Below are 144,179 nucleotides of genomic sequence, written 5' to 3'. Positions count from 1 at the left end.
CTGGCTGGCTGATTTGATATTATTGAAGTGAAACTTGATGGATATTGATTAAATTTTAGTTGTATGGTGGCGTTAGGATAGTTGATAGTGGTATGGTGATTGGTTAGCCTGATTAGTGGTTGGATAATGGGTGAAGAATTATGGTCTTGGGTTATATGAGGTAAACGGTTGGAATGAGAGGTTCCCCATAAACATAACATCTATCTCTTGCTCTTTCTTTGTTGAATTGATTAACTTCTTAGTATCAGAAGCTTTAGGCCCTTCAATATTACTAGTTTTAATTGCATTTTCAATCATTTCTCCTGAAATCACCATATCGAAAAAATTATTTATAGCATTTTATACTAGCCTGTTATAATACAAGGCCTTTAATGTGCTAATAAATAGCACTGTAACTTTTTTTTTTCAGTTAATGATGGCTGGACTTAAGCCATCACATATCTCTAACAATGCGCATACTCCCTAAAGGTTTTTCTTGACTTTTTTTCCATATTCTATAGAGATAGCCTATCCAAAGCAATGTTAATAACATGTTTATATTTAGCCAAGAAAGCTTTAGCTAAGTCTTTCCATGTATAGATTTAGCTTTAATCTAACTGGACATACTATCTTACTGTTAATCCAATTAAACTATTTTGAAAATAGTGCATCAAAAGAATATCATTATAAGTATGACCTATTATTTTACGACAAAACATCGTAATATGAGCAGAAGGACATTTACTTCCATCAAACTTCTCAAAATCAAGAACCTAAAATTTCACTTGTATAACCAAATCATGCACCAAATTGAGCTCATTCGCATCCATGCTCCCAAAATTGTTATTTTCTTCCATGGCCCATAGTCTTTCTTTTAGCAAATCATACTTATTTTTTTATCTCAATACTCACTACCGATTAAGACATGCCACATAGCTTTTCTTGTTTAACAAGATCATCTAAATTTGGTACAATGATAGGATTGACAGGACCCAATCCTCGATTGACATTCACATGTGCCTAGGGTTGACTAGCAAAATGTTCAGCACCAATGTAAAGCTAGGGTTGACTAACAAAAAAACTAGTAAAAGTGAAAGGTTGTGTGGTTGGCAGTTACAAATGGATTCTTTATGATGTATGAACTCGAGGTAGAGCGAACCCTGGAGGATATGCTAGTTCCTCTACATTAATCCCATCTCCTAATTCTTGTGTGCTAGCAACTTCCTTGCTTTTTAGGGAGCTAGTAAACAATTGTCTTAACTCGGACATCTATGCCTCAATATTTAATTGAATTTCCATCATTTTGTCATTTATCTCTTCCTGTGCCTTCTTAACCTTCTCGAACCTAACTGTATTCTCTTTTTTCATAACTCGAGAATTAGAGCGAGTATTACACTTACGTGAAATTGCTTGAGTTGATTTCTTTGGTTTTGCTATCCTTGAACCTCTAATTATTAATCATGAATTAGGGCACATGGTATAATTATTATTGTTATTATTATTAATATTATTATCATTACTATTAATTTGCTTTTATTAATTTATATGTATGCAATGAATGTAATGTAATGCAAATGAGGTATTACTTTGGATCAATCTAAGCAAAAAGAAACATTCATTAACCATAGAAATCTTTATACATTAACCAATCATTCTAGCCTCAAAACCATAAAAACATCTAACTTGAACATACTACTCCTTAGCTTCACATAAAAAACTTAATAGTCATTGATTACAATCCTAAATTGATATGACTTTTCGTTCAAGTTCTTCAGCACTCTCCACCATTTCGTTGGCTTGCTGCATAACCTTGTAGATTTGAAAAGTTAGGTGCTTTATGTACGATTGCTTTCTAGGCTTTTTGCTTTTCACATTTCTTGAACTTTCACTTCCATATTGTAGATATAAGCCCAATAGTCCTCCCTTACTTGGCATTTAGTCAAAATCTTATCTATGTGATTCTGATTGTTGACCAACTAAATTTCCAAACTCATTAATCCTATTCCAAAGCCTTTTTATCTTTTTGAAAATTAGAATTCTTATTCTGTTCCTCTTTCAATTCGACCCTTAGCTTCTCATTTTTCTATTGATATTTGGTTACTCTTACAAATACTCTAAAAAGCTTATCTTTCCATGTTTACTAGTTTTGGTGACTGCAAAGATTACTTTCTTGTTTTTTCGAGCTCTACTCTTCTAATACTCTACCATCTTTCTTAATTCTTTTACTTTCTTTTTGGATCTCACATGAAGGTCTAATGTTCATTATCAATCTCTTATTCTCCTGATGAGGATCTTACAAATTCTCTTTCAACATTTTTCATTCCTTGGTTAACTTCTGTAATGCATCATATTTCATTATCAAATCATAACTTAACTGGTTGACTTGATCTATCATTGTCATCTTCTCTTTCTCTATCTTTTTTTTTCAATCTCAAACTTTCAAGGGTGATCTCAAGAGATGACAATACTAGCTCTGAAGTAGAAATGGGTAACTAATCTGAAACATCTACTGGTAGGGGCCTAACTTCATTACTCTTTTCAAATTTCATGCAAGGTACCCTTTTGTAACATTATCTACATATCTGGTTGAGTTCATTCGATTAATCTGCTTTCATGTCTTGATAACCTTTTTGACATTTTCATATAATTTGGTACCCCATAGTCAAACTCAAGTGAACTAAGTCCATGAGTCATAAGGATGAATTGATGAGAATCATATTGTCTCTAAATAATTACAGGTGCATAACTCACTATACCTTATATCTTTAGTAATGGTACCCATAATTCATCTCTACAACTGTACAAAATGGTTGTAGAAAGTATCCATGGTGCTCTTTATGTTACATCCTCACTAGTAAACTTTAGAAAAAACATCCTTTGACCTTTTGTCCAATCTGTATGCCATTCTTTGTTGATTAACTCTTTAATGGGAACAAAATGGATAGAAAAAGGTTAAAACAATATCTTTTCTTTTCCCTAAAAATGGCTTTGAGCTAAACAAAAAGTAACTGAGTACATCCTATGAATCGACCTTTACCCTTCATTTGATAGAAGTTTAGTGCTCTAATGGTTTTTGCTAAAATGGTTAGTGAACAATTTATACCTTTATCCAATAGCTTGAAAAAATCAACCACTGATGTCTCGACATGTCCAAAGACCTTAGGGAATATCATTAACCTATACACAGCCAAAGCAAACAAATCCAACCTCCGATCATCATCAATATGCTTCCTTATATACTCTAATAGAAAAGTTGATGGAATGGTCTTGACCCTATTCTTTTCCTTTTTATGCTTGTTTATCTCTTCGATTGGAGAAAAGACAAATATTCTTCAATTGTGGCGGCCAAAGCAAACCAATTAGATGGTCTTTTGCTCCTTCCAATAGATCTTATCTTGAATGGCAAACTTTATCCAGAGTAAAGATGAATATTCTTCACTTATGGAGGCCAAGTCTTATTAGTTGAACATAAAACATTGATAAGATAGATCCTAAAACTATATCGCAAACTTAACTAATGAATCATCAATCTTCAGCAACATGAGCAGTGCCATATCTCTGTACTTCTTAAAAAAAGACTCATTCTTTTCTACTTCCCACTGTTGCCATAGGGTTTCCAACTCGGCTACATCACTCTAACTCAAATCCACATACACCAATTGTAGAAGTATAGAAGTATAACCAACCCGTAAGTAATCTCTCTTTTTTTTTTTTGAGTGCTTTTTTATTAGCTTTTGATTTCCAAATAATTCTTACTAGAGGTTGATGCTATTGAAGACTCATAAGTGCTTCTTTTACTATTGATTAACCCATAACAAATACCCTTATTAAAATGTAATGTCTATATAATGTATACAACAAAATTAAATACTATACAAATAAAAGAAATCAAAAGTCTAAACAAATAAATAATAACAATAACAAAATAAACATATCTTAAAGCAAAATAACATAACACATATAGTGTCCTAACTTTTGATAATTTTTTAAAAGGTGACATGGCCCTACTCTAGGTAGGCTTCTTAAAGCTCACAATATGCCGAGTTAGGATTTATTCGTCTAAAGGTTTCCAAATTGACCTTACATCATTATCTATTACAAACAAATAAGGCACCTCAATCCTCACTCATTACAGGTTATAAACAGAAAGGGTTTGATCTGAATAGAAATGTTTTGCTAGCAAACACAAAAGTTATCACCTAATGAAATTGTAGCTACTTAACTTTCTTCTAATAAGGATGGAATCGGGGTCTAGAGTTCATGCATGTAAGTGAATATGTAAACATGTGCAAAGTGATATATTAATTAAAATAACGTAAACAAATCACAAATGCAAAATTAAAATAAAATAATAACTAATATGCAATTTATTTTATTTATTAACTTATATTATTTATTTTTTTTGAAAATTAAAATAAAGGGAATATTAAAATCAAATAAAAACAATTAAATCTAAAATTTTTAATAGCGCATAATTAATTTTTTTTTTGTCTGACTCTTTGATAATAGTCATCAAGTTCTCATGATGTATCAGTCCAGAGACTTGATCGCTGGACATAAAAATTAAAAATCGTGAAAAACATGCGAAGTTACCACCAATCTTTTTTAAGGTATTATTGGCACCCCAAAAAAATTAATCTCTTTAATAAAATAGGTTTAGAGTTTATTAAAAGACGATTTTGGTTTATGAAAATAACATTAAGTTTGAGAGTAAATTACATGTGGGGAAAGATTAGCATCCCCACATTGCCCACAAAATTGGTACCAATTAATTATGTACTATTAATAATTTTTGGATAAAAATGGTGTCTATATGAAATTTAATTATAATTCTCTTCATCTCTTGGAAAGAAAATTAATTTTTAAGAAATTTTTATTTAGGAATATTATGAAAATTTTAAATTAAAGAAATATTTTTGAATTCTTTGACATAAAGGCAAAATTCAAAGATAGTCTTTTCATCTTAAAATTTATCACAACATTTCTTTTAAAAATAATAAAATAACATTATTTGTAAATGATAACTATTGGCAACTCTCCAATATTTAGGTACAATACTAACACTTATATTTCACAAAATATTATTTTAATCTTATTTGTTTAAAACTAATTTTTTAAGAACTTTTTATGCAATAAAAAAAGTGAAAATAATATAATTAATGTTAAACATCAATAATTAGAATAAATATATATAAGCATTACAAATGTACACATTAATATAAAAAAATGAGATGTATGCAAATTATGATAAAATAAAAATTTAAGAATCAATTTTCAAATATAAAGAGACCACATAGACTCTTCAACCTCTAGGTAGAGTTTAAGTGTAACTATTTATATTTAAAATTTCATTTCATTATTTTTTTTCTTTATTATTATTGTTATTATTCTTTTTTTTATCTTCATTATTAAATTTTATTTTTAGGTTATGGAAATATATGAAAATTCTTAATAAAATAAAATTTTCTAAACACCCTATCATTTAGGCGGCCTTCGAGAATAAATTATCTCATAAAAGATTTTCATATAAATCCTTAAAAATTTAATGCAATTTTGGTGTTTTGGTATGTTTAGGGTTTCATTTAGGATTTTGACCTTAGGCATTTATTTAAGGTTTCATCCTTAGGGTTTTATTTAGGTTTTCGACCTTAGGGTTTTGACGTTAGGGTTTTATTTAAGGTTTTAATTTTAGGATTTCATCTAAGTTTTTAGTTTTGAGACTTTTAAAAGTTTACGAACCTCTCTAAAAATTTTCAACATCTAAGTAAATTTTCATAACAAGCTCATATTTTGTAATTTTCAAAAATTAATTCTTATATATTTTCTCAATACAAGCTCATTTTATATAAGTTTTTCTAAAAAATGTATTTTTTTATTATTTTCCTTTTCATTAAAAATTTTATTATTATTATAATTTATTAATCTTTATTTTTTTTTACTATTTAATAATTCCCCAACATTTAGGTGGAATTATTAATTTTTACTATTACTATTATTGTTTTTAAATTCAATTTTTAATTCCCTCCAACATCTAGACAGGGACTGAAAACAATTACTTCTTTTGTATTATGTTTTATTATTAAACTTTAAGAGACTTTAAAAATACAAATATCATCTAAAATGCCTGAATATAATTAAAGATAATATGGGCATGCAAATTAATAGGCTATTATATGTATAAACTTATTAAATAATCAAAATCATATAAAAATCCAAACAAACATTACTAGAAAATATATTATTATTATTATTATTTACTAATTAAACTTATATAATAATCATATGTCAAAAGAAGAACATAAAGATAAACCACTTGTATCTTAGGCAAACCATTTCTTTGAAATCTTATTTTAGCTACCTTTTTCTTCCTATTTTTATTTAGCAAATATATACAACCATGAACGAACTAGAGTTTCAAGCAGACAACTTTCATGCCAAAAGTGTTTAACAAGCTACAAAATGAAAATCTCATATTATTAGAATGTAAAACAAATTATTTTCCAATCCATCAAAAGTTAAAAGCATGGGTGTATAAGAAAGGAAAATAACAAACAAATTGACGAGAGGTATATGTCGTAATATCAACTTCCCCATGAACCAGAAATGAAGTAGACTAAAATTTCAATCAACAACCAAATATGCATGGACATAAAACACCAAAAATAGGATACAAAGCTCATGCCAAATAGAAGGAAGAAAAGAATAACACATGCACATGTTAAGGCATAAAAATGAAACTAGAATAGGAAAATCAAAAGCATGCGACAAGAACAAAAATGAAATTTCAACAAAAAAGAAAGAAAAGAGGAAAAGAAAAAGAAAAACCTTTGCCACAGGGCCTCTTTATCTTCTCTTTTCTTTTTTTTTTGCTTCACTACCGCCTCTTTCCTTTGTTGCATCCTTTGGTTTTTTTTTTTTTTTTTACTTTTTTTGGTCTTACAACCTTGCCTAGTCTCTCTTTTCTTTTCCTTTTTCCATCTTCCATTTTTTTTGCTGCATGATTCCTTTTTTTTCTGCTCCATGTTACTACTTCATTATTTTCTGCTCAATTTTCACCATTTTTTGCTTTGTGTTTCTATAACAGTGTGCCTTTTAGTTTTTGTTTCATGTTTCTACTATAGTGTATTTCTGGTTTTTATTTCTTGTTTTTGCCATAGTATATTTCTGGTTTTTGTTTCCTGTTTCTACTGTTGTATATTTCTAGTCTTGTTTCTGTTGTAGTATATTTTTAGTTTCTGTTTGCTTGCAATTTTTTGCCTTTTTTTTTTTATGTTCTACTGATAATGCCAATTTTTGCCCTTTTGTTCTCTTTTTTTTACACATTTTCCCCATGTTTTATTTTTTCTGCTCCTTTTTAGTTATTAACAATTTTTTTGTCTCCTTCTTCCACGTTGCCCAAGTTAGTTTCATGCAGCAATTTTCTCTTCCCACGTTGCCCAGGCATCTCATTTTCCTATTTTGTCATTTACTCTTCATGCGTGCATGGGACTTCATGTTTTCACGCACCTCTTTCTTTCAATTTTTTTTTGGTTAAAATCACAAGCTACCACCTCCTTCTGTGTGTAAGCTTTCATTCTCATGCATGTTGGCTTTTATTTTTTGCATGTTGGCTTTTATTTTTTATATGGTTATGCCCCCACATAAGGCCAACCAAATGGCCCATGTCTTGGGCTTTAAAGTTTTGTTCCCATTTTGTTTTTTTATTGGGCCTTTAAGTTTTATTTACTTATTTATTAATTACTTTTTTGTTTTGGCCAAATTTTATTTATATTATTACTTCTTAATTTTTAATTTGGTAAATTTGCAAGAACAAACTCAAATTACAAGGTAAAGTATCCTAGACAAAATTAGATGTTTATAGCTAATTTGGTTTCAGATGTAATGGGTATCTATGTCTTAACACAAATTTTATTTTATAAAAAATACACAATGAGGGGTAATTTTAAACACTTCATTTTGTTTGGAGATTTATCAAAATTAAAATGGGCTTTAATTTTCAATTGGGCCTTAATGGAAAAATTTTGGGCCCAATGATTAAAAGCTCAAACAAATTTTGAGTTTGGATCTTAGTTTATTTTAACCTTGATTTTAGTTTAAATTTAAAATTTATTTTTAGCATAGGTCAAAGTTAAAATTACAAAAGTCAAAAGTAAAAAAAATAGAAACAGGTTTGAAATCTTGGGAGATTGGAGAAGCATCTTGGCATTCAATCCAAAAATCACATTTTAGTAAAAGGAAAACTAAATCAAAAGTAAAAGGGGAAAGTTTGACAATATTCAAATAGAATCAGATCTATTTGTAATATATTTGATCTTGGCCATTTAATAAGAATCCTTGAAATTTTTGAAAAAAAAAAAAAAGATATATTGAACCCTAATCAACTAAGCAAAGGGGAGAGACAACATTAGAGACGGAAATTAAAAGAAAACAAATAAGCAAGGAAGCCCAAACCCAAAAAACACACTCAATTCCAAGTAAACTTGAATCTAACAAACAAAGTCACGAGCAAAAGCTAGAGACAGAAATAAATCGAAGAAGCAGTCAGCAACAACAGGGAAGAAATCTAAAAGAAAGGCCAAAACAAAGGTTAGTAGCAATCAACAATAGCGCCAAACAAGGACAAAAAAGTAATTTCAAGCAAGGTTTTTGAAGGCAACAAAATGAGGGCAAGCAAGAAGGCTAAAAACTGTGAACACCCGGTCACATTTACAAAGCAATATAAGAAGTATTCAAGTGTAATCAAATATAAAGACAGAATTTGGCATTTAAGCCTAAATTTCCAATCGGTACACAACAAGCAATCAATAAACATTTAAGCAATTCTTAGCTCACATAGTCCTCTAATAAAATTACTTCAAACCATAAGCAAATTTCACAAACCAAATTAACCCATAGAAAAACCAATTACCCAAAATCAAAACTTGGTAACCTAAAATAGCCCAAAGTGAACTTGATCAACCTAGAAGCACCATTAATCTCAAACCCATCTAAAGTCGAAAGCAAAGAAAAAAAAAACACAACAAAACTTAATTCTAAGTTTTGATCAAAAGAGCATTTGGGATTTTTCTTTTAGGAATTAGAAAAGGAAAACGACAACAATAACGATGGGGTTTCACTGGTTCTAGGTAGCTGGTGTTCTTGTGTTTTGAAATTTTAAGAAGAATCTCAAGATAAGCTTTCAAGAATAGAAGAAAAGAAAAGAATTAGAGGTAAATTTTTTTAGGTTCCCAATGGTGGCACAAAATGACAAAATGTTAGAGGTACGATGGTGGGAACAGCAAAACACCACTGGATTCTAAAAGGATTCTTGTTGGGTTTTGGTTTTGGTTTGAATGTTATAGAGAGAAGGGTGGGCGCATAATTTATAGAAAGAGAGAGAGAGTAATGGTGGAAAATGAATGAAGAATGAATTTTGGTTTTTAAACCAAAGATAAAATGTTACCGTTTTAAATAAAGTAGAAGCAACTTCTTGGTTAACCCGTTGCATAGACCCAACTCTGAGCCATGGAAGCCATACCACTAAATCGTTGAGCCAAACCAAGCTTCTAAGTTTTCAGGCCATTAAACCAGTGTGAAGCTAATCTATTTGAAGCCAAGCATCAAGCCGAGCTGAATCTGGTATTTTTTATTTTATTCATTTAATTTTGTTAAATTATTTATTTATTTATTTATTTTATATTTTTTAATTTTTTAATTATTTGTTTATAAATACATGACATAAAATTAGTTTTGCCAATATATTGGAGGGCTAGTATTTTTTTTTTCAAAAATAAGGATTTACCAATACATTGAAAAATCTTATGAGTTTAAAAAAAATTAAATCTTAAGAAAAAATAAAAAAATACAAAGAGCCTTACAAACATATTGGAGGGCTAGTATTTTTATTTTCAAAAATAAGGTTTTATCAACATTTAGAAAAACTTTATGAGTTTTAAAAAAATCAAGTTTGAAAAGGAAAAATAGTTTTTTTTTCATAAAATCCTACCAACATATTGAAAGATAATTTTTGACAAAAAATCTTACCAAAATATTAGAAGATATTTCTAAAAATAAATTATTTTTATAGAAATTTATTTACACAAATAAAATTATATGAATTCGATGATTGAGCCTTTTTAAAACATGACAAATAGTTTTCTTAAATGCTTCTGAAGTGAGAAAATATTCTTAAATTATTACCAACATATTGGATAATTTAAAGAAAATTTTCAATATTAAATTATTTGGCAAATTATAAAAATGGCTAGGTTAACTTGAAATCAAACTAGTATCATCCTTTATATGGGCGTTGTAAGGGTGTTATAATCTTTTTCATGCATAACTGTACTTTTGAACCTAAAATTTGGTTCCTTAGATGAGAATCTACCATTTAAAAAAACCTAAGTTAAGCTTGTGACACCTCTTTAAATGGGACAGATCTAGTTAGGTGACTAATCATACCTAAACAAAAAAGATTAGTGGTTACCTCCTTAAATCTATATCTAGTGATAGGTCTATAGATCTATACATTATGATAGACAGACCATAAATATAATAGGGCTACTACTATTTTATCATAGATTTGTACTTAGAATGGAGTAACAGGTTCCTTGTCATGGTTAAAAAGCTGAACCGAATTTTTTTTCTTAAATTTGTAGCCTAGTTTTCATACTTATTATGACAGGTTATCCTTAGTAAGTTCTGTATCATTGTTCTGTCTACTTTTTGTTTTAGTGGTGTTGCATAACAAAAATGGGATTTGTAGCTTTTAAGTTCTTTCTTTGATAAATTGGATACAATAATACATTAACTATTTGGAAACAATCATTGTTAAGAAATTTTTTGTCCTTTTACTTTTCGTTCTGTGAGCGTTAATATGAGGTGATGATTTGTAGATTTGAATATTTTATGAATTGATATCTCTTTCAAAATGTTATATGTAAAGTGTTAATTTTGTAAGTTGTATTATTCATAAATGGTCAAATTACTTCTGTCTCCAACATTTTCTTACATAATGAAAATATAAGTGAATGTTTTTCATGCTGCCATATTAGTTATATATATTTTAAAAAGATCGTTTTTAATTATTTCATCATGACATGTGAATCTTTCTTTCATAGATATGATATTTTATTTGTATGGATTAGTTGTTATAATGGCTTCTGAAGAACACATATCTACTTCAACCAAACATGAAAAAGAACATTTTGACACATCATATTTTTTTTAAAAAAAAGAAAAGCTAGAGGATGTTCTAAATTGCTTCAAGAAATCAAGAAAAAACACATGTTGAGTTCAATGCAGATGGCCAACTTGTCTTAAGTGGTGCATCAAATATAACTAGCCATATTGGATGTCTTGTCTAAGAGACAATATCTATTAACTACAATAGTATGAGAAACATTTAGTAGATTTAAAAGATCATATATGGGATCTAGCTGTGGTAAGTTATATTAATCAAATTAAAACTTATTGTTTATTTATGTCTATTGTTTATGGAATGCAATTATGCTGCGTTGTTCAAATGTTTTAATTTATTTTTTATACAAATGCTTTAACATCCCAGTTGAGTATAAAAAGGTTGTGTTGTAATCCACTGGCTAAAATTTAGAGACTTTAAAGATGGATTGACACAAAAATATATTTGACCTAATGTTGATATTTTTGAACTGTTGGCTCATCCTCTAGCCACATATAAAGATTTAGTAGTGATGTAGAGTGAAAGAAGTTTGTTTTAACTTATCTATCAAATGAATTGTGTATATGTATAGCAATCTTTTTTTTTGCAATAAATTATTGAAACTAAGATATTTGTTTCATGTGTTATTAAAATTATTTATTCATATATTATTGAAATTTTTTTTATAGAAAATAAAAGAAGCCCAACAAAAAATAGGTCCCAAAAAAAATATAACCATCGAGGATTACAAAAGGGCTATGCAAATGTCAAGCATGAACTTGTAAGTATTTTTTATTGTGTATTATACACATGGTTTAGGAATTTGAAATTCAATTACTTTCAAGTTGCCAACTTATATTTTCATATGGTTTCAAGAAGCATTTGGCATAAATAGTGAAACATCAAGATGGAATGTTTGGAAAAAAGCACATACAGAAAAAATTGAAAAATATTTTGATAAAGCAACTAAACAAATGGTTAAGAAGATTATAAATTCATATCGTATTTATGTTTCGTTTGCTACTTTCCCAGTTACTCATGTTAATATATCATATTTAAAATTACGTTTGTATATTGTGTTTTAGGACAACATAACTATGAGATTAACATCAAGTGGAATTAAAACTAGTGATGGCTAAGATATGATTACCTTAACTTTTGGCTCAAAAGATAGACCTGGCCATATTAGGGGGGTTGAGAGCTTTATAACTCCAATATATTATTTCAAAACTCAACCTAAACCTCGCACCTCCAAGACTGCCAAATATTTATCTTTAATAGCTAAGTAAAATTAACAAATTCTTGAATTGGAGGCACAATTAGCAGCAATACAAACTAACATGATGGGTCAGTCATTTACAGATAATGTTGAAAATGAATTTGTGGATGAAGCTTTTGACTAATCTTCTTATCCTATAATACATGTTCTAAACTAATTAATTGGAATATTGGATTGTTGTGATTTGATGATATATGAAAACATTTGAATTTTGTATGTAACAGGCTTTTGGGATTGAAATGATCCAAAATATATCTGTGGAATCTAGTATGCACGCACTATGCAATTATGCATGTTAGAGTTTACTAGGTGGATTGCTCATAAACATCGAAATTGAGGATGGAGTATTTGATTATCCATCGATGACGTGGATTGGGTAGGATGAGATTTTTAGATTTTATTCGATGTTGAAGATTTCAATTACAGAAATATTGGCTTAAAAAAGGTTAGCTTATACATTCATTTAAATATATAATATATATTCAAACATATATTGTGTATATCGATATTAGAATTGATTTATATTTATCATGTAGCCTTCTTTACCGACATATGAAGAAAAGACAAATGATTGATACTTATAGATTCATTGACCCACATCATATATCTAGTGGTGTGGGCTCTATACTTGATCGTGCATCTATTTTGGCATGTGTAATGGATAGAGAGTTCAAATACGTTTTGGTGCCTTATAATCCTATATATATGTTCAATGTTTACTTTGTTAATTACTTGATTATGTTTGATTTATGAATTTGATAATTGTTACAAGTATTACATTCTAACATTGAAATCGATACTATGATTTTCAAAGGTCATTAATAGTTGGTTGTAATTGAGTACGCAATCTTTATAGTTTATTTTTTTGACTTAGGAAGAGATGAACTAAAGCCATCATAAGAGCTAGTCAACATAATAAAAAGGTATTCATCTTTGTTATGTCAAATCATTTTTGTTATTTTTACGATTTATTTATGAGTATAATGTTATGTTTACGATTTCCTTTGTGTTGTTTCAAGGGATTGGCTATTCATAATTAAAAAAAAAAGTTGGTTATATTTTTTATAAATTTGTTTATTTTATTTATTTTAATTATTTAGCGCTTAGTGAAAAGCACTTTGACCACCCAATAAGTATTTGCAAAATCCTCATCAACTATAAATGTTAGAATGTAGGTATTATATCCTTCGTGTCATAAAGGTGATCATTATTAATGATCTTACTAGTACATCAAATAAGGTTAGCATAATTTTGAATTACAAATATTTGTTTTTATATGCCATAATTCCAAAATGCATATTGATTGACATTCATTCAATTTTTTTGCAATGGGTTCAAAAGGAAAATTTCACATAAGAGGAAATTGATAAAGTTTGTCATGAATGTTGTGACTATATATCCAAATTTATACAGTGAGGACTGAAGACACGGAGTTATTTCCCTATTTAGGTTTATGTAGATTTGTATATTGCTGTAACTTTAACATATAATTTGTATGAACTCCAAATTGTTTCATTGAAATGTTACCAAAATTGTCATTAATACAAGTCAAAATTTATTCATTTATACAAGTGCAAATTTGTTCATATGGAAAAGTCCAAATTTTATCATTTATACAAGTCCAAATTTGTTTTATTTATACAAATCCAAAATTTATCATTTATGCAAGATAAACTTTTCTCATTTATATGTGGCTCATATAAATTAAATCTATGTTTGATATATATAGATATGACTTTTTTTTTTATTGATGTAATGTAGTGTTTGACACAAAGATGGCATTTTTTTTTAATCTAAAAGCGTAGTCTTTGACAATAAAAACTATAATTTTTTCCCTAAAAAAGAAGTATTTGATTGTTCAATAAAGATCACATTTTTATGTATAAAAACACAGTCTCTAATAGTCAAAAACTGTGTAGTTTAAAAATGTAATCTTTTTTAGTTGATCAAATTTTAAATTGACATTGGTCAATGATTATTAACAATGACAACATTTTTTTGTTCAAAACATAGTGATTGTTAATAAAAATGACATTTTTTTGTGTTTAAATGTAATCTTTGTTTATACTAATCATTTTTAAATTGAACTTTGTTTGATTATTATGATTTGTATAACTAATATAAATTTATTTACCAATCAAATGCCAAAGTAATTATGATATTGAAAAAATATAAAGCATTACATTTTGTCTAAAACGATAAAACTATAAACCATAACATTTTGTAATTATAATATTTAAACTCCCTATCCATATCTATAATTAAAAAAAAATGTAACTCAACAATGCAAAACATTTTGAATGTTTGAGTTTACAAATCAACTACATGTGTCCTTGAGGAGGAAGTCAAATGATGGTCAATAGGCATTACACTCATTAATTGTTTTCATATATAATTCTTTCTAAATTCAAGTGGCAATAGAAAGAAAAAATCAACTTTGTGAGTATCCTTTGAGATATACTCACCAACAGGAAGCATTTCATCTTGAGAGAAATTGTCTAGTTACATGATTTCAGTGAAGAGTGACATCTCCCTCTCATTGCTCTTGACTTCTTTCTTGAAGAAAGATTAAATGCCTTTGATTTTTTATGCTGCCTCACAATATGCAGTACTAATATTGCCTATTTGCTTAGCCAAATTAGCTAATCCATCATTACTCATAGAATGCTTCTTGTTTGACAGCATTCTAGTTGTGGTCAAAGTTGCTGCATAAGCTAAACTTTTAGTTTCATCATCCTCTAATCTCTCCCCCATCATAATCAATGTTGAGCTCATTCTCATGATAGCCAAAGTAAGCATCCTCATTAGTATTAAATGATTCCACTACATTAGCTATTGTTTCAACTCTTTGACCAATAGCTCTATTGAATCCAAAAACAATTTTGAAGTCATCAAAATGAGGGAAATGTTTGTTCCTTAATCCTCAAGCATAAGGATAAGTCTACACAAAAGTTAAATTAAATATATATAAAATTTTTTTATAAGAAATCAACAATCAAAGTAACTTTTATATTCATGTTAACTACTTACTCGAACCCATCGATCAAAGACATCCTTGTTAGCATTTAGTCATTTATACCTATCATTCCAATCAAATCCAGTTGCATTGGCTATCATATCACAAATAGCATGATATTCTCTTTTGAGTAACTTTACCCTTGACTTGATGTATGCGCTTGCTTTAACTTAGGTTAAAGAATCCTCGACTTTAACATCATTTTCAAATGTCCTAGATAACCAACTCTGAAGGTTCTATTGTCAACTCACCGTCTAAGATCATCAGCTAATACACATAGGCATTAGACAAGTATTACATCCACTTCCTATATCCAGGTGTGATTACCTACTAATGAGGTTTCTTTTCTTTTTCTTCATGTAGTTATTATATTGGCACCAAATGAAGACATTTTGATATCCTAATCATATAGTTAGACATCATGCAACAAAATGCATATGCAAGAAGTAAACCATCAGACATGGTAACAAAATAAATAATATTGCAAACAATAGTTAACTACATTGTACACTCATAAAAAAATGAAACAAAAAAGAAAATAGTTATAAAACAAATGTAGAAAATAAATAGTATACCTAACCATATCGTACAAATATCAATGTAACCAATAAAATAGAAAAAATTAAAATAATGTCCTTAAGCATTGGATTGTAACCAATTCATGAATATCTCCTATGCTAGGTTGTCTCTAAACTCAGTACAAGCATCATTAGCTCAATGTGCCTAATCAAATCTTGATGTTTAGATTCATCTGGCTATTACTTACTTCAACAACATCACCTTCAATAGGGTTAATTATCATTTTAAACTTAATAAAATTATGAAACAAGGTAGCAAACTGAAATGATTCTACACTATGTTTTAATCGGATAAAATGACTTCTCCTTTAAAATGGCCCATCTAGCTTTCAACATATGAAAACATCTTTCGATACAATTTATTGCTTGAGTGTGTTTCATATTGAAGTATTTCTAAGGTGTTGTAAGTTGGTGTCCCAGCTTCTAATCATTCAAATAGTATCTTTGACCTCTATAACATGCCAAAAAACCTTTCCCATTTGTGTATCCAACATCACACGAATAGTAAAAACCTAATCCATTGTCACAACATTAATATACATTTTTAAAACATGTTCCATGCAAAACTAAAACCAAAATATTAAAGCTAATACCTTGTGGGATTCTTAAACTATTTATGCATGTAATGGCATCCTTGAGCACTCTGCCATCTGTTGCAGAACTTTTTCATCCCAGTAGAATATAAATGAATTGCATGTCTACTGTGTAAACACCAAGAACATTGGTAGCAATTTTATTTTTCCTAGTCCTAACCTAGTGTCATAACATATCGATCTAGAGACTCAATCATTAGACATAAACATTTAGAAATCAAGAAAATAAAAAGTCACCAACAATCTTTTTTTAGGGTGCGATTGTCTATCCAAAAATTTTATTTTTTTAATAAAATAGTAAAACGAGTTTAAAGTTTATTAAAAAGATAATTTTGGTCAACAAAAAGAGGATTGGGTTTAAGAGCTGGTTACGCATGGGGAAGGATTAGCACCCCATATCGCTCATTAAAAAATGATACCAATTAATCATGCACTACCTATAGTTTTAGATAAAAAAATGGTTTTTATTTAAAACTTAATAATAATTCCCTTCATTTTAAAGAAAGAAAATCAACTAAAAATCTTTATTTAAGAATATTGTGAAAATCTTTTGATTAAAAAAATATCTTATAATTCTTCAACATTTAGGTAGAATTCAAAGATAATCTTTTCTGTCTATGATTCACCACAAAATTTCTTTAAAAATAAAATAATATTATTTGTAGATGATAATTATTAGTGACTTTCTAACATCTATGTAGAGCACCAAGAATCATTTCTTTTGAAGCGTTATTTTAGTTTTATTTTAAAATTTCATATTTTTTAAAATAACATTTTTCACAAAAAAAACATATTTATACAAAAAAAACATATTTATGCAAAAAAACCAATGATGCTATAATTAACAAACAAATAGTAAAAATTAATAGACATAAACATATGAGATGAATGCAACTAACAATCTAAAAATAAATATATGCAAATGAATGTTATTCAGAATGATAAGATACGATTTTAGGATTGTGTCCTTAAATATAAAAAGACCACCTGCACTACCCTACATCTAGGCAAAGTTTAGGTGTGACTATTTATATTTAAGATCCCATTTTCATTGTTAATCTTTTATTTCATCTTATCATTGTTTTGATTAAAGTATTATTAAAAAAATCTTAGTGAAATAAAATTTCCTAACTGCTTCATCTTCTAAGCAACACTCGAGAACAAATTACTTCATAGGAAGTTTTATACAAATCTTTGGGATTTTATGATGGTTTAGGGGTTTTGGATGAATTTAAGGTTAAGGTTTGCAAATAGGGTTTAGAGATTCATTTTAGAGTTTCATTTTAGGGTTTCATTCTAGGGTTTTATTTTACAAACCTCTCTAAAAATTCTCCAATATTTAGGCAAACATTCCAGAGCAAGCTTGCTTTTTATAGCTTTTTTAAAAATTTATTATTATTATTATTATTATAGACATTTAATTTTGTCTGAAATAATTTAACATCATTAATTTGGACTCATTTTTGCACGTAGACTAACACTATTTTTGGTTCCATTATACGACCCGTCTAAAAGGCCCATTGCACGACTCATGATGAAACTCAAATTAGCCCAAAAGATGGCTCGAATAATGAAACCTAAACTAAGCCTACTTAAGAGCCTAAGTTAACAATCAAATTTGGCCCAAAACAAGATGCCCCAAAACCAAAGAATGAAGCCCCAAATTGATTAAAAAAGAAAGGCCCAATTAATGGCCCATTTGTAACCCAAAAGAAGGCTTAAAGATACATGGCCAAATTTTGCAGCCAAATATGTCTCATTTATAGACCCAAAGTTTTTTTTTAAGGACCAAATATGGCTCTTCTACGATGAGCCCAAGCAAAGGCCCATTCTCATGAGAAAATATTAGGTCACGTGAGTACATGCATGATAAAAAGGGGAACATACAACCAAGAATAAGGAAGTGGTTGGGGAAGACAATAAAAAAGGTGAATTGATGGTTTGCAGGATAGTGAAATGGAGAAGAAAAAAGCAAAATTAAAAGGACTTAGGGAGCAATGATTTTCGACAAAATAAAAAGACCTTAAAAGAGAGCTAAATGAAGGTTTGAAAAGAAAAATGAAATTGGGCTAACAAGGGAAGAGGTTAAAGCTAAGCAAAAAAAAAAAAAAAAAAGAGTCCATTCTCTTTCACATAAAGGCATACATAACATGCAAATGAGGCAGTCGGCTTAAAACAAACTAAAGCTGCAACAAAGAAAATTAGGACAAAACCAACCTACAGCAGACAAAATAAGGGGTTAATGGCCATTAGTGGAATAGCGAGGAAAAAATAAGAAAAACTCAAAAGCATTTGGCTATTTTGGTTGCGATTGTCATGAGAGAGCTACTATTTTTTTAAAAGAGAAAATAAGGCTATGAAAAAAAAAAGTTTGTCGAAAGATGAAGGGAGGCAAACTGGAAAAAAGGGTCAAAAAGAAGTTTAGACTAAAAGTAAAAAAAAAAAAAAGCTATCTTGAAGAAGTCTGAGAACTGCTTATCTTATATTTTAATAATAATAATAATAATAATAATAATCAAAGGGAGAGAAGACAGGAATATGAAGGAGAAATAAGAGGAAACAGAAAAAAAAACCCTATGAAAAATGAAGCCCTCAAGCTAGCACAAATAAAAAGCAGAAAAAGAAAGGTAACTTCATAACTATTCTTAATTGTTCCTTTTTCATGAGTTTAGGACATGATTCTTGTTGTTCATTTTTTTCCTTCTTGTGTTTTTTTTTTTTTTTATGATGGTTGCCGCATGTAAAGGCTTTAGGGCTTTCCTCTCATTTTATATGATAAATAGGTATCATTAAACTAAACGATGGTCTCTGTTAAGAAAACAAAAAAAAAAGGTTAAAACAATGTAAATAGGTTTTTTTTTTTTCCTCTATTTCCAAGTTGACCAATGACTCCTTTTGTAGGGCTTGCTAATAGCAACCTTAGGCTTTACCTTCTTAAAATGTACAATAGGTTGAGTTCTCATCTTTTTTTGGCATGGAACTATTCACTATAGGGGTTTAGGTCTTTAGTGGCTTTTTTTGTAAGGTTTAGCGGTGTTTATAAGTGCCATTAAAATATTTATGGCATTTGCCAAAAACGGCATTAAAAGTGTCAGCTATACCCATGTCGAAGAAAATAATGGCATTTGTAAGCACAATCTCCACTAATTTAGTGACGTTTATATCAGAAAAATCTCGTTAATTTAGAAGCATTTATATCATAAAATGCTGCTCTATTTAGTGGTATTTGTAAGGATAATTGCCGCTAAATTAGCAACGTTTGTATCAAAATATACCGCTAAATTAGGGGTATTTGCATTGAAAAATGTCACTAATTTAGTAACATTTGTACAAAAAAATTTCGCTAATTTAGTGGCATTTATATAGGAAAATGCCCTAAAATTTAGTGACATTTTATGCTACAAACGTCACTAAATTTTGAATTTAGTGGTGTTTTTGAATACAAACGCCACGAAATCAAGAAATTTACTTTTTTTTTAAATTCTTTTTAAATTTGTTATTATCATTAAATAAAAATGTTAAAAGAAATAAAAACGAATTGAAATTCATAAACTGAATATTATAAATACATAATTTGTTCAAATATGCATGTAACACAAAGTTTAATAATACATGCAATAACATTCAAATTATTTTAGTACATTAGCCAAAAATTTTAAAATGTATGAAATTGATGACTATATAGATATGGAATACTGCCATTTGATGTAGAATTTTTTCACCTTAGTCACTAGCATGCTCAAGAACCTTCTAAATAATATCATAAAAGTTTTAACACTTAATAATAATTTATTTTTATATTAAAAAATATAAATAGTTATTAAATATAATACCCGAGTCGGTGGATCACCTAGATTAGTTTCTGAAAATTGTTGTTGCATAAAATTTATAAGAGTATTGAATCAATCATGCAACTGCTAAAATTTTGCACACTCTTGGTCCATTCTAGCACGTTCTTCTTCACTTTTAACATGCTTATATTCTCTTTTTGCTTTCATTTTCTGGAAACATTGTTGTATAGTTTGCAACTCCTCTTTCAATATGAAAATGTCTCATGAAGACTGACTTGTTGAGAATGTAAATTGCTAAGAGCTATGTCTATAGTAGCTCCAAAGCCTCAAACCTGTCCATGTCTTTCTTTTCTAGCAACTTCTATGAAAATTCAATTTTCCAATTCTTGCATGTTGATAGAATTATCAAGTGCTACTTCAATCTCAACAGCCATTTTCTATTTTGCTTTCTCCTGTAAATTAATTAGATAGAACTATTAAATTTAATGATTAATTCATAATATGTTTAAAATAGTAAATATTTACTTTCTGTATGAAACATATGTAACAAATCACTACAATTTCTTGTGTTTTGACATTCAAGTAAGATCAATTTTCTTTTGTGTGGGTTAATTGAAAAAGTTTCACACGTCCAATTTTTTCACCCATCTCAATTTCCTATATAAAAACATATGTTATTGTTAGATACATATTAACTGTAACTTATTCATGTATATCAGGCTTGTCAATCAAGTTCAAAAATTTGAATAAGTTTAATATCATTTATTTAATCTATCTAAATCGTTAAAATAGAAATATAACTATAAAATTATGTTTTTGCCCTTTAACAGCATAAAAGTTTTAAATAAACATAAACAATAAAAGAATTTGGGCCTTTCACATATATCAATCATGGAAACCAAGTTCAATCATTCGAAAAGGTTTAATATCATGTATTGAAGCCATCCAAACTGTTAAAATAGATTAATAATAGCAAATTTGTATTTTTGCCTTTTAACGACAAAAAAAAGTCCCAAATAGACATAAACAACAACTTTTTTACACATATCAACCCTAGAAACCAAGTTCAATCGTTCATACAAGTTTAATATCATGTATTGAAGCTGTCCAAACTATTAAAGTAGAACAATAATATCAAATTAACATTTTGCCTTTTAACAGCATAAAATGTCCTCAACAGACATAAACGTTAGCTTTTTCACACATATCAACTGTGGAAACCAAGTTCAATTATTCCAACAAGTTTAATATCATTTATTGAAGCTATGCAAACTATTAGAATAGGACAATAACAACAAATTTGCATGCTTTCCTCTTAATAGCACAAAAAGTCTTAAACAAACGTAAACAATAACTTTTTCACACATATCAACTGTGGAAACCAAGTTCAATCATTCGGACAAGTTTAATATCATGTATTGGAGCAATCCAAACTGTTAAAATAGACAATTTGTCCAAATTTGTATTTTTACCTATTAACGGCACAAAATGTCCTAAATATACGTAAATAATAACTTTTTCATACATATCAATCGTGGAAACTAAATTCAGTAATTTGGATAAGTTTAATATCATGTATTGAAACTATCAAAACTATAAAAACAAAACAATAACTATAAATTTGCATTATTACCTTGTAATGACACAAAAAGTTGTAAACAGACATAAACTGCAAATTACGATACATATATCAACAATGGAAACCAAGTTCATTCATTCGGATAAATTTAATATCATAAACTTACTATTTCTTTTTGCTTTTTTGCAAAACTTTTTAATCCACTTGTATGGCTATATTTCTATTGCTTTCTACTACCAATCCCAATTTATTCTTTTTCCTGTCATAAAAAATAATTACGTATATGGTAGAAATACAAATATTACCAACTTAAATCATAAAATACCTTTATTATTAAAACTAATATTAAAAGTTATAAATTAGTACCTTTCATTTTCTTGAGAACCAAAATCTAAATAATTGTTCATATTGCCACCTAATCACATTATGGGGTACATTTGCCATTGTGGCCTCTACAGTAGTATTTCAATCGAAATAATTTTTCTTCAAATTATGCTTACAATCTTTCCATTTCTTTCTTAATGACTTAAGCACAAATGAATTTTGTATTTCAAGTACAAATCTTGACTGTAATAATACAAAAAGAAAAGTTTTAATCAATAAATCAAATTTAAAATAATAAATTTTTTTATATATAATTAATTATACTAATACCTCAATAAAGTTTAAAGCATTGACCTTAACTTTAGTTGGAACTTTATGCCATGTTTCATAATGAATAGGCAATTTCATTCCATTACGGGAATCATGCCTTGAAATCCAGCCAATAATTGAGACTCTTCACTAATTAGTTGCCTATCAGAGTCTACAAACACTATAATATGCTCGTTCAGAGGTAGTGCAAACAATTCCTTCAAAGTTGTCCAGCCTCTGGTCCTCTGTTGACCATCGTTATCAATTGCAAAAAATAAAAAATTAATTTGTAAATTACCAATACTTTAATCATTATAATGAAATCTAAATATGGAGTTTATGATACCTGCATTCAAATTAAAAGCAGAATTAATTGATGATATACTATCTAAACCTGCACCTCCCTATTGCTAGATCCAATATCAGTTGAAGGGTTATAAGTGATTGAGTTAGAACCGACAACACGTACATTCCCTTCCAAAAGATTCAGTCCATAGCCAAGATCAATTGGTGCCACATATAGTTCTGAACTAATATCTCTAATGTGCATTCCTTTCAATTTACTCTTTTGCATTGTAGCTTAGCTGTATCATAAAAGCGAATATACAAAAAAACATATGTAAAGAACATATATAAAGACATTGAGAAGTTAAGAAGTCATATCCAACAATATATAAAGAACATATCAATTCAATTAAATTAAAAGATAATGTATGATTTACAATACAATAATTGAAATAAAAGTGAATGCAACATAAATTACACACAAGCATTTATTACATTATGTTTTAAACACTTGAAGTACAAAATATGGATGATCCATCATGGTTCATAAATGTCTTCATTAACATATTCATAGACCCACTGAGTAGAGGTACTGGAAATATTTTCATCTAAGTTTTGTTCAGCAAAAGGAAAACATTCAATTCCATGTTCAATATCATCTTTGGTATCTGACCCCATATCAAGTAAGTCTCAAGGTGTGTTTCAAAGAACAACAAACCAACTCAATTCTTTAGGATCTTCAGAATAAAAAACTTGTTTGACTTGAGAGGAAAAAACATAAGGTTCACCGATAAGTTGTTGTCCGGTGTGAATTAATCAAGAAAAATTCATAATTATAAATCCAAATTGATCTTTTTAATACCCCTCGTACTATTCACATTAGCCCAATCACACTAAAATAAGACAACTTTCCACCTACCATAATAATCTAACTCAATGATGTCATTAATCATACCATAATAGTTAACATTTTCCTCTAAAAGGTTTCTGTCCCTAGCACTAGCATAGCCAGTAGTTGATGAATGAATTTTGTGTACTTCTAAATCTCTTATGAGATTTATTGTAAAATCTAAATCTATTGATTATGAACCTTTGTATCGTTTCACAATCCTATTCGGCCCTTGTGAAAGATATTTCACCTTTTCACTAACAAGCCTTCCGCTCCAAACCTATAAAGATAGAATATATATATGTTATTAATTTTATTTATACCCTAGGCATTTTATGTACATTTCTCATAATAGAAAGTATGGCATTACTTATAGTTGCTCCTAACCATTCGTGAAAGTTTCCAATGAAATCTCATCAAGCTCTTGAGGGTTTGATCGTCGATAATGTGCACGAGCTCTCAAATTATTTCTATACTCACTACAAAACATCATGATAAAGTATTAACAATAAGAAAAATATGATAATCTATGCTTAATGGAATGAATAATTTTCTTGCAAGAAAACTTACGTGCAAAATGATTCAATTGAACCATGATGAAAAAGAACATATCGATGCACTTGTGCCCAAGATTTATTATCTAACTCCACCATTTTAGCTTTGCCTATTAGTTGTCCAAAACTTTCAAAAAGATAACTGTAGGTAAAATTAATATGTTGCATACCAACTTTTCTCTATGGTCTATTAAATCTAGTTTCAACGTCTTCTAAATAACGAGAACAAAATGTCATACACTCTTCTACTAAATATCCTTAAGCAATAAAACCTTTCGGATAGCGTTTATTGCGATGACAAGACTTTAACCTCCCCAAAAACCTAAGGCATAAAACATTTGTCAGATACCTTTTTAACTAGAATGATATGATCAACACTAACAACCAAATCAAGCTATTAACAAATAATACCTTTAAATAGGATACATCCATCAATAATATACCAATCCACTGACTTTTGCTTCATATGGAAGGTGGATAAATAAATGCATCATAATAATGAAGAAGTTTAGAGGGAAATCTTCTTTAAATAGCATAAAGTAATCATGGCTCAATCTTAAAGTTTGTCAAGCTATTCTACATTCAAAACTTCTTATAGAGAGCTTTAAATATATTACTCAATTCAATTACCACTAAAGTGACTTGCTTTGACATTGATGAACGTAAAGCAAGGGGAAGTTTTACATCATATGTGATAATCATGTGACTTCAATGAAGAAAGTTTTCACTGTTTCAAATTCACACATCTTGATATGTTTGACGCATAGCCATTTAAAACTTTCACATTTTTCAAAACCTTGCAAAACACATCTTTTTCAGCTTTAGAAATCCCAAAATAGGCAAGAGGCAATCAATATTTTCTATTAGGAAGAAACTTCGGATGAAAGTCATGGTGAATCCCCATATCAACTAGGTCAAGCTGACTCTTTAAGTAATCCTTTAATCTTTTATTCACATTGAGAATTGTCCTGATAAAATTTTTGCAAACATTTTTCTCTATGTGTATCATATTAAGGTTATGACGTAATAAATTATATTCCCAATAAAATAACTCAAAAAATATATCTTCTTTTTTTCACAACTCAGACTCATTGGGGTTATCTTCTTCATCTTTCTTCTTATCACTTTGAACATCAACATCACCAACTTAAGTATCATTATTACCAATTTGAGTAATAAGAGGCCAGACACCTTCAAAGATCTCCCTCACTATTTTTCTTGATTGAGTCATTTTTTTATATGTGTAATTGATATCTTTTAACTTCGATAAGATATTAGACCCACTAATTGGTAAAGATGATCTTTTCAACTCTTTAGTTCCATCAAACAGATACTTTTGAAATCTAAATTGATGATTATCATCTAACCATTAACAATGTCCCATATAACTGAACTTTTTACCATTATGTAACCACTTCAAACATGTATATGCAGCACAATATGGACAAGCATAATGACCTTTTATGCTCCAACTAGATAAATTCACATAAGCCAGAAAATTATTAATAGTCCATAATAAAGCAGACGCATATTGAAGTTTTCTTTTTTTGATGCATCATAGGTCTCAACTCCTTCCCATAATTGCTTTAACTCTTAAATAAGATGTTGTAAGTAGATGTCTATTTCATTACTTAGATCTTTTTCCCTGGGAATTATCATATACAAGATAAATTATTGTTGTTTCATGGAAATCAATGGTGGTAAATTGTACAAAATCAATACAACTAGCTAAGTACTATAAGAAGTAATCATCATTTTGAACAAGTTGAATCCATCAGATGCTAGTCCAAGCATAACATTCTGAGGATTAGAAGTAAAGTCTGAAAACTAAGAATAAAATGATTTTTATGCCAAAGAATCTACAAGATGCATCAATGATCCATCATCCATTCATTTGTCATGATGTCAACCCATAGAATTTGTAGTTTTGGAAGACATGAAAAGTCATTGAAGTTTTGGTATTAATGAAAAATACTATAAAACCTTTACATGTTTCTTTTTTATATTAACCTCATCATTATCCTCATTCAACCTTTCATCAAGATTTTTTCCACCTAACAAGAATTACCTCACAAATGACAAGATTCTTAATTTTTTCCATCACCCTAATACAACATGCAATCATTGGGACAACTATGAATTTTTTTATATTCAAGACCCAAATCTTTAATCATCTTCTTTGAATCTTTATAAGATTCAAAGATTTTTGCAAAAGGAAACATTTCTTTCATAAACTCCAACAATAAAGTCAAAAAGTTTCCCATCCATCCATAAGTGAAAAAGATGCACACAAAAAGATAACCTTGACTGCTTAGATCCCTCATAAAGTTCTTCATTCATATCCGCAAGCAACCTATAAAATTTTAATGCTTCTCCACTAAGTTGTTGGTCACCTACACCTATCCTATGTTCACCAAATTCATTTATTTCAATATTTGACTCATTAAATCTAGCATTTTAGGGAGATGGATGATGGAAATATTGGTTATGAATGTTAAAAGCATCTCGCAACATGCATTCAATATCATCTTGTCTAATAGGTTTATATTAGTGTTGGAGAGCCCTTAATATTGAAAGAACTCTAGGTGAAAACCTTGATGGTACAGACTCTCCATGAAAATATCAATTAACATATATCGAGACAATTTCAATATAAATTAAATGTTTCAAAACAACTTCACACATTTGTCATTCGATATTAGCACACTTCAAACATGGGTATAATATCATATTATCTTCACTTATATTCTCAAATGCAAATTAAGAAAAATTTCCATTCCATCTCGGTACTCTTGACTTAGTCTTAACTTTTACATCAAACTCTTATCCATTTAGTACTTGCTACATCATCATACCAAAATTATATAAATAAATTATATGAAAACGAACATGTTAAATACTTAACTATATTATGTAGTAAACTAAAAATAATAACAAGACTAGTACTTCTAAAAAACCAGAACAACAAAGCAATTATGTACACTATGACAATATCAGTCGAAGGATCTTCATGTAATACTTGAATGATTTCTTAGTTTCTTTAACTACAGGTATGAAGCAACATAAAAAGTTACCTTGGCAGCATTATTCAACTTATCCCTAACAATTTGTAACATATAGGAAAGGTTACCATCCCATTTATAAAATTCCAACTCCTTGTTATCAAGTATTGTCTTAGCTACCTGATATAATTGGTTCCAAATGGTTATTTCAGGAAGATGGGCTTTAGAGAAAAATTTTATACCAAAAATTATAACGAAAATTGCAAAAGCTAAAAGAATAGTAGAATAAAGTTAACGCTAGAGTAAATAATGAAAGAATAGTAGAAATAGGGTTTCAAAAGACAAAGCTCGAATAGTAAAAGCTGAAGGAAAGGGAAAGTAAATTGTAGTTAGTATGAAAAGAGAAATAATAGATTAATAAAGCTGAAGCTTGAAGTTGGGGATTCAATATGCTAAGTGTGGGGATAATTTTAATGGAGTTTGTAAGACAAATGCCCACAAATCTAACAAATAAAGGCATTTTCAACAAACAAACGCCACTAACTTTTAATGTTTTTAGTAGGAGAGAGTTTTAAAAAATTACATTTACCATTATTTAAAATTACAAAATGATTTAGGGGGTGTATGATTCCAATTTCTATGAGGAGCAAAGCCTTTAATTAATAATCTTCAATTTTTTTTGGGATTATTGAAGGCGTTTTAGGTAGAAAATATCTTTAACAATCCCCTTAAATTTTAATGAAGAGATTATTGAAGTTTTTTTTTACTATGCCTTCAATAACCCCTCTAATTTTAGACGAGGGATTATTGAAGGCATTTTCTTTAAAAAACACTTTCAATAATTTTTTTAAAAAAATTGAATGGGATTCTTAAAGGATTTTTGACTAAAAAAGCATTTAATAATCCCCTTCAAATTTTTTATAGGGATTATTAAATGTGCTTTTTTTTATAGAAAATACCTTTAATAATTTACTCCAATTATTTATTAGGGGATTATTGAAGGTGTTTTAAGTAAAAAAATGCCTTCAATAATCCCCTAAACTTTTTTAAAGAAAATTATTGAATGCATATTTTGCAAAAAACGTCTTCAATAATATCTTTCAATTTTTTATCAGGGGATTATTGAAGGTATTTTTACCTAAAAATACCTTTAATAATCCCTTGAAATTTTTTATAAGAAATTATTGAAGGTGTATTTTTAAGAAAACGCCTTCAATAATCCCCTTAAATTCTTTTAAAAAATCATTCAAGGCATTTTTTGCATAAAACGCCTTCAATAATCCCTTTATATTTTGACGAAGAGATTATTGAAGGCGTTTTTGACTAAAAACATCTTCAATAATCTCATTTAATTTTTTAAAGAAAATTATTAAAGGTATTTTTTTTGCAAAAAATTCCTTCAATAATCCCCTCTAATTTTTTATCAAGGTATTATGGAAGGCATTTTTAATAAAAATACACCTTAAATAATCCTTTGAAAAATTTTAAAAGAAATTATTGAAGGTATTTTTTTGCAAAAAATGCCTTCAATAATCCTTTTCAATTTGCTATCAGGGACTATTAAAGGCATTTTTAATGAAAAATGCCTTTAATAATCCCCTAATAAAAAAATTGAGAGGATTATTGAAGGTATTTTTTTTTAGTAAAATGCCTTCACTGATCATTTTCTATATTCATTCCTATTTTAAACTTTGGAATCCCAAACTGCTATTACAAAGAATGATTAAAAGCTACTTTGCAACCAAACCAAAACCTCTGAACCCATATAGTTTGCCTTTAGGTTTTTTTTATCTCTCTTATCATTGTTGGACTTCAACAACTCAACACCACACACTTCTCTATTTACCGGTATGTCTTTATTTTATTTGTTTTTTATATTATTTATATTTTTTTATATAGGTATTTTTTTCGTTCCCTATTATATATATATATAAATAGATATATTATTTTTATTTATTCTATCGTCACCTTAGTCGTCCAAGTACCTTTCATTGCATGTATGGTGTTTCTGTGTAGTTTGGTTTAAATATTGACGTTTACTAAATGGTATTATGGAATTTGTGTCTATTTTTTAACTCATCATTTGTTTTTAACTCTTATTTAAGGTTAGAATCATAGTATGACTTGCACTCATAAAATATTATGGGTTTGAGGATTATTTACGTATATTGGTGTGGTAACTGTAGTATCATATTAGTTGTTTTTTATTATGTACTATTTTTTATTATTGAAGGCTTTTTGAAGAAAACACATTCAATAACCCCCTTAAATTTTTTTAAAAAAATTATTCAAGGCATTTTTTCGCATAAAACACCTTCAATAATCCCTTATATTTTGACGAAGAGATTATTGAAGGCATTTTTGACTAAAAACACCTTCAATAGTCTCATTTAATTTTTTTAAAGAAAATTATTGAAGGCATTTTTTTTTCGAAAAATGCTTTCAATAATCCTCTCCAATTTTTTATCAAGGTATTATTGAAGGCATTTTTTTTTTCAAAAAATGCTTTCAATAATCCTCTCCAATTTTTTATCAAGGTATTATTGAAGGCATTTTAAATAAAAACACTTTCAATAATCCTTTGAAAAATTTTAAAAGAAATTATTGAAGGTATTTTTTTGCAAAAAATACCTTCAATAATCCTTTCTAATTTTCTATCAGGGATTATTAAAGGCGTTTATAGTGAAAAATACCTATAATAATCCCCTGATAAAAAAATTGAGGGGATTATTGAAGGTATTTTTTTTTTGTAAAATGCCTTCATTAATCATTTTTTATATTCATTCATGTTTTGAACTTTGAAATCCCAAACTACTATTACAGAGAATGATTAAAAGCTGCTTTGCAACCAAACCAAAACCTCTAAACCTATATAGTTTACCTTTAGGTTTCTTTATCTCTCTTATCATCATTGGACTTCAACAACTCAACTCCACACACCTCTCTGTTTACCGGTATATCTTTATTTTATTTGTTTTTTGTATTATTTATATTTTTTGATATAGGTATTTTTTTTCGTTTCTTATTAAATATATAAACAGATATATTATTTTTATTTATTCCACCGTCACCTTAGTCATCCAAGTACCTTTCATTGCATGTATGGTGTTTCTAGGTAGTTTGGTTTAAATATTGAGGTTTACTGAATGGTATTATGGAATTTGTGTCTATTTTTTAACTCATCATTTATTTTGCATGTAACTCTTATTTAAGGTTAGAATCATAGTATGGCTTGCACTTGTAAAATATTATGGGTTTGAGGATGATTTATGTATATTGGTGTAGTAACTGTAGTATCATATTAGTTGTTTTTTATTATGTACTGTGTGAAATTTAGATAGATAGTTTGGTGTATTTTGTATAATTATGAACAAAATCACAAGTGTTATGAAATCTGAACAACATACTTCTTCTAGTATTGAACATGAAAGAGATACACTTATAGGCTAAAAAAGAAAAACAAGGGGATGAAATAAACAAATTGAAGTGATTGACACCAAAATTCACGTCGACCTCAATCAAAATGGTCAGCCAATGTCTAATGAAACTACCAAGTTGGCTACTCATATTAGAGCGGTCATCCGTAGTACCATTTCAATTATATACCATAATTGGTGACAAGTTCTTGATTATCTAAAAGATCATATATGAGAGTTGGTTGTGGTATGTTTATTCAACTATTTCATAAAATTTGTTAAATGATCATTTAATTGAAATTTACTAAGTTCATACTAATTGTTTTAAATTTTTTACGAATGGTTTGACATCCTAATTGAGTGTAAAAAGCTTATGTTACAATTGGCTGGGAAAGCATTAAAAGACTTTAAAAGTAGATTGACAACCCAATATGTTTTACCCCTCACTAATCAAGGTGATGTATTAGTTGTTCCACCTATGTTAGATGTAGATGTTATAAGTTGTGATGATTGGATAACTTTTATTCAAGATCGACTATCAAAAGATTTCTTGGTACACATACCCATTACAAAAAATTGTTTATAAGATTTTATGTAATATATTCGATATCTTAATATGTGATTTACGTAATTTTTTTCTTTTCTACAAAATCAAAGAACAATAAAAAAACATTCGGCTAAACAAGTATATCACCATCGGACATCAAAAAAAGGTTATGCAAAGGTCCAGTATGAGCTTGTAAGTATCACACACTTGTTTTATACTCATAACTGATTATTTCTAAACATTCGTTTAATAGATTTTACTTCTTATATTATGATAATTTATTAGGAATCAGCTAGCTCTAGCACTGAAGTTTCCAAATAAAATATGTGGAAACAACGACATTTACGGAAGGATGGATCGTTTGTAGATAAAGTAATCGAAGAAATGACTAAAAAGATTATATGTATAACTGCTTATTATATCACGTATGATTGGCTTTGAACTTGTATGCATGACTGTACACTAGCTTTTATAGATTTGTTATTATGGCCCATTTGATTATTATCTTTCAGGATGATTATACTACTAAAGTTAAATCCAGTGAACTAGTAACCCAGTATGATGAAGATCCCTTGTCTTTAGCATTAGGTGCAAAAGAAAGACATGGTCGAGTTGTAAGGTTGGTAAATTTATGTTGCCATCAAAGTTTTTCAATAATCAACCCAAAACCCCTCAAATGATGAATGCATAATATGAAGCAATCATTTAGCTACAACAATAAAGACTTAATGACCAAGAGTAATGCCTGAATGAGCAACAGTAATGACTTATAGCTTTGGAGGTAATGTTGTCAATAATGCAGCCTAGCATGCCTGTAGCCAAGTCGGATAGCATCATCCACTTAGGACAAGCTTTCATTACAAGTCAGGCAAAAAACCTAACCTCTAGTACCAACCATGAAGTATGATATTATTTATTTGTTTATTATATTTATTGAAATGGTTTTATTACTTATATTTCATTATATATTGTAGCAGGATGTTAGGACTCAAAGCATGACCCTTGCTCAGATTGCCATTGATGAGTTATCTAATTATTCACTTGATCATCTATCCAAAAGAAACTGCATTAACGTTGAGTATGAGGATTGGTTATTTGATCAACCATCAGTTTTTTACATTGGTGAGGACGAGATTAAGGAATTTTGCAACTTGGATGAAATATCAGCTACTAACATTGTTGCTTATATGAAGTTAGCTTATAAATATAAATATACAAAGTCAATATGTATTAATCTATATTATAGTGTATTACTAACTAGTATTGTTGATTGTTATCATGCAGCTTCCTATATAGAGAGGTCAAGACGAGACAAATGACCTATAAATTTAGATTCGTTGACTAGAATTTCATTAGTGAGTAAAATGGCATAGTCCTTTGTTATGCTCGTCATGTGATTCAATGCATGAAAAAATAGGTTGATTATTATTTGCTTCCATATAGTGCTGTGTAAGTTATATTCATACAAATAATTATTCCAACCTACTCGAATATGAGATGATGCCTAATCTGAGTATATCATTCTTATTATTTTGCAGTCATCATTAGCAGCTTATTGTGATTGATACCAATTCCTTTATACCATACTTATTTAATTTTACTTAACCAACGACAATGCCTAACCCTGATATTAAAAATTTTATAAAAAAATATTACATGTTATTATATTATCTTTTATTTCTTCACAATTACTTTTATATTTATATTAAGTAATTTTTTTTAATTTAGGGTAATATCTACATTTGATAAGAAACCAAAGATAAATTGTGTGTCATTACTGGTAAATATGAAATTTATTCTTTTATATTGAGTTTGTTTAGATAAATGTTTCCTAAACCCACTCAATTGATTTTTCAAGTACCTCGTCAACCAGGATATATTGAATGTGGATATTATGTCCTTCATTTTATAAGGGATATGGTTTTATATGATTTTATGACCACACCATTTAAGGTTAGTATTAATTTTATAAAATCATTATTTATTAAAAAAAAAACTAAATTATGTTCTCATTTATTAACATTTACTTCTAATTTTTTTTAATGGGAGAGTAAAGAAAGCTTCACGACAGACGAACTTGATGAAGTCTGTAAATAGTGGTGTGAGTATGTATTACTGTTTGCCAAACCTTGAGGTTGAAGATTGTTAGTCGAGTGTAAATGTATGCATTTCATTCTTATAATGTATTTAACATGACATGTCGAATGGATAATTTAAGTTTCTAGATTGGGGTATTGGTTTAATATTATTGGTATATATTTATTTTATATCAATTGGCTTGGCAGCTTATATGAATACACATATATTGAGTATGATTATTGAAGAAAAGTACATTTATATGGCAATATTATCCGTGTTAAATTCGGATGTGTGGTCAATTTGTTGAAATACTATAATGTTCGTAATGTAAATTTTAAAATGCAATTTGTAGTATCACATATATAAACCAAATGTTTTTTAGGTATAAACCTACAACTGACTTCAAATGTTTTCTGGGCATAAACCTACAATTGATTTCACATATATAATTAAACCAAATGTTTTTTGATGGGATTATTGAAGGCATTTTTAGCCAAAAAATGCCTTAAATAATCCCTTACAAAATGTTGAATGGGGTTATCGAAAGCGTTTCTCGCTAAAAATGCTTTCAATAATCCTCTTCAAAATTTTTTGTACGGATTATTGAAGATATTTTTAACAAAAAACACCTTCAATAATCCATCATAAAAATTTATTGAGTGAATTATTGAAGGCATTTTTTACCAATAATCCCTTCCAAATTTTTTCTATGGATTATTAAAGGCATTTTTTACCAAAAATGCCTTCAATATTCTCTCTCCAAAATTTTATGAATGGATTATTAAAGGCATTTTTTACCTTGAATAACCTCATTCAATTTTTGTAAGAGATTATTCAAGGCATTTTCTTGCTAAAAATGCCTTCAATAATCCCTTCCCATTGTTTCGGGGGGAGTATTAAATGCATTTTGCCTAGAAATACCTTGAATAATCCCTTCAAAAACTCAAAAAAAGCTAAAAGGAGGGATCGAACCTATGACTTTACGAGCTAATCCAATTTTATTTAACAGGTGATTTCAGAACAAAGGCCCCTTTTAAATTTTAACAAGGATATTTATTGAAGCTTTAATAATCCTCTCCAATTTTTTAGGGAAATTATTGAAGGCGTTTTCTAGTAGGGTTGGCAAATCAACCCGAAACCGTCGGGTTCCGACCCGACCCGACTATTTTAGGGTCGGATTTTTCTTTAAAAAATCGGGTTTCGGGTCGGGTCGGGTCGATTTTGTTTTTAAAAAAGTCAGATTCGGGTCGGAGTCGGGTTTGTATGAAATCCGACCCTACCCGACCCGGAATATTTACCAAAATACCCTTTATATATATATATAATTTTTTTTAGGGTTTCTGAATTTTAATTTCTTTTGGGTTTTGGCCGCTCTCTCTCGTCTTCCTCATCTGTTCTGTTTTGCATTTCTGCTTCTATCTGCTAGACTGCCAGGCTGCTTCAGTGTTTCACACAGGTGCTGCCCACTCCCAGTTTTTCTAAATGGACTTCATGCTCTCTATTAAGCCTATGCATTTCTTGTTTTTTATCTGTGAGTTCATTCGTTGTCATCTTCTCTGTCAACATCATTTCGAAACATGTATTCACTAAAATCAATCTCTTTCTTCATTTTGATTGTGATTTGGAATTAATGGTCCAAATCATTGTCAATCCTCTTATTGTTTCTGAAAGCAGCACAGCCGATGACATAAAAGATCACTAGGAGGATCAGCACAACTATGTTGATCACCGAGACCTTCCTCCAGCTCTTCTTGAGGCTGCCAAGCACACCAGCCTTGCAGGAATCACATTGATAGCACAGCAGCTGTTGGTCATTGCTCCATCTAGTGCAGTCGGAGTCAGTTCCGGCCGCCCCTCCTTGGTCCCATTGCGTCTCGTTGACATAGACAAAGCCACAGTCTGTAGGTGGCTTGCAGCAACCGGACTACAAAGACAAGTTCAGAAGTTTTGCTGTCACTGATTTTTGTTTTTTTTTTGGCCACCATGTCATTAGTTACTTATAGGACATTCTTCTGTACATTGCTCGTAACTTTTTCTTTGATAAATATGATGGGCATAGCTACGGGGAAAGGAGCCTTGGTTCGAAACCATGTCCTTCTAAGAACTCCTTAGCTACCAGGTTAAAGAACTCCACACATATTTAGATTATGATTTATTACATTTGCAATAATTTTGAATAGGTAATAGATTAAATTAGGGTCGAGTCGGGTAAAATTCGGGTAAATAATATTTAAGCGGGTCGGAGTCGGGTTTTTAGCTACAACCTCCGAGCGGGGGCGGGTCGGGTATCGGGTAGAAGTGTCGGAGGCGGGGAAAGTGAAAAATCGACCCGCCCCGCCCCGATGCCATCCCTAGTTTCTAGTAAAAAATGTCTTTAATAATCACCTTCATTTTTTAAGAAGGGATTATTCAAAATGTTATCTGCCAAAAACACATTCAGTAATCCCCTATCCATTTTTATGAAAGGATTATTTAAGGTATTTTTTACCAAAAATATCTTCAATAATCACTTCAATTTTTTAAAAAGGATTATTCAAGACATTTTATCGATAAACGCTACTAATTTTTATCTTTAGTGTCATTTATAAGTACAAACACCGCTATTTGAATATTTAGTGACGTTTTGATAAAAATACCTTAAATTTTAAAAAAACACGAAAGCTAGCGAGGTTTTTAAATGAAACACCGCTACAAAATTGCCACTAATCTTCATTTTCTTGTAGTGATTTGTAGGGGTTCGATGGTTACGTTCCCAGTGTAGTTTAGAACCCCTAGGCTTTGTAAAAAATAATAACAATAAAAAAACCCCATTTTGTTCTTCCCATGAAACCTTGGTAACCATGTTCTCCTTGGGCATATCCTAAAAAAAAAAAAAAAATACAAAGTAAAAAAATGTAAAAAGATGGAATTCAAAAAGAGTTTTGGTTCTTTTTTATTCTATACATATGGTTACATTTTTTAAAGATAGATACCGGTTAAGGAAACAAAAAAGGGATCTTAAAAGTCTAACTTTACCTCTTGCCTTGCGTGGCCTGTATGAGTAAAAGTTTTATCTTTTTGTGTTTGTTGATAATTTCTCGCTAATGGGCTATGTATGGATGTCAAAAGGTGCATTTTGTTCATGTTTGTTGTTCTTTTTTTCTATGGATAAGCTACCATAAAGCCTAGAGCTTCACCATATTCAGGTTTACTGCACCTTTATTAGTATGAGTTGTTATCTGCTAGTTTTATTATTCAAGGAGCTTTGAAAAGCTTTTTCCTAGGCTCAATGGCTATTGATTCTTTGTTTTCCAAGTGTGAACTGTCTCTTAAAAGAAAAGAGAAACTGCACCTTACTTTGGGATGCCACTTCTACTCTGTTTGTTTTCATTGAGTGTAGTAGCCCTAGCCAGCTTTTGTCTCCTCTCTTGTTTCTATTTAGCATTTGTTTTGTTCATCTTTTCCACCACCTATTAGCTAGTTTAGGGTAAACTAAGGAACAAACATGCCAGGCTAAATGTCAAAATGAAGCTAAAATCTTGTTACGCGATTTTGGTCGGGCAAGTCACGGCTTTGAGCTCTTTAATGAGGATCTTCCCAATTCTTTTAGTTTTCAGTAGCTTTTCATTTTTCAAGTACTTTCAAAGTAGCTTACTTTAGGTATGGCTTGTTTTAGATATAATAATTAAAAAAAAAATTTTTTTCATAATATTAGTAACCTTTTCGTTTCAAAAAAAAAAAAAACTATGCTTTCTTTTTGCTCATTTGTTCCTACGTGAAAGATGTAGGCTTGCTTTAGGTGTCCAAGAGTTAAAAAATTTTAAATTTAAAGTTCACAAGCACTGTTCGATTTTTTTTAGCTTTTCTATTAGCTATCCATGAACTTCTAAGCTCTATTTTGCTGGTATAATTGTAGAAAGCTAGACTGTTCTCTTTTTAAAATTTAAAAGCTTCTTTAAAGTGTAAAATAAGGAAAGAGTTTGTACACATACGATAGAGTTTTTATTTTACCTACCTCGTCTGTTGTTTTGAGTGAATTTTTCTTGGGGACGCTTAAAGCTCCCATCTTTCCACAGTTCCTAGGTGTTCAATCTGTATAATTGCCAATTAGAAAAAAAAAGTTTAAAAATATGCCATTCATGATTTCTGCCTTTCGTTTTTATTGTTTGCAATAGGTAGCATCTTAAGACTTATGCCCCATCAGGTTTAGTTATAGACACATCATTTATGGGCTGTCAGGTAGGCTTGGCTTTTCCCTTTTTAATTCATGGTTTCCTACTTTAAATAGGTGGAGGTGGTAGCCAATTAAAAAATAAAGAGCGTTTTCATATGGAATAGGTAAGGATGGGTTACCTAGTATGCTATGGGGTTTGCCTTTGTTTCTTTTCTTAGAATTTTGCTATTGCATGAGCTCGATTAAAAATAATAAATAATAATAAGAATGTAAATCTTCAATGATAAGATTTTAAAAAAGATTTAAATTGTCTTCGAGGATGAGATTTTAAAGAAGTTCAACTAGTAATTCTTTAAATTGTTTAGGTGAGAATATTTTTCTAAAAATACTTTCAAATTAATTGAGTATTTAAAAAAATATTCAATATAAAAGATTTTGCATTAATTTATTTTCCTAAGTATATACTTAACTTAATGTTGATAAAAGGGAAATTAAAAGATTTTTTTCTTGTAATGATTAATTAATATAATGATACATGAATATAACTTATGATAATCAACTATTTTTGTTTAAAATAATAATAATAAAAATAAATTTAAAATCAAATATCAATAAAAAGAGGGTAAATGTAAACAAAATCTCCAAGAATAGGATTATAAGGAAATTTAGGTACATATTCCAAAAAAATTCTTAGGTGAAATTTTTTTTTTAAAGTACCACCAAAGTATTAGGGTATCTAGAAAAATTTTTAATAAAAATATTTTGTTTACTTTGTTCCCTTAAAAAAATTTTTAATACTGATTATGAATTAATTAGGTGATTAAGATAAAATTAAAATGAGTAATGAAAAAAAATATAACATAAGGAAAATGAGTAAGATGTCTTTTTAAGAAAATATGTAATACATAAGTAATGAATAAAAAAATAATGATAAAAATAAAAAAAAACTTTCGTATGCACCTTATCATTTGTATTATATAATCTTGAAAGTAACACAAGTTCTCGAGAATAGGATTCTAAAAAAGTTTGAGTGGTGATTCCCAAGAATTTCTTAGGTGAGAGAATTTTTTTAAAAAATATTGCCAATTTATTAGAATATTTAGAATGATTCTTAATATGAAAAACTCTTATTTATCTTTCCATATTGAAAACAAACTTTTTTGCAATGCATTAGCATCACAAGTTAATCCAAGCACACATATTATAAAAGTAAATGAAAACTCCAATGATGAAATCTTAAATAAGTCCGAGTAGTGATTTCTTAAGAATCTTTAGAGAAAAAAATTTATCTAAAATGCTGTCAATGTGCTGGAATATTAGAATTATATTTGATAAAGATTTCTCTTCCTTTTTAATAAATACAATAAGAAATGAATTTTTAGAAAGTATTATTTGGATTAAATTATAGACATCATATTTTACTATATACATGGTAAATATAAATATTGAAGAAAAATATGAACCACCAAGGATGGGATTCTTGAGAAGTTCGAGTAATGATTCTTAGGGAATCTTTAGATGAGAAAGTTCCTCTTAATATGGCCAAAGTATTGGAATATTTTTAGGGATTTTTCAATATGCAAGATTCTTATTTATTTTTTAAGCAAATAACTAAAAATAAAAATATGTTTTTTATTACAATAAAGAAAATAAAGAAAATAAATTTTAAATACCAAATTAAGACCTTTTTGTCAAAATTAAAGGATAACACATAATTAATTGGTATTTTTTTTCTGGGTGCTTGGGGATGCTAATCATTCTTTATGTATAACCGACTCTTAAGCCCAAACTGTTTTCGCAGACCCAAAAATTATCTTTTAATAAATTTTAATTAATTTTAAAATTCTATTAAAAAGATAAGTTTTAATAGGTGGCCAATCACACATAGACAAAAAAAATTTGGGGCAACATTATGTTTTTCTAAAATTCATCTAGCGGTGCCAAAACTATTATGATAGTTTAACAACTCCACTGGAAATGGACTTTTTTTAAGAGTCAAGCCAAAAATCAACTATATGTTATCCTAAATTTTGACTTAATGACCTTAATTGGTATTTAAGTTTAGTTTCCCTGATCTTGATTTTGTTTTCTTAATAACAATAATGATAACAGTAGAGACAAAATTTGGTTGCATTTCTTTCAATTATGTCATTCATTTATTCATTATTTTATGTTTTGTATATATTATCTTTTATATCAATTGTGAGGCATTTAGAATAGGGATTATGATGTGTTGTTCCCTCATACACATAATAGCACATTCATAACATGCATGAGCTTTATACCCTGGCTCTAACCCTTTTATGAGGGATTAAAGTACCTATACTCTTATGAGGTAATAACTTTTGCATTGGCAAGCGAAATACTCCCACTAATATTGAACCATTTCCATTTAAAGCCTATAATGGGTGAAAATCGAGGTGTCTTAGTAGTCCAGCATGGATAATAGTGAGGAACAATTTGAGAACCTTTTAGCCTCTGTCAGCTTTGAACTTTGTATCTAATAAACTGTAAGCAGCCAACCTTAGATAGAGCAGTTCCATTTTTTTTTGTAGATTATACTTAAAATTAAGACACATGATAGCATTTATTTTAACTTGATTGTTATTATAATTTATTTTGTTTTTCTTTTGTTTCATGATCATGCATCGACATAAACACCGACATACGAGAGGTATTTGTCAACGTACTAATAAAGTCAGGAGATTTTAGGTTTTACTTCAAAACACCATTATATTGTACTCAACTTCGAAGCCCAACATATATAAAAATGTCAATAAGGTGATAATTCAATCATCACCCAAAGAAGAAAGGGAAATTGTATGAAAGAATCTAGAAAGGAAACTTTGCCTGAAAAAATCATATTAGGGCTTCAACAAAATGATATCTCCGAGTAATCGAGATTTGGCACCGTGTAGAAACAACTAAGAAATGGCTTTCGAGGAAAAATATAGTCATATTGCTTCACTCCTTGATGTGCCTATAGAAGGCCAATTGATAAGTGTCATAACGTACAGATCAGTGACCTATCGCTAGACATACACTTTAAGAGTTGCCACCAATATTTTTTATTTAGATGTAATTGGACACTTAATTGAATCTATCCCGTTTTAAGGAGAAATCCTAAGTTTGACTCAGGTACCTTTAAAAGGTAGATTCAATATCTATGAAACTAAAACTAGGTCAGGGAGTATGATTATATGTGAGGAATGTTATAGCAACCTCATAACACCCATCAAAGAATGGTACCAACTTGATTTCATGTTATCCATTAAACCTTAAAAATCTTATCAGATAATTAATTATTAAAAATTATTCTTACTTTACTTCAATACTTTTGGCAAAAAATTAAGAAAATTTTTCTACCTTAAAAATACACAAGAAAACTATTGTTTCTTTTACAAGGGCTCTATCATCGAATTATCTAACATTTTAAAAGTTTTCAAGGAAAAATTAATACTTCAACTTTTTTCTAAGATTTTTTTTCTTATTTTATATTTTTTTAAAAAAATTCATGCCTTTGTTTAAAGAAAAATTAATACTTTTAACTTTTCCTTAAAAATCTCTTTTTTACTTTTTTTTTAATTTAGGAAAAGTTAATACTTTCAACTCTTCCTCAAAATATTTCTTTTGAAATACATTTTTTAAAAATTTTTTATTTTCTAGGAAAAATTAATACTTTCAACTTTTTCTAAAAAAAATTTATTTTATTTTATTGTTATTTAAAAAAATTAATACTTCAACTTTTTCTCAAATATTTTTTTGGAAATTTTTTATTAAAAAAATTAGTGTCCCAAAATTTTCATCATTTTTAGAAATATTTTTTATTTATTTATCTTTTAAAAAAAATCACTCAAAAAAATAATGGATAAATAATAAGCAAAATAAGAAAAAGAAGAAAAAAAGGAATACCAAAACAAATCACGGCTCGGCCCAGGAAACTCGTCACGGCTTGGCTTCACACATAGAAAGCCACTCAACTTGTGGCTCAAGCTCGACTTGAAGACATGGGCCAGCAGCTAGGGTGGCAATGGAACATGGGCCGATTAACAAAAACGGAGGGGTCAGCTGAATTTTTAACAAATGAAACAGTGTCATTTCACGCGAATATAAAACCATAAAAATTTGCCATCTCCATGAGATTTCTATTTTTTGCTTTCTTTCAAAAAGCTTTTGTTTTCTTTAACTCCTTCATTAAAATCAAAACAAAATAGACGAAAAGTTCAAAAGTTTCCAAATTCTGGTACCAATGTCGCCTCACGCCACTGTCTGCTGCCACCTGTTGGCCATTCATCAGAAACTGAAAAACTCTAAATTTTTCTAAAAGGTTGCTTGTCGTCTCCTCTTTCGTGTGGTACTAGCAGTTTTCCATGATAGCATTTCTACCTTTATAAGTTGAGTTTGGAAAGTTACGTGCTTAACCTTTTCAATCCCTTCCTCCACTGCTCGGAGGTATGCTGCCCTCCTTGTTACTGGCTATTCCTCTCTGCATTTGGTGACACAAAGCCTTTTGGAAGTGGGTTAAAACCAAAAACCTAAATCGACCCAAGAAGGCATCTTTTCCTTTTTCTTTTTTTTGCTGTTTCTAACTTCTTCTTTTTTTACTAGAGATGGGGTTTGTTGATAATGGGCAGCCATTTGGTAAAGAGCTGATAATGGTGGTGTGGTGGAGAAAGGTCTAGCTACTATGGTGTCTTCAATGGTGATGTTTAGGTCTAGGCAAAGTAAAACTAGTTTTTTCTTTCATGGGATTTTGCTTCTAATTTGCTTTCTTTCCTTTTAGTTTCTCTATATTTGAATTTTGCTATGTAATATGATGTTGGGTCTTGCCTTTGTGTGTTGTTGCTACCTCCTCCTTTTTGTGTATTTGGTGGCTACAAATTGTATTTGCTAATGATTCTTAAATTTGCAATAATTTTGTTTTTTAAATTCTCTGGGTTCAGTGAGTTGGTGTCGCTTGACTAGGTTGCTGTCTAGTTTTTGGGAGTGTGTACGGTATCTGTGTTGGTGACAATAGGTGATGGGTGTGGAAATAGTAAAAGGATTTACTAAGATTTGTTGAGATTTGCTGATCTTTCTTTTCTATTTGTTCCTATTGTGTTTCCTACTCTAATTGTTGTTTGTCATCCCCCATTTTGGTGGTCTACACAGCAATTTAAATAAGGATAATGACGATAGGATTTCAATTCAAGAACTGAGCATCCTATCCCTTTTAATCTGAATTTTAATTTCAAGAAGCAATTGAATTTCAAAAATTTAATCCACCAAATCTTATTGCTTGTTTTATCCTTTTTTTTTTATCTTTTTAGTTATTTTCAAAATAATGATAAAAGTAAAAATTAAATAAGTAAAACAATAAAACAAATGGACTTGCATTGAGTCCAAAATATAATATGAGCCTAACACTCAAATGATAAAACCCAATCCAAATAGGTTATGTCTAAAGCCTAATTCAAACTAGCTCGAGATTCAAGGACAACCTTGGATGAAATAGAGTTTTCACAGTTGCCTTTTTTTATATAGTTTTTGTGAAATAAGAATTACGAAAAGATTTAGATACAAAAAATGTTCGAGTCTAACTTCACAATAATTATGAAATTTCAAAACTTCAAAGGCTCACGATTTGAAGCATTCAAAAATTTCATAATAAAAAATTTACAATACAAGTTGAAACTCAAATATTCACAATTTGAGTTCAAAAAAATCACAAATTTGAAATTCAAAGGTTCACAATTCAAAGATTCTCAAGGTTTAAAGATTTGCAAGAAATTCAAATTTATAAAAAAACAAATTCACAAGAATCAAAGATTCAAAAGAATTAAAGATTTATAAGAATTGGAGATTCACAAGAATTTTAGATTCGCAAAATTTTCAACTTTGCAAGAATTTTCAAATTCACTAGAATTGAAGGTTCGTAATTTTTTTAGATTCTCAAATTTTTTAAATTTTCCCTTTTAAATTCTTAAGAATTTCAAGTTCACAAGGCTTCAGATTCTTAAGATTTTCAAATTTGCAAAAATTAAAGATTCACTAGATTTTGAAAATTCACTAAAATTAATATTTGCACGAATTCAAAGATTTGCATGAATTGAATATTTGTAAGATTTTATGGTTCACAAGAATTGAAGATTCATAAAATTCAAATATTTGCATTCAAAAAACTTCTACGGATTCATAATCAAATTTTTAAAGATTCTCATTCAAAAAAACTTTAGCATTTCACATTCAATATTTCAATGGTTTTTATTCAAAAATTTTAAGGGTATCATCCAAATTTTCAAAGATTTTGATTCAAAAACTTTAGGGATTTACATAAAAAAATTTCAAGATTCTCATTTAAAACTCAAAGATTCTCATTTGAAAATTTTTAAAGATTATGCTTGGAGGTTATACAATCATCCTCAACATTGAAATTGCTCCTTTAAAAAACTTCACAACTTTAAAATTTGGAATGTTTTCCTCATCAAAGAATATCATCATGAAAAATTTTTCTTATTTGAGGTTTCAAAAGTTCAAAATTCTCTTACCAAAGTCAAAATTTTTATGATAATGGTGCAAATGCTTTCTCAATGATACAAATGCAACAACCCAAATTGTCACAATAATGTAGATGCCATACTCTAAACCATGATTCAAATGTTTACTACATGATGCAAATGCAGGTCCAAACCATGATATAAATGCAATCATCAAAATGAAGATTCAAATATTTACTGAATTATGAACATGTATTATTCAAATAACAATGTAATACAAATGTTACTAAAATCAATACTATGAAATTCTATTTGATTGTGATAATAAGGTTCTCAAGACTCCACCATCACTTTTTTTTTTAACTTTTCAGCACTAACAATTTCATAATTGATTCACCAAATTCATTAACTAATCCATGTTATTTCCAGCATTTGGTCACAACTCACATATTATATTGGTTGATCCATCACCATATTCACCACTTGCGTACCACATTTGCCTTTTCAAATCATCTTCTCAGGCTCTTTTCATCTTTTTTTCATTTTCTTTTTGCCTTTATCATCCTGGATTTCTTTTCAAATGAATGCTTGAATCTCTTATAAACATTTTCATTCATTCATTATCATTTCAATTGATGAAAAATATAATGCAATCATATATTTTCTCGATTTATTTCAAGAAAGCAAAAATGAAAAAGGGTAAAGTGAATTGAAAGAAAAGGTAATCGATACAAAAATAAGCCTAGTACAAAAACAAATAGGCAAAAGAACAAGTTCAAAGCATGTCACTAAGGTAAGTATATGAAAGGTTTAACAATGTCCAAATAATGAATATTTGACAATTTTTAACAGAATTCTTTTTCAAAAACTCACTCAATTAACTTTTAAAATTATTTTGAGCTCATCAAACTTTGCCTTAGTTTTAGGGGATCTTCATATGTCATTGATCTTCCACATATTTGATTGCCTATTCAAAATTTAGCTCGATGTTTTTCTACCCAGATTGTCCTTTCGGGTTTTTAATTTAAGTCTTCCTTTTATCTTTTTTTCTTTTTTTTATACTTTTTATTTTTTATTTTTTCATATTTTTTTCATTTTTTTACTTCATCCATTATTGATATCTCTCACATACCAATCTCTAAAATACGAGAACAAATCATGATTCCATCACTCTGTTACAAATATGCCTTAACTCAATATATGATCATTTAATTTGAGTATTCACATTTGATAAAAATGAACTTTTAATGGTTGTAATATAAGTTATACAAAGGGGTCATAAAAAATGGATAAAATAGGCTCAAAACATATGTTTAAAGGGTTCAAATCAAAGGATTACTTCTTATAATGTAATGCAACTTGACATTTTACCCAATTCCACATCATTGTTTCACTTTTATTTTTTCATCTTATTCCTCACAAAAGAATTCTCATTATTTTACCCTAAGTCATTTGTGACATTCATTTTTTTATTATTATTTTTTTATATAAAGGGTCTTTCTTTCTTTTCACTCCCTATCTTTGAGACCTTATGTGATCTTTTGTTTTTTTTTTCTTTAAGTAGGTTTCTTCACAAAATTTACCCCCAGTGTAGAAGGTGATCTTTGACTAAGGTTTTTATTGAAAAAGAAATCATAACAAACCCACAAAATGTAGCAATGGATAATTTTATTTTTATGAATGGTAAAAAAAATATGACCATTTTTCATCTCAAATGTGAATGCTTTGTTTGAGAGCATGTTTCAAACAAAGACAAACTAATAAATGCTTCTAAGACATGTCCGTTTTTCCATGAATGATATCTACTCACAAATTGCTTCTTTTGCTCAAATAGTTTTCACAAATCAATATGAATGAGTTTTTAAAATTCAATCCCAAAATTATTGTTTATCATTGTTCAAACATTCATCATTTGAAATTTGAGAATGGGAGTAAAAGGATATAGAAATTAACAAAGCATAGAATAGATGATAGAGAAAATGTAATGAAATGCATCAACTTGCCTTTTATTAAAAATGAAATCTTATTACTTAAAAAATCTAGCATTAATGTAAAAGAAATCCTAAAATGACAAACAACTTCAAACTAACCTTAACATCATTATCTTTCCTAAAATTATGTCCTTGTGTGATCAGGTGATTGGTTTTTATTAACATCTAGTTCTCTTGATTTGTCGAAGCTCATCAAACTTTTTCAAATTAAACTTTGCACCTTGTGCTTGAAAGTAGGGCAAGTTTGTATACAATGACCTACATTCCCATTATGGTAATTGCATATGGCATTAGCATCATACCATTTGGGATAGAGTGGTGTTAATGGTTCAAGAATAACTAGAGATACTAAGTCATTTTTTATTAGTTCTGAGAATAAGTTACTATAAGTGATAAAGATAGGATTAATATGGGCTCTTTCTTAGTTATTTCAAGATCTCTTCAAACCATATGTTTGGTTATTAGACCTTAAAACTGGTACAATGATAGGACTAGGCCCATATACAGGTGTTTCAACAATTGGTCAGTAAACTAGTTATTAAATAGGGTGGTCAGAGACTGGTGCATGATTAATGGCTGGATAATAGGTTGGATATACTGGCTGTGGGTATGGGGTGTAACTTTTGAACTACTATCCTTCAAAACTTACAGCTTGAGCTTCATTTTCTTTTCTTTTAGACATCTCACCCTTTTTTATATTGGAGGTCTCTCATTCTTCAAGCTAGCCACTCTTAATGGCATTTTCTATCATTTTCTTAGAGATCACCATATCGATAAAATTCTTGGTAGCATTCCTGATTATTTTCTCATAATATAGAGCCTTTAAAGTACTTACAAATAAAACTATGGTTTCCTTTTCAGTGATAGGTGGTTAAACTTGAACAACAACATTTTTCCACTTTTATGCATATCATTGAAGCTTTCAAAAGGTTTCTTTTCGATACTTTGTAAAGATAAATGATCTAGAGCTAAGTTTATAATCTATTGGTATTAAGCAATGAATGCCTTGGACAAATCATTCTAGGAATGGATACAGGCTCGGTCTAACTGGAAGTACTATCTCATAATTAAGCTAATAAGGCTATCTTGAAACATATACATCAACAGTTTCTCATCATAAGCATGGACGGCCATTTACGACAATAAATGGTGACATGAGTTATCGACCATTTTGTCCCGTTATATTTTCCAAACTTAAGGACTTTCAATTTCAGTGGAATGACCACATCCATAACTAAATGAAGTTCAGCTACATGTATAAGCCAAAATAATCCATTTTTCAGTAGCTCACACTCTTTCTTTTAAAAGGTTCATTTATTGCATGCTCGAATCTTTCATCACCGTAGAAGTCTTCATCTTCAATCTCTTTTTCTCTTTAAAATCATCAAAATTAGGAATTTCAAATAGATCATATGTCTTTGCCCTAAAAGTAAAGTTAGTTAGTTGTAAAACGGTACTTTAGGATATGTGTAAGTGTCATGATCCTTAAAGAGGAGCCATGAATCCCACATCGGTTGTATATTAAAATTGGTCTTGGGATATAAGGGTTTACACCACCTTTTCTTTGTGATGAGTCTTTTATGGGATAAAATCGTGAGGTTAGAGGGGCTAGAGCGAACAATATCTTATAAGGGTGTGAACCGTAGTAGGTAGGTTGATCTAGACGCTAAATAAGTGCAAGCCCGAGTTTTAGAGTCGCACGAGCTTGAAAATTGAGTCTCAACCTGTGACATAAGCATATGCGACAAAAAATGGCATCTATGGGGCCTATGTATTTTGAGAATATTGGCCTTCATTTGGGCCAAACCTAAAAAGGTGTAGATGATCCATGATATCTTGTTTTTCATTTGAATTAGGGGTCTTTTCTATTGTCTTGCCTTTATCTAACCTCTTTAACATCTCTATCATCTTTGCTAACTCCCTTTTTAACTTTTTTTTAGCTTTCTCGATCTTACCCATATGGTTATTTTGCTCATGTTCCATTTCCTTTATTCACAATCAAGTATGGTATGGATAATGGGTAGGTTGGACAAGAATCTTCGATAGTCGAGCTATCCTTGGACCTTTGATTATTACAAATTAAGATACTTGTATTATTGCATGCCTATGTCATAAAAGAAGGATTATAAAATTAATCTGAATATGCAACCACTAAGATTTCAAGTTAACACATGTGAAATGAATGAAAAGAATATATATGTGGTCTAATGTTATTTTTCTTTAAACGAAAAAAAATAGATGAGAGGAAAAAAATTAAACTAACATGCATTTTTACATTATTTCAACCACCAAGATTTTAAGTCAACACATGCGAAGCGAATGCAAAAATATATACAGCCTAATGTTATCTTGTTTTAAATGAAAGAAAAATGGATAAAAGAAAAAAATTTTCAATTAACATGCATTTTATCATGACAATTCATGCAACAATAAAGCAATGGATTTATGCTAGACTTTTGACTTAAACCATGCTCAAACATCAAACAATTTGTTGAACACTTGAGCTACCATCAAACACCATACAAAACTTTGGCTTGTTCTATGAATTTTCTAAATAGCTATGTCAAAATCAGAACCAATGCTGTGAGGTAAAACTGGATGACATACAAAAAAATTGTCAACTAAGCGAAAATTAGAATTCATGAAATTTGAAAAGGGAGCCAAGAAAACATTACAAGCAGATATAGATGAAAATAACATTATTAAATGAAAACTTTATTCACTTATTTGAATAATGTTAGAACTTAAGCAAAAAAAGGCTCACGTAAATACCTCTTTCTACATGTAAGCATTATTTACAAACATAAAAGAAAACGTACTGAAAATTATACAAGAGAAAAATAAACTGGATGTACATTGCTAGTTAACACCAAATTATAATATAGGGGAAACTTATGCATTGATGGTAATCTTCAAACTAGTAATATGTGACACAAGGATAGCTTAAGCAAAATATACATTTCTATACTATGTTAATCTTACCAAATAAAAATAGCAAACCTCAAATTGTTTAGATCACATATCTTTCCTTAAAATCACAAGTAGAAAGTCATTTTCACCCGAAACATGAAAAAGTAACTTATGCTTCTTGATATATGCCAACAGATTTTAATTTAACTTAACTATATAGACATCAAAATATTTAGAATTTGGATAACATATAAAATCAACTAGAAATAAGAAAAAATATGGAAAAGCACATATTTAACAATATATAACACCATAACATATTTAATATATTCTATAACACAATAAAAAAAGGAACATAGCTTAAGTAATAAACTCGAAAGACTCAGAAGTTGAAAAAAGCTAGCTTTGTGTTTTGTGGTTTTATAAATTTTTCTTAAATAATAATCATTTCAAGAGATTGAATTCTAAAAAGGTCAAAAAATAAACTAAAATAAAGGTAAATTGAGAGTTGGCCAAAGTTAACGAATTGCTAATTCAAGCTTAACACCACGCATTGTAGAATTATCCAATATGTAAATGATCACATTAAACAATGAGTAGCTATCAAAATCTGGTATGGATGCAATAATGATAATGAAGCAATTTTAAAAAATCCATCCTTTAAATAGCAATTTAAAGTGTTTTTACTTACATAGGAGGGGAGAGTAATTGATTTTGCTTTCTTGTATTCCTAATAGCCAAGTCATATTCACCCTTACTAATGGTCATAAGAATTGTTCTACGTAAATTAAAGAGTGTCTTGAACCTCTAAAGCATTCCTTGGATAGACTCGATCTTTTCAGCTTGAGCCTACATCAAATCATAAAAATTTATAACCCATATAGCTTGTATAACACCAGCACTCATGAATTTGAAAGCAAACCAACATGTGTAGTTAACCAACCTATCTCTTGAATAAAGGCTCAAAAGCATAACCTACCAATGAGATTACTCCTTCCATACAATTAAATAAGTGAATTGTCCTTAAACCTTCAATATCTTCTTCAATTCGCTTCGGTTTTGACTCGATATCTATATAAGTACCATTTTTCTTTATGTTAGTATCATTTATCACTAATGGCCAAAATTCTATGAACTTATATTGCAAAGACTATGGGAAGAAGTTGGTTTTCAACCCCTCAAACAATTGCATTGCCACAGTTAAAAATTCTACCAGAATCAAGTGAAAGAGGTGCTTTACCATCAATTGTGTTTTTGCATGAAACAAAGCAATCAAAATTATTTATAACTAATTGTTTTCTCTGTTGAGTTTGCCCTTTGAAATTGGTTTTAGAGCAAGAGCACTGACCTCTAAGTCTGCTGCAGATGTATCTTGGTCTATGCGAGATAGAAACAACTTTGCATCAAATTTTTCAGAGAGAAATAAATCAATTTCTCTACGAATTTTTACAAAAGATAAAATTCACTGGCATTATATTTATCCAAAAAAAAAAAAATCACTGGCATGACAACTCTAGGTATTAAACTAAAAATATTCAAAAGAAAAAAAGTAGCTTATTAAGGAATCCAACATCATGGACATTTATGAATCAGAAGTGAGAAGAGAAGGAAGCAAAAAAATTATTTTGAAGATACATTCATGGAATGTGAATTCTACCATCTAAAAGCCTTATGGATAAATATACTCAAGAGCTAACAAAACTTAAATGCTAGAACTTGAGAGTTTATATGACTCTCTGATGGTTCATAGATTCAACCAAGATAAGTGAGGTGGCAAAGTGCGTCAGATATGTTATGTGATTGTAACTTACCTTTAAAGTTAAAAGTGAAAACCTTGAAGTTGTATAAAATAATCGTAAGACTTGCATTGTTATATGAGATTGAGTGTTAGGCCATTAAGAGACAACATGAGGAGAAAATTAGCATAGCAAAGATAAGGATGCTTAGATGGAAGACTAGAAGAGATAAAATCAACTATAAAAAGATTCAAGGAAATTTAGGGGTAATATAAATTGAGAAAAAGATGAGATAGGACATTTGAAATGGTTTGGACATATGAAATGAAAGCCTATCTGTGCACTTATTAGGAGAAATGAACTTTTGGATTTGGGGGAGACTAAAGCTTCTAGAGGTAGAACACGAAAGACGTGGATGCAAGTAATAAGAAACTATATGTGTTAAGAAAGTAGATGAAAATGTTTTTTTAATAGAAATGAATGATGCAATAAGATTCAAAACTATAACTTAACATGATTCTCTTTTTGGCCTTTCATACAACTGACCCCAAAGTTATAAGATATAAGGCTTAGTTTGTTATTGTTGTATATGACTCTCTAAAGAAATCTTGTAAATAGAACTATTTTATTCTTCTATATATATTTTTTTATCATAATGCTAGAATTGCATAAAAATATATAGGCTAAAGATTGAATATTCTCAGCTTTGAAACTCAAGATTTTCATGCATTAAAAATAACTAATCAAATGAGTAATTTACTCTCTATACATAATAGGAAAATATCTAATGGATTTGGTATAATTACCCAATTCACTATTTATACTAAAAATAAGAGATTTAACTGAAATAGACAAAGTCAATTAATCAAGTAATAATAAAAAAAAAAAATTTTTACGTTCCCTTTCAAGCTGGGTAGTAGATGTCAATCATGCCTAGCTTGGACTTCAGATTCTTGAAGTTGTTTCGAGAAAGAGCTTTAGTGAGTATGTTCGCAGTTTAGAGGTATGTAAGAGTATAAACAAATTTAACAATTCCTTACTCTATCTTTTTTTTGATGAAGTGACGATCAATCTCTACATATTTAGTCTTATCATGATGAACAAGATCATTTGCTATATTTATGGCAGCTTTGTTGTCGCAAAATATCTTCATGGATTATTCTGCAGAGACATTTAACTCCCTTAGCAACCTTTTCAACCAAATTCCCTCACATATGCCATGAGATAGAGCTCTAAACTCAACTTCTACATTACTTTTAGCCACTACAGATTGTTTGCTTCACTAAATAACTAAATTTTCTCACACATAAATACAATAACTAATAGTTAATCTTCGTTCAGTATCGGATCCAACCCAATTAGCATCAATGTAAATTTTAACATTTCAACATGATGTTTTCTTAAAATATAACTCTTTTTCAGGACTCTTTTTTAAGTACTATAAGATTCAATACACAACCTTCAAGTGTTCCTCAGTTGGGTTGTTTATGAATCTACTTACCATGCTAATCAAAAAATTGGTATCTGGTCTTGTATGAGAGAGGTAGATGAATTTCCCTATAAGCTTTTGATATCTACCTTTATCTATTGGTGAACTTCTTTTTTCCATTCCTACTTTATTCATTTTGTCCATAGGCTTGTCAATAGGTTTGCATCCAAACATTCCAGTTTCCTTTAGTAAGTCTGGGACATACTTACGTTGTGAAACAAAAATGCTATTCCTTGAGCGAACTACCTCAATGCCAAGAAAATATTTAAGGTGTCCCGAATCTTTGATTTCAAATTCTTTGGCTAGGAGATTCTTTAGGTTGCTAATTTCTTCAATATAGTCTCCTGTAAGAATAATGCCATCCATATAGACAATAAGAATAACTATTTTTTCTTTAAGTAAATGTTTGACAAACATGGTGTGATCGATCTGACATTTTGAAAAATCATATCTTTACCATTTTTGTTCGTCTATTAAACCATGCACATAGAGATTATTTGAGCCCATATAAAGACTTTTGAAGTTTACATACCTTGCCAAAAATTATCTTGGTTTTTGACTTATGAAAGAATTTCTATGTAAACTTCTTCTTCTAGGTTGCCATTAAGAAATGTATTTTTGATATCTAGTTGATAAAGTGGCTAATTTGGATTTGCTGCCAATGATAATAACACCCAGATTGAATTAAGTTTAGCAACCGAAGTAAATGTCTCCTTATAGTAAACACGATAAGATTGAGTAAATCTTTTTGCAACAAAGCAAGCTGTGAATCTGTTACTACTTTCATCTGCATTATGCTTGACAGTAAAAATTCATTTGCACCCAACTGAAATTTTTTTTTTCGGTAATTCTGAAATTTCTCATGTTTTGTTCTTTTCTAGAGCCCTGATTTCTTCCAAAACATCCATAGTTCATTTTGGTTGCATGAGTGCTTTATGAATATTATTGAAAATCTGCATACTATTTAATATGGTAACAAAAGCTTGATAACTGGGTGATAAACCTTCATAAGAAATCACATTACATATAGAGTGTTGAATACATATCTCACATTTTTTCTTAGGGCAATTGGTTGATCAAAATCATCAAAAGATTCAATTGAATTAGATTCAGTAAGAGACACCTGTGTTGGTTTCAAGTATATCTAGAATCAATTCAGATTCTTGGTTTTGCTTTAAATATGTACAGTCTCTTAGATCTTTTTGAGTTTTATGTTTTTTTAAATAGACAATCAATTTTTTATTTATTTTCTCTTATGTAGACTTCGAGCTTGGAGGATTTGGTTGGATGTTTTGGACTTGAAAGGGAGTTAAAGGATTTGGTTGGATGTTTTGGATGCACAAGGGAGTTTGAGAAGTGTTTGGTGGTTCAGTAATAGGATCTTCCCAAAATTGATATTCTCTTGTGATTGAATTCTCCCTCTGAATGGCAGTTTTGGGAAAGTAAGGTTGATTTTAAAAAAAGATAACATTTATAGAATGGTAGAATTTCTATATTACTGGTGAGTAACACTTGTATCCTTTTTTATTTAGGGAGTATCTAAGAAATATGCATTTGATAAATTTGGGATCTAGTTTGCTTTAGTTTTGTTGGCTAGTAAGAACAAATGCAATGCATTCAAATACTTTAATGGGAATAGATAAGATGATTTGAATGTGAAAATAAGAACTGAAAAGGGATTGTAAGAGCTTTGAAATTTTAGGACTCGATAAAACATTATATTTATAAGATATGTAGCAGTAATAATAGCCTCTCTTCCAAAATGCTTAGGTACATGGGCAGCCATCAGGAGGGATCTTGTAATTTCCAACAAATGTTGATTCTTTCTTTTAGTAACGTTATTTTGTTGAGAAGTATCAACACATGAGCTTTGATAAATTATATCATGCTTCATTCGATATGATCCAAAGATTGAATTATAGTATTCTCTCCCACCGTCGGTTCTCAACACTTGGATTTTGCTTTTAAATTGAGTTTGGATCATATTGTTGAAGTTTTGAAACAATTAGCCCACTTTTGATTTTTCCTTCATAAAGAATACTCAAGTAACCCGGTGTGATCATCAATAAATATGACAAACCATCTGGAGTTAGTAATGTTATTTACTCTAGAGAGACCCCAAATGTCAATATGTATCACGGAAAAAGAATGGGATGATTTGTAAGACTGATTAGAATATATGGTATGGGTATGTTTGGATAGTTGGCAGACTTCACATTAAAAGTTGTTTGAATTTTTATTGAATAATGAAGAAAACAACCTTTTGAGATATAAAAAAACTTAGATGACTTAACGATAGTGCCACAACATGATAGTATTATCTTTATTATTATTAGAAGATGAAGCCATACAAAAGGTATTCTGATATTATCTTTTAAAATTATTAGCTCTTAGGATATAGAATCCTGCACACATTTTAACATTGCCAATCATATTTCCTGAGTCCAAATCTTGAAATTTACATATATTTGAAAAAAAAATTTAGTAACATAATTAAGGTCTCTTGTAAATTTGCTTATAGACAATAAATTACAACTTAGATTTGGGACAATTAGAATAGAATCAAGTGTTATCTCTTTGAAAATAACAACAAAACCTGTACCGACTATTTTTTAAAATAACCCATCAATAATTCGAATTGTGAAGTTTTCATAACATGAATTGTATTTACTAAATACAGATGTATCCCCAGTCATATAGTCTGAAGTGCCTAAATCCACAATCTATGAATTTGATTTCTCTAGTTTTACACTCAATGCACTTAGAAAATTACTTTTTTGTGCTAAAAAACCTATTCGAACAAGAATTATAATGTTCTGCAATGATTGAGAAACGTTAGCTATGGGGTTATAGGTAACTTTCGATGTCGGGCTCTCCCTTCCGCTGGCTTTGTTGGACTCCAAGTGGAAGTTTTCAAAGATTTATATTGTGCTCTAATACCATGAAAAAATCTCTTGAATAAACTATTTTATTCTTCTATATTTTTTCTTATTACAATGTTAGAATTGCATGAAAATATATAGGCTAAAAACTAAATATTTTCAGCCTTGAAACCCAAGATTTTCATACATTAAAAATAGCTAATAAAAGGAGTAATTTATTCTCTACACATAATGAAAAAATATCTAATGGATTTGGTGTAATTACCCAAATCACTCCTTATACTAAAATAAGACTTAAATAAAATAGACAAAATCAATTAATCAAGTAATAATAAAGATTAGATTTCCACAAGATAGTTGTTATAATCTCCAACATAAACAAACACATGAATACCACATTCACCCCAAATTAAGAAGACTAATGCCTTCATAAACTAGCAAAACCAAATAAATCTTAGAAGTGATCTACAATAACTGGAATGCATCTTGTACTCCTGACATGGTAGAGCTCTTACTCCTTGAGAATTGTAAGATAATGGCATGTCAACACATGCACAATTCAGAATATTCCAAGCTTATGGAAGTAGCATCACATGAATGATACTAGTGAAAAATTGCTTACCAATCAACAAACTTCAAGAATATAATTCACTTTCAAAACCACATAATTCTATAGGCAAAAAAAAAAAATTGATAATAACTCCAGCCATTATTTATCACAATGGAAAACATTAACTGATTTTTTGAATTTACAACATTCAAATAATCTTCATTTATAAACAATGACAAATAACAAAAAAAGTATCCACCTCAGATCTTTTGATATTTTTGAACTAATCACTGTCTACTGGAGGGGAAAAGGGGAAAGGAATTAAATTGAAAGGAAAAAGTCAACGTGCTCACAAATTCATCCTGTGGTATAGTTGGAATAAGATCAATTGTTTATGAATTACATAAACATTACAAAAAAAGTTGTGGAATCACAGAAATCAAGTTCAGACAATGATAGCATTGCTAAGTTCAAGATAAAAATGAGCAATGACTTTCACTGACATAAACTCAAATTTGAAGAATTTGAACTTTTGAGTGCTCAGAGAAAGGCAAGAACCCAGGGGCATGTAGTAAATATGTATTTTAGATAGCAGATATACAGTTCTAGACCATGATACTGACATAATTCTTAGAGAAACTAATTAGAAACGGCAAGGAACTTTAACTGAAAAGACTAAAGAGACTATGACAAACTATAATCTACAGAAAATATATGGACTAAAACAAGCGAAAAAAAAAAACATGAAGGCCACTATCCGTCAAATCTCCATCAGATTTTGATGGAGAGCTTTCTCACGCCTCAGTGATCAACCATAACGTCTTGTTGTCTATTATTCTGACAATCCAAGAACATAAAGGTTAGCAGAAATAGTTATGGCAGAAGAACAATGACCAACCACTGACTTAAGTCAATGCTAGAAAAGAGAACGACAAGTCAACTATTCATATCATCGCATTAGTACAATTACTAACATAACGTGAATTCTTTTAAAACAAACAATAAATGAATATCAAGCTATACAAAGATGCTAAAGATTTACCCCAGTCCAAGTGGATCAACACATTCCAAGCCCCGAGGGAAGGATTGAAGATTGTTAAGAATTTTCCCTACTGGTGCTGACGGTTTACGCTCGAACTTTTGTGCCACCGGAGCTGTTCTCATCTCTCTCATCTCACGAACCTTACGAGCAAGCTATCAAAGAAGAACCCTTTCTAAGCTAAAACATTGGTCAATAATTACTTTGAATTTAAATTTCACTGAAAAGTACCTCAGCTTCATCGACACGTTTCCAGCAATTAGGCTCTTCTCCGTCCCAGGCTCCGTTGTCGTCATTGCTTCCTTTCCCTCTACTCCTTCATTCGACTCCTCCCTTTGGATCTTTTCCAGGATCCTTATCTCCACTCGAAATGCTCAGCATCCCACTTCCGAATCCTCGTCATCATCCATCGACATGTTTCTCCCAGCAGGCTCTTTCAAGGCCGGGGTAGCCGGAGCCTTCTGAGCCTTGAAAGCAGTCCTCGGCTGCTGTGGCAGAGGTTGAACGAAGTTGGCCACTGGTTTGCAGGAATTGGAGGAAGGCAGTTTCTGGTAATTGAGATCCCGTTGGGCTTGCTCTTTCAATGCCATTTGGAGGAGCTCATCTTCGTCATCGCTGTCGCTTGACATTCTGGCGAACTTCCTGTTAGCCTTTTGCTTAGATCTGATCAATTACGAAGAATGGATTTTGAATTTGTCCGATATATTTGAGCCTTTGAAACGGAAACAAAAACGACACGTATTTTGCCTTTGAAGAGGAAAGTTTTAATATAAATATATCTCAAAGTTTTCTTGATTGTGCATTTAAGCCCCTGCTGTTTTTTATGATGTGCAATTTAGTCCTTAAAACTCAACTGTAAGTTAGATCGATCAATTCAGCTTGATATGGATGGAAATCGTTGGCATCAATGATACTGAATTTAACAATTCATCTTAAGTTTAGTCCATGTGGCAATTGAATCATGGCTTAGCGCCTACACTTGGGTCAATATTAACCAATAATAATAATAATATTATGTGCTCCATTGTCACCAAAACTATTGTATATCAATGTAGCAATGGTAGTCATGGAGAAAACTAATCGTAAAATTAATCCAACCTCGAATGGGATGAGTGAAGCTATCAAAATTAATTATATTTGCTAAAAAAACTAAAAAAAATACATAATGCATAAATAAAGTGCGGTAAAGCGGAACTAATTTTTTGGGACTGACTTAGAAACAAAAATGGTGTAACCATATAAATGGTGATTTTTTTGCTGAAAATTCTTTTGCTAAAAATTAAAAATAAAAAATTATAAAATAAAAAAATTCATCAAAATTTCATTGCACTTAATGGATTTTTTGATGAAATTTTTTGCCGAAATTGTTTATATTTTTATTTAAATTTAATTAAAAATAAACCTAAAGAATAAACACATAATATTAGTATAAGATGTATTGCTATTTTTAAATATATGATGACGTGATTTACCTTGGGCTTGGTTTTCAAAGCTTAGGTCAAGCGAATGGACAACTCTCAATGGCTCCATCAAATTATATCTTCACTATTCTAATAACTCCCAACAAAAATTGAAGTAATTAATTTGTCAAAATGAATAACAAATATGGTTTATTAATTAATTTATATTTGATTGCGTTTAGTTACAAATTTTATAGGTCGCAAGATTTGCTTTGAATAATTAATTAATTTGTTAATTATTAAGAATAAAATCCAACTCAAATCTTTAGATAATCAAGAATTAGTGGTGATTAACACAGAAAAATCATTTTTCCAGCTCACCACCAGTGGGACCCTACCGTCTTGCTCCGAATCACAAGATACACTCCGCACCATAGATTCCCTAACACCCCAGCAACAACAAATAACGCCTAGCCTCCGGAGACTTTTAAATTGTATTCCATCTTTTTCTCTTTATATCTCACTTTTTTAATTTTTTATAAATAAAATTATTTAAATATTTTTTTTATAAATTTTCGAATATTTATTATTTTTGATATATCATAACATTTTTTTAAAAATATATTTTTAAAAAATCATAATACTTCAATAAATTTTTGAGAAGTTGTAAAAGTGAAAAAGAAAAATTTTATAAAAAAATACAAAAAATAAAATTTTGTTAAAATTATTTATAAATTAATATAACGAAAAAATTATTATAAAAAACATTCATAAATTTTAAAATTAATAAAAAAGTTATTGTTATTATTTTGATTTAAAAAAATAAAATTTGATGAAGTTTTAATTAAATATTTTTATCTTTTGATGTTATTGATGATGAAGAAAAAATTATAAAGTCTGATCAATATATAAGAGTTAAAATTTTTTAAAATTATATAAATATTGAATATTATACAATTTTGTTAAAATATAAGGCTTTATTTGGTTTGATAAAATATTTTTATTTTTATTTTTTAGAAAATATTTTTATTTTTTGTTTTCTAAAAAATATATTTGGTAAATAAAAATAAAAATTATTTTTTAAAAATACAAAAATAATGAAATAAATAAAAATTCAATGATATTAGTATTAATGGTATCTAATTATAAATATTATTTATTAATTAATGACATAAAAAAGTGTTCAAATATGGTAACTTAAAAAATACAGGAAACAAGTAATGTATATCTCTTATTTTACCAATTGAAAATAATTTTTTTTATTTTCATATTTCAACCAATTTTTATTTTTAAATTTTTTTTTTCATTTTCAATTACCAAACACATTTTTACTTATATTTTTTATTTTTCAAGAAAATAAAAACAAAAAATGACTTTATTTTTTGAAACCAAACAATACCTAATATGCTAATTAAAAAAAATCCATCATGATAAATAAAGAAAAAGACTTCTTAAAAGAATTCAGTTTACTTAAAGCTATTATAAAATTTTAATAATAGATATAAAAATATTTATTAAAAAATGATAAATTTTAAATTTATAAAAAATTATATTTGCTTTTATCTTTAATTTAATTAGGGTCTTATAAGATATTTTTTTTTCTAAAATGAAAATAATAAAAATAACTTTATTATTAATTTTAAAATTTATAATTTTTTAATAATAACTTTTTTATTACATTTATTTATAAATAATTTTAATAAATTTTTTTTTTATAATTATTATAACATTTCACTTTTAACACTATTATAAATCCATTTTTGAAAAGTATTATAATTTCTCAAAAATATATATCTAAAAGTTATAAAACTTATAATAAAAATATTTAAATAATTTCACTTATAAAAAAATATAAGAAAAATTAAAACGTATAAAAAAAAGGTATATTTAGATTTTCCTATTTTCTTTCTGTCACAAGTAGATGTGTAAATGATATATTAATACTCATAAGTTATTCTTGTTTAACTTGAATAAAATTCGAATTAAACTTAGTTATTATCAAGTCGAGCTGAGCTTTAATAGCTCGACTTATCGATCAAGTTTAATTCGAGCATTCTAATAACTGATTCGAATTGCTCATAAATTTAATTAAGTTTTTATATTTTCATATATATTTTAATTATTTTAATTAATAAAATATTTCAAACTTGAATTCAAGTTTAAGTACAAATAATCAAATTTTTATTGAATATAAAAATTAAATTTATTTTTACATATTATTCGAATCTAATTAATTAAACTTAATTTTTATCACAAATCAAGCTTGAATTAAAAAAATAAAATTTAATCAAATTTAAAGTAAAATTTTGAACCCCAAATTTCAAATAAAATTTAAACTTAATATTATATCAATTCAAATTAAATGAATTATACCTAGGCATATGTAAAGCATCACGCATATCACCCCAAAATGCGCTAACCTTTTTGCCCAAAATTCACTCCCACTTAAGTAATAACTAACCCCGCCTTTAAGTACGGCACATAAGGGCCGAAATGGTAATTCAATATGCCGTCCGACTTTAAAGCGACATCGTATTAAAGTTTTTTCCTTTGGCCACAAGACATCCAATCAAAAGTTAACCGGCGGGCGACCACCTTCAATTTTTTCCCTTAAGGGGTCACTTTCCTATTTTAACCCTATCAAACATTTTAAATCTATCGTTCTTCGTTTTTGCGAAATTTCCATTTGCCTTTTTTTTTTAATTGAAAAATAAATTTCCATTTGCTTCGACGTCCATTTCGTTCCAGTTGGCCTGAAATGCGAAACCCTTATTTGTTTTTTAGTGGTTTTTAGAAAATCCAAACCCTTTTATTTTGTTTATCATTTATAGAATCTTAATCAAAATCAAATTCATAACCATCTGAAATAGTTTTGTTGAATTCATATAAAATCAATTATTTAGAAACCTTAGATAGCTAAAATTTAATCCGACGGTGGTTATCAAATGGCGGATCAACAAGAAGAAGAGGACCTGAGAATGGCTCTGCGGATGAGTATGCAAAACTCGCCGCCAGAGCCGAAGAGTAGCAGGCCGAGAGAAGCTGCCAACTTAGCGACGACGAAGACGCCGGAGGAGAGCCGACGGTTGCAGCGTGAACTCATGGCAACCGCAGCTGAGAAACGGATGCTGGCGGCTGTTAAAAACGTTCCGGCTTCTAGTTCCCCTTCGAAGAGCGAAAGGGGCGGAGATTTAGGAAGGAAAGAGATGGAAATAAAAGCTAAAGAAGTGAATTTGGGTAATGAATTGTCGGAGGAAGAAGCTTATCAGTTATTTTTGATGGTTTTTGGGAGTGGTGTTTCGAAGGATATACTTGCTCAGTGGAGCAATCAGGGGATAAGGTAAAGTCTAGCTTTTTACTCATATTTTAAGATTTTAGTTTTTATTTTTTTCAATATCAAATTACTGCTGAGAAACTAGGAGCGAGGAAAAGAAATGATATTCAATGCTCAATTGAATTTCCATTAAATATGGTGGTAAAGGATATTGATCACGGGATAAATTGGCTGCTATATTTAAATATACTATATAGCATCAAGTTGCAACTTTTATATAGTGGAACTTTTTTATGCCTACTCCCTCGAGTAGAAACCACGTAACAGTATAGCATCATTAGGTGCTTCTTCATTATTATGGTATGAAGTCAACGACATTGCTCATTCCCATGCAATTACACAAGTCAAGCACATAAATGTTTAAGCTACTTTTCATGAAAATCTTGTAGGGACCAATTTCAATTGAATGAAGCTCCTTATATGCACATTTAGGGTACCTTTCAGCTCTAATCCACGCCAAGACCATGTCTACCTTCCATAAAAGTCTCATAGGGATGAACTTTAATTGAATGAAGCTCCTCATTTGCACATTTAGATTACTTTTCAGGTCTAATCCACGCCAAAACCATGTCTCCTTCCATGAATTTAATAAACTTTCCCCTTAGTTAAATTCTTCTGTGGCTTGTGTTGGTGTTGCCAATGGGATATATGAACCTGTGACTTTTGCTTTCTCTACTTTTATGTTTGACAAGTCTGACCATGGTCAACAATCCTGCTAATATTCCTTTTCAAACTAGGTCCAAATGGTGGCTCAATCCTTGTAATGTTCTTATCCTGTCCAAGTGTCATGTTGCCACTAGGGAATGCAATTTTCAAACGAGCTCTTCACATCTGGATGTGTTTGGCAAACGATGATAAGTTCTCTTTAAGAGATGGTACTTTATAGGGGAAACTCAGGATAATCTGCATGTTCTGCAGCTAATAAATATGAATATATGATGCTACGATTTTGCAGGATGGGTAGTCTCCCAAGGAAATCAAAGGCCATAAGTAGGAAGATAGAAATAGAGGTTTATAGTTTATACAACCTTGGCTGAGTGAATCAGTTGCCTTTTCATCAATTTTATCCTTGTGCTTAATCTTTAAGAATCAATTAGTAACACTTGAGGCAATGTGCTTGGACCTTAATGTGCAATTTCTTCTCATAAGTTGAACTCTTTGTTTTATTTATTTAGTTTCTCATTATAAAAGCAATGAGGTGAGCATGTGCTTGGATCATTTGTAGAATTCCTTCTCATAAGTTAAGATACATATGTTTTGGTTCATTTTGTTGCTTTTTAAAATAAGCACTTGGGTGATTATCTTGGGAAAGCACACCAATTCTCACATGATGCATCACCAGCCGCTTCAAAGATCATAGAGATGCTCAAGTAAAGTGCTTTTCATTCATGCAGTCGGTGATGAATATCATTATAGAGCTGAAATTCCCAATCAAATGCGATAAAAGGTTGCCGACAGATGAAACTTTGAACTTGATGTAATGTGGTAGGAGCTGACCATTCCTGAATATCTTTAACTTGTCTTCTATCAACTTTAAGACTTTTAGAAGTAACATTAAGGCTCCAAAATACAATACTTTGTGTCATTAATGAAAACTTTTTTTAAAGTTGTTATAGAGCCTTTCTTGGCAAATAACTTTCATAACTTGTAGATGAGTATGTTTTCCTCCTTACAAACTATATATTTAAATACCTGTAATGAAGAAACAACCAGTAAAAGGCTAAAATGATTGATTTTGGAGCGCAATTATACCATCCTTCAAAAGTGTTTAAAATGTGTGCTAAGGTTGGTTCACCCAAGACTTAATTAGTAGAATACCAGTTTTAATTAATATTTCTTTAAGTTAAATTTTCCTATCTGATCACCCTTTATATTCTTTGAATATGTGTTTTAATTTTACATTTCTTATAGTTAAAATTTTCTATCTGATCACTCGTAATAATCCTAGACAGTAACACATAAAATCCTAATCACCCTGGCTGTATAAGTCAGTTTACAAAATACAGAAGTTTACACCTTGTTTGAATATAAATATTGGAACATATCTTTTGATGTGATGTATACTGATATGTGATTTAAAACTGGTAAGAAGCGTGGGAGACAGGAAATTTTATATCAAAGGATCTTAGACATGAGTTGTAAATATGTCATATACAGTTATGAGGTGCTATAAAAATCATTTCTCTGGTTATCTGGAATGCTAAGGGTTTTAATCAGATTACAGACTAATAATGCTGCGAGTGCAAAGATAATTCATGAATAAAGTCTCTTGTTCTCAAGGCACAATAAAAGAAAGTCCAATCGCATTGTAAAATGTCTCTGAATCAAGAATGCATTGGCATGAAACCTTCGTATAAGAATTATTATGAATAGTCCCTGAAAATGTAATCCTTCATCGAAAAAGATGTTTTTCTGTTTTCTTTTGTGTGTGTGTGTTTGGGTGAATGGATGGGTGGGTGTGCAGGTGGGGGAATTGTAAATGAGCCAGAATTAAAATATTAAGGTATTGTTCTTGTATGAGGTGATTTTATTCATGTAATGCAGTTCACTTTTATAATTATTCCCATAATTGCAAAACTTCCTCCCTGATTTTCTTTATTGTAAAATACTAAGTATAGATAGTATTTTGAGGGGAAATTTTGGTTTAATTGCTTATCTCTGTGTTTATGGATATTGATTGGTTAAGGATACTAGCTCAGATTAGAAACCTATTGATGGATTTGCAATTGATTGATTAAAACTGTTTCTTCTATATGTCCCATCATTTTCTAGTATAACTGTTACGAACTGAGCTTGGTAGTTACTGGTTAGCAGAGTCTGGTGGTAGACGTGTTATTCTTCATTGAAAACTCATGGATGTTAGTTCTTGTCTTCTTGCATTTTGGATTTGTATTTTCATGGAAATATGTCAATTTCTTTAGCTGAGTACCAATGGTTAGCAATCTTCTGGAAGTTTCATATGCTTGTTTTTTATTGGCTAATACATGAAGAAAAATCCTGTAGGTTTAGCCTTGATCCAGAAACATCTATGGGCCTAGTGCAGCATGAAGGTGGGCCCTGTGGTGTCTTAGCAACCATACAAGTAATTCCTTAATTTCTTGCTTATGTGAGTTTCTTGCAGCAGGCAGCATGTGAATTGTTGATTAATTGTTTTGTGCGATTTGAAGTTCCTAAGCATTGGAAAATTATATTTTTTCTTATGTAACACCAGAACTTACTTATCATTATATCTTTGGAATGTTCTAATATTCTACAGTGACACTAGTACACCCACTAAAATTTGTTAAGAATATTCCTTCATTGGGACAGCTTGTTTTAATTGCTAGTCTATTAATGCTTGTTTTAATTGCTAGTCTATTAATATAGTACTCATAATATTGAATGTTGTTTCAATATGTTACTGAATGTTGTATCCACCTTAACTATAATTACATGAATCTGAACTTTAGAATTAAACTGTTTATTTAGCCAATGCTGCACTTTTCTTACTTTTTATGCAATTGACATAAGATATTAATTGCTAATTAAGATTCTTTGAGATACATGTTGAGTTGACACCACCGGATAGTTTCTAGGTTGGGCCTAGATCTTATGAGTAGCCTCCTTCTTTGATAGCCTTACAATATTTCTGTTTGTTCTGATGTTTACCTCATGATAATAGTCAATACTCTTATTGCTGAAATTAATATCTGTCTTTCTATACAGGCATTTGTTCTCAAACATCTTCTTTTCTTTCCGGATGAATTAGTTAAAGCTGCGCAAAGCATGCCAGAGAATTTGACTTCCAGGAGATTATCCAAAAACCATTATGTTGCATCAAATATTTTTGCTGCTTTTACTGAAGATGCAAAATCAAGGTGATTAGATTTATTACTGTAAATTGTACAGTATAAGCTAAACCGCACAAAGACACATGCTTTTAATTTATCATTTGCATTTTAAATTTTTTCTAGCTTTATGTTTCATCTAAAGAATGGAGTTAAACTGTTCAGGTAGTATTAATTACATTCTACCCAACAATGTTCATCTTTTTTCCTGCCAATTGTCATATTTGTTTTTGTTTTGTTAATCTTCAAATTACCACTTGCATGTCTTGGTGTTTTCTTCTATTGAGTTTCTTTGAAATTCAGTTCGGTTGTTTGCTTTTATTTTTATGGTTGCTAAATTCTTGTTTGCCATTAGAAAATCATTAAAAAAAAAGTGTGGTTTCCTGATCTTAACCTTAGCAGTCAAGTTGCATGTGCAATTTCTTTTACTACATGTGTTTGCACAGGCATATCTGCATATGAAATTTGGCCTAAAGGGCTATGGGGTGTATTTGCATCTTTGCTGTGTTTTGGTTTGGTTGAAGGTGTTAGCTCATTTTCATGAATGGCCATCCAAGAATGTCAAGATCTGATGTAATGTGAAATCTTGTGACAAATCTGAATGGACATTCATGATTGTTTGTAATGTGAACTGTTTGGGGTATCTTTTATGTTTTACTTCATTTCTGGAATAATCAATTTGAAAGGAATATTTGTTTTTTTTTTTTTTTTTTATAGCCGCTTTGCATTTCATTAATTGTTTGTTCTGTTATCTATCTCAATTTAAAATTTTGTTTCTGTTGACAGAACCCTAGTTAAAAGTATGGGTGAGATATTGTTTTTATGTGGAAATAATAAAAGAGCTGTGATTGCAACTTTGAGTTCTATTGGCCATGGTGTTGAAGGATCTGTAGACAGTTCAAAGGATGTGGTAAGTGGATTTGGGTTGACCTGAATATGTTGTTATTATGTTAATATTTTATTGTGTATAATGTTTTATGTGTTCTTAGTTGCTGATAAGTGTTTGTTTTATCGTACAGATCATTGCACAAGCACTTGATGGTCTTTCAATTGAATCAGCTTCTGATTTGCAGAAGGTTTTAAGAGTTGACACATACACAACACCGGCAAGTGCCTTTAAGAGGCTTGAAGCAATGATTCCAGTTTTTCAAAGTCGCATGGGAGCATTGCTATTCCTTATATCTGCCTTACTTTCTCGAGGATTGGTGGGTTTGTTTGCTTGAAGACTTGAAGACACCCATTTTGTCTTTATTTATGCATCAATTTTTTGATAGCTAGATAATGATTTTCTGTCGTTGCTGTTCTTGTTGTCATTACTTTAAGAGCAAGCATATATCTTTATGTTGGGACTATTTTGTTTGAACAATTATCTAATGACATATGTGCATCCTAATTTTATCTAGGACTGTGTTCAGGCTGACCGAGATGATCCTAGCCTTCCTCTAGTAACTGCACCGTTTGGGCATGCTTCTCAGGTACATAAAATTGTACATATCCTTTGAATGGATGGGACGTTGATATCTTAAATTTGATTCTTCCATTATTAAGTCTCTATGTTGCTCTCTTAGATGAGTTTTTGCTTTGTAATTGCATTTTATGTAACATTATTTCAGGAAATTGTGAACCTATTGCTCTGTGGGCAAGCTGTTCCAAATGTGTTTGACGGAAGGATGGATTTAGGTGGTGGCATGTTTCTGAAGGGTGTATCTACAAATGTGGAAGTTGGATTCCTCACTCTACTAGAATCCCTTAACTTTTGTAAGGTTGGCCAAAATCTAAAATGCCCAAAATGGCCAATATGGGTTGTTGGGAGTGAGTCCCATTATACGGTCCTATTTGCTGTGGATACAGCTGTTCAAGATGAGAATGAACTGGAAGAAAGAGAATCACAGATCCGGAAAGCTTTTGATGCCCAAGATCAGAGTGGAGGTGGTGGTTTCATTAGTGTGGAAGGTTTCCATCAGGTACTCAGAGGGATGAATATTAGACTTCCATCTGAAAAACTCGATAGCCTTTGCAGCTCAGGCTTCATTGTGTGGAGCGAGTTTTGGCAGGTTATTTTAGATTTAGACAATAGTTTGGGAGGTCTTAAGGATTCAACCGGACAGATGGGTAGAAAAATATTTGATCTTTACCATTTTAATGGGATAGCAAAATCAGATTTGAATGGCAGCCAAGCAACTTCTGGAGGTGAGACTCCTATACAAAGACCCAGGCTTACAAAATTGAGGGTTTCAGTACCCCCAAGGTGGATGCCGGAGGAATTCATGGCAGATGTAGCAGTTCCATCTGGTTCTGCTGAGAGTGAATCAAGTGGGAAAGGCACCGAAGTGGCTAAACCTGAACCTCCTCAGCATGCACCATTGGTGGACTGCATCAGAACGCGCTGGCCTCGTGCTGTTTGTAATTGGGTGGGTGATCCCCCTAGTATAGTCTGAATGTATATGAACCGTATGAGGGATCCTTTGGGCCTCCTGGTGTTTGGACTTGGGGGACATCGTGCTTCAAATTGGAAAACAAAATTTAGTTTAAAAAAAAAAAAAGGCCGGAAGTGGTAAACCTGGTTGCTTTTGTAACGACTCTGGGCAAATGAAGGGAGGTTATTTTTCTGGTTGTCTGTTTCAGCCGATGTGCATCATCACCATTTATGTTGTGTATTTGCTGTGGGATCGACATTCTAATTCAATTTTCATATGTTTAGATACTGAAGGAAAAAGATAATATCATCTCTTTTCGAAAATGAAATCTGCATTCATGCATTTGTCTTTGCTTTCTGTCAGGAAAGCTTTTCAATATAGGCATGTCATTTGTCAATTACAGTGAAGTTCTTCACTTGGTCCAGTTGGTCAAGTTTTTGTGACGAATATTAGGAAAATAAAAATTATTGAGAAAAAAAACATGTTTTTATTGTTTTTATTAATTTTCCAAATTTAAAAAATAAAAAGAATTCTTACGATCGAAAAGGAAATTCTTGGTCAAAAAAAATAAAATAAACGAACAGGAAATGGTGGTATTTTAACAAAATGAAAGAAAAACACTTAAAATTATTTCTTAGTGGAAAGAGTACAACCGGCGCTTCATCAGTGCCGACGCTCTCAGCTCATTTCCCTCTTTTCCTTTCCTCGTTTCTCTTTTTTTTTTTTTTTGAAAGTTCTTAATTTATCTTTAAATTTTTTATCCTGCTATATATTTACTTGAAGAGAATATTAAGAATATAAGCTCTTCGGGCGACCTTCAAATATCAACTCCAATGACTGCCGATTGATACAACGATAGTCGGCGTTTCTCTCACTCTTTTTCTTTCAGCCATACACGCGCTAAAGTTAGTGGATTTATCTTATTCTTCCCCTAAACGGCAGCCAAAATGAATAATGTCATAGGATTATTCTCTAAGCCCAATCTAACCATTCAGATTCAGGTAAAAATTATGTGTATAAAGTTTGATTCTTTCCTCTATTAGGTGTTCGTGAAAATGCCTATGAGAACCGTTTGACGGTCTTTCCTAGATGAAATCTACTTTTTCTTTTATTTTCCTTTTCATATATTATTATCTGACTGGGTTCGCTTGTTCAGTGCAGATGAAGGTGCTGCTGTATCCGCTGCAAAATATTGTACTTCAGTGTACTGGTTGGTCTCCTTTTATTGACTACTTTCCCCTATTCAGCACACTATAATTTGGCTTTGCTCTTGTTCTCCTAGGATTTCTAAGGATATTTCAGAAACTTGATTAGTAGTAAATCCATCATTTCTACTAGTATTAATTAAATTATAAAGCCGTCGAATATAAATTTCTGAAAATGGCCTTGAATTGTTCAAAACTACTTTAATATAAAATTAAGAAAGTAATCATACTGTTGACATGGGTTTGCTTCATAGTTAATGGGTATTCATTCTTGTTTCCAGAGTGAAGAACCTTAATTGAAAATTTTCTTAGTTGGCATTTAGGTAATGAACCTTTCTTTTTATTTTTGTTTTTAAATTTTAATGTTTGCTTGAATTTTGGCATAATGTAAGTTGTTAATTGGATTGCTCGATGGAAGTTTATTCTGCACTTGCATTAAAGCACATATTAGACTTATGTTGCTCAATTTTGGAAAAGTTTTGAACATTGGTTCATTGGCATAAACATGCCTGTAGCATTAAATATTTCTTTTTTTTTTTTTTGAAATATTTGTAGTATTTAAGTATTTAGTACAAGGTCTGGTAAAAAAAAAAAAAAAGTATTTAGCACAGCTCTCTAAGGAACTGGTGGAATGTTCTCTTGGCAAATTGTTACATTTCATTTATTTCTAATTTCGGTAGAGAAAGTTAGATATGATTTCCTTTTATTATTTTATTTTCTGTGCACTTAACAGGTCTAGCCTTGGAGAAAAAAGACATACTAAGTAGAGTATGATGATTAGTAGAAGATTTTTCTGGGGGTTGACTTGTTGCCACTGTAGGCTCTACTCTCAGCCTTCCCTTTATCAGTTTCGAAACTTCTCTCTTTGGTCAATGAAGAAAGACCCAGATCTTGAATCAGCCCTTTCACGAAATCGTCGTTGGATAGTCAACAATCAGATTAAAAACATAATACTTAGATGCGCAAACCAGGTGGCACCTGTGAAGCACCTTCAGAAGAAGTTTAAGACTCTTGATCTTCAAGGCAAAGCTCTCAATTGGCTCAAGAAGTATCCCTGTTGCTTCGAAGTTTATCTTGAGAATGATGGGTATCATTGTAGATTAACAAAGCGGATGATGCATTTGGTTGAAGAGGAAGAATCAGTGAAAGATATGCAGGAGCCAGTATTTGTACAGAAATTGGCAAAGTTGTTAATGATGAGCATGAATCAGAGGCTTAATATTACAAAACTTAATGAGTTGAAACACAGTTTTGGATTTCCAGATGACTACATTATTAGAATTTTACCCAAGTATCCAGATATGTTTCGACTTGTTAATAATGGTTGGAGGAAGAGTTCAATGGAGATTGAACTTCTGGCATGGAGCCCTGATTTGGCAGTTTCTGCTGTTGAAGCCTCAGCTCAGAAACAGGGATTGGAGCCTTGTTTTTCATGTTCATTACCTTCATCTTGGGTTAAATCATGGCAGAGGTTTCAAGAATTAAATGCAATTCCCTACGTCTCACCTTATTTAAATCCTAGAGGTTTAGAGGAGGGATCAAAGGAAATGGAGAAGAGAATTGTGAGCATTGTGCATGAGTTGTTGTCATTGACCCTGTGGAAGAAGTTATCAATTGTAAAGCTAGGCCATTTTAAGAGAGAGTTTGCTTTACCTGAGAAATTGAATGTTTTGTTGCTCAAGCACCCTGGCATATTTTACGTGTCCAATAAGTATCAGGTTTACACTGTGCTCCTTAGAGAAGCTTATAATGGGCCAGAATTGGTTCATAAGGATCCACTAGTCATTGTGAAGAATAAATTTGGTGAATTGATGCAGGAGGGGCTTCACGAATATAACCAGAGGCGCTATGTAGTGAATTTGGAAAAGAAGAGGAAAGGCATGAATTTGGTAAAGTCAGAGAGAAGGAAAGATGGAAGTGTTGAAATGTCTGATCAAGATGATAGTGGTGATAAGTTAGGAGGTTTATTTGACCCGGAAGAGAGAAAACGATTTTATAAAGTTCTCTTTGATGAAGGGGATTGATAAAATTAATATGAGGCGATTTTAATATCATACTCTTTGTATCAAGGGATGAAGAAAACTACAAACTAGCAATGAACAAAGAATGGGGAAGGCTACTCCAGCAGCACCAACCACTCCTCGAGCTGAAAACTGAAATAGTTGAAATATTGAATGTTGTGAGGGACTCTCTTGGCTAGCCAATGCTCTACGAATTCCTCTGTCAATCAATGCTAGATATCTTCCAGTTCCAATCACTAAAAAGCATGTTTCTGATGGCTATGACTAGGTTAAGGTAAATGTGATTGTCAGGTGCTGCAAATTTTATCATTCCAACTGAAGTTTCTGAATCAGATTCAGTTTCTTCAAGCCCCATTCTGAGTGGCTTCAACTCAACTCCAATATGGATACTCCAAAGTTCTTATTTTCAACTCTATCCCCATATTTAATAGCTCTTATTATGGAGATTAAATTTTTTTTTCCTTACCAATAGTTTGTTGTTTCTTTTGTAGGTAATTAGCAGAAATTTGCACCTTTAAATTTGTATTACTGTTGGCGATAGATTTTTGCCATGTATTATTAGTTATAATCCTAAATCATCAACTTCCATTGTTGTTCCAACTAGTGAGAAAGCTTTGTCAAGGTAGCACTTTCATTTGATTTTATTAAACCTAATAGTTCGTTTGTCTTTGGTAGATGAGATCTTGATTCTTGACAAACCCAGATCCAAAGTTGGGATCAAAACCAGACCCACCCATCTGATTTAAGAATGGTCCAGATACGTGCGCTGTAGAGATTGGTATGTCCAAAACTGAACAAATCAATCAAGCTGGACTGATGTCTGAACGACTTCCATTGTAAAAGGAAACTGAACCTTTTTAAAAATAAGTTTTTTTAATTAAAAAAAAAATCTCAGTCGGTAAATTTGTTTGGAGACGTGTACTAGATCTGAGTTTTTCCCTCTTCTTTTTTATGATTCATCATTAGCATAACCCAAAATGGTATAATATTCTTGTAACAAACATTTTGTCCTTACCTTCCGAAACTTTAACAAATTTAAATACTAGTTTCTATGTATGTATCTGACTTGGATTATAAAAATAAATTTAATATTATTAATTCATGAGTATTTTAGTCAGTGTATTCTTTTGATTATATGTTTTTTTCAATTTTAATTTTGATAATTTTTAAGCAAAAAATTATAAATATCTTGATAAAATTAAAATTAAAATTCAATTCATTCGTTAATTCCACGTGGACGTAAAACATTGGTTTTGCAAGTAGAGGGACCAAAAAGCAAAACTCTTTAAAAAACTTTAAATATCAGCAAAAATGATTAGATGGTTGGATGCATTGGCGGTCCATTCAAGGGTAATTTAGGGGAATAAAAAAATACGTCAAGATTGAAACGACAAACCGTCGACTCCTTGGCCACGTTTACAAAAAAACACGGTCTCTTTACGCTACCCCCAAACTCTGACCAAGCCTCCTGCATTTCAATCCCGTGATTCCCTGCTTCGCATCGCATTCTCATTCTCTACGAAAAAAATGGAGGATTCTCCGATCAACAGTCTTCCGGAGGACACACTTCACCAGATCTTCTCTTCCCTCTCGCTTCGTCAAATCATGATCTGCCGCTCCGTATGTAAGCTCTTTAACCAAATCCTGACGTCCTCATCTTTCATCCACCACATCTCCACCCGGTCCCATCTCAACCTACTCGGTCTCCGTCGTCCCCCTCATCACCACCACCACCATAATCACAGTCGCCACGTGTCCCTTTTTACTTCCCTCCACATGTACGACCCCGATCAAAACCAGTGGCTTCGATTCAACCTCGATTTTCTTCCCTTCCTATCTCCTCACCCTGTCGCGTCTTCACTCGGCCTACTTTACCTCTGGGCCAACTCACCTGACTCGCCTGACTCGGACAAGTCACTCATCGTTTGTAACCCCTTGACTCGCCAATACAGAGTCCTCCCTCGACTCGGCTCGGCCTGGTCACGCCATGGCTCGGTGCTGGTTGACTCAAGGAACGGAGTCATGGTCTTAACAGAACTCGCTGCTCTTTACTTCTCCTTTTCTCAAAAAACCCAGCAATGGCTCAAATTCTCTTCAAATTTACCTTCAAAACCCCGAAGCCCTATCTTCGTTTCCAACTCTGTTTTCGCCCTTTGCGACGTTGGATCGCCGTGGAGAAGTAAGTGGAAATTATTCACTTGCGCTGTCAAAAACATGTTAAATTCAAATGTGATGAACAATAACTGGGAATGTTTGGAAAGGCACGAATGGGGGGACATTTTCGATATCATTAAACGACCGCGTTTAATATGCGGCAATGGGAACAAAATCTTGATGATTGGGGGGTTAAAATTGAGTTATTCGTTGAATCAATCTTGCTTGACGATTTTGATATTGAGGTTGGATTTGGAAACAATGGAGTGGGAAGAGGCGACAAGGATGCCGGAGGAGATGCACCTGTGGTTTCAGGATAGTAAGTTTAAAGTGTTCGGGGGAGGGAATAGGGTATGCTTTTCGGGGAAGAAGGTGGGGAGGTTGGCTCTTTGGGATGGCTGCGAATGGCGGTGGATTGATGGGGTGCCCGGAAATGGGGATGAGCTTTACAGCGGATTTATGTTTGAAGCTAGGCTTACCGCGGTTCCTTAATTCATGCTTGGTATGTCCTTACAATGTTTATTAATTTCTTCTTTTTAGTGAAATGCACGATTCATGATAGTGCAAAAACAGTTTAGTCTGTTGTCAAGATTGAAAAGTGAGAATTGTGTTCGATTTGTTGTCAGGCAATGTTCACTTGTTGCTGATAATGAAAAAACAAAAGAATGTTATATTTCTTCTATTACTGTTTTCAGTTCCTGATTGAGACATTGAATTCACATATAGAAAAGAAATGATAGCTTTTGTGTTTATTTGTAACCATGGGGTGTTTTTCTCTGGGGGAATATGGAATTTTTTTGAAATTAATGGAAGAAGCGAGCGTTACGGGATTATTATATGATGCATTGTCAATGTTAATGGTTTTTGTTCATCATTTACTAATCTGTACTTTAGATACTGCAATTGCTAAGAATAACATTACGGTTAGTGCAATTGCTAAGAATAACATTATGGTGTGTTTATTAGAATATTATTAGTGATTTATGGAGTATCTGGGAATCAAAAGTATGAAGTCATAGTTCCTATTGATAGCATAGCCTTTTCAAGGATGTATAATAAAGGCACCAGCTGGAAGAGCCTTGAATTAATTCAAATGGTGCTTTAGATATATTCTTTTGGCTGACAGATTGCTCTTCTAAGCCTCCCTTTGTGGGCTTAAAGTGAGGAGGCATTTCATCCTCCATGAGGGGAGGGATAAGCTTCAAAGAAAAAGGGCATAACCCCCTTTGTTTGTTTTGGGACTCCGGAGGGGTGAGGGAGGGTGGGAGGTGAATTTTCAATTGATAATTAAAATATGTAATTGTATATAAGAGTGAAGATTCAAATGAATCTGGAATATAATTTGTATGTTTAAGTATGTATTGGATCTTAACATAAATATTAGTTGTAATACCTTAAAAATCACTCTTCAGCTACGAATTCAAGTACACATGCAAGAAAGAGGAAAAGAAAAGGAAAAAGACATTATTTGATATGATTTGGCCATATTGTTACTCTTTAGCTTCAAATTCACATGCAAATCACATCCAAGAAATAGGAAAACAAAAAGGAAAAACACATTAGTTCATATGATTAGGCCATATTGTCACTACTATTTTAGCTTGTTTTGATTTTGGTCATTTACCACATTAGAAAGAATTCATAGCATAAAAATTAAAGCAAACATAAGGCCCTGAATAGGGAAGTGTTGGCTTTAGTAGAACGAAGCTAATCATACAATTATGCTAAAACTTTGTCCGCTAGGGATATACATTGTCATGCTTCAAGATGCACTAAAAGAATGTCTTTAGAAACACTTGTTGTGGGTGGGCGAGAATGAATAGTTGTGCAGGAATTCTTCAGGAGCCTTTGTCTTTTGAATATGTGTTGTCCAGAATATCATTATAATGTTGTTTGTATATGATAGGCGCCATCACTGCCTTCTAATTTAGATGCTAATCACAGATAGATTGGGAGAGCTTGAATATGATTTATCAGCATTGATCACATCATGAACTTCGGGCATTAGAAGACCCACTTCTGTTTTCACAGGAAGATGAATGGATGGAACACACAGATAATACCTGACTGATTATCAACAAATATTTCCTTCTGATCATAAGAAAATGGTAGGTGGAAAGAAAGTGGATGAGGACATAGAAGGGTTGGTATTAAGCACATTACCTAGCTTACCATTACTAGTTTCCTGCATTCGAGCATGTATTTGGCTCAGTAAGCTGGGACATGGTCCACAATTCTAGGGAGCTCAGGATTTTCTTACTACCTGTTATTTTAACCAGGCATCTTTTCTGAACTTTCGCTTGCTACTTTCTTAGTGTTGCTATTGTCATCAGTGTAAATGCTTCCGCAGGTTTATCTGTAGAAATTATATGTAGTCATTAGATAGGTAGTTCACCAAGTTATCAGAAGCTATAATAGTAGTATAACATATGGACAGGTCTTTTCTTTTGTAATGGAAGTCAGATAATTCACAACTTGGTGATTGATTTCCCTTATGACATTTAAGCACTTGACGACCTGACGGACGAAGGGATTTTTTGAGGGATCGATCTTAAAAGCGTTTTTCATGACCAGATGGATCTTTAAAAACTTGTGAGATATGCTTCAATGAAAATGGTTCCCTAATCGGTTGGGCGTGGATTAAAAAGAAAAGATCTGGTAAAATTTTCAAATTGGACCTAAGTAAAGATTCCAAAAGTTGAACCAACCCTCTAATCCATCCTGAATCTAATGTGTTTCACGCATTTTTATAGCATTTTATTCACGCTATATACAGAGTTTAGCCCAAAATCAATCTCTTTCATTTGCGCCAAATGCTGTTTTACGTAAGAAGGTTTGGTTACGAAGAATTTGAGATTTTTTTTTAGAATTTGTATTTATGAGAGTGTAATTCTTACTTTTGGTTTTTAAGTATACGATTTTTGAGATAATTTTAGTTTCTTTAATAGTACTTAAAAGTTTTGGAATAAAAAACTCATTTTTTCATGAAATTTTTTAAGATTCAAGAAGGAAAATTATTTTTATCACAAATTTGACCTAAATAAAATATATTTTGTTTTTGTTTTATTTTTTTTGAAAATCAATGTATGATAAAAAAATTTAATTTTTTTTTAACAAACATCGTGTTGAAAATAAATAATACAAATATTGTGTTTGTTAAAAACTTGACATAGTATTTGAGTAGTAAATTTTTTTATTTTATCACTCGAATATTGAATTTATATGTTTTAAAATATAGTAATTTTTATTATTTATTGTATTTTTTAACAAAAATATAATATTTGAATTGTAATTTTTTAACATATGATTGATTTCATCTCGAGACACGTGTCAATCGGCCTTGGTTTTTCCTGCCTTGAGATCAGTTGCAGACTCTGATGCTGTGTGGGAGAGGTTTCTGCCTTGTGATTATCACGAAATCATTTCAGGATCCTCATCGCCATCACTGCTTTCATTGCAAAGAAGAATCTTTTATTTTCATCTCTCTTTTCATCCGCTCCTCGTTGAAAATGGTAGCATGGTAAAGCCCAAATTGACTCTTGATCAACTTTTCTCTGTGCTACGAGAACACGACCGCATTTTTTGGAAATTTTCTAGGTGTAATCAATTATTGTATTTTAAAGAAATACAGTATAGTAATTATTTATTATAAAATTTTTAAAATATATAAAAAATTTATTTATTATGTTTTTTTAATATAAGTGTAATAAGTGATTATCATAATTTATTTAAAATAATCAAATATTAATTTTTTAAAAACTAAAAGCAATAACGTGTATATTATAATTTTTTTAAGTAAGTAATTATTGTATTTTTTTAAAATTAAACGTAATAATTATTTATTGTAATTTTTTAAAACATATAAAAGCTCAATTATTACATTTTTTAAAAGATAAATTCAATAATTGATCATTATATTTTATTAAAAATATTCAAATATTATATTTTTCAAGTTAAACATAATTATTATTCATTGTAATTTTTTGAAAATAATCAATTATTACATTTCTTTAAAACTAAATACAATAATTATTCATCGTAATCTTTTAAAAATATATGTATAATCAATTATTACTACAATTAATACAGTAATTGATGACTATTTTTTTTTTTATAGTTGAACACATGAATATTATATTTTTATGATTTAAAACATATTATTTATCGATTAATTTTATTGACAAATTATTATATTTATTGTATATAATAAAAGATATTATAATCAAAATACATTATTAAAAAATTTAATTTTTCATCAACCAAATACAAAAATCTAATGATCTCATACTAAAAAAAATAACTTTTTATTAAAAATCTATACTTTTTAAAGATTATATTTTCTCCGAAAATTTAAAATTCTACAAACAAACATCCCTAAATATAACCCAAAACCTCCACTAGGGCCGAGATCAGTAACCACGTACTTGAATTTTGTAGACACGTAGCAGGCTCTTTGCTTAAGAAACTTGTCACGTTCCAATAGACCCTATTCAATTTTTAAAATTTAATAATACATATGTAATTAGCTAATACTATACATGTAATTAGTATGCAAAAATTAGTGGTTTTTCTATATTGATACCATTAAATTTTATTTTAAATTTATTTTAAGAAGGTAAAAAATAAATTTTAATCTTTACTTTTTACATTTATTTTAATTTTAAAATGCTAATAATTTTCTTTCACTATAAATATAAATTTAACTCACGAATTCAAAATTTTTTTTTACATATTATTATTGATTTTTTTATTACATATTTTTTATCTTATTTTGATTTTGATTTTCACTTATTTTTAATTGAAATTCTTTCTTCAATTTGTTGTTACCAAACTAAGGGTTATAGTTTTTTTCCTTATGAATTTGATTAAATTTATAAATGATTTGTGCATTATATAATATTGTGCATTATACTTTTATATATTTAATTTTGTCAATGTTATATTAAATAACAAAATATTAGAAAAAATAATACTATAATATTAACCTCATTGACATAAAAATTCTAGTTATACTACCGATACATCAAACATAATTATGAAAAGATAATTTTATATTTCATATGTGTTTCATGTTTTCAGGTTGTATTATTTGAAGTTAACTATTTTTTTTTTTTTTTAGGTTGAAGATGTTATTAAGGGATTTAATTCGTGTAGAGAGCAGCTTTGGGAAAAAAATATCGTTGACAGAGAGTAATGTAGTGATGCTGCATTAATTGAGTGAATTGGAAAGAAGTAAAGTTGGTGTCAGGATTCAAGACCAGCAAGAAAATATCTATAATAAATAATGATATATAGTTCTAATACTTAAAAAACACATGGAAGTGGCGGTACGTCCCAAAAGTTTTATTACTGCTAGAGTCGGACAAACATGTCCTTTTAAAATTCTTACCAAGCCCAACGCTTTCATATTGTGTCAAGGATATATATAAGTGTTGGGATCATTATTCTGTCCTTTAAAAAGTACTAAATTACTTTTTTAACGTAGAAGAGATAATAATTTAAAAGTAAAATAAAATTGTATACATTAAAATTAAAATTTTAAAATTTTCAGATATTATTTTAAAAAATTATGAATTAATTAAATTAAAAATTGAATTTAATAATAAATAATTAATACAAGAGAGATTATTGATCCAAGAGAAAATATACTTTGTGAAACTACTTTGGTCTTCCAAGCGTTTGATTAAGCGCATTAATTAATCTTTGGATTTAAGTAATAACAAATTACGAGTATACTACATTGGAGAAGAAAAAAAAAGGATAAAAATGCATTTGTTTTGATGCAATAAAATGGACGATATAATGTGTAGCAAAACCAACATTGAATCCAGAAATTAAAGACCTGATGTGATGGGTTAAGTTATTGATTCTTTTGGGGTTGGATAAATTTTTCCCTAACACTGATTACAAAAAGAGGAAAGGGAACGAGATTGGGTTCCTTTGGTTTTCTGATCCCCTGTGGATACTTTATGAGGCAGTAACATCAAACACAAACAAGTCGACAAAATTTGGACAACACGTGGATAATTATTAAATAATTAAAAATAAAAACAATCGTTTTCTTTCACGGAAAAGCAACTTACCGGCAACGTGACTCCATCTCAATCCAACAGAGAACCTTCAAATTTTCCCCTCATGGTTCCTTTTCATATTCACAAAAGGTTAGCTGAATCACGCCCCATTGCTCGGCCCTCTTATTTAATTCATTGAAATTTCATTAAATGTTTTGAACCCTACAATCCAAAATATCTGTGATGCCACGCGTCACTGACAATTTTAATGCTTTACCGAAGTTTGATTTCGATTGTAATGTCGGATGGTTTGATGGGAAAGGTCGGTCTTTGAAATTGTTCAGTCACTATTATTAATAATTGATAGTAATTTTTAAAGTTAATATTATGAATTATATTAAAAATTTTTAAAATTTAAATATAACATTAAATATTTTATTATATTTCAAAATTTATTTGTAAGATTTAGACATTAATACTAATAGTTGAAATTAATAAACAATCAAATAAATGATTTTTATATGGATACAATAAAATATCAAATTAATAGATTAAAAAATTTTATTATATAAATTAAGTTTATAAAATTTTAAAATTTTTTAATAAATTATATATATTTTTAATAAAAATATTAATAAAAATTTTATCATAAAATATATATTAATTAAATTTAAATTATAAATAATATTTTTAATTATTTTTTAATATATTATTAATTTTGACGTTAACCTTTATCAACTTATCTATTTAAATTTTTTATTAAATTATTTTATTAAAAAAATTCACAAATTTTATCCAAAAAATTTTATATAAGATTTGTCCTCCCAAAGTGAGACCAATGGCTACCGCCTGTAAATAGAATAACAACTCTCATGCTCCATAGATCAACTTTCATTTAACTTCACTTTTATTCACAAATTTCACGTTTTGTTTTCTGTTGTAATATAGAAAATCATGGCTGGGCCCGTGGAGATCGAAACAGCGTCGCCAAACGTGAAAGAGAAGATGGAGATCTTGACGGATAACTTTGATCCACCGGCTGTGGTGGTGGAACCGTTGCTTCCTGTTGTTCCGGTAGCCAATGGTGGGCCCAGGGAATCCGAGGAGGAGGAGGAAGAAGGCGTGGAGAAGCCGACGAAGAAAAGCAAGGAGATTGAGTTGGGGAGGAACGTGCACAGCACGTGCCTGGCCATTACGGAGCCGGAAACTAACGATGAGTTCACCGGTGACAAGGAGGCTTACATGGCTACCGTCTTGGCTAGATATCGCAGAAACCTCATGGAGCGGACCAAGCACCATTTAGGTAAAAAAAAAAAAAAATGTTTACTGCTAGCTTTAGTTTGAGTTCGTTTTCTGTTTCATTGAGAGATTCTACATGCATTTAGTTTGCAAAAGAAAAGGGTAATTATGTGTCTTAATTTTTTAACATTATGATTATTATGCAAATAAATGGTGAAACAAAGAGAGAGTTACAACGTTGTTTTTGTTTCTTAACGGATTACGTTGCCTTTTATTATAATTCGGGTATTTAAAAAGTTGCTAAAATGCAAAAGCAGGTGCGTAGTTGAAACTAAGCAAAACTGTAATCAACTAAAAATGAAGAAATAAATAAAATCTAATACCGATTTTATAATAATTGTTTTATGAAAAATGTAAAATCATTTATTTTGTTCTAAAATTATGAACGCAGATTTTGCTTTTGTTAATAATCATATGTTAAATTGTTAACTTAATTTTCCAATGACTTTTACTTAAATTGATCCTCCAGTAGACTTCGTTGGTGCCTTGAAACGTATGGATTATTAATTGAAGTAAAGCTTTTCAGGCTATCCTTATAATCTGGACTTCGATTATGGTGCACTAGCTCAGTTACAGCATTTCTCGATCAACAATCTTGGAGATCCATTTATTGAGAGCAACTACGGAGTTCATTCAAGGCAGTTTGAAGTTGGTGTGTTGGATTGGTTTGCCCGTTTGTGGGAAATAGAGAAGAACGAATTCTGGGGTTACATTACAAATTGTGGCACTGAAGGAAATCTTCATGGAATTTTAGTTGGGTTAGTGGTTGTTTAAAACTTGGTTACTTACGTTTCAAACATTGTAATCTTTTGCTAATTGACAAGCGCAAGTGACTGATGATTGGTTTTTGCAGGAGGGAAGTGTTTCCAGATGGGATTTTGTATGCATCACGGGAGTCACATTACTCTATCTTTAAAGCAGCACGAATGTATCGAATGGTGTGTGTGAAGGTTCATACTCTAGTCTCGGGTGAGATTGATTGCAGTGATTTCAGAGTTAAGTTGCTTGATAACAAGGACAAACCAGCTATAATCAATGTTAACATAGGTCTCTCTCTCTCTCTCTCTCTCTCTCTCTCTTTCTCTTGCATATACATCCTCACAGTGTCACAGATTTCAAATGAGAGAAATAACTTAGTAAATAATGTTTACTGCAGGAACAACTGTAAAAGGAGCTGTAGATGACCTTGATCTTGTGATACAAACCCTTGAAAAATGTGGATTTTCACATGATAAGTTCTACATTCATTGTGATGGAGCTTTGTTCGGACTCATGATGCCTTTCATCAAACGGGTAAGTTTCACATGTACAGCCTCTATTTTAACGTGGATTTGAGGGAAGATAGCGAAGCTCGGTTGTCAACTATCCTTTCCATCACTTATACCTTCTGAGGCATAAGCACACTGCTTTTGTTCTGCCAATTTATAACTTTTTCGTGAATAAGTTGTAGAATGTAATATGGTATTTGTCTCCTCTGGATTTGATTATAAAAAACTGAATTAGGGCTAGATGAAGTACTTCAGGATTTGGCCTGAAGAACAGAGATGAAGTACCATAAGAGTCTTTTATCACTGCTTATAGTCCGTCTATATAGTGTTGCGTAGATTATTAAGACTTTGTACTTCCCACCATAGGTCAGCAGGACAAATTATGTGATTCCTTTCCTGCTTTGGGTGAAACACTGCTAACTTTCTAATAGGTTTAATGTTTGTTGATATGTTTAAAAGAAGCATAAAGGAATGAACACGGCTATCAAGCTTGTATCCTGTCTGGAAGTAGATGATGAGTTTGTGCATAATCTTATAAGTTTGTTTCTCAAACTCTTATCTAACTAAGTTACATACTTTTCTGTCTTATGGAAGCTATTACCTCTTAAACCTGATATCATTCTTGGTGGTGAACAGGCACCAAAGGTTACTTTCAAGAAGCCCATTGGAAGTGTGAGTGTATCCGGCCACAAGTTTGTGGGTTGTCCAATGCCTTGTGGTGTTCAGATCACAAGGATGGAGCACATCAATGTGCTCTCAAGCAATGTTGAATACCTTGCATCAAGAGATGCTACGATCATGGGAAGTCGAAATGGTCATGCTCCTATTTTCCTGTGGTATACTCTCAACAAAAAAGGTTACAAAGGATTTCAAAAAGAAGTTCAGAAGTGCCTCAGAAATGCTCACTATTTGAAGGACCGACTGCGTGGGGCTGGGATCGGTGCTATGCTAAATGAACTCAGCAGTACGGTTGTGTTTGAGCGGCCCCAGGATGTGGAGTTTGTTCGAAGGTGGCAACTTGCTTGTGAAAGGAATATAGCCCATGTGGTGGTGATGCCTAATGTGACCATGGAGAAGCTGGATGTCTTCTTGAATGAATTAGTTGAAAAACGATCAATTTGGTATCAAGAAGAACATGTTCAGCCTCCTTGTATTGCAGCAGATATAGGGAAAGAGAATTGTGCTTGCGCTCTGCACAAGTGACGAAATGATTCTTTTTTATTTTTCAGAATTATTCCTCTGTTTTCTTGTAGCTTGACATTTGATTTTAGTGCAATCTAGATTTGATTAAGAAGTTTTTCCTTTTACTATAAGGCTTTTGCATTATTCCTTTGTTCCTTGCATGTATCGTTTAAATGTTCTGGTTAATAGCAATGCCTAACAAATTTCTTGTTTACTGATACACTAAAACAATACGGAAGAAGATGTAAAAGCAATAAAGATAAATTTTTAACAAAAATTGTATGAGTTTGACAAAAAAAAAAAAAGTTTTGTATTTGATATGTTGACAAGATTTTAACATGGTAATTTTTCGTGTTTTTTCTTTTTTTTTTGTTTGACACAACACAAACACAATAAAGATACACAAATTATTAGGTCTACTAGATGAACTTCGAAATAAGACAGCTAATAGTTTGTTTGTGATCCGAGTTGTAGTAATATGAATTTTATGTTTGAAGACTACTAGGACTTGAATTTTTAGTCAAGCAGATATCGAGATAAGCTCATGTAATGATAGATTTCCCTTAAGAACTGATATTCACGTATAAACATTGTTTGATGCTTTTCATAATAACTTAGGACCCAAAATTATGGGCTGTAAAAAAAATCCGAATCTGTTAGGGTGATAACTTTCTTATCCTTGCCGTGTCGTCTACCATTATTCACTCCTAGTCCTAGGTTGAATTTCAGGTGTGTCCAGTCCTAGCCTTGTAATCTGCCATTGTTAAGCTGAATTTCAAGTGTGTCCAGGTTAAAAGCATTATCACGAGATTCCCGTTTCTTTTGCTGAGGCTCATCTTTATATGTACTAATGAACTTGTTTATATCACAAAGATGCATACACTCGAAACAATGTGCAATTACTTAAAAAATTCTGTTCTTGAATTTATTCAATCATGCTTTTAACATTTTTTCCTGCCTTTCATCTGTTTGCTTCATTCTTGATCCCAGTATGAAAAGTTTCACAGTGGCTCAACCATGATAGGATACTTGTTTTTTGGCTGCACAGAATCATCTCTCTCCAGAAGTCTCCTCCTGTGATATTGATTACTTTGTTATAATTCAGAGACAACTGTTTAATTAACAAAATGATCAAAATAAATAATGATTATTCAACTGTAATTTCTATCTCAAATTGGTTTAATTTATTATTTACTGCTTTCGTAATTCAAAGGTTTCTGATATCAACCTGCTACTCTACCTTACTAACCATTTAGAAATATTAAGAGTTTTATTTGTTAAGCATTATACCATCTTACTTGTATGTGAAGACCATGTGATGGATGAAGATGCCGATTTCCGGTTTAGCCAGGTTCATTCCAGGGCACATTAGCGAATCCCAGAAAGCTGAAAGGCTTTTATAGTTGCCTGTAATTGAATAGTAAGTTTGCAACTGAGAAGAAAAGAAACTTCTGCCGTTGATTGCTTACATAAAATCTGAAGGATCCAACTTTTGAGGATAGGGGAAAGTTTCAGGGTCATGGTGGATGGAAACAACATCCAGGTTAACTGACCAACCTTTCCTGATGTTGTAGGCCTGTAAATTAAGTAAAATTAAGAAGCATAATTAGCAATCTGGCACCAACATCATACTTCTGGTCATTTGTTGCAGTCATGATAAAACCATCAATCTAACAGTTAGGGGCAGCTTTTCTTGGATACCATGGTAAAATTGTAGCCCTTGAGAGAGTTTCGTTAATTAGCTGAATTTGTTGTGACAGTAGTTCACCACAATGAGCCTCCAATAACTTGATTTACAGTATATATTATTTAAGCAAATAAATTTAAAGTTGCTGCTCACTTTGGTGGTGTAAGGCATATTATCAGTCATTCTTTGATTTGATTTTAGGTCTGTAGCCTGCCCTTTGGGGTATCCTTCCCATGGAAAACATATTCATACATCGAAGTCATATACCATCTCCAGAGGATAAATTATTCTACAAATATAACGATTAGTTATAACATCATCTAGCCATCAATTATGCAATATAATTAGGACCTAATCTCTCTAAACAACACATTTAACATTCATTTCTACTCTAATGGTGATAAATCCATATGTGAAACTAATACTAAACGGACTGATCCGAGCAACACTCTCACAACCTCAAGCTGCAATGCATATATACATAATTTCTTTGTACAAGATGCTACCTTGAATGAATTTTCTTATGTTTTCAAAGGATTAGCTTCCAACATGAAACTAAGCCATCTGGTCAAAATCCATGAAGCAAGGTTGCGGCTGTCCATCGTTGGTGGATGACTGAGGCATCTGTAGCTGCTGCTGCTGCTGTGGGGTCTGGTGGCCACAAAAGTGATGTGAAGCAGATTGGTGCAGTAAAAATTGAGGAGGTAGTCCTCTATTGAAAGGGTTTCCATTCATAGCTGATATTTGACCAGCTTCTATCTTGAGCCGTTGCACTTCTTCTCTCAATGCTTCATTTAAAGCTACAACCATAGAAAATTAAATACAAAATAAATAATATACTTCAAAGCCTAATTTGTTAACTATCTGTACCTATTTGATGACCTAGTAGGAATTGGTTACATTAAAAAATGGTATTTTAACATTATCTATAGGGCATCTGAAAACCATATGAAAACAAAAATGTGACAAATTAATAAAATCCCTTTTCCATACACCTCTAAATTTTGATTTAACTGTGTCATACTCTTTTACATGCCATATTAACTAAGTTATTTTTTTTACACTTCAAAATTTATAATTTGTTTCATTAAATTATGAAATGCACTGCATCCGCATGATGAAATCATTTGACACTGAAATGGCAGAGTTTCGATGGTTTTACCAACTTCATCGTAACTGATGAATGCGCAAAAAAAAGTGATCGCTTGATTTATGATGCTCCCAGCCAACCAGAGTAATTGAAGTATGTAGTGCAAAAATGTGAGAAAGCATGCATACCGTCTCTAAGCTGCGCTTGTTGCTCCATAGCCTGTATCCGCAGTTTGAGTTCCTTATTCTCAGTAGTCAACCCAGTAGTGTCTCTCTGCATCATAGGAGAACTATATTAGAATTGGTTCCCTTCCTTCACTGCAGGTGCACTAAACAAATATTAGAGCCTCAAAGATGCAAAACAGGTGCTTTCCAAGTTAGCAACTTCAGCAGAAATAAGTCAGATAGGACTCTAGAAATACAGTCATATCATTAGGTGCATGATAACTGAGCAGCCCCAGTGAAATAAATCAGATAAATCATGCAAACTAGACAAAGCAAATAGGCAAAACCGAAATCAAGACAAGCAATCTGCAAGGGCACCCAGCAAACTGATCATCTATGATCAATGATCAATCAACAATTTAGACAAAGACATCAGTATTATCACGTAAACCAAAGGAAGCCATGTAAATAGACCCATGCATACTCTTCATTCTTAAAATAGCACATTGACTAGATTAATCTTTTATGAATGTAAAACTGGATAAGTAACAGAAGAGGGCCAAAAAAGAAGCTGATTGAACAATCAAACAACTATGGATTTTATGATATTACTAGAATTATGTTTTATATGATCAATTGTAACATTTATATTCAGCATATTTTAAGTTATGTAGGTTATTTTAGCTTGATTTCCGAGTATCAGGGCTTAGGGAGTAGCCAATAAGTACTTATCTCATTTCAGTTTCCAGTAACTTTGGTTCATTGAGAAATAATGAATTGAGATTTTTCCCTAGCTATCTCTTTTCATTCTGTTGTTTCTAGAATTCTCTCAGAGTTTTCCTCTGTTTATTCCTTGTCTTCCCCCCCCACCCTCTCTGATTTCCCTCTATTTTGCTTGTTACTTATTCTTTCCTGATCCTGTGGTACATCTGTAGCTGATCACCATGGAATCTAATAAGAAGCCACATTGATACGCTTGATAACAACCATTAATATATGGAATGTAAAGCAGAAATTCCAAATACATGCTTGTAAGAAACTTTAAAGGTTAAACTAACTGGAGGTAGAAAAGATCAAAGTAAACAGAATATCTCTTTATACTAAATTCATCTGGAAGACAAAATTTAAAATTTCAGGATTTTATCCATAAAAAGTTAACCATGCTGTAAGTGTACTGCTTCCTGCACTATCTATGAGGTTGAAGTATACATAGAGAGGCTAATCAGCAGGAAGATCTGCAGAGGGAAAGTGCACTGTTTTGATTTACTTTTACAAGAAGAAAAAGCTAGAGGACGCACTTTTTCCTCATTTAAGCCCTAGAGAAAAAGAGACAAACTCGTGGGAAAGTGCAGTGTTTTGTTTTGCCTTAACAAGAAGAAAAAACTAGAGGAATAGGCTCTTTCCTCATTCAAGCCCTAGAGAAAAAGATGGATAAAGTCAGTGGCTTATCTGCTTTGCAGTGTATACATCTCTTATCACGAACTGAAATGCATCCACATGCCACAGTCACATACAGAACAGACAAAGGTTAATTAGATAGTAATATTCTACTGGTTCGTAAACTGAATATTAGGTTCTTGAAGGCATTACAGACAATTTCGAGAACTCAAAAGTAAGTGATAGTTATCTAGTAGCTGTTTTATAATATACCAAATCCACAGACACCCTTTTAGAGATGTCATAGGCTGAAACTGACCAATCCAACAGACCCTATTTTATCTCAGAAATACAATTGTTTTGGCATATGTATGGCCTATATGGTGGTAGCAGAATCAAAGATAGTTCGATATGGAACAATTGAAAAGCTATGCCAAAAAGGAGAATTATGCTTCCCCTCATTCCTATGCATAATTAAAGAAAGTGCATAAAGTTGCCTTTTCCCAGCATTTAATATGGCATAATCCACCTCAAGAGTGTTAAATACTGTTTTCCACTTATACACGCTGCGCAACAGTGAAGCACCCTAGAAGCATTAAAATCATCAAAAAACCTAAATACTCAGATTTTATTACCAAACATAATGGATCATTTGCCTTGTAATACACCTATGTTAGTTCTCATTTTTCCTAAAATATATTGAACACCTGGATTCAAAGTTGAGCAGGGCATCAGGGATCAACGATCTGGCCCTCAGAATATTAAGAGAAAAACTCTTAAAAACTAGAATTCACCTGTGTTGGACACATCCCATGCTCAACAGTACAATCCCAGACCAAGCAATATTGGCATACATCCTCTAATACAAAAATTGGTGGATATCATGAACTGCTTTGTAGAGACAGAGAAATTTAAGCATGGAAAATTATTTCTAATGAATGAAGATAAAAAAGGTACACAACTATTTCAGCATCATATCTATTTTCTTTCCCCATTTTATTAAAGGATTTATCAATGACTGTTATCTAAGGTAACTACATGTGTCAGAAAAACAATTTGTAACATAAAAGAATCAATGAAACTATTTGAGAAGGTGCAAAGTGGCTAAAGACACTGGCAAGTGGCACATTAATTAGGTTAGACAGAAGCAGTACAAGGCGTTTATTACATTTAACCCTTCTTCCAATGAAGAGAATTCTATGTATCTATACGAAAAAGGAGTATTTGGAAGTTGAAAACAGTTACAGAAAAATTTTTCTCTGAAATTCAAGTACTAAATTAAACAAAAAGCCAAATAAAATGGGTAAAATCTCCAACAATTATTCCAACTATCTCATCTGTGATTTGACCTATAAATGAATATGCAAGCATGTGTTTCATGCATATATACAATTAGCAAAGAGCAGACTTTAACCTTGGAATTGGAAAACCGTTTACAAATGATTGAGGTATCATGTTATAACAAGGAAAATAACCCAAAAAAAAAAGAAAAACCATTTGAATGCATGAACCTGGAAAGTTCACAATCTAGAAAGGAGCAAAGGATCATATTTTTGAGGTGTAAAACTGTAAAGCTAAACCAAAAAGGCATAAAGTGCATTTACCTGTAACATTGTGACCTGCGCGGAGAGATTGGTAGCTTCTGTCTGAAGAGTCTGAACCTTCCTCTCCAGTTCACTCGTGTATCGAATCTTCCTCTCCTTTGAACGCGCCGCGGATTGCCTGTTAGCCAGAATCCTACAGCACAAAACCAACTTCATTTAGTATGAAAATTAATTAAATGAAAGTAATTACAACTATATTACATACAAAAAGACAAAAAAAAAAAAGAATGAAAATAAAAAAAAGGGGTTGACCGAAGAGGCCAAACACACACTCGTCTTTGGTGAAGAACAAATCAAAATTCAAAAACAAAAACAAAATTAGTCTATGGAAACAAGATGATGATGATGACGATGAAGAAAAACCATATAATTGCCTTTCTTTTTTTAATCGATTAAAAGTAAATTGTGGAAAAATTCCACCTAGTTTAATTTAATTTAAAAAGGAAAAAAAAAGTACTAGCAACAAAGAGAGACTATCACGAAAAAAAATTCCACCTTTTAGCTCTCTTGGGGTCAATAAGGGCAAGCTCAGCGAGTCTATCAGGAGCCATAGCCTTCTTAACGCCATCAACGGTCATCAAACACTCAGCCTCAAACGAAGCCGTAGTCAACGCATCCATCGAGTTACTATGCCTATGGTGAACCCTCTTCTCTCCCACCCCTCCTTTCCCGCCAAATTTCTCATCTCCAGCTCCTCCGGAAATAGCGGGTCCAGTCAACCCGAGTCCGTCGAAGAAGTCAGAGTCAACAGAAAGACTACGGAGGTGGGAAGAGATATGCCTAGGGTTGGTGTGCGAGGAGCGAGAGGGGTGGCCGTTGGAAGAGGAGTCGTCCGAGGAATCAGCGGGAACGGGGATGACAGGTGGCGGAGTTGGATTGGAGGAGGAAGGCGGGAGGTCGAGGGAGGAAAGATCGAGGTCGGAAGGGTCGAAGAGGAGAAGATCGTCGAAACGGAAGGTCGTGTCGGAGTGGGCCCGCCTGTGGTGAATTCCACGTGGAGGCATTTGGTCTATCTCTACTGCCAGCTTTTGGTCCATCTGTTTCGGTAGCAATAGACAGAGGATAGCACGGCGGCGGCGGTGATGGTTTGGTGGAGTAGCTTACTATTATTATTATGAAATGAGTTCAAAAGTGGTGAGAAATATGAGTACGTTGAGAACTCGGGGCGGCGAAAGGAACTTCGATTTAAAAAGAGATATACATACAAGCAGGGCTGAACTAATTTAATAAACATTTATTGAAAATTTTTTTTATTTATTATATTTAAAGATGATTATTTTAATTAAAAATCGAAAGACTTTATCATCCCATCACCTCAATTCTTGGTTAAAAAAAAAAAAAAACAAATCTTCTCTAAGCAAGCACCGACAAATTCTCGCTCTCTCTTTTCTCTCTTATTATTATTTTTTAAAATTTGTGTATATTATATATATATATATATATATTACTTGCATTTGTAAAAATATAATATATATTTAAAAGTTAATATTTAATATATTATAAATATAAAATTTTAATTTAATAAATATTATTAAGAAATTAAAAAATTATTTATTTTTTAAATATATTTTAAATCATATTTATGAATTTAAAAAATTTCACTATCAATATATTTAACAATTTTTCATATATTAAAAAATTGCATCCAATAATCAGAAAAGTTTGGAGTAGTAATATTTTGTTGTCCAAAGAAACTATACTATTGAAGGGAGACAAAAACTATAATACAAAAATAAGAGGTGGGATCAAAGGCCGACATGGTGGGTTCTGCGTACGTTATGCTTCTTGGACTTTTGTACATCTGTTTTCTTGTCATCGCTCTGAAATTTCTTTCTTTTAAATAAGAAAAAGAATAAAATCGTAACTCACTCTATAATTTACAGCACAGATTCTGAAAATAACAAAAAATATAAGAATAAAATGGTGGATGGAGGCGACGGCCTAGTTGAAATAACCTTGATTTTGACCAAAAACAAAGAAAAATAAATAATTAGTAACAATAATTGATAATAAATAATTATAACGGTTATAATTAAAATAAAATAATGTTAATGTTTTTTATCTGCAATGAAAGCTGGTCCAAAATGTTCTTTTTTAGGATAAAGTAAATGATTGATTTAGTTAATTTAATCATAAAAATTGAATAACCGACTTAATTGGTTTAGTTCATTATAAAAATGAATCAACCAATGTATGTAAAGAAAATAAAAAAAAAAGTAAATTGAATTAAAACCGATCGATTTCGATCGATTTTCTTAAGTTAGTTTTGATTTTTGTTTTTTATGTTAAACCTTTAATGTAATTCATTTAAAGGTAGTTCAATATTTAAATACTTAATATATAATCCAATAAAGCCAAATATTGTTAACAATACTCAAATAAAAACAAAAATATAATACAACATAAACACAAACTTAAATAACAATCCATAAAATTGAAGTCTTAAACAACATTAATTTATCTATCACTAGCATCAACAACAATACTAAGCCAATTACAATCTATAAAGTTTAAGTCTTAAATAACATTAATTTATCTAGCAGACAACAACAATACATTTTCCTTCTTGACTGGGGTGTAAAGTGCAAACCAATGAATCATGATTGCATTGCTTAAAAAACAATTAGATCAAAAAATAAGAATAAAATAGAAAAAATGAACTAAAATGTACGAGCTAGAAGTTTGGGAGATAATGATAATGTCTTATTACGCTAATTTGACAAGTTAGAAAGATTTAAGTTTGATGTCTTTGTGAGCAAAAAAAGCTCCAAAATAAATAAATAAATAAATAAAGGGGAACTTGAGTTGATAGTGTGAACCAACATGTCTGCCTTAAAACTTAATTTACCAAATCCATTTCCAAAAGCCTAGTATATTATTTGTAAACTTGGAATTAAAACAATTCTGTGTGAAAGAGTATAATAAAGAAACAGATTAACATTAAAAGAATGTAATCAATATTTGTAAAAGAAACCAATTCTCTCTCTCTCTCTATATATATATATATATACATATATTCAATAATGCAAAACAGGTGACTAGTATATATATGCCACTACCAGTCAAGCAAAACTGGAAAAGCCATCAATTATATCAATTGGTTTTATCTTCAATCTATTACAATGGGGGCAGTGGCTGGTGGCTATTTCACTATTTGATTAAGGAAACAAATCTAAAACAATGGTTGTCCCAGCTCATGTTTAAACCTAGATCATTCTTTGAAAAAGATATAGACACTGACTAGTAATATTTGAGACTTTACTCTCAAAAAATAGTATAAACATTAATTTGAAATGAAAAAAATTTGTGTTTTTCAACTCCAACTTTGTAGTTCAAGCACTAAAAATTTGCATTTTTAGTAAAAAAATTCACCCTTTCACCTTTTCATATTTGGCATGCGAGCTTTCTTAACATTAATCACAAGGCAATGAGTTCCTAACCATTTTCAACCAATTAGGTTGGAAGACTCAAGTTTCAAGTCAGTATATGCCATGTTATATCATTGACTGCATTGATATTGTAAGGTCTCTATATTTTCTTTTACTAATTACATTGCAAAAACACAAACAAAAAATAAAAAAAATAACATAAGCAAAAAATAACAAAAAATTTATTTATGTTATCTCAATTGATTAATACACTTTATTAATAAAAAACAGGGTCTAATGCAATATTGGATAAATGTAAAAATGCATAAACAAAAAAGAACAAAAAGTCAATTGTAATTAAAAGATTTAAAGAAATAAGAATTGACAAAAATAGTGGTAAAAATAAAATAATTACCTAAATCAATCTTGTCAAGTTATTCCACTTCATCTTGTATGATATTTGGATTGAAATTTGTAGATCCATGTAACTAATCTTAAGCATAAATGAAAGCTTGCACAAGTTTAGGAGTTAAAAAACTCCTATATGTATTAAGCACAAGACCACCTATGCTAAAAGCGGATTTAGAAGTAACTGTAGATAGGGGAACCACCAATACATCATGAGCTAGATGAGAAAAGATAGGAAACCTATGACTATTGAGTTTACACCAAAGAAGAACATCAAACTCTACCCTTTCCTTAATAGCATTAGGCTTTTCATTCAAATACTTCTCTAACTCTGATTTATTCTCTTCTCTACCTTGTTTCTTAAACCTCTTAAACTCAATCATAATAGCTTTTGAGTCACATAGATTCCTAGTTCCAAGTTCATAGGTGGATTTTGTAACTTGGCTCGCTTAGTTACTTTCACCAACTTGTTCAGATTGAGGTTGCAATATGTTTTTATATTTGTCAAATAACTCACCTATTACTTTTTGCACTTATTTTATCATCACTAAAATGTGATCATAAGAATACATTTTCATAAAATAAAACTCCACAAAAGTAAGTTTTTTTCCTATGATCAAGATTGGAAGCAATATAAAGTAACATATTCATTTTTTTTATATTTCCCTAATATTTATCATACTTATCCTTTATTCTTTTAGCCATTGCAGTCAACTCAACTCAACATTTAATTGCCAATCTTGCAAAATACCATAAACACCATAACTATTTTAAAGAAAATTATTAGATGTGACATATAAAGAGCGTAAAACTTTAATTATGAGGTTGTAAAATTTTTGTAAGAAAATGCATAATCTTCTAACACTTACCTAATAATTTTGATCAAGTACTCCATCTCCCAATAAGAGCTTACTTCTATAGTAAGAATCAATGTCATCAAATACCTCAAAAGCCTTTTCAAACTTTTGAGCTTGTTTCAACATCAAATAAGTGAAATGTCACCTGGTGTTAACATCCAAACACAATAAGTTCTTACTTTGAATGTGTTCCTTGGCACACACTCTTTTAGACTTGGCTAACCTAGAAGGTGATTTTCTTACATATCTAATAGCCCTTTTAACATGAGCAATTGAATCAATCATGTCATTTAACCCATCACTCACAATAAGGTTTGCAATATGAGTAATGTATTTCAAATAAAGATATTTTTCTCTTACAATACTAGTTCTTGCTTTGTTAAATTTTTTTCTCAAGTATAAGATTGCAACATCATTAGAACTAGTATTATCAACTATAATAGTAAAAACGTTATCAATCCCCTAATCACATAAACATTTTTTAATTGCTCTACCAATAGCCTCACTTTTATGACTAAAAATAGGACAAAAGTTTAATATCCTTTTGTTAAATTTCTAATCATTGTCTATAAAGTGAGCTATGAGACACTTATAATTGACTCTTTGTAATGAGATACACGTGTAAGTGACAAGAGATACTCTTGTAGAAGATGATTTCAAGAATTGTTTTAGAGAAGTTTTTTTATCTACATAAGTTTGATAATAATCCCTAACTACAATCCATCGTGATGGTATACACAATGTAGGACATATAATAGACATACAATGCCTAAATCCTTTTGCTTCCATAATTTTAAATTGTAACTCATCTATAATAATCATCTCAACCATACCTCTCCTAATGACATATTGATCAAACTTTCAAGTACCTAAAGACCCAACTCCTTTTGAGCTAAAAACTAATTCTATTTGGGATTACCACTAGCACGAGAAAATTTCATACAAATATCTTTTTGATTCTTTAATGTAGATGTTTCATTTTTTTAGAGTGAACATAAAATTCTCCATCAAAATAATTGTATCTAGCTTTGAGATCACCTTTATCATTAGTAAATTTGGTGAAGTGGTCCCATACCTCCAACCATGTGTTTAATCATCTCTTTTTTAATATAGTAGTCACAATTTCATTTTTTGTTCCATTTTTGTTTACTTGAGAAATTGATTATGCATCCTTTTGTATAGGATTTCGATCAGTCATTTCATTTGATGTCTTCAAGAAAAAAAAATTAAGCTATATATAAACATAAGAAAATGAATAGTATTTTTATGACATCTAAGTAATTTTCAAAATAATTCATCAAGAAAAAAAGAAATAAAAGTTAGCTGGTTGCAATAATAGTATAATTATTATCAATACAATTTACATTGCACAGAAAGACCACAAATTGAATAAACAATTTTGCTCATAAGCTAGAACTATAACATGAGAATTGCAACATTCAATGGCATTATCTCTTGTAACTAAAGAAATGAAAGGTATAGTTAGCTCTGTCTTGTCATGAATCATGTAAAATCATTTCAATTTTATGTGCAACTCCATACAAGATATTTAAAAATCAAAGTTTAAAAAAAATGATGGAAGTCATTAGTCTCCATTTAAAAGCAACTTTAGTAATCACTTTTTATTGATGAGCTTAATTTTTATATAATGGCACGTATCAACCTTGAATCAAATATATTGGACTTAAAGAAATAAGATGAAGTAATGAGGTAAAGCCTGTTCCATTAGCATATCTAATCTCCAATTACCAAAGGTACTTTAAATAATCATCCATTATTTAAAGAAAGAAAATTTGGTGCTTAATAATTCAGTGATTAGCTTTTAGCTTTCTACTTCATGTCTTATATACAAAAAAATGGAGCTTAAGAAAAACAAACATTTTTATGAGTTTGGTTGTACACCTGGCTTAGTGTTTTTTCCTTTTATATGAATAAATTTAATAAAGGAAGCCATGGCAAAGCCATCATTTAAGCATTGTGAATAAGCTTTAAACTAGTACCATAATAAAGAAAGAAAAGGTAAAAAGGGTATAACTTAAGTATTTGTTCTTTTCAATTCATATTCCTTACTTTTTTTCTTTCATTTTGATACACATACTATCACAATTTGCCTCTATTCTGTGGTTGAAGGTAAAAGTAAGGATTGTATAGTACAATCTAACCTTGCAAAGGTTGATTATATCCAAAAGCTACCAATTTTTGAAAAAAAATTGTATTGATGTTGGCACTAAGCTTGTTATTGCCATAATTAACATTGTTTAATAGGGTGGAAAGTAAAAAATGTTTTTAAAAGCATGATCATGAAAAAATTAGTAAGAAAACTTGAAAGAGATCTCAACATAAATAAATCCAGACAAGAATAACATAGAAATCTCAACTAACCTTAAAGTTTGTTGGTTTCTAAATTTTGTTGCCAAAGCTTGATGACCAAAGGGGAAGTTAGGAAAGGCAAACGGTTGAGAACTCACTAGTAGTAAAGGGGATCGATAGTTGGTGCTTGTGACTATGAGGTGTGAAAATTTAGATCTCATATTTATGAAGATTGAAAAGTGAGGTAATGAGGGAGTTTGGAAACTAGTGATCATTGCGGTGAGAGGCACCTAAGCAGACTAAGGTCTAGGGTAAAAAATGGGTGTGGGGTAGTGAGGGAATTTGGAGACTAGCGACTACTGTAGTGAAATTATGAGAAATGCCAACACAGGTAGACTGGGGTCTAAGGCAGAAAATAGGTGTGGGGTAGTGAGGGAAAATGAAAAATCAGGTAATTTTGAGAGTGAATCATTGGCTAGGGTTTCAACAAATAAAAGAAAAACTAAAAAAGGAATATTTATTAATATTTTTTATTTTAACTATTGACCTATTTAAATTAGATATTTCGGTTTATTCGATTTTAAATTTTAAACCTAAAAATCGACTATTTTAACTATTTAAACTGAAACAATAACCAAAATACCTATATAACTTCATTAACCAGACTCAATTTACCAAAAACTTTTGGTTTTAATCGAATTTTGCTTTAACCTATTTTTTTCTTTTTTTTTTCTATATATATGTTGGTTTAATTATTGAAGGTCATATCTTTTTTTATTAATGAAAAAGTCTTACTAGCAAATTTTTGTTAGAACATTTTCAAAATAATAAGTCATATGAATTACATATAATGATGAATAGTTATCTATCTTTAAAAGACATAATTATTTACTAAAAGTTATGTTTTATAAAGAATTGTGTCTATACAAATAAGTATTTTTACGAACGGTTATATTTGTACAAAGAGATTGCTATTTAACTATAAATGGAACTCTTTTGGTTTTTTAAAGATATAAGATAGAAAATATTATTTACTTAAGAAATATTCTGCACATAAAATAAAAGCCAAAAAAAGCCTCACATGTTTTCTATAGCCAAATCATATAATTTTGTTTTTACGCTGGTGAATGCTCAGTGATTTGATTTTGTCAATGCAAAACGCAATCAATCATTGGGCTTTATTGTATCTTCAATGTTTATCACTAGTAACTCTTTTGCATACCAATTAATTAAGTGATGAGGGCAAATAAAATTTTAAGGAAAGCGACATTGTTACATGTTTTGAAGCCTTTCCGTAATTTCTCATGATTTTCCAAACCCTATGTTATAATAAACTTAAGATTTTAATTTCGTAATTTTATGATAAATTTTGATCAATGCTATAGGTTGTAGATAAAGACAAAATCATGATTAAAGAAAGTTCATACCTTAAGTTTGAATTAGACTTGTTTTGTTTAGGAATTCACATGAATTTTTTTGGAATAATTTTATTCTTGTAACAAGCACAAGTTATCAGGTATGTTTTATATTAACAAATTTTCATGCAATAAATTTTGTCTTATGGATAAAACCACGTGTAATGGCTATTTTTTCTCTCTGAACAATTGATTGGCGCCATCATTAAAATTATTAGACATGTACCAAAATATGGTAATCTTTGCCATAATCAGTTCAAGTCAGTTCGAGATGATGGCTATTTTTGTTGCAGTGAGTTCAAGTTAGTTGAAATTAAACTATTTGAAAAGAAATATCATAATAATGCAAAATGCAATTATGTTTCATAGATAAAGATGGGGGATAAATTTTAATTTTTAATACCATCGGGAACATGGCACAATTTACCATAAAAGATATCAAAGACTTTTAATGAAATCTAGTTTTAAATTATTACGATACATGTTTATATACATGAAATTGAAAAGAATGTGTATAAATTTTTACGGATTTCTATACCTTTATGGCAAGGTTGTATATTGGTTATACATAATTAACATGTAGGCTTACATAATAATGTTGGCTTGCGAAAGTCGTAAGCCTTGGATTTAGCCATCTATGTTTTAAACATTGCAAATTTGTTACAACTCTTTGCATGAAATATGAATTATACCCTTAAAAGGGGTTAGTATTGTTACTTTTTCATAAGATCATGCTTATTAGTTAAGTAAATTTTATTAGATGAATTCTAATTACTTTGTTTATTTTGGCCAACTAAAAGTGGTAAATGGTAGATGAATTCTAATTACTTTGCATAATGGTGGAAAATTTATAAATTCTCACAAACACTGAAATCAAGTTCGGTGGTTTTCAATAGCCATGAACTTGGAATTGACCATTGACCATTTAATATGTGCATGCCCAAGTGATGTCATTGGAAAGTCATGGATAACATTTGAAGCGGTTGGTTTTTACAAAAAGCCATCAACATAAACAAGATTACTGTTAGCCTTGAATTGATCTTTTTTTTGAAATGATAAAACATTAAGCTAAATAAGCTTGATCAAGATTTTGAAAAAGATTTATTTAGTACAAGTTCTTAAGTTTTATTATTTTGGTACTAAATAAATAATATAATTTTTAAAATTTAAACAAAACTTTTCTTTATGTGTTCTTATTTCTCAAATCAAAGGTATCTTTAAATATTATTTATTTGAGTTTAAATGAAACTCCAATTGTTGATTTTAAAGTAAACTTATTCATTTTGGACTTAATACAATTTTGATAATGATGGTTTTGAGAAATAGATTAACTTAAGAAAGTTATTTTACAAGAACAAAGTTTTCTAACATTGAACATAAAGTTTTAATATTTGAATTTTATATGGTTGGAAAGCTCTTTGAGTCTACTTTCTAATGGATGAAACAAAATCTAAATCTAAATTTTCTAAGAAAAGATTTTGAATTTTTACTAGATACTTTGTAGTTGTCTAAAAACTGCACAAAAGATAGATTTGAAAATTCACTATAATTCGTATATAATGAATTAGGTGATAAGCTCTTTAAGTCTAGCTTTAAGTCTTCAAACGATTTTTAATTTGGAATTGTATAACTCAAGATATGATCAAATTAGTGAGTGAAGTACAAAACAAAAGACAATCACCTAGCTTGACTGGATTGATCTCTTGGCTAAACCAATCGATTCCCTTATTGTATGGATCAATTGGTTCAAGGGTTTTCAAGAAAAGATTGATCCCCTCAAAAAAGGATCAATTGGTTTTTTATCTAGAATGAAAATTTTGCTTCGGATATGAAAATGGATCGATCACCTAGACTAGGGGATTGATCACCTAAAAAAGGGATCGATTGGTTGTGCCTTTTCTTGCATAAAGTTGCTTTGTTTTTTAACTAACCCAATCGATCCTCTCTTGCCCAGAGTGCTCAAACGACTAGTTTTGCAAGCTTCAATGGGTATTTTCAACTCCAAACTATCCCTAATGGCTATTTCTTCAATTTTTCTATAAATTGGGCATTTTAACACACTAATTCTTCTATATTTTCATTTTCTCAAAGAATTAAGAGTTGTTAGAGCTTAAAATCCATATCTTTTGTATTTGTTGTATCTAAGCTATATTATGTTGTTCATTCATCAAATTTATTTGTACTTCATTAGGCAAACACTCAACTTTAAGAGGTATTTTAGTTTGTAAAAATTATTTATCTTATAAATAAGAGGTGAGGTATCTTCTTGATATTATAAGGGTAGAGATTGCTATCTAAGCCTTAAGAAAAATATAAAGATTTAGTACAAGATAGATTTGTATCTTGTAAGATTTTTTCTTCAATTAGTGGATTAAAACCTTGGTGTGGACAATCAAGAAGAGAAGACATAGGTGTCTTATAGAGAATGACCGAATCACTATAAATCATTATGTTTGATTTCTTTATCACTATCTTCTTACATTTATTGTTGTTTATATTTGATTCTAGGTTCATTCTACATCATATTTTCATCAAAAGTGCTTATTGATTTAATTTTTCATTCAATTATCATGAAATCATTGTTTGAAAAAAATTTAGAGAACTCCAATTCACCCCCCTCTTGGATCACTATCTTACCTAAAAAGCTAACAATTACCTCTATAAACAAATCTACAAGATTTGTAGGTATTATGTGGATAATTGTGATTGGCTTAGAATAATCATAAGTCGACATGGACTCTATATATGATGAAAACTTTTTTAAAAGCAAAACAAATGCTTTTTAATCTATTTGGGTGGTTTACATGATATTGGTCATAAAAATAAAATGGCTAATAACGTTCATGATAAAAGGGTGTATATATATTTTGATAGTCACTTGATAGCCCAATGATGATCATCTAATATTGATTATGTTCTAAAATGATATATGAAATATCCTTGTGCATATATATAACTTATTTATAAAAAGTCTTGTTATTTGATATATATACACAATAAGTTTCAATTCTTAAATTGACTATGATAATAAGTTATGAAAAATATAGCAAAAAGATTATCTAGTTCCACCAAAGGATTTGAGGCTTATTTATAATAATTTACTTGGTGAAAAAGACAATTTGATGTATGGTTCACACATTTGTATAGCACTAATTTCTTGGGATATCATGGAAATATATAAAATAGACAAATGTAAAACCATCATGACAAGAATAAAAATAAAGTGATCATTATAAACTAAAAAGAATTTATGATAATTGTACAAAGGATATCCACAATAGTTGAATTACTATGAAAAAAGTACTCTTTAAAGAATGGATATACATTCATGTTGGGGTATTGGTTTTATAAACCTTTAAGATAAAATAAGTTAAAATTTCACCATGTGGTATGAAAAATTAACATAGCTATATTGGAAATTTGAGTATGAAGTTCAATCCCATAATATGAAGTCACCCATGATGGAAACTTGACTTAATGCTTGTTATAACGTTAAGTCTTGAGTTCAATGAGTCAAAGTACATTATCTGTATGTGATTGCATACACTATAATCTTATATTTTCATCCCAAGTAAAGTGTTTGGTACCTATAATGATAAGGGAAAGATGAGGTTATACTTTTAATAGGCCTATAACATAAATATGTTAAGAGTGTTATAGTTATGGGAACACTTTTGATGGAAGCTACCTATACAAGTGTGAAGTGTGGCCGCTTCTTAGGCGTTCAAGGGCTTGGCTCTAATAGCACTAATGAAAAAAAGGATGTAAACATATGATCAAAATAATGTCTTTGGATGTCAAGCATTCATTGGGTGTAAAAATTTTTTGTGAGATAAGTTTGGTTAACCAAGTAGAATAGCTAGTTTAAAGCATAATCTACCAAGAAATTTTGATTAATTTTAACTTGTTTTCACTAAATGAAGGTTCAAATTGGAAGATATCTTCATTTAAGTAAAAAATTTCTAGAATTATCAAAGATTTGGTTTATTTTGAAAATGGTGGGGAATTGTTAGAACATTTTCAAAATAATAAGTCATATGAATTACATATGATAGTGAATTGTGTTATCCCTTTAAAAGACATAATTATTTACTAAAAGTTGTGTTTTACAAAAAATGGTGTTTATACAAATAAGTATTTTTACAGACATTTATATTTGTATAAAAAGACTTCTATTTAATTATAAATATAATTATTTTGGTTTTTGAAAAATATAAGATAAAAAATATCATTTACTTAGAAATATTCTACACATAAAATAAAGGCTAGAAAAAGCCCCATAAGTTTTTTATAGCCAAATCATATAATTCTGCTCTGATGTTAGTGAATGTTTAGTGAATTGATTTCGTTAATGCAAAAACCAATCAACCATTGGGTTTTACTGTATCTTTTAGGTTTATTGCAAATAACTTTTTTGCATACCAATTAATCAAGTGATAGGGAGTAGACACCCCATTTTGTTCAATACTTTGTTTTAGACTTAGTTTTAAATTTCCGATTCATTAATAAAATGTGGGTTTTAGCTTAAGGTTTAAGACTAGCTCATTTAGATGTGGGTCTACCATATAAATATTAAGCTAATAACTTGATTAGAATCCTAAAAGAAATCCAAATAACTTGGTTATTGTTTTTCACTTTTATTCATTTATTTATTATTATTTTTGGAAAATAAAAAATACGAAAAAAAAGAAAAGAAAATTTGAAAAAAATATGAGTTTGATTTGGATAAAATGACTTCTAGATGAAATCCTTTGGAATTAAATTTTTTAGGGATAAAATTTCTTAAAGATAATGCAACAAATATAAATTTTGAATAGAGTTATTTCTTATCTAAAATTTTCTTTGGATTGGGATTAAGGTGCTTATAAAATCTACAACGACTCAGCTTGAAAGGGGGTAACTTCGTTTAATCTCCATTTTCACTCCATGGTAGCTCATCCATGCTCAGCATCATAAAACCTTTGATCATTACTACCATCATTAAACTTTCTCTGCCTCGACATCCACTAAATACACTCCTCAATCACCAATTCAACCTATCACTCTTTAGACCATTACCTAATCCACCAGCACATAGACACTAACCTTTGTTGCACTCCACCATCAAGCCAAATTGGACACTACCATTCCTAAAATCCAATAGTAATTGAAAAGCCAAGATACTATTGATACCTACCATTATCCCATTCATCCACCAACATCCTATTATTTTAACATCCATATCATTCAATTGCTAGCAAATTCTTCACTACCATACCCAGTTACCAAAACCTACTTTTAGTAGAAACAAACCCCCTACTGATTATTGCCACAAACCACATCGACCAAGACCCCATTGCCACATATTAACCAATCGCTATTACCTAGATTAATATAATCCCATATGAACCACCAGTACTAGATTAAACCTTTATCGACCTAATTGGCATCACTTAAGAAAGACCAATAATCCTCCCACAAAAGTCACAAACTCTAGTCCTTAATAGAAATTGAAAACCACAAAAGCCATACTCAAAATAATCAACAACAAAGGAAGCCTAGCTTGGAATCTCAATATAGCACGTAGCACATTTATTCGAAAAGCTACATAAGAAAAATCATCATACATCGAAACACAAGCATCAGCAAAATTCTAGCACTATCCATAATAAAGCTAGCAATAGTTAATAACAAGGAAAAAGTAAAAAAATAGTTTTTGCCCACGAGGATTTTTCTAAATTTTGGCCTTTCGCTAGGTTTTGAAGGTTTTCATTGGTGATTGAGTTGTTAGAAAAAGAATAGGAATTTTGGAGATGATTTATAGGAAGTCTAGGAAATTCATGTGGTAGTGAAGTAAAAAAACAAGTAGTGGTAGTCTTGACTTAGAGAGTAAAATTGAGAATTTTAGTTTAGATTTGGAAAGATTTAAGGTTGAAAATAGAAAGAAGAGGTTAAAAGGGCTTATTATGAAAATTTTGATGTTTTTCGATCATTGGTGGAGAGTTGACGATGACGGTGGATGGCATCGTCGTTAAAGTTTCCATCATCGGGATCTAGAGAACTTGTCGATGTTCTTGAGATTTTAGGATTTTTGGGCAAATTTTTAGAAAGAATGGGAGAGAATAAAAATTCGAGAGAGAGTGTGGACGTTGAAGGAATGAAGAAAAAGGAAATTTTTAGCTTTTGTACTTATACAAAATGCCATGTTTTTAATAGCCCAAGATTTGCACATTTTTCATTAACTTGACATAGAACCAGCATAAAAAACCTGAAACCCTAGGGTTTTATTTTCAGTTAGTTGCTAAACTGAGCCATTAGTCAAGTTAAGTTGATTTTTCTTTTAAGAGAAGCCAAGCCGACTCTTGAGCTAAGTCAATATTCTTTTTGGTATTTTTTTCTTTCTTTTATTATTCTGCTTATTTATTTAGTATTTTTTTAGTGAATCTTTTTAAACAAAAAATAGATTTCAAAAATAAAAAAAGTTGAATTATCAAAAATTTTATTAAACAAAAAATATTTTGAAAAAAAATGGGGAAAAAGTTGAAATATCAATTTTTCCTTAAACAAAAATAATTTCAAAAAATGAGGAAAAAGTTGAAATATTGAATTTTCCTTAAAAAGAAAACAGTTTCAAAAGATTTAAGGAAGAGTTGAAATATCAATCTTTCTTTTAAAATAATTTCAATATTTTGGGAAATAAGTTCAAATATCAAATTTTCCTTATAATTAAATTTTTTCTAAAATTTTATAAAAAATAAGATAAATATTAAATAATTCGATAATAGAGCCTCTTTAATAAAAACAATTATTTTCTTGTATCTCTTGAGGAGAGAGGATTTTCTTAATTTTTTACCAAAATATTAGAGTTAGTTAAGAGTAATTCTCAATACATGCAAATTTTCTAAAAGCTTAATGGATAACATGAAAAACAACTGGTATCATCTTTCGATGGTTGTTATGAATGTGCTATTACCTTCTTTATATGTAACTGTATTCTTAGACCTAGCTTGATTTTATATATTAGAATTCACTTTTTGAAGATACCCAAATCAAGTTTGAGACTTCTTTTGAAAATGAGACAAAATTCGATTAGGTGATCAATCATATCTAAATAAAAAAAAAATTGATGATGACACCTAAGTTCATCTTTAGTGGTCAAGTTCATGGACTTATACGTTATCACAATGGATGAATAAAACTTTTTAAAAAATAACACCATTACATACCTTAAAACATTTCCTTAATTTCTCATGATTTTGCAAACCACAGATTCTAACAATTTCTTTAGTTGGCAATGATAAAATTAACAGGAAAAAAATTCTACCACTTATATAAATAAGCATATTGTTGAAAAAGTATTAAATGAAATTTGTACTTAAAAATAGTCATTATTTCTTGCTTTTAGTTTTTTTTTTTTTTTTTTTGGATAAGAATATAAGATGTCCTAATGTTAGGTAACCAAATACGAGCCTTTGTTGTGTGAAATTGGGAACACGATTGGAGCAATACTCTACTTGATATACTTTTTATACTCTTTTTATTAAAAAAACAAAACTAGAGTAATAAAAATAATAGTCACATAAAATCTTTTGAATTTATCATTTTCATTTAAAAAGTTAGGACATACTAGGTGTTAGGAAAGATTAATATTTTATTTGAAAAAAATATAAATTCAAATTCAACTATTGAACAAAAAGATATATACATTTATTATTGAATAAAAAAACTTTGATATAGTTAAGAAGGAATATTGACATCTTAAAGAAGACGAATTTCAAACATGATAATAATGTAGAGTTTGACTTGAATTAAATTGCTCAGATGTTCATCCTTGTAGCCGATAAGGCAAGATATCTTCTTGAATGCTCCTTTGATTCAAATATGAGTATGAGGGTGTGCATATTGTTCAAAATTTGATGCGCTATTATTGAATGAAATGGCCAAAAGAATCAAGTTTGGCATCCATCAATTGAAAAAGGTTTGTAAGTAATGCTTTGTCACTCCGAAGAAACCACAGAAAAACAGCATCACATCTTTCACGTCATGAAAAACTTTTTGTTTGGGGATCTTGTTTTAATTTTTCTACCGTTAATTTTTTCTTGTGATCGTTAATTACAGAGGAGATATTTTTTCAGTTACATCTTTCCTATATGATTATTACTATTTAATTTGCTTTTTCGTAGTGTGTGATTTTCAAACAGTTTTTCCACTCAACAACCAAAGGAAAATGAAATAAAGATTTCAAGGTATCTGTTTGTGCTAAATTTGGGTGGGGAGGGCAGGAATTTTGAAATCATGAATTCAAAGTTTGGTTAAAAATAAAAGTTGGTTTTTTTTTTTTTGATGTGTGTACTCTAATGCTCAAGTTAATATTGAAAAAAGATAGCAATAAAACAAAAAGAATATCCGACATTAAATTAATTCATAATATCGTAAAGTCGACCACTTAGGATCTCGAAACAGAACTTATTAGGATCTCGAAACAGAACTTAAAATAATAAAAGATGTACAAATAACATTTTAATATGTGCAGTCGAGTTGGGGGAATCTTAACATCAAAGGCTTTGAGCATATAATTAGTCTTCAGAAACTAATTAAGAATAGGACATAATTTCAACCCCATGAGGTGAAAGTCCCTTGGATTCGGGTCATAGATCAAACTTTTCTAGGTAAAATAAAATGGAGGACAAGACAATACTTAAGGACCTAAATTTCTGTTTTACCAATAAAAGTTGTTTTGGCCCGTTTGATCTATTACCAACTAGACAATGCTCCACTTTGTATATCTAAGGACAGAAAAGGAGGGAAGGAAAATATTGTCGATCATGCCATAATGTCAACAATAAAGAGAGAACGACTGATGAACAGATTTGATGGAAGTCCAAGACTAGTCTATTATTTGTCAAATATTGAATATTTTGGCTTGAAACATTGTATCTAAACAAGTCATTTGGCCGAGGCAGCTTCTATCATATATCGAGCAGCTTAACCTCCTACACTAAGTATTCACATGGCAACCCATTATTGATAAGTTTCAAATTAAATTTAGTAGACTGGTTTTTTTGAACAATAAATATCTCTCGAAGACTTGCTCTCATCAAATGATCGGTGCATTTCCTCGTATCTATCCTCTTGCTCATAAGAGGAGTGGGTATATATATTGCGGAGCTTGGTATCTGGTCTGACAATTAATGTTTGGTCTTGGCTAATCAATCTTCGCAGAAGATTGTTTTGACTGGAAATTGCAACGATGGGATAATTTCATATCAAACTGATTCGAATACGATTAATTGGAAGGTTTGTGTGGCTTTTTTACCCCTTTTCTTTTCCCTCTAATATTTTGAGGGCAATATGGTCTCCTAATTAAATTTGATATATTTTGTTGGCTAGTTATCAATGGCAAGGAATAACAGACAAGGCTCAGCTTATGAAAAGGAGAATTCTAGACACTAGTTCCGCTCAATGCACTTTTTGTAAAAATGAATAAATTGGAAACTTTTGATCATCTATTTTTCTAACGGTCTAGTTTCCTGGAAAATATGATGTTATGCTGTAATTTTTGGAGTGCTAATTGTGTTGCTCCTGGAAATGATGCTTCTTTCTCTGTTTCTTATTAGTCTTTGTAACCTTCAAAATGTAGTGATGGAATTTAGAGAATGCTTTTTTTTACTCTTCTTTGGCCAACTTGGTTTTTGTTTTAAGTGATTATAATTTAATCGTTGTGATAAATTTATTAATTGATGGATATAATAAGTAGATAAATAATAATATAATTTTAATTCTTATTTATAATGTATAAAATTAAATTGTGAAATCATACATAAAATATAAAAAAATAAATAATTTTAATTTAAGGGAATCAATTTAAATTTATTTAATATAAATAAATATATACTAAAGGGGTTTTAAAATTTTGGAGGGACCAAAGCCCCTCTGGCTCTTTAAGACCATCCACCTATGATTCAAGTATTTCACTAGCCATGGAAAGTTGTTCAATTTGTAGCTATTTCTCGGCCAAGGGACACCTTTAGCGAGTCGTGGAATAATAAGAGTGCATGATCCTCACCGGCAAGACTGAAATTAGCTTCTATACAATCACTACAAAGAATTTCAGATTTAACAACAAAAAATAAAAAAGAAAGAAATTGAGTAACTTCAAAAATGTTGGTGCAGTTAAGCAATATCTGCAAGCAATGACTCATTGAATGGTATGACCAAGTATAATTTGGAATTTGTCCATGCGAGATTTCTCATCCTCATATATATGACGAATACCAACATATATATATGACAATAAGGTACCTCAAATTTTAATTTCTGTTCATTGAAGACAATAAACCTTGTTTCATAGCCTCTTTACAAAGAAAGAGTGCGCAGAATCGCATTTTCACAGAACAGGTAAAATTACAAAAAGAATTAATTGTTCTTTCATAGCCCTTGTTGCAAAGAATCAGTGCGTAGAATCGCTTAATGACTTTCGTCCCATATCCCTCATTGGTTGTATTTATAAGATTCTAGCAAAGACTCTGGCAAACGGATTGAAGCAGTGCGTTTTGGGATCTTTTGTCCATCACACTCAATCAGCTTTTGTGGAAGGTCGCCAAATTATGGATTTCATTCTGATCGCAAATGAGGTTATTGACAGTATAAAAAGTCCGGAAAAAAAGTTTGATGTTCAAATTAGCTTTTAAAAAAGCCTTTGACAACGTTAACTGGAACTTTCTCACTGATATTATGAACCTCTTAGGCTTCGGCAAAAAGTGGATTACTTGGATTAAGGGTTGCAAAGCTACAGTGTCTGTTTCGGTGCTCATCAATGGATCTCTCTCTAATCCCATCACGATGCAGAAGGGATTCGACAGGGGGATCCCTTCTCGTCATTTCTGTTTTATCATGGTCACTGAAGGGTTGAGTCTTCTTCTTAGTAAGGCCGTATCTTTTAGCTGACGATACCATATCGGACAGAGTAATCTCCAAATTTCTCATTTTCAATTAGCTGACGATACCATAATATTTTGTATCTGACGCCTAGCAACTCTTAATGATTAAGAAAATCCTTCAGTGCTTTCACCTAACAGCAGGATTGAAAGTTCACTGTAGCAGTGATTCTTTTCCCACTAAATATCTTTGGTAGAATGGGCTATGAAAATTCACTGTAGCGTTGATTCTTTTCCCCCAATATCTTGGTCTCCCATTGGGCGCTAACTGGAGACTAATTTCTACGTGGCAGCGGTTATTAGCACATGTTAAAGTAGGCTAAGCCAGTGGAAAAGTAAGCTTCTTTCTATAGGTGGACGAGTTGCACTAATTAATTCTGATCTTGTCAATCTTCCGGTTTATTACATGTCTCGATTGTTTGAGCCAAGCTGCTTCTTAAGATTAAAACTCTAAAATTACAAGAAAGAAAAGAAGAGAACCATTAACGATAAAAATTGAGTATGATTTCAATATTTGTACTCAAATACTTAAATTATTAGTTGATCTAAGAATGGAATGTAAAGGAGAAAGTAAGAAAATATGAAAATATGAAAATGCATATGAATGAATGGTGCTTGGGTGGTATTATTTATATTTGTAAGGTAAGGGTTAAGGGTAGCTAGATTGTTTGAGATCAACCTTAAAGGCTAGGGATGACCTGGTAGGCTCGAGCTGATCTGACAATTGACTATCCATTCAAGGTATGCTAAATCAGCATCTTGGGAGTCTAACATCTGGACTTGATGAGGTGAACTAGCTGATGTGGACCTGTGAATTCTAGTCGGCTCGATATATCAATTATGTAACTGGCTATCTATTGACTTACACTAATGATGAGAAAAGTTTATTTTGTCTTTTAGATCTAAAAATACCTTTAACATTTTGTCCCCTCATTGAATAGTTTGAGGTGCCAAACTGAAGACCATGAATTTAATTGATCTAACCTATCCTAGGTAGGATTGAACTGTTGATTGAGTGTGGGCTTTGAAAAAATTTCACTTAATGGGTATTCTAACCTCATCTAGTCGAGGTGGTGAGTGATAGCTATTAATGTAGACAAGGGTAGCACTAATTAGGTTTGCGGTGGTGTTATCGACATGGATTAGTATGACCGACATCGTGCTTTATGATATTTGTAATTAACTTGTCATCTCGTTATCTTGATAGTCGACGTAAGGCTTGTAACTTTTTTTGCATTGACTCGTGAAAGATCTGATATGCCACGAATGTATGGCCAATATGGCTTCATGTTACGCTGAACGATGAATCGGCATTAGAATGATCAACATGCCCTTCGTGCAAATTCAACAGAATTTGCATTTATTAATGAAAGAGAAAATTTGGCTGTTAAGTGTATGAGGGTTGATAACGCGAAGCGTTATCCTCAGTAATCGTTATGATGATGTTGCTCAATTAGGGGATGTCTATTTGATCTTTGAGTTGGCTATATAAAAGGCCCTCTAAGGCCTCAGTATCTCACATCACAAACTTCTAGCTCTTAAGCTAATAAAATTTAATAGACTTTAAATACTTCTAGCCTTTCTTCATTTGACTTTACTTTCTAACTCTTCAGTACGATTTTTTTTTCTCTTTCATTATGTCTTTTAATTCTAGCATGTCCAATAACTTTAGGATAAAAGTCAATGAATGTTAGCTCGACTGTAAAGCTTTCGGTTTGGATGATCAAGTCCCTTCTGTCATTGCAGGAAAGGACTATAGCTAAGTTATTTATTAGTTAAATCCAATATTTGCTGAGGGCTAAAAAAATATCAAGGACAATGCTCGAGCAAAGGGAGAATAGGTTTATCATGGGATGAATGAACTTCTTGCTGCAATCAATTGTAACCTCTAAAACCCTTAAATCCCAATAGCTATGGTTAGCCTGCCTCATTTGACTAACCTTTTTTTCTTTTCCTTTGCTCCCATTTGAGAATTCCTATCCTTTTCGTACTTCTCACCCTTCTTACCTTTTTTTTTTCCCTAAAGATCCAATAATCCATGTTCAGAGTCTAGCTTTGACTCATTTTTTAAGTCCTATGAGTTTTCAAATGGAAAAATGTTTCTAAAGTAAAATTTTCACTTGGTTTTGTCATATAAAAAAGGGAGAGATTATTAGCCTTAAATTGATAAAAGTTTTTGAATTAACAAAATAAAAATTTGCCTAACTTGCATCAATTTTATTTTATCTTAAATTGAACATTTTTTAGCCTTCTATCTTGCAAAAAATTATTTTTGAACTAAAGTAAAACATGTTTTAGAAGCAAAAATAGACTTTTGGACAATTTGGGATAGAAAGGATCAATCCCCTCACATGACCTAATCAATCTTCTGGCTAAAGGGATCAAACCATTTTTCTTTCAGTAGCCTATCTCGTTCAAGTTTTTTAAAAAATCAATCGATACCTTCCTTGTAGGGATCGATTGGCTAGGTTTTTTAAGTGAATCGATCTATCCCCCTTTCAAAGGGATTGATCTATTTTTTATCCAGAAGCAAAACATGTTTCAAAGTTTGTAGAAGGATCCATCCCCCTACATAAGGGATTGATCACCTGGAACCGGGGATCGATCAGGTCTCTTATTTAATCAATCGGGTAGCCTGATGGTGCACAAAACTGGTCTGATTTTCAATTGACCCAGTCGATCCCCTATATATGCGGATTGATCCCTTAGTGCCCAGAAAGCCCTAATGGCTAGTATTTGTTTGAAATTTTGTAGGTTTCAAGCATTAAATGCAAACGACAGCTATTTTCCTTTGTCAACATATAAATGAAGGTTTTCCACTGCATTTGAAGTGTATGAAAAGTCACCATCTTCTCCAAGCATTAAAGAGCATTTTAAAGAGAGAAAAGTGCAGAAAATTCATATTGTATTTGTTTTTCTCTTAACATTCTTATTAATCTTGTTTTGTACTTCAAATTAGCAAACTCCTAACCTTAAACAGGTTCTTTGAGTTTGCAAAACACTCAAAATTTTGTATTGTGAGGTTTTGAGCTTAAAGGGGAGGATAACAATTAAGAGATTGTGTTGTTGATTGTATAAAACTTTGAAGATCTTGGCTATAACATTCAACACATAATAAATTGAACTCCTTGGCAAGTGAAGCTAAAGGAGGGGATATAAGTGCCTAAGAAAATGTCCGAACCTCTATAAATTTTGGTGTTTGATTTTCTATCTCTATCTTTTGCTTTTAAAATTTTTAGTATACTCATATTTATTGTGTTTAACTTTTTAGAAAAATTGATTTGTAAAATTTGTGCTTATTGGATATTAAATCTTGAAAAATTTATTATCAACCAATTCACCCTTTTTTGTTTATTTCAAGTTTTTGAGCTAACAGAAATGAAATAATTCATTATAATATTATTTTCTAATTATAACCTTTTTTTTTTGTAAAGTAACCTATAATATACAAATATATCTTTATACTATCTAACTTGTATAAACAAATATTTCTAAACAAAATTGAGCATGTTTACTACAGTAAGATGTATTAGTTAGTTATTGATTTACTTTTAATTTTGTGAATAATTTGGCCTTTTAATTTATTTGACAATGTTTTAGCTTGTTTTGTTGTTAAGACTTGAAAATTCATAAAATATTTATAAATTGTGATGTTATATAATATACTCATAAAAGGAAATAATTTTGTAGGAAGTGTCAGTTATATAATTAAATCTAATGTCAAAATAAAAATATGAATATAATAATCTTTTTATAAAAATAAAATTTTTTCAACTTTTCTTTCCTTAACTTTTCTCTCAAATTGAGATATTAAAAAAGTGAGGATTACAAAGGAAACTAAAGGTTATTGGGTTTTCACCTCTTTCTTTTCTTTTAAATTAAAAGGTTTTCAAACAAATGAAAGGTTTTTCTACTTCCATTACTTTTTTTTCCTTCCCCTCCCCTGAATCCAAACATAGTATTACTAAATTTGTAAATTCCACTTTTTCTTTTTACTGTTGTTCACCACTGATTTCAACTTAGCCTATGGAGTTTTGTAGTCATTTGGTTGATTCTTGTTATTACATTGCTTGAAGAGGCAAAAAGCTTTTTCATGTTGTTGATCTAATAAGAAAAACAAAATTTTACAAGTTAGAAACATGACAATAGCTTTAATAAACAGTCATTTACAATAAAATTTTTGTAGTTTCTCTTCAAAATAGGAAGTCCCAAATTCAATATTCTAGCTTTTATTATTACCATAGATTCAAAAAAATATCTAAAATAGTTACTTGTTATATATAACACATTAAGTAGAGGACAAGACGAAAGTACTGAGTTTCCTACATGTTTATGAGATTTGTTGTATAATGTTTAGTAGGCTTGATAGTATAACAAATGTAGACAAAGAGGAGGTGAAAGCTGGGTTTAATTATTGAGAGCATGGTTGGTAGGACACTCACTAATTAGGTAAGCCTAATTAATCTCATTGTATCTTTCTCATTTTTTTTAAATTTGTTTGTTTTTAAACTTTTTTTTTTGCTATCAAAGTGCTAAGATCTCATTTGATTTCTCCATGATCCAATTATGTTTCCTTGTTCCTAAGTTAATTTGTTTATAGATATGAAAAAAATAAAAAGAATAAAAAACTAATTAAACATGTGTTAACTTGATCTACTATTTTTGTTAATCATTAATAAAGATGTAAACTCGACACCATGAGTTTTTCCTGAATGAACCAATTGAATATATACTTTTTTTCATGTTTGTCTTTCATATTATATACTTATAAAAAACCATAAACATAAAATATTTTTAACAAACCTTTCATAACATAATATATAATTATATATACACATATACAATTTTACTAACCAACAAACATCTTTTAATGAATGAATATCAAATCAATTTTTAAAATTTATTTTAAACCATTTACAAATTGAAACCTAGCTATGTAGGAGACTAAACATGTTAACTATCCATTATTTTGGTTGATATAAAATTTTGTTTTAACATAGATTTGAACTTATTAAGCCAATTATGTCATCATTTTTTTGTTAAGGAGATAATTCAAAGGAATATGGGATAAGAATATGATCAACTTTCTCGAAAGTTGAAAGAATTTTAAAATTAGGGGGGTTAGTGGATGTTTTATTTTTTTAGTGAGTCTTCCATAATGTAGATAAGTGATTAATTTGGCATTGTTTAGTTGAAACTAGGCTGTTTAGCATTTTTTGTGCCATTAAAGGGTAAAAATATAAGTTTGTAGTTATATTAATGTTTTAATAGTTTAGATAGCTTAAATACGTCATATTAAACTTGTTTGAATGATTAAACTTGATTTTCACAATTTATATATGTGAAAAAATTGTCATTTATGACTATTCAGGAATTTTTGTGCTGTTAAAAGGTAAAAATATAAATTTACAATTATTGTTCTGTTTAGTAGTTTGGATAACTTCAAGACATGATATTAAACTTATCTGAATGATTGAACATAGTTTTCACACTTAATATGTGTGAAAAAACTGTTGTTTATATCTTTTTAGCACTTTTTGTGTAGTTAAAAGGCAAAAATATAAAATTACAGTTATTGTTCTATTTTAATAGTTTGGATAGCTTCAATATATGATATTAAACTTATCCAAATGATTGAACTTGGTTTTCACACATGATAATTGTGAAAAAGTTGTTTATGCTCGTTTAGCACTTTTTATATCATTAAAGGGGAAAAATATAAATTTGTAGTTGTTGTTCTATTTTAACAATTTATATAACTTCAATACATGATATTAAAATTTTTTGAATGATTGAATTTGGTTTTGATGCTTGATATATATGAAAAAATTATGTTTATGTCTGTTTAGCATTTTTATCCATGAAAGGGCAAAAATATAATTTTGTAGTTATATTTGTATCTTAACAATTTAGATAGTTTAAATACATTATGTTAAACTTATCCAAATGATTGAACTTGTTTTCCATGATTTATATATGTGAAAAATTTGTCATATATGTTTGTTTATCACTTTTTGTGTTGTTAAAGGTTAAAAATGTAAATTTGCAATTATTGTTTTGTTTTAACAGTTTAGCTAGCTTCGATATATTATATTAAACTTGTTCGAATGATTGAACTTGGTTTCCATAGTTATATATATGAAAAGGTTATGGTTGATGTGGTTTTAATAATAATATGTGTTTTTATGTAGGAGATTGAGAAGGGTAAAAAAATTGGACATGTAAAACTTTTTCGATTAACTCATACAAAAAAACACGTATCTTACTTGAATGTCAAAATGTAAGAAATTATGGTAATTTATTGGACTCATTTTATACAAAAAGTAAATATTTACTATTTCAAATATATTGTGAATTAATTATTAAATTTGATAACTTTATTTGATTAATTTATAGGAAAAAGCAAAAGAGAAAATGGTTGCTGATATTGAAACAACACTTGATTGTTCTATCAATTGCAAGACTTGGAAGATAAGATATTTATTGAAGTTGTTGGAAAAGAGAGACATGGACGGGTCTGAGGCTTGGTTAGGTCCAACATCATCTAGCTACTAAGGACATAGCTCTCAACAATTGAAGTTATCAGCAAATCAGTCTTCGCGAGACATCTTCATATTGAGATAGGGGTTGCAAATTATACAACAATGTGTTAAACAAATGAAAGCAGAAAAAGAAGTAGAGTATACTAAATTAGAAGCGGAGCATGCTGGAATTGAAGAAGAATGTGCTAAAATATATCAGAAGCATATAAGATTTCAGTAGTTGCATGATCAATTCAACAATTTTATGAATTTTGGGCAATAACAATTATGAGGAACCAATTTAGGTGGACCACTAACTCATGTATTATATTTAATAAATATTTATATTTTTTAATATCACAAATAGCTTATTATTAAGTGTGAAAAGTTATTTTACTTTATTTAGTAGGTTTTTGCCATTTTCCCTAAAATGCCACTATTTTCTCAATGCAGTTATAGTTGACACTTTTAGCAGCATTTTTAGCAAATCTCACAAATCATTTAGCCATGTTTAGAAATCCTACTAAAGAATGTTGCTAAAACCCTATTTTCTTGTAATATGTTTTTAATTTAATAAAGAAAAAAATCTCTTTACCATCCTAGCCCTTTCTTTAAAAGATCAACTCATTCCTTTCTAACCATAAAGCCTATAGGGTGGCACCACACACAGATAGCCATCATAGAGCCATCTCATATTGCCTTAGCAAAACCTCAACAGGACTAGGCATTATCCATGTCAAACCCCACCAAAATAAAACAAAGTTCCAAACAACCCAAAAGAAGTAGCAAGTCAATAAAAAAATAATTGCCATAATAGTTTTGGGAACCATTAGATGAAAATTTTAGAAGTTTTAAAATAATGAGAGTCACTATCAATCTTTTTTGTTAGGTGTGATTAGCTATCTAAGAAGTTTATTTTTTTAATGAAATATTAAAACGAGTTTAGCATTTATTAAAAAGATATTTTGGTCTACGAAAACAATGATGGGTTTAAGAGTCAATTATGCATGAGGAAGGATTAATCCCCTACAGTGTCCATCAAAATCGATACCAACTGATTGTATGTTATCTTTGAATTTTAATAAAAATGATCATAACTTTAATATTTGAAATTAGTTCTTTGAATTTCATTTATTCCATCCAAAATCATTTTTCTTGAAATCAAATCATTTTGAATTTTATATTTAAAAGTAGATTATTTTATTTTTGTAATTTTAAAAACAAATCTAATTTTTTTTGGATCAATATAATATTTCATCTTGTTAAGAATCTCCCTATATTTAGGCTACATCTTAAGAATTATTTTTACTCGAAATATCACTTAGTTTTATTTTTAAAAAAATTTTCATTGCTTTTTTTAAAAAAAATTATTTTAAAAGCATATGAATGAAATTCATGAGTGTAACAAATTATAATATACAGATGATAACTAAAGTATGAATGACAAATATAAATGCAAGGATGAAATGACAATTTAAGAATGCTAATGCATGTAAAAATTTATCAAAATGAAATGCAAATGCATGAGAGTGGGTCTAGGGTCAACTTTTAGGGTTTTCATTATTTTTCTTAACTTTTTCAATAGTCTCTAATATCTAGGTGGACTTTTGAAGCAAGCTAAAAAACTATAATTTTATTCTCTGATTAAGGTTTTAATGTGTAAGAAATGTATGACAAATGCTTAATGCATGATGCATGGTATGAGCAAATGATCGAAAACTAAAAATTGTCATGTTGCCATTTCATCAAATACTTGAAAAAACTATTGAAAACTTACATTTTTATTTATGCAACAATTTTAATACACTACGAACAAAAACTTTCCAACTTTGTAAATTTATTCAAACACCTAATAAACATTATAAGCAATGAAAATCAGATCCAAAAGCTAACATATATCAAGCACACATCAAGCAATTAAAGAACCATCATTTATTCAAAATTGAACTTTTATCAAACACTTAGAAAACTAACAAAAGACAAATCAATAATCTAACATTTGTATTCAAGAAGACTAAACGAAAATATAATCAAACCATGCAAACAAGATAATCTCAAGACCAAATCATTAAAAACATATCTAAATCATAAATCAAAGCATGTAAATCATTAAAAATGGGAGAAAGCTCTTGGAATGAATAACTACATGGAGAAGAACTAAGAACTAAGAATTGCATGGAATAGAGATGAAAAATACATGAAAAAAGGTGAAAAAAATGGCTACCTTGCAAAGCTTTTTCAATTTTTTTGATTTTTTCCCTTTTTTTTGTTTTTTTCCCTACTTTCAGTTGCCTTTCTCTTTTTCCAGCCCTATATGATATGTTTAAAGACTAAGACCCCTTTCTTTAATCCTTGGATCAATTTCATCTGAGTTGTAGTTATTTTGTCTTTTTCTTCTAAGCCTGGTGACCAAAGGAAGCAATCTTGACCCTAGGATGTAAACCTTTTAAGATTAATGGCTCTGAAAAAATACAGTATCCATTTTGACCTATAGTGCAATTGTCTTAACAAAAAAAAAAACCAGTTTATCTTTGTTAGTGTTTTTCTAAGCATTTTCATGATTTTTCTAAAATCTTATGATCCAATATTTAATTTCACGATTTTAATGAACTAAAATTCATAAAATAATACCTAATTATTATCTAAAACTTTTCATTAAATACCGACCTTAAAAAGGTCAAATAACAAAAATATCCCTAAAAGGTAATTTCATAATTTCACTCTTTTTAAGGTGCAATCAAAATATTTAATGTATCACAATTCATGAAATAATATAAAAGCATAATTTGAAGCTTTTAGTGAAAAATTGACCTTTAAAAGGTCAAACTATGAAAATACTTTTAAAAAGCATTTTGATAATTTCACCCTTTCATATGTGCAATCAAAGTTTTAGTGCATAAAAATTTATGGAATAATATTAAAGCTTGATCTAGAGCTTTCCATGAAAAACTGACCCCAAAAAGTCCAAATTACAAAAATATCCCTTAAAGGACATTTTGGTAATTTTACCTCTATAAAGTACAATCAAGATTCTCATGAATGCAAATCATAATTTTGTTAATCTCAAGTCATAATAGTCCTATTGAATTATGAATTCTAAGGGTTGACTCGAGGTCGATCAAGTTTGACCTTTTTTTTATTGTGTTTGATCATATTTGACCACGGGGTATTTTGGTCGTCTTAACCTAAAATTCATAAATCTTAAAGAAATATTGGATATAGACTAGGCTCAACCTTAAAAGCATCACAACTAGCTGGAATGTGCTTATACAAAATTAGGAGTCTATAATAACCAAAATTTTACTTCTCATGTTTACACTAATTGCATAAACCTTGTCCTTCTTCAAAATCTAATTCTCAGGAAGCTCATAGAGGGAATACAATTTTTAATAGCAAGACATATAAAATTTTAGACTTTGGGTTGTATATTATATTTCCAAATAAAGGTGAACGATATCAGTTGATCAAGTGATAAATTCTGGTGTTCTAGAAATTTCAAAAACTTTTTGACTAAGAACTATTAACCTCATTACCATTTGAACTTTAATACCACTTAAAATTCCCTGCACATTCCATGAGATAATTAGCATTTTTAATCCACTATAATTGATATCAAAATTAATCATATTACACCATAAACTATCATGTAGAATAATTACCTTAATGAATTTTGTAAATAAGTTAGCCACAATACTTTTAGAAAATCCACAACATAATACACTTGAAAAATTTTAAATAGAGGTAAAGAAAATTACCCCTACATTTTCAGTCTTTTTTCATATCTTAACCTTTAATAATTGAATTCTTTTTATCACTTTTTCTTCATCTTCTATAAAAATGATACGAAGTTGTTTCCTCACTCTCCATATTGCTTCTGCCGCTTTACATATTACTTTATTTGAATTTTGAAAATCACCACCCTATGTAGATAGTTTGCTATCAAATTATCTTCTTTTACCCTTTACTATATATGCCCTCTCTTTCACTATTTTTTTTTTAATTTCTTTCCCTTTCTTGATAATTTTGCCCATCAATCTCCCTTTATCTCTTCATATAGATACCATTTCTTTACCTTAACTGTATGCTTTACATCCCTTCTCTTTGTTTCTAAATCTTCTGTTTCAACTACAAAGGATGCAGAAACTTTATCACTATATAGAACTGGACTAAGCAATCTTTATCAAGGCCTAAGTTCCCAAATTTCTTGCTATTTTTTTTTGCACTAAAAAAACTTTCTATTTTCCACAGTTATAAGCCTAATATTAGCATCTTCCATATTTTCACTACTTACCATCTTAGCATTCTCTATATTATCGTTTTTGTTCTTATTTAATATCTTCTACTCGTGCTTGAAAATTGGGATTCACATTATTTTTCATCAGTCTCATTATTCTCAGCTTCACTGTTATCAAGAGACATTTATTCCCTACACCTTTTCCCTGGCTCTAGACAATTGATCATAATTACCCTCATTCTTTGCCTTTTTACACCTTTCTTCATTTTTTTTGTAATAGATGACACCTTTTCAACTTCCTCTAAGTTACCTATTTCATGGAGTCCTTATTGACTTTGGCCATCATTAGGATTCATGCTCTGAATTTATTAATGACTCGTGCATTGTTTAATATTAAATTCAACTTCTAAGACTCATATTATATGACTTATCACCCACCTTTAATTGGATTATAGCGTCAATTTAGATGATGAATTTGTTATAATCTATATAATACCTCTATCAAAAGAATGTAACTTTAATGGCTTTTCATCCATATGTATAAACTTTCCCCAACAGCTAGCAATATTTTGAAAAGTACTTCTATTCCATATGTAAACACCCCATTTTATCCAAAATTTTTTTTGGGATTGGAAACGAGCTTTCAACCATTAATTGGGCCTAATTAGAAAGTTTCAAGCCCAATAAGAATCAGGCCCAATAAGAAAAACTTTAATTTTAATTTGATTTAATTTTTTGGTTTAATTTTATTTATTTTTTTAAAAAGTCAAAAGTCTCATTAAAAAAGTGTCAAAAAAGTCAAAAGTCTCATAAAAAAATAAAAAAATAAAAAAGATGAGGAATTTGGAGATTTTATCTTGAACTTGATGAATTGAAGAACTTTTTGGGCTTAATTCATGTAAAATCACACCGAGTAATTCACAAGAATAAAATCATAAGAAAATCCCAAATTATGTAAAATTTTCCAAAATTAAAAAGATTTGATCTTTATAGAACAAAGCAATTACACAGCAACGAGGGGGAATTAGACAGAGAAAAACACACAATGAGGGGAAAATTGAGTTTGAACTTTTCTAGTTTATGGAATTATGAATTTTTAGATCTTTGATTCTCATGATTTTTTAAGATTTTTGATTTTTTTGGTTTTTGGTAAGTCAGAAAGCTTTCTAGGAAGTTTGGAGTTTTTGAAATCTTTTTTAGTTACTTTGGGTTTTGATTTGGTTTTAGGTTTGGCTTGTTAATTTATTCAGGCTTGTGATTTGAATTTATGGGGAAATTATGATTTTTTATGGTTTAGTTTGGATATCTGGGTTTTTTGGAGAATTATCTAGGTTTTTTGGAAAAAAATGGTGTTTCTAGGTTTAGGTTGAATCTTGGAATTTTTCGTTGAACATTTGAATTTTTCGATGGAGTACATGATGGCTGGAGGGATTTTGTAGTGATCGGATTCTAGGTTCATTTGGTTTTTTGGAAAAACTTAAAGTTTCTAGCAAATGTTTGAATTTCATGACATCAGAAACTAGGTTTTTAGTCGAGATCTAGGGTTTTTAAAGTTTTTGATTGAGGAAGTTAGAGAGAGGTCAGAGCATTTTTTTAGTTAGAGAGAGACAATAAAAGGTGATTGTAACGACAGACGTTGAAGTTTGGTATTTATACAAACCTAATACGATGCCGTTTTGTAATGGGCTAGGATTCGTGTGTGAACCTTATTGACCTACGCGCTTGCGTGCTTCTGACTTGACTCGCAGTGCAAGTTTTCTTTTATTTTTTATTTCTGATTTTATTTTATTTTAGTTTTATTTTATGTTTTTTTTTTCATTTTTTGCTTATTATTCTAATTTAGTGATTTGGCAAGATTATTTATGATGTTTTTGTTTATTTATTTTTGCATGGTTATTAATTATTATTACATGATATTTTATCTTAATTGTATGATAGTTTATATTTATTACATGATATATTATATTATTATTGCATGATATATTATTCAATGATACTATTTTACATGATAATGTTTTTTGTTTTTTTTCTTTCAAATTTAAAAAAAAGTGTTTTTTGAAAAAAATTAAATTTTCAATCCTTCCAAACTATTGGAGAATTTAAATATTGAATTAAGTCTTACCATAATATTGGAAGACTTAATGAATTTTCTTAAAATATATTTTTTAAAATCGTACCAACAGATTGGAGGATAATTCTTGATAGAAAATCTTACTAAAATATTGGAAAATATTTCTAAGAATAAATTGTTTCTACAAGTAAAAGTTTTTTTATAACAAAAAAAAAATTAAACAAATCTGATGATGGAGCCTCTTCAAAATTAGATACTAGCCTTCATGAATACTCTTGAGGTGAGAAAAATATCTTAAATTGTTACCATACTATTAGAGTAATTTTAAGATCAATTTTTAATAATTAAATTATTTGGTAAAATTACAAAGAGACTTCTTGGCTTGGATAATTTGAAATCAAACTGATACCGTCTTTTGGATGGGTGTTGTAAAAGTGCTATAATCTTCCTCATGCATAATTGCACTATCGAACTTAAAATCTTGTTTCTTAGACTAGAATCTACTATTTAAAGATATCTAAGCTGATTTTAGGATTTCTCTTTAAATGGACAAATTCAATAAGGTGATCAATCACACCTAAACAAAAAAAAAATTGGTGGCGACTTCATAAATCTATGTCTAATAATAGGTCTATGAATCTATATGTTATGACAGTTTGGCAACTCTGTTGGGGAGATAGAAAGTCAGGCCAGTAACTAATTTTTTGTTATCCAAGCCATAATAAATTCAAGAAATTTTCTCCTTATTTGCATTTTATTTATTTATTTATTCATTTTATATATTTGTCATTCATTTGCACATGTATAACATGAGCTCTACACTTGAGTTCTATTCCTTAAGAGGAAGTAAAGTATTTATGTCTTCATGAGATTTTATGTCTCCATATGGGCTAGCGAAAAACTCCCACTTAAATTGAGCCATTCTGCTTATAGCTTATAATGGGTGAGGATTGGGGTGCCTTACTAGTCTATAATGGACAATGATGTAAGGAATAATTTGGAAACCCTTAGATTGTCAAATGTTTGAACCTAGCATGTAAATAAACCCTAAGGTTCTAAATCTGGGTTATAGCCATGCCTTCCTTAATGTTAGAAAATCCTAAATAGGACATATGATATGATGTTTACTTTGCTTGTAAATTTATATATATATATATATATATTTTCATACTAACCCTTTATGTTGTTCTTTATATTTATATATTGTTCATTGTATATATTATATGCCTACTAACCCTTTTTCTTTTACTATGCATGCATCGCATTATTAGATCTATCACAATGAATAATTGCCATAAAATAATTTTAATAAGGAAAGTCTCAATTACATCCATGGAAAGCCTAGCAAAGTCTTTTATTGGCCTGAAAATGGAGTTTGAAGAGTTGAAACTTGCAAACAAAAGGTTTAAAAGGGAAGTTCAAGCACTTGAACAAGAAAATGATGAATGGAAAAGTTTGTTCATTGACCTTAACACAACATGATCATCCACTAATTGAGAATTGGCCTAACTTTTGAAAGAAAATGGACAATTGCAAGCAGAGCCATAAGAAAAAGAAAAGGCATTCTTTGAAGCATAAAGGCACATCCAAATGTTGAGTGGAGTGGTGATGGAAATTAGAACACAAATGGGGGCTGTGAATGAAGAATTGAGTAATTAAATGAGGCATATATGATAAAGCATAACTAGTTGGAGTCCTTGCTTGACCAAATTATTATACCTGCTTATGAAGCCAAAAACATGATAGAAAGGGTTGAAAAATGGAAGATAAGGGTGCCATCAGTGGAAGCACATAGCCAAGAACTGCTAGAGTTTCTTAATAAAGTGCAAAGCTAGTATCGACAAATTATGGATTTATTTCCTTAGTAAATTGTAGACTTTTCATGGATGTAATATTAGATTTTGTTAGAAATAACTTTTAATTCAATAAAGATTTTCTTTGATAACAATTGTTATGTGGTAAATTCTCTTTATTGCATTCATACATTTTTTACATTCATTCTCATACATAATCTGATGGTTCTACGACATCATTTTAAATTTTCACCCTAATTATGGAAAATCAAGGTTCAATGATAGCTTAACACTAGTATTACACCCAAGCGTAAGCGATAAGAATGGAATAAGATAATGCAAATCGTGTTGAGAAATTAAAAAAGGCCAAAAGAAGATCAAGAGAGAGCTAAGTAAAATCCTTCAGGTATTGAGCAAGTTGAATATAAAAAAGACAGTTGAAGAAGATGTTTCACATAATGTTGTTGAACATCTATATCCTTCAGGTTATGGCCTATATCTAGCCTAATACACTCCAAGCTTTTCATCATAATAGTGTGCATTTTTGACAAGCTATACTTACTCAAATATGTAGACAGCACCCAACAAAGAGAATGTCCAAAGCTACAATAACCCTACCCTTACTGAAAAGGTAGTTGAATCGGTCCAATTTCCTAATTTGGATGTCCCAAAAGAGAAATTAAAAATGGTTGAGGCTTTGAAAGATTCAAAGGCTAATTACATGATGAACATACTTGAGGAGAGGTTACGAGCTATTGAAGGGATAGATTTTTATGATTTCACGGATGCTATTGGCCTTTGTTTGGTCTTAGATGTTATGATTCTTTCAAAATTTAAAGTTATAGAGTTCGAGAAATACAATGGTACTAAGTATTCAATAACTCATGTCAACATTTATTATCGAAAAATGGCTACCTACACCAGTGATAAAAAGCTATTGATGCATGTATTCTAAGATAACCTTATTGGCTCAGCTACAAGGTGGTATGTTCAGCTAGATTAAACCCACATTTGCTATTGAAATGGGTTTGCTCAGGCATTTATTAGTCAATACCTCCACATTATTTGACTTGGTCCTAATCATCTTTCTTTACAAAGTATGAAAAAGAATACAATAAAATATTTCAAAAAATATGCCCAATGATTGAGAGACATGACTACTCAAGTTCAACCTCCTCTAACTAAAAAAAGATGATACATTGTTTATTAGCATCCTAAAAGCACCGCATTATGAAAAAATAATAAGGAACGTAATAAAGAACTTTGCTGACATGGTAATCTCATGGGAGATTATTGAAAATGCCATCAAGAGTGGCAAGCTTGAAGAAGGAAAGGCCAGCAATGCCAAGAAAGGTGGAATGCCTAAGAAGAAAGAAGTTAAAGCATAAGCTATGAGTTTTGAGGGACAACAATTTAGCGGTTATGTTCTATATTCCCCACCTGTTTATCTTGCTTACTACCCTATAATCAATAATATTACAAAATTCCCTTACCAGCCTCATTACCCAACCATGAAAACATATACACAAGCCTTTATCAACCAACCTTTCAAGCATCTACTTATAGGCCTAGTCTTATCACTACACCAGTTTCAAGGCCTAATAATCAAACAAGTGGTTTAAGAAGATCCAGAGGCAACCAAGAGAGAGCTCGCATTAATCCTATCTTCATAACTTATACTGAGCTATTCTTAGAATTGGTTAGGAATAACCTGATATCCTCAATTCTTTTGGAATCATTGAAGCCACCATATCTCAAATGGTACAATGTTAATGCCATATGTGATTATCATAATGGGAATATGGGTCACTCTATAAAAAATTACCTTTCTTTTAAACATAAAGCGTAAAGTTTGATCCAAGTAAACTTGATGAGTTTCAACGAATCAAGTGAGCTGAATATCCATAAAGGCTTTTTACTTGATCACCCAAGGGTATAGGGGATAATTTTATGAAGGATATGAAAAGGCTAATTGAAATTGCTTGTTATTTTAAGATTTTTTTAGACTAATTGACTCTTTTTATTATATTAAAATTTTATTTTATTTTTCATCATTTTAATAAAAATGGCAGATATGATGCATTTTCATAATATTTTATCTTTTGTGTGAATCACCATTATATACTTTTACCTTGTTACATTGTTTCCTATATCCATTTGTAAATTCTAAATAATAAATATTCAAACAGTCATTACAACAATTTAGGATTTGATTTTGAAAATATAATCAAGATTGTTGATTCATTGAGATTAGTGAATAAAAAAAAATTTGGCAAAGAATTTCACTTATTGAAAGATGAATTTGATGAAGAACATGATCTTTGTTTTTGGCCAATGAATGTTTTTTATTAAAAGTATTCATATTTGAGATAAGAAAAGGCAATCTTTCTTCTATCCTTCACAAAAAGAGTAAAATTATCCTTTACTATCCCATTTAAACCTGTTAAAATTTGTTTTCAAGGAACCCTAACCAAGGATCATTCCCTCACTGGAGGCAAAGTTTGAGAAGCTTGAGAAGTTGAAGTCCTTAGTGATTTGAAAGGCAAAACACTTTTGTGTTTAAATCTTTCTTGAAAAATGACAAAATGAGAAAAAAAAATTGATAGGCAAAATGTTTAGGTGCTCTACATAAAAACATCTTTGATTTAATTACCCTTTAAATATAGTTTGGGTCTATTTTATCCATTTCTTTCATAACCCCTTACCCTATCCTACGTTACATATCTGAAAAGTCCATTTTGATCTAATGTGAATACTTGAAGTGAAGAATCATGTGTCATAATGTCTAGATCCGGGGATCTATCGCTAGACATTGACTTGAGGGAGTCGCCACCAATCTTTTTTATCTAGGTGCGATTGGCCACCTAAGGAATCTGTCCTTTCAAAGAACACCTAAATTTAAGGATCCCTAAAAGAATAGGTTCAGGTCTACTAACCAGACAAGGTTCGGGAGTTCGGTTACGTGTGAGGAAGGTTATAGCACCCTCACAACGCCCATCAAAAGATGGTACCAGCATAATTTTGTGTTATCCAAAGAGCCTTAAAATTTTACCAAGTAATTAATTATTGGAAATTATTCTCAATTGACTCTAATACTTTTAGCAAAAAATTGAGAAAATTCCCTCACATCAGGAGTATGCAAGAAAAACTACTGTTTCACTTGCAGAGGTTCCGTCGTCGGATTATTTAAAAAAAATCAAAATCAAAATCAAAATAAAAAGGGAGGAAAGGATGATTGTTCTTGTAAAGGAAAAATTGATACTTTCAACTTTTCTCCAAAAATATTTTTTGGAAATTTATTTTTAAGGAAAATTGATACTTTCAACTTTTCCACAAAAATATTTTTTTTGGAAATTTTGATTTTAAAGGAAAATTGATACTTTCAACTTTTCCTCAAAAATATTTTTGGAAACTTTGATTTTCAAGGAAAATTGATACTTTCAACTTTTCCCCAAAAATATTCTTTGGAAACTTTTATTTTCGAGGAAAATTAAAACTTTCAACTTTTCCTCAAAAACCTTTTTTGAAAATTTATTTTTAAGGACTTTCAACTTTTCCCCAAAAATATTCTTTTTGGAAACTTTAATTTCGAGGGAAATTGATACTTTCAACTTTCCCTCAAAAACTTTTTTTTTGAAAATTTATTTTTAAGGAAAATTGATACTTTCAACTTTTCCTCAAAAATATTTTTTTTTCTTGAAATTATTATTTTTATTATTAACCAATGTTTTTAAATCATGAAAACATAAAATAAAATGAGTGAATAAATGGCATGCTACAACAAAAAAAAAAAATCAAAATGGGATAGAAAATATCTTACCAAAAATTGAGCTTAATCTCGGATCAAAACCAATTTAAGTCAACTTTCTGAATCAGGCCTAGATTGTTTCTTGAATGGGTTCCAACTCAAGGCTTTGGTTTTGATTAGTGAATGGCTCGGTTTTAAGGTCTTGGGTGAGCCTGTCTTGAAGCTGGTTTTGCTAACTGTATTCCTCTCTATCATCACAAACATAGGATAGGCAGCTATCCTTCTTCGAATAAGTGCAGAGATGTCTGGTGCTAACGTCAATTTTGGAGATGACACACAAACGGTCTCCACGTCCTTCTGAGCAAAGGGTGGCAGCAACTGACTGTTTTTAAAAAATTGAGAAGTTGGCAAGTTAGAAGCTGTAACAGGTAATGACACATTCATGGCTAGATATTGCATAGATTGCTGCATGGAAGGTGGCATTGGCAAGCCAGGTGGGAGTCGGAGTAAAGGTTGCTACTGTGGAGGAAACCATTAGTGGACCCGTAGTAACCTTGCCAATATATAAGCATGGAAAGCCCACCATTTGTGGTTGGAGCAGATGATGGCTTCCAGCCACCAGCCTCGGCACCTATAGGCAGTACCAGTGACCACGAGGAATTGTCGGTAGAGATGAACATTCTTTATGGAAGGCCCTCAGGCATCCATCACAAAGTAAAAGATTTCCACCATCAGCACAGATGATGCATGCATCATCATTATCCTTGGCAGAATAACGATGACCTTTTGAGAGAGATATTGCCAGTTGATGCAGAGACACCCCATTAGATGTGTAAATGTAAACATAGGGTTTTCGGCGAGAAGCCCGACCAGCATGAGCTTCAAATTGTGAGGGGCTAACCTCACAATTGTAACAACGACAAATTATCCCATAGCCCATTTTGTAACCCTCAAGCAATCTCTGTCCATGCACACAGTATGCAACTTCAGTTCTATCAGGCAGTCCATCTTCCTCAAATACCAACTTATGCAATCGCTGATCATTTGTTGTCATCTTCCATTGACTTCCATTGGGTGAATACCTCGACGATAAGGCACCTTTGAAGGTCTTTGACATCAAAACAGATTTCACTGGCTTCTTTTTTATTCTCCATTGGCCCTTATTTTGTGAGGAAATATAAACTGAAGCACTTTTGAAGGACTTTGTGAATAACCCTGGTTTTGTTAACTTTCTTGCTTTCTTGCATTGATTTTTATTTTGTGGAGAGATGCTCAATGACACACTTCTAGAAGACTGCGACATCAAAACTGGTTCTTGTGATTTTCTTGTTATCTTCCATTGTCTAGTAGATTGTGGAAAGATACCCATTGTAGCAGTTCCAGAGGAATGTGAAATCAATAGTGGTTCTTGTGATCTAGCTCCTGCTCTGGGTGCACTCATTGTGCTGCACTGAAATTTCTTTGACTCCATGCATGAATTGCAAAGTGGCCCTATTTGGCCATCATGTATTACGGGAAACGAACCTTTGTATCTTCGACAAGTGAAACATTTTTGCTCAGGCAAAGCACTAACGATATTTTGAATTGTTGCTTCTCATGTATACAGTGGTCTCCTCCTGCATGTCCTCAACACATCAAGCAGGCTCCTCCCATTTTCAAAGCAAATATATTGTGCTTTCAGAACTGGTTAAGGATGAAAACCAGCAAACCGATTTCCCTGAACAGCCTCGTTATTAATTGCTGACAAATGACCTGTTGTGATTGGCTGAACGTACATACCCACCACCTGATCACTTCTCATATGTTGAGGTCCTTGAGCATATGACTACTCATATCGAGGTGATCCCATGTTTGGTGCAGTTCCATTCGCATGAAAATCCGGTTACTGCTGCCGAATTTGAGGAGTCCAAGGATTGGTTTGTCCATCTAAACCCGAAAATTGGGTGTTAACAGAATCAGAGGTGTTGTTACTATCAGAGAACATATGAAAGAGAACAAGGGCATTCTGCTGTGATGCAGAAGTTGTTTGTTGCCAAACAAAAGTTATGTTTTAGGAGGAGTAAGTACGGGTGCAGAACTCTCAGATCTTGGGGGAAATACTGCCCCAGCACGCAACAACTCTTGGTATGCAAACTAGGTGCAAACTCATCTTTTCCTCTGTTTTTTTTCCTCTCCTATTCGGATTCTTCTTCTCTCCTTTCTCCTCTTTTTTTTCATCTTCTATTCGGATTCTTCTTCTCTCCTATTCTGATTTCTCCTCCATCTTTTTTTTGTTTTATAAAACCATGCTGTTTTTTATAGAATTTCAGTTCTATTCCACTTAGTCCTCCAATGCTAAAGATTAGCCACCAATCATGCTTTCTGATCATCATCCAACTTAATCTCAATCTTTCCTTTTAAAAAAAAAAATAATCAGATAATAAAAAAAAGATAAATATGAAATAAAAAAAATCTAAAATAAAAATGAATAAAAATCCATTCAACTGAGCTTGGATTAGTCTCAATTGACAAAGAATCCCGGACAAAATGGGTGTCTACAGCTGCCCCTCTTTGCACATTTTTTGTGAAACAGAAATTGTGCAAAGACGTAGACACCCCTTCATGACTCAACTGGATTTTTTTTTCTTGCTTTTTTTTTTTTTTTTTAATTTTGATCAAAGCTCTTCTAAGCAGAGGCTCAATGATTTTGAGAAACATAAACAAAGCTCCTCTAAATAGAGTCAACTTTTTTTTATTTTTTTTAATTTTTTTTTTTGCTTTTTTTAAAAAAAAAAATGATCAAAGCTCCTCTAAGCAGAGGCTCAATGACTTTGAGAAACATAAACAAAGCTCCTCTAAATAGAGGCAACCTTTTTTGTTTTTTTTTTTCCTTTTTTTCTTTGCTTTTTTTTGTTTTTTTGTTTTTTTTTATCAAAGCTCCTCTAAACAGAGGCTCAACGACTTTGGAAAGTAAATTGCTCCTCTAAACAGAGGCACCACGACTTTGAAAAAATAAATTGCTCCTCTAAACAGAGGCACCACGACTTTTGAAAGTAAATTGCTCCTCTAAACAGAGGCACCACGACTTTGAAAATTAAATTACTCCTTGACAATCATGTCCAAAGGAGTTGAAAGTTGTGTTTGAAGGAATTTCAGGAGATCATGCCCAAAGGACTTATAAATCAACCTTGATACCAAAAGACATCCTATTTCAAGGATTAGGAACTTACCTGACAAGTTTCTTCTCAAATTTTATAAAATATCTTCATATCTGTCTTTTCTATGTGGGATGTTGGAACACCCTTGCTTCTTGAATTTATACACTATACTTTCCTGAAAGTAGTGTGTGCTATGCAAATGCATATGAATTTCAATGCATGCTATGCAAATGTTGGCCAATTAATTCCTGTTCAATGTATGGTACTCAAATTTCTCAAGCTCTTTTCTTAGGCATCAAGCCCTTTGATTCTTCAGAGATCCGATTACACTGCTCTTCTAAGATCGAACCAGTGTAGTTCTCAATTGTCTTTTCCACTCACATTCTTCCTTGTTCAGTTTCTCAATACTTTGGAATAAGCTTCATCAATCGATCATCACTTGACCATCATTCAATGAATTTCTCAGCACTAACAAATTTCAAAACAAGTTTCATCCACCACACTGGGTCATTACTCATAGGTGTCTCAGCATTAACCATTCCAAAACAAACTTTGTCCATTGATTGTTCTCATCATTCAATCATAACTTGCAAGTCATATCGACCAATTCATCCTTGTACTCATCACTTGGTTATATCACTTTTCAAGATTTGCCCCATTATATTCTCCATTTGGTCACATCATATATCTTTCCAAATCATCACTTTTAGGTTTCTACCATTTCTTCATTTTGCTGCCACCATCATCTTAGATTTTCTTTTCAAATGAATGCAAGACTCTTTTAAGCACATATTCATTCATTCATTATCATTTCAATTCTTGACAAATACAATGCAATCAAGCATTTTCTCAATTCATTCTAGGGGTGAAACAATAAGAGAACACAAGGTGGATTATGGTAAAGATAATCAATGAAGATCTATTTTGGTACAAAGTAAATGGGAAAGGAAATAAATTGGATACATGTCATTGGGATGGATGGTATGTCCAAATGATGAATATTCAAACAATTCTCAACATTAATCTAGGATTCTTTTTCAAAAACTCATTCCATTTACAATTGAAGTCATATGGAGTTTGGCAAACTTTGCCCCAGTCTTTGAGGGATCTTCAGATATCTTTGATCTTCCATACATGTAAGCCATTTGACCTGGATCTTTTTTTTCTACCAAAATCACCCTTTCAGGTTTTCAATTTGAATCTCTTTTTTTCATTTTCTCATTTTGTCCTTCTTTTATTTTTTTTTTCATCATCTTTTTTTTTTTGCTCGTTTTTCATCCATTGTTGATAACTTCCATACATCCAACTTTAAAGCAATATAGCATGATTCCATTGCTTCATCATGAGTATACCTTTGTTCAACATATAATCATTCAAGTTGAGTATTCACACTTGATCCAAATGGACTTTTCAAGGTTGTAATGTAGGCCAAGGTGAAGGGTCATAAAAAAAATAGATATAATAGGCTTAAAACATGTATTATTAAAAAAAAAGTTCAAAACCAAAGGATCATTTACAACTTGGCATTTTGCCCCACATCATTTCACTGCTTTTTCTTTCCTCACACAAAAGACTCTCATTACTTTGCCCCAAATCATGTGTGGCATTTATTTTTCTTTTGCTTTTCTTTCTCTTTCCATCTTTGAGACCTTTTGTGGTGTTTTTTTTTCTTCTTTTCTTTTTTTTTTTTCAAAAATTACCCTCAAGTGTAGAGGGTGATCCTTGGTTAGGGTTCTTCAGGAAAAAAAATCATGATAGGCTCAAAGGGGTAGCAATGAATGGTTTTTCGAATGGTAAAAGAAAGATGGCCATTTTTCATCTCAATTGTGAATACCTTTCTTGAACATCATCTATTGAACAAAGCTCAATATCTGTATAAAAGATATCTTCAAGACATATCTCTTTCACCTCTGGTAATGGCTTACCCTTTTTTTTTGCTTTTTTTTTTGCTCAAATCATCTCCTCATATTAATGTGGATGAGTTCTCAGAATTAAATCTCAGAATTATTGTTATCATTGTCTAAATATTCATTATCTGAAATTTGAGAATGGGAATGTGAAGTTATGAAAGGTAACAGAGCATGGAGTAATGGTCAAGTGAAAGAGAAAAATGTAATGAAATGCATTAACTTGCCCTTATTAAGATGATAACAAGTGAAATCATATTGCAAAAAAGAAATCCTAACATTACTTTAAAAGAACTCTTAGAATGACAAGTGGCATTCAACCAGTTTTAACATCCTCTCTAAAATCATGCCTCTGGGCAACCAGGTGAAGGATTTTTATCTCGCCCCATTGATTCATTGTGACTCTTCATATTCTTGATCCTCAAACAAAATGATTGGGCTTTTCCTGTCGAGTTCTAAAGATACAGGCTTGACCATTTGAGCAGTTGCTTCCATTATCATGCTCCTTGTTGTATTGCTTCTGGTAAAGGTAATCTTGTCAACATTGAGATGAGATGCCAAAGAAATCATAACTTGTGAGCTCGATCCAGTTAGAATGTTCAAGACACCTGGAGGAAAACCAATCGTCCTACATACGTCAGTCAGCTCTAAACAGGTGATAAATACCGACTCGAAAGGTTTCAGTATTGCAGCATAATCTGCAGCCAAAGCAAGAGCTACTTTTCAGACCGCCATCAACGGTGGATACTTTCATAGAGTAATCAATCCAATGACCCCAAGTGGTTTCTCAAGCACATAACTCTTAAACGTCTCAATAGGAAGAGAGATGGCAACCTTTTACTTCGCATCTAAACTTTTGGTAAGGTACGTATAGTACTCAAAACATCCAACAACATCGTCAATGTCCCAAGTTGCTTCATCAAGTGGTTTCCCATAATCAATTGCTCAAGCTTTGCTAATTCAAATTTTCTCTTTGTTGTTTTGGAAACGATGGCCCGTAAATACTTAGCATGAACAACGTCAGAAGCTGAAGCCTAATCTTTGCTTTTGTTTCTAGAAAGAGCTCTCTGAGCAGCAGCCACCTCAAGCTTCACATCTTCAGCTGTAGCTGCTGGAATATGATCGATGTTCTGTTCAATTATATGATAGATAATTGAAATTCACTTCTTGAAAATAGGCTCTCTCCACTCACAGTTGATGAGTGATGAGTAGCACTCGACTCAAAATTTGGACCACCATATTAAATCAGTTTGCCCCTAAAATCTTATTCAACTCCCCTTTTAAATTTTTTCTGAGCTTTCTCTATTCTCTCGAGACGACTGAAATTTTCTTGTTCTATTAGTCTGGCTTGAGCTCTTGTATTGGTGAGCGGGGTTATTTGGTGGAGCTATCCTTGAACCATCAGCACCACAATTATGATTAAAAATGTTATGCTATGCTTTATGTATGATGCGTTGATGCACGAATGAAATGTATATTTTCCTAAATCAAATCTAATATGAAATGGATGCAAATGATTGTGTTAAAACATGATCATGAAAATAATGCAGATGCATAAAATCAGACAAACAACATAGTTAGTTTCATGGATGAAATGAAAATGATGCTAATGCATAATGTTACATATGATAATGAAAATGATGCACAAAGTTAAACAATCAAAATGATTCGATAAACACCCCTTTTTGTGTCTTAATTTCAAGGTATATCTATCATTGGGTAGAAAAGGCTCTATCCTAGGTTTAGGCATTCTTGAGGTTCACTATATGCTATTTTAAGGTCAAAGTCTAAAGGTCCTCAAATTGTTCCTTACATCCTTGTCCATCATAGACTAGTAAGGCACCCTAATCCTCTCCCATTACAGGCTACAAGCGAAAAAGGTTCAATTTGAGTGGGAGTATTTCGCTAGCCACTACGGAGGCATTAGGCCTCACGAAAGCAATAGGTACTTTACTCCCTCCTAGAGGGACGGAGCTCGGGTATAGAGCTCATGTTATGCACATGCACATGAATGACATAATTAACAAAGTAAATAAACATGAATGAATAATAATACATATATACAAAAGGGTTCAATTTTATTAGGCTTTTGGATAACACAAATTATTTGTTGGCCTGACTCTCAAAGTCCCCAGTGGAGTCGCCAAGCTGTCATAACGTCTAGATCCGGGGATCTATCGCTAGACATTGACTTGAGGGAGTCACCACCAATCTTTTTTATCTAAGTGCGATTGGCCACCTAAGGAATCTGTCCTTTCAAGGAACACCTAAATTTAAGGGTCCCTAAAAGAATAGGTGCAGGTCTACTAACCAGAACAAAGTTCGGGAGTTTGGTTACGTGTGAGAAAGGTTATAGCACCCTCACAACGCCCATCAAAAGATGGTACTAGCATAATTTTGTGTTATCCAAAGAGCCTTAAAATTTTACCAAATAATTAATTATTGGAAATTATTCTCAATTGACTCTAATACTTTTAGCAGAAAATTGAGAAAATTCCCTCACTTCAGGAGTATGCAAGAAAAACTATTGTTTCACTTGCAGAGGCTCTGTCGTCGGATTATTTAAAGAAAAATCAAAATCAAAATCAAAATAAAAAGGGAGGAAAGGATGATTGTTCTTGTACAGGAAAAATTGATACTTTCAACTTTTCCTCAAAAATATTTTTTGAAAATTTATTTTTAAAGAAAATTGATACTTTCCACTTTTCCCCAAAAATATTTTTTTTGGAAATTTTGATTTTAAAGAAAAATTGATACTTTCAACTTTTCCTCAAAAATATTTTTGGAAACTTTAATTTTCAAGGAAAATTGATACTTTCAACTTTTCCCCAAAAATATTTTTTGGAAATTTATTTTTAAGGAAAATTGATACTTTCAACTTTTCCCCAAAAATATTCTTTGGAAACTTTTATTTTCAAGGAAAATTGATACTTTCAACTTTTCCTCAAAAACTTTTTTTGAAAATTTATTTTTAAGGAAAATTGATACTTTCAACTTTTTCTCAAAAATATTCTTTTTGGAAACTTTAATTTCGAGGGAAATTGATACTTTCAACTTTCCCTCAAAAACTTTTTTTTTGAAAATTTATTTTTAAGGAAAATTGATACTTTCAACTTTTTCCCAAAAATATTTTTTTTTGAAAACTTTAATTTTGAGGGAAATTGATACTTTCAACTTTCCTTCAAAAATCATTTTTTTAATTTATTTTTAAGAAAAATTGATACTTTCAACTTTTCCTCAAAAATATTTTTTTCTTGAAATTATTATTTTTATTATTAACCAATGTTTTTAAATCATGAAAACATAAAATAAAATGAGTGAATAAATGGCATGCTACAACAAAAAAAAAAATCAAAATGGGATAGAAAATATCTTACCAAAAATTGAGCTTAATCTCGGATCAAAACCAATTTAAGTCAACTTTCTGAATCAGGCCTAGATTATTTCTTGAATGAGTTCCAACTCAAGGCTTTGGTTTTGATTAGTGAATGGCTCGGTGTTAAGGTCTTGGGTGAGCCTGTCTTGAAGCTGGTTTTGCTAACTGTATTCCTCTCTATCATCACAAACATAGGATAGGCAGCTATCCTTCTTCGAATAAGTGCAGAGATGTCTGGTGCTAACGTCAATTTTGGAGATGACACACAAACGGTCTCCACGTCCTTCTGAGCAAAGGGTGGCAGCAACTGACTGTTTTCAGAAAATTGAGAAGTTGGCAAGTTAGAAGCTGTAACAGGTAATGACACATTCATGGCTAGATATTGCATAGATTGCTGCATGGAAGGTGGCATTGGCAAGCCAGGTGGGAGTCGGAGTAAAGGTTGCTGCTGTGGAGGAAAACCATTAGTGGACCCGTAGTAACCTTGCCAATATATAAGCATGGAAAGCCCACCATTTGTGGTTGGAGCAGATGATGGCTTCCAGCCACCAGCCTCGGCACCTATTGGCAGTACCAGTGACCACGAGAAATTGTCGGTAGAGATGAACATTCTTTATGGAAGGCCCTCAGGCATCCATCATAAAGCAAAAGATTTCCACTATCAGCACAGATAATGCATGCATCATCATTATCCTTGGCAGAATAACGACGACCTTTTGAGAGAGATATTGCCAGTTGATGCAGAGACACCCCATTAGATGTGTAAATGTAAACATAGGGTTTTCGACGAGAAGCCCGACCAGCATGAGCTTCAAATTGTGAGGGGCTAACCTCACAATTGCAACAATGACAAATTATCCCATAGCCCATTTTGTAACCCTCAAGCAATCTCTGTCCATGCACACAGTATGCAACTTTAGTTCCATCAGGCAGTCCATCTTCCTCAAATACCAACTATGCAATCGCTGATCTTTTGTTGTCATCTTCCATTGACTTCCATTGGGTGAATACCTCGACGATAAGGCACCTTTGAAGGTCTTTGACATCAAAATCGATTTCACTGGCTTCTTTTTTATTCTCCATTGGCCCTTATTTTGTGAGAAAATATAAACTGAAGCACTCTTCAAGAACTTTGTGAATAACACTGGTTTTGTTACCTTTCTTGCTTTCTTGCATTGATTTTTATTTTATGGAGAGATGCTCAATGACACACTTCCAGAAGACTGCGACATCAAAATCGGTTCTTGTGATTTTCTTGTTATCTTTCATTGTCTAGTAGATTGTGGAAAGATACCCATTGTAGCAGTTCCAGAGAAATGTGGAATCAATAGTGGTTCTTGTGATCTAGCTCCTGCTCTGGGTGCACTCATTGTGCTGCACTGAAATTTCTTTGACTCCATGCACGAATTGCAAAGTGGCCCTATTTGGCCATCATGTATTACGGGAAACGAACCTTTGCATCTTTGACAAGTGAAACATTTTTGCTCAGGCAAAGCACTAACAATATTTTGAATTGTTGCTTCTAATGTATGCAGAGGTCTCCCTAAACAGACTCGTTATTAATTGCTGACAAATGACCTGTTGTGATTGGTTGAACGTACATACCCACCACATGATCACTTCTCATATGTTGAGGTCCTTGAGCATATGACTGCTCATATCGAGGTGATCCCATGTTTGGTGCAGTTCCATTCGCATGAAAATCCGGCTGCTGCTGTTGAATTTGAGGAGTCCAAGGATTGGTTTGTCCATCTAAACCTAAAAACTGGGTGTTAACAGAATCAGAGGTGTTGTTACTATCAGAGAACATATCAAAAAGAACAAGGGCATTCTGCTGTGATGCAGAAGTTGTTTGTTGCCAAACAAAAGCTGTGTTTTAAGAGAAGTAAGTACGGGTGCAGAACTCTCAGATCTTGGGGGAAATACTGCCCCAGCACGTAACAACTCTTGGTATGCAAACTGGGTGCAGACTCATTTTTTCCTCTATTTTTTTTCCTCTCCTATTCGGATTCTTCTTCTCTCCTTTCTCCTCTTTTTTTTCGTCTCCTATTCGGATTCTTCTTCTCTCCTATTCCGATTTCTCCTCCATCTTTTTTTTGTTTTATAAAACCATGCTGTTTTTTATAGAATTTCAGTTCTATTCCACTTAGTCCTCCAATGCTAAAGATTAGCCACCAATCATGCTTTCTGATCATCATCCAACTTAATCTTAATCATTCCCTTTTTTTTTTTTTAAAAAAAATAATCAGATAATAAAAAAAAGATAAATATGAAATAAAAAAAATCTAAAATAAAAATGAATAAAAATCTTTGCAACTGAGCTTGGATTAGTATCAATTGACAAAGAATCCCGGACAAAATGGGGTGTCTACATCATGAATTGAACTAAGGCAGGTTTACTATGGGATTTTTTAAGATTTTGATCAAGGTGTCACTAATGGATCAAAAGGAAGGAGAAATGGGAAAAAAGATGATAAAAAGATGTGCAAAAAATGAAAAATGAAAAAAAAAAACATAAAAATAAAAAAATAAGAAAAAAGGTAAACTTAAACTAAAAACCCCAAAGGGTAGTTTAAAATAGAGACTCAAGAAAATACTTCATTTGAAGATCCTTGGGATATGGATTTTGTTTGGTTCAAAGATCAAGAATGCCCATTGAATGTGTTTTTAAGAGAGGCTTCTGGGTTGAAGTTCAAAATTTCTTAACAGTAATTATTTTGGATGTTTATATCCCATTTAAACAGCCACAATATTTTGCTTTTATTCATTTTTGATTTGTTGTTGACCAAACTTCCTTGCAATACCCAATTCTTTTATTTTTTACCAAATGTGTATCTTCTAAATAAATTAAGGATATTAATCATATTTTTCATGAATTAAAATGATGATAAATAAGTAAATGACAATGTTTATAAAATATTTTTCATTTCTTTTAAAAGAAATGCAACATAAAAAAAAGTGAAGAAAACCTGAGAAAATGATTTGAAAAAGGCAAATGAGGTGACCTAGTGATAAACACGAAGATGAATTGGTTGATATAATCTGTAAATTGGGAGCAGATAAGGAAAATAACATGGATTAGTTGACAAAATTTATTTGATATTCTTAGTATTAAGAAGCTAAGAAGGAATGGTGGAGTTTTGAGGACCATGTTACCATAATTGAAATTTCATGGCATTAATATCTGTATTACATACATTGTGTTTACATTGTATTTGAATCCTTGATAATTGCATTTGCATCATGGTTAGGGCATGCATTTGCATTATGTAGGGACCATTTAAATCATTGTATGACATTTGCATTTGCATCATCTAGTGAGAATCTAGATTGTTGCATTTGCATAATTTAAAAGGCACTTGCATTATTATTATGACATTTGTCACATATAAGAATTTGACTTTAATTGGAGAAAATTTTTTACTTCTGAATCCTCGAATGAGGAAGTTTTTTTCATGATAAATTTTTTTTTTTGACAAGGAAAACTTTCCAAACTTTTAAAGTTATAGAGCCTTTGTTTAAAAGAGCTTTTTGGATGAAAATCTTTGAAATTTTGGTTGTGAAATATTAAAGTTTTTTAATGTAAATTTTTTAAATTTCAAATGTGAATCTCTAAGTTTTTTGAAGAAAAATCTTTAACTTTTAGATTTAAAACCCTAAAATTTTTTGAATGAAAATATTTGAATTTTGGCTGTGAACCGTGAAATCTTTGATGTGAAGCCCTAAAATTTTCAAATATAAAATTTTAAATTTTGATGTGAATCACCAAAAAAAATCTTATAAATATGAATATTTGAATCTTGTATATGAATTACAGTTTATGAATCTTTACAATGATGAAAACTTTTGTGGAATTGAATTTCTTTCAAATATGAAATTCTTATGAATCTAAAAGTCTTATAAAACTTTGAGCTCTTAAGAATTTGAAAAACTTGATAATCTTGCAATTCTTAAAAATCTAAAATTGTTACGAATTTTTGAATTTTTGCAAATCTAAAAGTCTTGTGAATCTTTGAATTCTTGAGAAATTAAAACCCTTGTAAACTTGAAATTCTTGCAAATCATTAAATTCTTGCAAATTCAAATTTTTACGAATCTTTGAATACCTGTGAACCTAAAATTCTTATGAATTTGAAAGTCTTGCGAATCTTTGAAATGCCTGTTAATTTGAATTCTTATGAATATGAAAATTTGTTTGAACCTTGGAATTCTTATGATTCTTTAAATGCTTATGAATATGAAAATCATTGTGAGTTTGGAATCTCTACAAAACTTGGAACCTCGTGAATCTGAAATTTTTGCAAAACTTAAAATCTTATGAATATGGAATCTCTATAAAATTTGGAATCTTTGTGAATCTATAACCTTTGAGAATCTTGAATTATTTACAAACCTGTAGAATCTTTGCGAAACTTGGAGTTCTTACGAATCTAAAACCTTTGCAAATCTTGAATTTTGAAATCTTTGCGAATTTTTTACAAAACTCAGAGTCGTAGGATCTTTCAATTTTTGTTATAGAACCTTATGAATCTTTGCAGTTTTGTGAACCCTTGAATTTTCAAATTGTGAATCTTTGGATTTCAAGCTAAAAATTTTGAATTTTTCTGAACTTGATTAAAATGGATGTCTTTGACATTTCTTATTTAAAGTTGTTTAACCTTTATATAAAAAAAGTCAATTTCTTATTTGTTAATCCTCTGTTTAGAAGAGTTATTTGAAGTTTTCTTTTTTCGAAAGTCATGAACATTTAATTGGAGGATTTTTTTTTTATTAATTGGGGCCCGGGCGTAATGGGTATCTATATCTTTATGCAATTTCTGTTTCACAAAAATTATGCAAAAATGGGTAATTGTAGATATCTCATTTTATTATGAAATTTTTTCAGGATTAAAAATGGGCTTTCAACCATTAATTGGGCCTAATTGGGAAGCTTTGAACCCAATAGGGAAAACTTTAATTTTATTTTTAATTTTATTTTTGGTTTAATTTTATTTATTTTTTAAAAAGTTAAAAATCTCATAAAAAAGTAAAAAAAAAAAAAGTCAAAAGTCTCATTACAAAAAAGAAAATAAAAAAAAAAACAAAAAGGACGAGGGATTTGGGGATCCAGTCTCAAACTTGATGAATTGATGAATTTTTTAGGCTTAATTCATGCAAAATTACCAGTTAATTCATAAGAATAAAATCACAAGAAAATCTCAGATTATATAAAATTTTCCAAAATTAAAGAGATTTGATCTTTATAAAATAGAGCAATTACATAGCAATAGGGGGATTAGATAGAGAAAAGCACACACAAAGGGTGAAAATTGAGTTTGGACTTTTGTAGTTTCTAGAATTGTGATTTTCTAGATCTTTGATTTTTAAGGTTTTCTGGGATCAATTTTGATTTTTTTTGGTTTTTTGGAAGTCAAAAAGCTTTCTAAGAAGTTTAGGTTTTCTTAACCTTTTTTTTTTCAGTTGCTTTGGGTTTTGATTTGGTTTTAGGCTTGGGTTTTTAATTGATTTACGCTTGTGATTTGAATTTCTAGGGAAATTCTAATTTTTTTCAAGTTTAATTGGATATTTAGGTTTTTTTGGAGATTTTTCTGGGTTTTGTAGAAAAAAAACTGGGTGTTTTTGGGTTTAGGTTGAATATTAGAATTTTTTGTTGATCATTTGAATTTTTTAATGGAGTGCATGGCAACCGGAGGCATTTTACGGTGGCTAGATTTTGGGTTCATAAGGTTTTCTGAAAAAACTTGAAATTTTCGATGCTTATTTGAATTCATGGTGTCGAAAATTAGGTTTTTGGCTGAAATCTAGGGTTTTTGAAGTTTTTGATTGGAGAAGTTAAAGAAAGGTCAGAACATTTTTTAGTTAAAGAAAGAGAGTAGAAGGTGATTATGAAGACAGTCGCTGAAGTTTGGTATTTATACCAACCTAATATGACGCTATTTTGCAAAGGGCTAGGACCCACATGTGAACCCGATTGACTCGTGTGCTTGCCCACTTTTTATTTGATTTGTAGTGCATTTTTTTTATTTAATTTTATTTGATTTAATTGTTTTTATTTTATTTCTTATCTTTTTTCTTTTTTTGCTTATTATTCTAATTGAGTGATTTGGCAAGATTATTTATGATGTTTTTGTTTATTTATTTTTGCATGGTTATTACTTATTATTGCATGATATTTTATCTTAATTGTATGATAGTTTATATTTATTACATGATATATTATAATATTATTACATGATATATTATATTATTATTGCATGATATATTATTCAATGCTACTATTTTTATGTGATATTTTTGTTTTTTTTTCTTTCAAATTGAAAAAAAGGTTTTTTCAAAAAAATAAATTTCCAATCATTCCAAACTATTTGAAGATTTAAATATTGACTTAAGTCTTACCAAACTATTAGAGAACTTAATTAATTTTCTTAAAATATATTTTTTAAAATCCTACCAATAAATTAAGGGATAATTCTTGATAGAAAATCTTACTGACATATTGGAATATATTTCTGAGAATAAATTGTTTCTACAAGTAAAAGTTTTTTTACAATAAAAAGATTAAATGAATCCGATGACAAAGCTTTTTCAGAGTGAGACATTAGTCTCCATGAATACTCCTAAGGTGAAAAAATTATTTTAAATTACTACCAAACTATTAGAGTAATTTTAAGATCAAATTTTAATAATTAAATTATTTGGTAAAATTACAAAAAGATTTCATGGCTTGGATAATTTGAAATCAAACTAGTACCATCTTTTGGATAGGTGCTATAAGGGTGCTATAACCTTTCTCACATATAATTGCATTCCCAAACCTAAAATCTAGTTTCATAGACTAGAATATACTATTTAAAAATACCTAAGTGAATTTTGATATTTTTCTTTAAATGAGACAGATTTAGTTAGTTGAAGAATCATACCTAAACAAAAAAAAAAGATTTGTGGTAACTCTATAAATTTATGTCTAGTGATAGGTCCACGGATCTATACGTTATGACACCATGCATGAATTAGGACACCTTAACAAGCAACCTAAATACTTTTGCTACTAATAGAAACTTTTTCAGACCATACCTCAATTTTCTCAAACCATTTGTTTAGACCTGCCTAATTATTCCTTTTCATGCATTTGAAATACCTATAATCATAAATTGTTACCAGGAACAAACAACTAGAGATTTTCCTAATAACACAGCCTTCTATCCCTTCATTACATATATGATCAAATTACAATCCCACCTCTATAAACTCTTTACTATGTCTAACGATACTTCTTTCTAGTCAGTGTAGTTTTTCCTCTTGCACTATACCTGAGCATTGTAAAGCATCCATCGTCTTTTCTACATGTCCTTGGTTCTCATACTCATTAGAAATCAATCCATTCTCATATGGAGAAAGAGATTCTTCTCTCTTATTCCTTTCCATTAATGCTTGGAGATACAATCTTTAGACACTTTCATGATTACCCACTCATTCAATTTTCATTTTGATTTCCCATTGCATCTGGTCCTTAACTATCTTTTCCATTTACACCTCTATTCATACTTTGAGTCTCCGTTACAACAATATTTTTCCACCATCAATCCTGCATTACACTAGATGAAAGCTATAGGATTAAACCCAACGAAATTAACTCTTATCTTGTTTTCTATGAACCAAATGCCATTGAGATTTTTCACAGCCCTCCTCACTTTTCTTAAAGATGCATATCGCACAAATTCAATTTTTTCCCACTTCTGCTCTTTTTACTAAGGATAAATTTGATATATCAATCACCTTCCAAAATCATTGCATACCCACTCCAACCAATTCTAATGAATTTTATTTGGGAGGTTGTTCATGAAAATTGTTACCACCTTCATATAATGATGGAAATGTGATGAGTTTGCCATTTCATATCATCGCTTCCTTAGCAACAATTTGATTGCCAACAATTCTATTCATAAATCATTAGTTGAAACATAAAACAATTTTGTAAGAAATCCACTGACTGCCAATAATACGATTAATAACTACCCCTTTTTATATAGAACCTGAAATTATTTGTCAATGATATTCTAGTAATATTCTGATAATATTCTAGATTCATGATATTATTCTAGAAATATTCTAATAATATTCTAGATTGATTTGATATTAATTTAGAGAATATTATACATTGATTTAATATTGATTTAAATATTGATTAGGTGATTATAAGAATTGATTTAGTCATTATTTCTATTTATTGTATTTTCTATTTTGTGACAGTTTACCATTGTATAAATAGGCTGTAAGTCTCATTGTAAAATATGAGTCAATATAATAAACTTTTCATCATTTCTCCTTTTTCATGATATCAGAGCAATTTCATGATTCATTTCGAAGGGGAATCACTTTGGAATAACCAATATTTGCTTATTTTCATCTTTGGTTTATTCTCCTTTCTAAACTTTATTTTTTTGCTTTTACGCTTCAACTTTTTAGGTTTCTCTTTTATATCAATACTCATAACTTTTCAAATCTCCATTTTTTTTTCAAGAGCTTAATGGCAAGTATTCAATGAGAAAATGTACAACTAATTTCCATTATCCTTGATGAAAATAACTACAATAGGTGGGCTATGGCTATACGTAGTTATCAAATGGGAATAAAATTATGGCTTATTGTTACCAAGGAATGCAAAGCACTAGAAAGAAAAAAAAGAAGAATCCAATGATAAATTTATAGATTGGTTAAAGGAATAGGAAGTAAAAATCATCAAATTCTGACATGGTTCACCAACATCACTATTTCTTTTATGAATACACATTTTGAGCAATTTGAACTTGCTAAAGATGCTTGGGATTTTCTTGCCATATGATAGAGCTCTATTATCCTTATTCATCAATATCATATTTTGACCACTTTATCTCGCCTTCGTCAAAAACCAAGTTAGTTAATTGATGATTTTCATTCTAAATTGTAACATTTATAGAACATGCTTGAAAATTCTAAGCCAAAATTCAAAGATGAAAGTGATGTTGGTAATTTTATTATTTATCAAAAACAAATTCATCTTATTCAATTTCTAATGGCACTTTGAGATGAATTTGAGAATACTAGGTCTTCACTTTTATACCGACATCCCTTGCCAACTATGAAAAATGCTCTTATAGAATTGATATTTAAGAAACTTGATTAGGTATGAGTCAGACTCATAGGTTGATACTATTGTTGTTGTTGCTCCTTAAAAAAAATACTAGCTCTACTTTTCATAAGTCTTGTTTATGATGTGGGAGGACTAATCATCCCATTCAAAAATATAAAGCTAAATATCATTACAACTGTAGTCTAATTCATGATCCTCGCACTAACAAGACTATTGTGGTAACAACCACTGAACTAAACACTTTTGAATCTTCTTCTAATACCATTACAATCTCCACCATTAATCTTTAAAATTTGTTCAATCAAATATTATCTTGATCTCATATTCCTACCATGTCTATTGCC

The 144,179-nt window shown here is 30.5% G+C and overlaps 4 protein-coding genes and 2 pseudogenes across 11 annotated transcripts; 4 read left to right on the top strand and 2 right to left on the bottom strand.

Moving 5' to 3' along the window:
- Positions 1-35,005: 35,005 nt before the first annotated feature.
- Positions 35,006-57,233, bottom strand: LOC149519602 (exocyst complex component SEC5A-like; annotated as a pseudogene).
- Positions 57,234-60,556: 3,323 nt separating this feature from the next.
- Positions 60,557-67,979, top strand: LOC111299107 (uncharacterized). Of its 3 annotated transcripts, none has more exons than XM_022894088.2 (7): positions 60,557-61,344; positions 64,342-64,420; positions 65,044-65,195; positions 65,952-66,075; positions 66,185-66,370; positions 66,569-66,640; positions 66,779-67,979. In XM_022894088.2, exons 1-7 carry the CDS (start codon positions 60,950-60,952, stop codon positions 67,601-67,603), a joined length of 1,833 nt encoding a protein of 610 aa, XP_022749823.2. In that variant the 5' UTR covers positions 60,557-60,949; the 3' UTR covers positions 67,604-67,979. The 3 variants fall into 3 exon arrangements, with proteins under 3 accessions (XP_022749823.2, XP_022749830.2, XP_089614549.1); XM_022894095.2 differs by having other exon boundaries at positions 60,818-61,344; positions 66,581-66,640; XM_089758423.1 differs by having other exon boundaries at positions 60,935-61,344; positions 62,076-64,420.
- On the top strand, positions 67,957-71,461 carry LOC111299116 (Ubiquitin carboxyl-terminal hydrolase family protein). Of its 2 annotated transcripts, none has more exons than XM_089758424.1 (3): positions 67,957-68,583; positions 68,739-68,792; positions 69,521-71,461. In XM_089758424.1, the coding sequence occupies exon 3, from the start codon at positions 69,558-69,560 to the stop codon at positions 70,809-70,811; it is 1,254 nt and encodes a 417-aa protein (XP_089614550.1). In that variant the 5' UTR covers positions 67,957-68,583; positions 68,739-68,792; positions 69,521-69,557; the 3' UTR covers positions 70,812-71,461. The 2 variants fall into 2 exon arrangements, with proteins under 2 accessions (XP_089614550.1, XP_089614551.1); XM_089758425.1 differs by having other exon boundaries at positions 68,313-68,583; positions 68,744-68,792.
- A 713-nt stretch (positions 71,462-72,174) lies between these two features.
- On the top strand, positions 72,175-75,457 carry LOC111299097 (SKP1-interacting partner 15 pseudogene; annotated as a pseudogene). 3 transcript variants are annotated; one of them, XR_016340929.1, is made up of 2 exons: positions 72,175-73,464; positions 74,911-75,457. The product of XR_016340929.1 is annotated as an SKP1-interacting partner 15 pseudogene, transcript variant X2 (transcript). The 3 variants fall into 3 exon arrangements; XR_016340930.1 differs by having other exon boundaries at positions 74,869-75,457; XR_016340928.1 differs by having other exon boundaries at positions 72,176-73,464; positions 74,907-75,457.
- A 4,355-nt stretch (positions 75,458-79,812) lies between these two features.
- LOC111299086 (serine decarboxylase-like) lies at positions 79,813-82,832 on the top strand. The gene is made up of 5 exons (XM_022894046.2): positions 79,813-80,276; positions 80,799-81,030; positions 81,126-81,319; positions 81,429-81,565; positions 82,177-82,832. Exons 1-5 carry the CDS (start codon positions 79,928-79,930, stop codon positions 82,741-82,743), a joined length of 1,479 nt encoding a protein of 492 aa, XP_022749781.2. The 5' UTR covers positions 79,813-79,927; the 3' UTR covers positions 82,744-82,832.
- A 633-nt stretch (positions 82,833-83,465) lies between these two features.
- Positions 83,466-89,853, bottom strand: LOC111299091 (transcription factor VIP1-like). 2 transcript variants are annotated; one of them, XR_002691246.2, is made up of 6 exons: positions 89,140-89,853; positions 88,645-88,777; positions 85,688-85,772; positions 84,916-85,209; positions 84,021-84,298; positions 83,466-83,796 (listed from the first exon to the last, which is right to left on the bottom strand). XR_002691246.2 is itself a non-coding variant. In XM_022894060.2 (4 exons), the coding sequence occupies exons 1-4, from the start codon at positions 89,679-89,681 to the stop codon at positions 84,965-84,967; spliced, it is 1,005 nt and encodes a 334-aa protein (XP_022749795.1). In that variant the 5' UTR covers positions 89,682-89,852; the 3' UTR covers positions 84,659-84,964. The 2 variants fall into 2 exon arrangements, 1 of the variants encoding a protein (XP_022749795.1); XM_022894060.2 differs by lacking the exons at positions 83,466-83,796; positions 84,021-84,298 and having other exon boundaries at positions 84,659-85,209; positions 89,140-89,852.
- Between the last annotated feature and the right edge of the window lie 54,326 nt (positions 89,854-144,179).

Source organism: Durio zibethinus, chromosome 3 (genome assembly GCF_047325235.1).
Source record: "Durio zibethinus cultivar Kanyao isolate XHJ-2024 chromosome 3, ASM4732523v1, whole genome shotgun sequence".
NCBI lineage: Eukaryota > Viridiplantae > Streptophyta > Magnoliopsida > Malvales > Malvaceae > Durio > Durio zibethinus.
The sequence above is the reverse complement of the archived record's forward strand: the minus strand, read 5'-3'. Positions and strand labels throughout refer to the sequence as shown.

Coding starts and splice junctions, on each gene's coding strand:
- LOC111299107 (XM_022894088.2), top strand. CDS start 60,950: ATGGCGGATCAACAAGAAGAAGAGGACCTGAGAATGGCTCTGCGGATG. Junction 64,421..65,043: donor GTGTCTTAGCAACCATACAA/GTAATTCCTTAA, acceptor CTTTCTATACAG/GCATTTGTTCTCAAACATCT. Junction 65,196..65,951: donor ACTGAAGATGCAAAATCAAG/GTGATTAGATTT, acceptor TTCTGTTGACAG/AACCCTAGTTAAAAGTATGG.
- LOC111299116 (XM_089758424.1), top strand. CDS start 69,558: ATGATGATTAGTAGAAGATTTTTCTGGGGGTTGACTTGTTGCCACTGT.
- LOC111299086 (XM_022894046.2), top strand. CDS start 79,928: ATGGCTGGGCCCGTGGAGATCGAAACAGCGTCGCCAAACGTGAAAGAG. Junction 81,320..81,428: donor TATAATCAATGTTAACATAG/GTCTCTCTCTCT, acceptor TGTTTACTGCAG/GAACAACTGTAAAAGGAGCT. Junction 81,566..82,176: donor TGATGCCTTTCATCAAACGG/GTAAGTTTCACA, acceptor GGTGGTGAACAG/GCACCAAAGGTTACTTTCAA.
- LOC111299091 (XM_022894060.2), bottom strand. CDS start 89,681: ATGGACCAAAAGCTGGCAGTAGAGATAGACCAAATGCCTCCACGTGGA. Junction 88,778..89,139: donor GACCCCAAGAGAGCTAAAAG/GTGGAATTTTTT, acceptor TTTGTGCTGTAG/GATTCTGGCTAACAGGCAAT. Junction 85,773..88,644: donor CGCAGGTCACAATGTTACAG/GTAAATGCACTT, acceptor CCTATGATGCAG/AGAGACACTACTGGGTTGAC.